At 43.0% G+C, this 144,179-nt stretch overlaps 4 protein-coding genes, 1 long non-coding RNA gene and 5 other non-coding genes across 18 annotated transcripts in view; 6 read left to right on the forward strand and 4 right to left on the reverse strand.

The window, feature by feature from the left end:
- Window positions 1-3,051, reverse strand: part of LOC109906112 (uncharacterized) — a 7,975-nt gene extending 4,924 nt beyond the window's left edge. Inside the window, exons 1-6 of one of the 5 annotated variants that reach the window (XR_004203193.1) lie at window positions 2,954-3,051; window positions 2,623-2,658; window positions 2,330-2,487; window positions 2,133-2,217; window positions 932-1,139; window positions 420-757 (exon numbers count right to left, since the gene is read on the reverse strand). This is a non-coding gene — a long non-coding RNA (uncharacterized LOC109906112). Of the gene's footprint in view, window positions 1-419; window positions 758-931; window positions 1,140-2,132; window positions 2,218-2,329; window positions 2,488-2,622 lie in introns of those variants that run through there. The other 4 variants (XR_004203195.1, XR_004203194.1, XR_002257367.2 and 1 more) reach the window with 4 other exon arrangements.
- Window positions 3,052-11,910: 8,859 nt separating this feature from the next.
- ngef (neuronal guanine nucleotide exchange factor) lies at window positions 11,911-37,922 on the forward strand. 5 transcript variants are annotated; one of them, XM_031791114.1, is made up of 17 exons: window positions 11,911-11,952; window positions 12,639-12,738; window positions 13,498-13,789; window positions 27,385-27,499; window positions 27,888-28,253; window positions 28,767-28,852; window positions 30,099-30,334; window positions 30,477-30,637; window positions 30,829-30,981; window positions 32,221-32,350; window positions 32,473-32,547; window positions 33,966-34,055; window positions 34,327-34,490; window positions 34,706-34,864; window positions 35,014-35,093; window positions 36,394-36,498; window positions 36,624-37,918. In XM_031791114.1, the coding sequence occupies exons 3-17, from the start codon at window positions 13,585-13,587 to the stop codon at window positions 36,881-36,883; spliced, it is 2,385 nt and encodes a 794-aa protein (XP_031646974.1). In that variant the 5' UTR covers window positions 11,911-11,952; window positions 12,639-12,738; window positions 13,498-13,584; the 3' UTR covers window positions 36,884-37,918. The 5 variants fall into 5 exon arrangements, with proteins under 5 accessions (XP_031646974.1, XP_031646975.1, XP_031646973.1 ...); XM_031791115.1 differs by lacking the exon at window positions 12,639-12,738 and having other exon boundaries at window positions 11,937-11,952; XM_031791113.1 differs by lacking the exon at window positions 11,911-11,952 and having other exon boundaries at window positions 12,057-12,738; window positions 13,457-13,789.
- A 3,420-nt stretch (window positions 37,923-41,342) lies between these two features.
- On the forward strand, window positions 41,343-41,416 carry trnai-aau (transfer RNA isoleucine (anticodon AAU)). The gene has a single exon. It is a non-coding gene; the product is annotated as a tRNA-Ile (tRNA).
- A 760-nt stretch (window positions 41,417-42,176) lies between these two features.
- trnap-ugg (transfer RNA proline (anticodon UGG)) lies at window positions 42,177-42,248 on the reverse strand. The gene has a single exon. It is a non-coding gene; the product is annotated as a tRNA-Pro (tRNA).
- Window positions 42,249-43,165: 917 nt separating this feature from the next.
- Window positions 43,166-43,237, forward strand: trnaw-cca (transfer RNA tryptophan (anticodon CCA)). The gene has a single exon. It is a non-coding gene; the product is annotated as a tRNA-Trp (tRNA).
- Window positions 43,238-43,530: 293 nt separating this feature from the next.
- Window positions 43,531-43,602, reverse strand: trnap-agg (transfer RNA proline (anticodon AGG)). Its single transcript has one exon. It is a non-coding gene; the product is annotated as a tRNA-Pro (tRNA).
- Window positions 43,603-44,034: 432 nt separating this feature from the next.
- trnag-ucc (transfer RNA glycine (anticodon UCC)) lies at window positions 44,035-44,106 on the forward strand. The gene has a single exon. It is a non-coding gene; the product is annotated as a tRNA-Gly (tRNA).
- Window positions 44,107-44,346: 240 nt separating this feature from the next.
- efhd1 (EF-hand domain family, member D1) lies at window positions 44,347-65,932 on the forward strand. The gene is made up of 4 exons (XM_020503771.2): window positions 44,347-44,839; window positions 54,574-54,721; window positions 58,502-58,636; window positions 65,171-65,932. Exons 1-4 carry the CDS (start codon window positions 44,553-44,555, stop codon window positions 65,303-65,305), a joined length of 705 nt encoding a protein of 234 aa, XP_020359360.1. The 5' UTR covers window positions 44,347-44,552; the 3' UTR covers window positions 65,306-65,932.
- Window positions 65,933-70,123: 4,191 nt separating this feature from the next.
- Window positions 70,124-75,571, reverse strand: kcnj13 (potassium inwardly rectifying channel subfamily J member 13). The gene is made up of 4 exons (XM_020503770.2): window positions 75,216-75,571; window positions 71,597-71,855; window positions 70,998-71,334; window positions 70,124-70,757 (listed from the first exon to the last, which is right to left on the reverse strand). Exons 2-4 carry the CDS (start codon window positions 71,795-71,797, stop codon window positions 70,183-70,185), a joined length of 1,113 nt encoding a protein of 370 aa, XP_020359359.1. The 5' UTR covers window positions 71,798-71,855; window positions 75,216-75,571; the 3' UTR covers window positions 70,124-70,182.
- A 67,560-nt stretch (window positions 75,572-143,131) lies between these two features.
- Window positions 143,132-144,179, forward strand: part of gal3st2 (galactose-3-O-sulfotransferase 2) — a 17,525-nt gene continuing 16,477 nt past the window's right edge. Inside the window, exon 1 of the mRNA XM_020503500.2 lies at window positions 143,132-143,362. Within this exon, the coding sequence (XP_020359089.1) occupies window positions 143,289-143,362 (74 nt within the window). The 5' untranslated portion in view covers window positions 143,132-143,288. The remainder of the gene's footprint in view (window positions 143,363-144,179) is intronic.

Consider the following 144,179-nt stretch of genomic DNA (forward strand, 5'->3'; position numbering starts at 1 on the left):
ATTGGATGCCATTGTGAGAAAAGGATTATGGCCCTGTTCCTTTCCACTAAGGAATCCCTCAAGCTCAAGGTCAGGTGGAAAATTGTACATTAACATTAATAACTAGCCCTAAAACGTGCTAAATTACCAATCCCTTAAAACTGATCTGTAAACCTTCAGAATATAAACCCTCATCTGAACCTGTCTCCAGACACACCTCCATTGCCAAATCTACAACTGGATGCTGACCGGTGGAGGAACTTGTCCCACCGGCTCTAGGGATAGCTGCACCGTCATTCGCCCCCGCCCTTTCAACCTGTGATTGACTTGAAGAGTTGAGCCGAGGAGTTAGGTATATCAGATACTAACAGTTATCTAAACAGAAGATTTTCATAACTCCCCTCTACAACAGCTGATAGCCTGACAGCCTGACAGTGAAGTGTTGTAATTATCATCTTTATCATAAAGAAATGTACAGGAACAATGAACCAAGAAGTTTACACCCATAACAGCTCAATTCAATTGTACCTTTTCCAAATGATCAAACTACTTAAGTGTTCTGTTATTGATGTGCAACATGACCATACCATCACTTGTAATGATGAGTGCACCTTCCATAAATGGAGAATATCATATTTTCCCAACATCACCATGATTAATGGCATTACCTGGAGCAGGCTTCACTGTGCCTTCTTATTTGTGCAAAGTAAAGTTGTTCTTCACAGTTTAGGCATTGTGTCAATGATCCACTTTGAGCAACAACTGAATCATTCAGTTCCTAATTGATGAGAAAATTACATAAATAAATACAAAAAACAGAGAAGACACTTATCATCTATAGATTTTTGTTATCATCTGTTGTAAATATTGCTTAACACTCAACATATCTACTTTGGATTAGTAAGTGCTCTAAAGTTACTTAAAAGTGCATAAACTGAGAAATTAGACTTACATGCTACATACGCAAATTCCTTTACAGTGGGCGAATGTAGAGTAGCACGACACAAGGGTCTTTCAGATATCTCAAACTGTAGCCCCGATTGGGGCATGGGACAGGTATAGGATGATGGCTCTGTGTAGTTCCAGAAATTCCAGAACCCGCCCTCGTCTCTCAACTTTGGAAACAAAGTTAAAATGAACTTGTGAACTTTCTTGATTACCTGTGAGATAATGACAAACAAAAAATATACATAACTTGCAAACCTGATTTTTATCATTATATACACTTTTTATTAGGTACACCTATCTAGTATTGGGTAGAACCCCCTTCTGCCTCCACAACAGCCTGAATTATTCACAGGGTTGTACATTAAGAGATGCCCTTCTGCACACCACTTTTTAAACAGCTGTTATTTGAGCATTTGTGGCCTTTCTGTTAGCTTAATTTAAAAAATAAAATACAAAGTTTACCTTTATTTAACCAGGAAGGGCTGTTTTTGAGATGCTGGAACCACCATGTGTGGCACCGACAATCATACCACGGTCAAAGTTTCTTGGATTACGCATCTTGCCCGTTCTGTTTGGTCGGACAACAACTAAAGCTCTCTACTCTATAGATTGAGTTGCAGGCAGCCACATGATTCGCTGTTCGAAGGAGCAGGCTATTTGCGTTAACACGCAGATGTACCTAATAAAGTGTGTACATCTCTAACTGACAGGACCTTCATAATGGTGTGATATTTGGGCCAGCTGTCCAGCTTCTTGCACTATGGTGAAGATCTATGATCAAATTTCCCCTGTCTATATTATATCCTTATTCTTTGCTAGATAGAAAAAAACTGACCCTAGATCTGCACCCATACTCTGAGAAGCCTGATAACTACATGCCCAGACTAGCTTTAATTAATCACATGAGTAGGATTTAATATTTAATAGCCATAGTTATCAGGCTTCTCAGAGTACAGGTGTCGATCTAAGGTCAGTATTATACACTACGTAAATTGAATTCAAATATGCAAGAATCTCTTCATAATTCAACAAGAAACTCTCTATACATAAAAGTTATATGTTCTAAAACTTAGATTTGTGCATGCCTATGCACACCATAAATCAAATTGTCAAAATATTGCACAAAACAATTTGGTTCACTCTGTTGTCTATCAAGTGGTGTGACCATGATTCTTTTTCAGCACAACTTTTGTCAGATGGCATACCTGGAAAGTTCTGGTGCCTCTCACCCAACCCCACTGCCTGGAGGTGCTCTTTACCAATCCTGCTTGGGACAGTAGTTGTGTATTTCTGCCCAAGACAGCGTCAGTCATCGGAGGCACAATCTTACTTTACACTTGGTTGTAAATGATATTATAATATTAATTATAATACATTATTCTTTGTATATTAGCTAGCTCACCATCAACATGTTGTAGGCTACTCAACCCCTTGAAGTGCCAGACGAAACGCTAGACGCAGCGCCAGATGAAACGCTAGACGCAGCGCCAGATGAAACGCTTGAAGCAGTGCCAGATGAAACGCTTGAAGCAGTGCCAGATGAGGTCCCAGATGAATTTGCTGTTGACAATGAAATTGTACAATACAAATTATCAGCATGCACCATTAGGTCTACATATCAACGGAATAAAATATGTAGCTATACAATATAATTCAAACTGCAGAGGAGTATATTGCTAAGTTACCCATGCTTACCTCTAAACTTGACCGCACCATTTCAGAGATATCTACCTAGGGAAATATTCAAATATTTTCTTTGTGGACTGCTAGACAATCAACCATGCATGCTAGCTATCTAATGCTACAACAGTGGAGTGAAAAGCAAATGATTCGAGCTAGCTTTGGCCAGTCTGCACTCTTCCCTTTGGTGAACATGTGTTCCTTTGGTCAGTCTGCTTGCTAAATTAACGTTAACGGTCTGAACATGTGATTTCTATGTGCGCGAAACGTACACGTGAAATAATGTTCAACTGACGCCCAGCAAAAATCGAATTTATACTTTCAGAGTATGTCTCATTATACGTACAGTACTCTATTCCTCCATGCAGATCCGCCGCATCTCGACGAAACTCAGACACTAACACTCGTAAACATACACAAAGTCAGCCTCTTTCTCCCTATCTAGGGAGGATCTACAGCCTATCCGCACTCTGTGCTTGATTGCTATGCCCGAATGTTAAAGTCCCGCCTCATCATTTGCATAGAGACGAAAAAATACAGAAGTAAATAAATAATAGTTGACAATAATAAATAAATAGGGAAATAAATAAAAACAGGAATACATGGACAAGAAAATAAATGAACAGGGAAATAAATAAATAGGGAAAATAATAATTAGGAAAATACATATTTTGGCAAAATGCAAAAGTACTAATTTTTATCAAATTGTGTTATTTATTGATTGATTTACGTGTAAATTCATTTATTTTTACATTTACGTGCATATGTATTTATAGATGTATTTCTTTCTTTATATATTCATTTATTTTAGATTTTGGCCGTCTTGGTCCTCCACAGGATTGTGTCGAGGCACAGATCTGGGGAAGGTTACCAAAAAACATCTGCAGCATTGAAGGTCAACAAGAACAGAGTGGCTTCCACCATTCCTAAATGGAAGAAGTTGGGAACCACAAAGACTCTTCCTAGTGCTGGCCGCCCGGCCAAACTGAGCAATCGGGGGAGACGAGCCTTTGTCAGGGAAGTGACAAAGAACCCAATGGTCACTCTGACAGAGCTCCAGAGTTCCTCTGTGGAGATGGGGGAACCTTCCAGCCCACTTGGAGTTTGCCAAAAGGTACGTAAATGACTCTCAGATGATGAGAAACAAGATCCTCTGGTCTGATGATAACAAGATTGAATTGTTTGGCCTGTGTACCAAGCATTACATCTGGAGGAAACCAGGCACCATCCCTACGGGGAAGCATGGTGGTGGCAGCATCATGCTGTGCGGATGTTTTTCAGTGGCAGGGACTGGGAGACTAGCCAGTATCGAGGGAAAGATGAACGGAGCAAAGTATAGAGAGATCATTGATGAAAACCTGACCCAGAGCGCTCAGGACCTCAGACCGGGGCAAAAGTTCACCTTCCAACAGGACAGCGACCCTAAGCACACAGCCAAGACAACTCAGAATGTCCTTGAGTGGTCCAGCCAGAGCTCAGACTTGAACCCGATTGAACATCTCTGGAGAGACCTGAAAATAGTTGTGCAGCAACGCTCCCCATCCAACCTGACAGAGCTTGAGAGGATCTGCAGAGAAGAATGGGAGAAACCCCCCAAATACAGCGTCATACCCAAGAAGACTTGAGGCTGTAATCGCCACCAAAGATGCTTCAACAAAGTACTGAGTAAAGGGTCTGAATACTTAAATTTGATATAAATTTTTTAATTTTTAATATATTTTCAAACATTTCTAAAAACCTGTCTTTGCTTTGTCATTATAGGCTATTGTGTGTAGATTGATGAGGGGGAAAAAAACAATTTAATCGATTTTAAGAACAAGGCTGTAACGTAACAAAATGTTGAAAAAGTCAATGGGTCTGAATACTTTCCATATGCACTGTATTACTCCTAATAGGTTTTTTTGGTGTTTAAAAAAACCCGTTATGTAATATTATCTTATGTTGTTCTTATCTATAACTGTTCTGTACTCAGTCATGTATTTTTAAGTTGTTTGTGAACCCCAGAAGAGTAGCTGCTGCATGTGCAATAGCTAATGGAGATCCTAATAAACTACTGTGAGTTCCAAAAGCATTGGGACAGTGACAATTCTGTTGTTTTGCATCTGTACTCCAGCACTTCGGCTTTAAAATGTCAGCTTTAATTTGAGGTTATTTTCATCCATATCGGGTGAACATGTCCTCAACTGGCAGCTTCATTAAATAGTACCTGCAAAACACCCGTCTCAACGTCAAAAGTGAAGAGGCGACTCCGGGATGCTGGCTTTCTAGGCTTGTGAGGCGTCTGTTTCTCAAACTAGACACTCTAATGTACTTGTCCTCTTGCTCAGTTGTGCACCGGGGCCTCCCAATCCTCTTTCTATTCTGGTTAGCGCCAGTTTGTGCTGTTCTGTGAAGGAAGCAGTACACAGTGTTGTACGAGATCTTAAGTTTCTTGGCAATTTCTCGCATGGAATAGCCTTCATTCAGAACAAGAATAGAATGATGAGTTTCAGAAGAAAGGCTTTTGTTTCTTGCCATTTAGAGCCTGTAATCGAACCCACAAGGGCTGATGCTCCAGATACTCAACAAGTCTAAAGAAGGTCAGTTTTATTGCTTCTTTAATCAGGACATCAATTTTCAGCTGTGCTAACATAATTGCAAAAGGGATCAATTAGCCTTTTAAAATGATAAACTTGGATTTGCTAACACAACGTGCCATTGGAACACAGGAGAGATGGTTGCTGATAATGGGCCTCTGTACACCTATGTAGATATTCCATTCAAAATCTGCCGTTTCCAGCTGCAATAGTCGTTTACAACATTAACAATGTCTACACTGTAATTCTGATCAATTTGATGTTATTTTAATGGACAAGAAATGTGTTTTTCTTTCAAAAACAAGGACATTTCTAAGTGACCCCAAACTTTTGAACGGTAGTGTATATGTTTTTGTTGTTTGTTATAGGACCAAAACGATGTGATAAATCTCTGTGTTGGATAGATAACTCTTCGTGTTGTTGTTTGTTTAGTGTTTTCCAATTTTCCCAAAAGTGACTAGAGTCTATAGATTCTTCAATTACATTGAGCTGATTTCTGACGTTTTTTCCCCGTTGTGTATTTATTTCTGTATTGTTTTAGTGATTCACCATAGTGAAGACATGGGCTCAGGCTTTCTGGGTCTCTATGTTTTTGGTTGGATAGATTTTCTGAATTTCTTTCTTAGGTTTTTACATTGTTCATCAAATAATTTGTCAATGTGGTTGATTTTCTTAAGTTTTCTGGTTGAAATTTTGGGATTTGAGAGGACAAATATAATGTTTAGGCTTTCTACTGCTAAGTTTACACCTTCACTATTACAGTGAAACGTTTTGTCCAGGAAGTTGTCTGAAAGGGATTGCATTTATTGTTGCCTAATTGTTTATTGGTAGGTTTCCACACTACTTTCCTTCTATCTATAGCATTTCTTAATATTATTCCGTTCCTTTGGCTTTGATGCCTCATGATTGAGTATTGCTCTGTTCAAGTAGACTGTGATTTTGCTGTGATCTGATAGGGGTGTCAGTGGGCTGATTGTGAATGCTCTGATAGACTCTGGGTTGAGGTTAGTGATAAAGTAGTGTACAGTACTAATGCCAAGAGATGAGCTATAGGTGTACCTACAGTAGGAGTCCCCTCGAAGCCTACCATTGACTATTTACAGTGGTGTAATGTACTTAAGGAGTCCCTTCGAAGCCTACCATTGACTATTTACAGTGGTGTAAAGTACTTAAGGAGTCCCTTCGAAGCCTACCATTGACTATTTACAGTGGTGTAAAGTACTTAGGAAGTCCCTTCGAAGCCTACCATTGACTATTTACAGTGGTGTAAAGTACTTAAGGAGTCCCTTCGAAGTCTACCATTGACTATTTACAGTGGTGTAAAGTACTTAAGGAGTCCCTTCGAAGCCTACCATTGACTATTTACAGTGGTGTAAAGTACTTAAGGAGTCCCTTCGAAGTCTACCATTGACTATTTACAGTGGTGTAAAGTACTTAAGGAGTCCCTTCGAAGCCTACCATTGACTATTTACAGTGGTGTAAAGTACTTAAGGAGTCCCCTCGAAGCCTACCATTGACTATTTACAGTGGTGTAAAGTACTTAAGGAGTCCCTTCGAAGCCTACCATTGACTATTTACAGTGGTGTAAAGTACTTAAGGAGTCCCCTCGAAGCCTACCATTGACTATTTACAGTGGTGTAAAGTACTTAAGTAAAAATACTACTTAAGTCGTTTTTTTGGTATCTGTACTTTACTTTACTATTTAACTTTTACTTCACTAGATTCCTAAAGAAAACAATGTACTTATTACTCCATACATTTTCCCTGACACCCAAAAGTACTCGTTACATTTTGACAGGAAAATGGTCTAATTCATACACTTATCAAGAGAACATCTTTTGTCATCCCTACTGCATCTGATCTGGTGGACTCATGTACAGTAAGTCATTAATGCCATATGTTCATACAAGAGACCACAGGAAACGTATTTGATCAGAGGTTAGTTTGTGTAACAAGGATTGCAACCCAGAGTTTACACTTCCAGTAATTTGCAAGCAGGACACTCAGTTCTAAAGATGGTGGTTTCCCTTTGTATCCCCTACTGTGGTTCACCCTGCCCAGGGTGATGTGCCTTAACTTTAACACCATATAAGTTCATAATTATCAGTTGCTAATACAAAGATGTGTTTGTATCAGAAACTTTCTCTCCAAAAATTACGCAGAAAAATGTATCCATGTTTTTGTTACTTCTAGGTTAGACTACTGCAATGCTCTATTTTCCGGCTACCCAGATAAAGTACTAAATAAACTTCAGTTAGTGCTAAACAGGGCTGCTAGAATCTTGACTAGAACCAAACAATTTGATCTAGCTAGCCTCCCTACACTGGCTTCCTGTTAAGGCTAGGGCTGATTTCAAGGTTTTACTGCTAACCTACAAAACATTACATGGGCTTGCTCCTACCTATCTTTTGGATTTGGTCCTGCCGAACAGCCGGAGGCAGGGCTTTCTCCTATAGAGCTCCATTTTTATGGAATGGTCTGCCTATCCATGTGAGAGACGCAGACAAGGTCTCAACCTTTAAGTCTTTATTGAAGACTCATCTCTTGGATTTGTACTGTAGATATGTGGTAGTGGTGGAGTAGGGGCCTGAGGGCACACAGTGTGTTGTGAAGTCTGTGAATGTATTGTAATGTTTCTAAAATTGTATAAATGGCCTTAATTTTGCTGGACACCAGGAAGAGTAGCTGCTCCCAAGGCAACAGCTAATGGGGATCCATAGTAAATACAAATACAAATCTCTTCAGTAGGTCCTATGATTGAGTGGAGTCTGGCCCAGGGGTGTGAAGATGACACTTGTGCGACGAACCAGCCCTTGCTGTCTCTGCCTGGCCGGTTCCCCTCTCTCCACTGGGATTCTCTGCCTCTAACCCTATTACGGGGGCTGAGTCACTGGCTTACTGGTGCTCTTCCATGCTGTCTCTAGGAGGAGAGCGTTACTTGAGTAGGTTGAGTCACTGACATGCTCTTCCTGTCTGGGTTGGCGCCTCCCTCGGGTTTCTGTCGTGGAGAAGATCTTTGTGGGCTATACTTGGCCTTGTCTCAGGGTAGTAAGTTGGTGGTTTGAAGATATCCCTCTAGTGGTGTGGGGGCTGTGCTTTGGCAAAGTGGGTGGGGATATATCCTGCCTGGTTGGCCCTGTCCGGGGGTATCGTCGGACGGGGCCACAGTGTCTCCCGACCCCTCCTGTCTCAGCCTCCAGTATTTATGCTGCAATAGTTTATGTTTCGGGGGGCTAGGGTCAGTCTGTTATATCTGGAGTATTTTTCCTGTCTTATTTGTTGTCCTGTGTGAATTTAAGTATGCTCCCACTAACTCTTTCTTTCTCTCTTTCTCTCTTTTCTCTCTTTTCTCTGAGGATCTGAGCCCTAGGACCATGCCTCAGTACTACCTGGTCTGATGACTCCTTGCTGTCCCCAGTCCACCTGATGTCCCCAGTCCACCTGCTGCTTCTCCAGTTTCAACTGTTCTGCCTGCAGCTATGGAACCCTGACCTGTTCACCGGTCGTGTTACCTTGTTCCCCACCTGCTGTTTTGGACTCTCTCTCTACCGCACCTGCAGTCTCTAACTCTGAATGATTGGCTATGAAAAGCCAACTGACATTTACTCCTGAGGTGCTGACTTGTTGCACCCTCTACAACCACTGTGATTATTATTATTTGACCCTGCTGGTCATCTATGAACGTTTGAACATCTTTGCCATGTACTGTTTTAATCTCCATCCAGCACAGTCAGAAGAGGACTGGCCACCCCTCAGAGCCTAGTTCCTCTCTAATTTTCTTCCAGGTTTATGCCTTGCTAGGGAGTTTTTCCTAGCCACCGTGCTTCGACATCTGCATTGCTTGCTGTTTGCGGTTTTAGACTGAGTTTCTGTATAGCACTTTGTGACATCGGATGATGTAAAAAGTGCTTTATAAATACATTTGATTGATGTCTCTGCTCAGCTTATTGTGTTATTGGCTGTTAGTTTCCCAATCCTTCTTCCTCTTATTGCTATCATGTGCTAGCAGAAGTAAGACTGGAACATAGCATCAACAGGAACTCTTAGTTCCCTTTATCCACCTGTTAAGGGCTTTGTATGACTTTGTACAGTTGCCTCTTCATGCACGTGCAATGTGTCTACCACTGATCCTTAATCTCAACTTAAAGCAAAACATCAAGCATTGTACTTTTGTAATTACAAGTGTTTCTATGATTTACAGATATGATCAAATTCCTTACACTCACTAAACACAAATGCTTTGTTTGTAAATTATGTCTGGGAGATGGAATGTGCCCCTGGCTATCTGTAAATAAAAGAAATACAAAAATAAAATGGTGCCATTGTAACGGGTTTCTTCTTCCTCTGAGGAGGAGGAGTAGTAGGAAGGATCGGAGGACCAAAATGCAGCGTGGTATGTATCCATAATGTGATTTCATGGAAAATGAATACAAAATACAAAATAACAAGAGAATCAAAATGAAAACCGAAACAGTCTCAAATGGTACAAACACTGAAACGGAAAGATAATCAGCCACAACTCAACGGTGAAACCAGGCTACCTAAGTATGGTTCTCAATCAGGGACAACGATTGACAGCTGCCTCTGATTGAGAACCATACCAGGCCAAACACAGAAATCCCAAATTATAGAAAAAAGAACATAGACTGCCCACCCCAACTCACGCCCGACCATATTAAAACAAAGACAAAACAAAGGAACTAAGGTCAGAACGTGACAGTACCCCCCCCCCCCCCCAAAAAAAAAGGTGCGGACTTCGGCCACAAAACCTGAACCTATAGGGGAGGGTCTGGGTGGGTGTCTGGCGGCTCTGGCGCGGGACGTGGACCCCACTCCACCATAGTCTTTGTCCGCCTCTTAACCTGCCTCCGTGGCCTCGCCGCCGACCTCGGACTTGGGACCCTAGCCACAGGTCCCGAATGGACGGGAGATTCCGGCAGCACCGGACAGGCGCTGCCAGAGCCGCCGGTCAGTCAGGAGCTGCCAGAGCCGTCCGTTACTCCAGGGCTGCCAGAATCGCCCTTCATTCCGGAGCTGCCGGAGTCTCCCGTCTGTCCGGTGCTGCAGTCCCGTTTGGGACTGTTTCGGTTTTCATTTTGATTCTCTTGTTATTTTGTATTCAGTCTCATTAAATTATATTATGGATACATACCAAGCTGCATTTTGGTCCTCCGATCCTTCCTACTACTCCTCCTCGTTAGAGGAAGACAACCGTTACAGCCATATGTTTCGCTTAATATAAGGAATTTGAAATTATTTTTACTTTTGAAATTTAAGTACATTTGAGCAATTCCATTTTCTTTTGATACTTAAGTATATTTAAAACCAAAGCCTTTTACTCAAGTAGTATTTTACTGGGTGACTTTCACTTTTACTTGAGTCATTTTCTGTTAAGGTATCTTTATTTTTTACTTAAGTATGACAATTTAGTACTTTTTCCACCACTGAGTATTTACATACCCAGCTTGGGACAGAGCTACAGGAGTTTTTGTTGGTTATGTTGTCGTAGTTGTGCCTAGGGGGGCATATGGGGGAGGGAATTCTGTTTCCTCCAGGTAGGTGTTTGTTCCCCTGTGTGCTGAGGGTGTCAGGTTCTTGTCCAGTTCTGGCATTTAGGTCACCACAGACTAGTACATGTACCTGGGCCTGGAAATGTCCCTGGGCCTGGAAATGATTGACTTCCCCCTCCAGAATGGAGAAGCTGTCTTCATTAAAGTATGGGGATTCTTGTGGGGGGATATAGGGAGTACACAGGAGGACATTTTTCTCTGTTGAGATAATTTCCTTTTGAATTTCTAGCCAAATGTTCCTATTTTGATGAATTTAACAGAGTGAGTTTGGTCTGGTTTATACCAAATTAGCATACCCCCTGAGTCCCTTCCCTGTTTTACACCTGGTAGTTTGGTGGATGGGACTACCAGTTCTCTGTAACTTAGAGGGCAACCAGTGGATCCATCTTCTCTATACCATGTTTTTTGTAGGATGACAATGTCTGTATTTCTGATTTCTTTGGTGAAGTCCAGATTCCTGCTCTTTAGGCCAAAGGCAGATGACCTCAGGCCTCGGATATTCTAGGATGAAATAGTGAAGGCTTTGTGTTCCATAATGTGTCCAATGTTGTTAGCCGTGTGGTTTGTAGCCATGTGGTTACACATCTCTCTCTCTATCTCGCTCTCCCTCTCACTGTCTGTCAGTTCAGAAATCAACCTTTTCGATATACTGTTGACAAAAGGAAGATGAGAGTACTGTAAACATCCTTTACACTTTGCCTCTCTCTCTTTTCCTTCTTTCTACTGTACCTACACACTTTCTCTCTATTCAAATATTACTCATGTAGATACTGTATGTATACTGTATGTATCTACAGGGAATGGGTTCCCCAGGAGAGTGTGTTGGTCTCATGACAACTATAATCTTCTTCTTCGTCTTAGTCTTCTTCTGGTTTGATATAATGGCGGTGTGCAAACCAATGTTAAAGGTGCATGTCGCCACCTACTGTTCAGAAGTGTGTGGTCAATCGTGGTTTACAACATTAGCTCCACATTTCTAAATCCTACTACATAACTCAGTACTTCTGGAAAAATAAATAAGAGCCTTCAAGTAGATCCTCCCTCAAACCCAAATCCCTTCCAAACACCCCGAACCCTGTCCAACCCAACAATAACCTTTGACCTCACAGAACAGCTCAATATGATTGGTTGGGTAGATCCAGTCAACAAAGCTGTGTGATTCACACAAACACACCCGTCTGAGGAGAGGAGTCAGTAGGGTGAGTCTGGAAAGTTGTGGTGACTGTGCCTTCCTAAATCCATCCCCATTGTTGTTTTGTTGATATGACGTGAGATTGTTTCTGTTGTTATTGAGATGTCAAGAAGATCTCTGTGCCTTATTGTGCCTCTAATCTATTATTAGAAATTAGAATATTTCTCAGTGACACAATAACTTTTGTGGTTGTAGGATCAAGACAGAAACAGATAGTTATTCCTGTGGCGTTCTGTATAAGACATGCAGCTTCAGAGAGCTTGTGTTGTTACTCTGTCAGCCTTCCTTCCCCTATCTTTTGGATGTTGTGTAAATGTGTTTGACCCCCAGCCCCTTTCCGCCTGGTCTGATTAGAGGGAGGGAGTTTGATGGTTCGAGGTGAGCACTCTGCTCATACGAGGCCTCGCTGAGTCTCTTTCTCTGCATTATGTCATAATGGAGCCCTGGAATAGTATCTTCTGCTGCTGCGTGGAGAAATACAGAGCGAACTTTGAACTCTATTGGTCAGCTGCCTGGAGATAAGGAAGGTAGCGGGGAACGGGTTTAGAGAGGCCGCCACACGACAAGCAGGACAACACGCGACACGTCAGCTGGAGACACAGTTCTGTACCACACCGGAGGACCGACATGAGAACTGGCAGGTGTACTGGCTTTTAGTGTGTTCTCTGATGTGCGACAATAACCCCTATACAGGAGAATACATGGTATACACCACTTGGGAAAACATTGAAGATCTTGAGAGGAGGGATATAAAGAAAAGTCCTAAAGGAGGGATCAGTGTTCCCTGGCACAGGTAAGTGGCTTTTCTGGTTCTCCAGAGCACAGAAGAGCAGAGCAGAGACAGTCAGACATGCAGGTGAGGCCAGGCAGACAGTCAGACATGCAAGTGAGGCCAGGCTAAGCTCTGGAATGTCTTTCAGCAGGCCAAATAAACACAGTACAGCAGTGGTATTCAAAGTCGGGGTCTGCAGTGGTGTTGCCAAAATAAAATACAAATTAAGAGTACAGGTCATTGTATGGGACAATATAAAAACGTTTTTGAGAAAGAGATTTAGATAAATGTATTTATTGGTTTCTTTTCAGTTTGATAAGAGATGAAAATGTAATGAATCAAAAGTTATTTGTTGATTTAAAAATCGAAATGATTTTTAAGTTGTGTCATTGTATTTGGGGTGGGGTTATAAGAAATTATTGCGAGAAAATAAAATGGAGTTGCAAAACTTTGAATACCTCTGGGCGAGAATAGTAGATAGTGGGAGAAAGAAAGAGGGCGGGTTATACACAGAATCATTTCAGCTTAAGGAGAGAGGGGGCTGACTGATTGGCTCCATGGGTAACTAACACTCCTGCCCCAAAGGCAGGGGAAGGGGAGAGAGAGAGAGAGCTACGGGCCTCAGTGTGCCATGCAGTCGCTAACCTATGTGAGAATGAGCCCTGAAGTGTGTGCTGTGTTGTTGTGTTGCCTCACCGAGACTTGAGATTGACAGGGATGGATTTGCTCCTTGATTCAGGCTAATGTTTGATGGATTCTACGCTCTCCTCTGCCCTGAAGCCAAACCCTACAGGAACAACCCCACAGTCCCGCATCTGAGAACAGGAGTGGGACACACACCCCAAACGGAGCTTGGAGCCCGTTGTCATGGCGATGACGGCCCTGTTCAGGGGCAAGTGGGGTCAAAAGTCACAGGAGCCCCCTGAGAAGCGGCCCGCAGCGCCGGTGCACTCCAGAAATCACGAGGAGGAGGATGAGGAGGATGACAGGGTCATCGCCCCCATCCGCAGGAACTCCCGTTTCTACCGTTCCATGAGGAAGAAGAGGCTGGCCGCGTCAGAACAACCTGAAAGTAAGAATAGAATACACCTCTCTTCCCTTCCGCTCAGAATTTCACCAAGAGTCTGTATCTTTTGTATGCTACAGTGGAGAGTCATTAAGTTTGAGAATACATTAACTAATTCAGTTTGAAAATACCTGGGATTTAGGTAGCATGGAATGCTGATAATCTTTGTCTACAGCAGTTTTAGGAAAGTTCTGAAGTTTGTCTCCATCTAATTTCATGTAAGGCCCTAATTCTAGAGTTTAAAGCTGAGCTGGTTGGTTAACTGGATCTCTTTAGCAGTGGTGGAAAAATTATCAAATTTTCATACATTGAGGAAAGATGCCTTAATGGAAAATGACTCAAATAAAGTGGAAGCCACCCAGTAAAATACTACTTTTTATTTATTTTATTTTTATTTTACCTTTATTTAACCAGGTAGGCAAGTTGAGAACAAGTTCTCATTTACAATTGCGACCTGGCCAAGATAAAGCAAAGCAGTTCGACAGATAAAACGACACAGAGTTACACATGGAGTAAAAACAAACATACAGTCAATAATGCAGTATAAACAAGTCTATATACAATGTGAGGTGAGAAGGGAGGTAAAGGCAAAAAAGGCCATGATGGCAAAGTAAATACAATATAGCAAGTAAAATACTGGAATGGTAGTTTTGCAATGGAAGAATGTGCAAAGTAGAAATAAAAAATAATGGGGTGCAAAGGAGCAAAATAAATAAATAAATTAAAATTAAATACAGTTGGGAAAGAGGTAGTTGTTTGGGCTAAATTATAGGTGGGCTATGTACAGGTGCAGTAATCTGTGAGCTGCTCTGACAGTTGGTGCTTAAAGCTAGTGAGGGAGATAAGTGTTTCCAGTTTCAGAGATTTTTGTAGTTCGTTCCAGTCATTGGCAGCAGAGAACTGGAAGGAGAGGCGGCCAAAGAAAGAATTGGTTTTGGGGGTGACTAGAGAGATATACCTGCTGGAGCGTGTGCTACAGGTGGGAGATGCTATGGTGACCAGCGAGCTGAGATAAGGGGGGACTTTACCTAGCAGGGTCTTGTAGATGACATGGAGCCAGTGGGTTTGGCGACGAGTATGAAGCGAGGGCCAGCCAACGAGAGCGTACAGGTCGCAATGGTGGGTAGTATATGGGGCTTTGGTGATAAAACGGATTGCACTGTGATAGACTGCATCCAATTTGTTGAGTAGGGTATTGGAGGCTATTTTGTAAATGACATCGCCAAAGTCGAGGATTGGTAGGATGGTCAGTTTTACAAGGGTATGTTTGGCAGCATGAGTGAAGGATGCTTTGTTGCGAAATAGGAAGCCAATTCTAGATTTAACTTTGGATTGGAGATGTTTGATATGGGTCTGGAAGGAGAGTTTACAGTCTAACCAGACACCTAAGTATTTGTAGTTGTCCACGTATTCTAAGTCAGAGCCGTCCAGAGTAGTGATGTTGGACAGGCGGGTAGGTGCAGGTAGCGATCGGTTGAAGAGCATGCATTTAGTTTTACTTGTATTTAAGAGCAATTGGAGGCCACGGAAGGAGAGTTGTATGGCATTGAAGCTTGCCTGGAGGGTTGTTAACACAGTGTCCAAAGAAGGGCCGGAAGTATACAGAATGGTGTCGTCTGCGTAGAGGTGGATCAGGGACTCACCAGCAGCAAGAGCGACCTCATTGATGTATACAGAGAAGAGAGTCGGTCCAAGAATTGAACCCTGTGGCACCCCCATAGAGACTGCCAGAGGTCCGGACAGCAGACCCTCCGATTTGACACACTGAACTCTATCAGAGAAGTAGTTGGTGAACCAGGCGAGGCAATCATTTGAGAAACCAAGGCTGTCGAGTCTGCCGATGAGGATATGGTGATTGACAGAGTCGAAAGCCTTGGCCAGATCAATGAATACGGCTGCACAGTAATGTTTCTTATCGATGGCGGTTAAGATATCGTTTAGGACCTTGAGCGTGGCTGAGGTGCACCCATGACCAGCTCTGAAACCGGATTGCATAGCAGAGAAGGTATGGTGAGATTCGAAATGGTCGGTAATCTGTTTGTTGACTTGGCTTTCGAAGACCTTAGAAAGGCACGGTAGGATAGATATAGGTCTGTAGCAGTTTGGGTCAAGAGTGTCCCCCCCTTTGAAGAGGGGGATGACCGCAGCTGCTTTCCAATCTTTGGGAATCTCAGACGACACGAAAGAGAGGTTGAACAGGCTAGTAATAGGGGTGGCAACAATTTCGGCAGATAATTTTAGGAAGAAAGGGTCCAGATTGTCTAGCCCGGCTGATTTGTAGGGGTCCAGATTTTGCAGCTCTTTCAGAACATCAGCTGAATGGATTTGGGAGAAGGAGAAATGGGGAAGGCTTGGGCGAGTTGCTGTTGGGGGTGCAGTGCTGTTGTCCGGGGTAGGAGTAGCCAGGTGGAAAGCATGGCCAGCCGTAGAAAAATGCTTATTGAAATTCTCAATTATGGTGGATTTATCAGTGGTGACAGTGTTTCCTATCTTCAGTGCAGTGGGCAGCTGGGAGGAGGTGTTCTTATTCTCCATGGACTTTACAGTGTCCCAGAACTTTTTTGAGTTAGTGTTGCAGGAAGCAAATTTCTGCTTGAAAAAGCTAGCCTTGGCTTTTCTAACTGCCTGTGTATAATGATTTCTAGCTTCCCTGAACAGCTGCATATCACGGGGGCTGTTCGATGCTAATGCAGAACGCCATAGGATGTTTTTGTGTTGGTTAAGGGCAGTCAGGTCTGGGGAGAACCAAGGGCTATATCTGTTCCTGGTTCTAAATTTCTTAAATGGGGCATGTTTATTTAAGATGGTTAGGAAGGCATTTTTAAAAAATATCCAGGCATCCTCTACTGACGGGATGAGATCAATATCCTTCCAGGATACCCCGGCCAGGTCGATTAGAAAGGCCTGCTCGCAGAAGTGTTTCAGGGAGCGTTTTACAGTGATGAGTGGAGGTCGTTTGACCGCTGACCCATTACGGATGCAGGCAATGAGGCAGTGATCGCTGAGATCTTGGTTGAAGACAGCAGAGGTGTATTTAGAGGGGAAGTTGGTTAGGATGATATCTATGAGGGTGCCCGTGTTTAAGGTTTTGGGGAGGTACCTGGTAGGTTCATTGATTATTTGTGTGAGATTGAGGGCATCAAGTTTAGATTGTAGGATGGCTGGGGTGTTAAGCATGTTCCAGTTTAGGTCGCCTAGCAGCACGAACTCTGAAGATAGATGGGGGGCAATCAGTTCACATATGGTGTCCAGAGCACAGCTGGGGGCAGAGGGTGGTCTATAGCAGGCGGCAACGGTGAGAGACTTGTTTTTAGAGAGGTGGATTTTTAAAAGTAGAAGTTCGAATTGTTTGGGTACAGACCTGGATAGTAGGACAGAACTCTGCAGGCTATCTTTGCAGTAGATTGCAACACCGCCCCCTTTGGCAGTTCTATCTTGTCTGAAAATGTTGTAGTTTGGAATTAAAATGTCTGAGTTTTTGGTGGTCTTCCTAAGCCAGGATTCAGACACAGCTAGAACATCCGGGTTGGCAGAGTGTGCTAAAGCAGTGAATAGAACAAACTTAGGGAGGAGGCTTCTAATGTTAACATGCATGAAACCAAGGCTATTACGGTTACAGAAGTCGTCAAAAGAGAGCGCCTGGGGAATAGGAGTGGAGCTAGGCACTGCAGGGCCTGGATTCACCTCTACATCGCCAGAGGAACATAGGAGGAGTAGAATAAGGGTACGGCTAAAAGCTATGAGAATTGGTCGTCTAGAACTTTCACTCTACTTGAGTGAAAGTCTGAAAGTGTTTGGTTTTAAATATACTTAAGTATCAAAAATGAAATGAATTGCTAAAATATACTACATGACCAAAAATATGTGGACACCTGCTCATGGAACATCTCATTCCAAAATCATGGGCATTAATATGGAGTTGGTCCCTCCTTTGCTGCTATAACAGCCTCCACTCACCTGTGAAGGCTTTCCCCTAGATGTTGAAACATTTCTGTGGGGACTTGCCTCCATTCAGCCACAACTGATGTTGAGCGATTGGGCCTGACTCTTAGTCTGCATTCCAATTCATCACAAAGGTGTTTGATGGGGTTGAGGTCAGGGCTCTGTGCCTCAAGTTCCTCAACACCGATTGGCATTGCGCATGGTGATCTTAGGCTTGGGTGCAGCTGCTCGGCTATGGAAACCCACTTCATGAAGCTCCCGACGAACAGTTCTTGTGCTTACGTTGCTTCCAGAGTCAGTTTGGAACAGTAGTGAGTGTTGCAACCGGGGACAGATGATTTTTATGCACTATGCGGTTCAGCACTCGGCAGTACCATTCTGTGAGCTTGTGTGGCCTACCACTTCGTGGGAGAGCCGTTGTTGCTTCTACACGTTTCCACTTCACAATAACAGGACTGGGGCAGCTCTAGCAGGGCATAAATTTGATGAACTGACTTGTTGGAAAGGTGGCATCATATGATGGTGCCACGTTGAAAGTCACTGAGCTCTTCAGTAAGGCCATTCAACTGCACATGTTTGTCTATGGAGATTGCATGGCTGTTTGCTCGATTTTATACACCAGTCAGCAACGGTGTGGCTTAAATAGCCGAATACACTAATTTGAAAGGGTATCCACATACTTTTGTGTATATGTAGTGTATACTGAAACATCAACAGTAATAGGTTCAATCATTTCAAATTCTTTATATTAAAGGAATACTTAGATTCTGGCAATGAAACCCGGTTTCTACTTCCCCAGAGTCAAATGAACTCCTGGATACCATTTTTATGTCTCTTCATCCAGTATGAAGGAAGTTCGAGGTATTCGCGAGCCAATGCAATCTGGTGTTAGGGCAATGACTGGAAGTCTATGATATTTTCTACAGTAGCATGCTAGCAGTTACCATACACTTCCAGTCATTGCGATATATAGATACCATAGACTTCCAGTCAATGTGCTAATGCTAAACTCAGCAAAAAAAGGAACGTTCTCTCACTGTCAACTGTGTTTATTTTCAGCAAACTTAACACGTGTAAATATTTGTAAGAACCTAACAAGATTCAACAACTGAGACATATTAGTGAACAAGTTCCACAGACATGTGACTATGAGAAATGGAATAATGTGTCCCTGAACAAAGGGGTTGGTCAAAATCAAAGGTAAGTCAGTATCTGGTGTGGCCACCAGCTGCATTAAGTACTGCAGGGCATATCCTTCTCATGGACTGCACCAGATTTGCCAATTCTTGCTGTCAGATGTTACCCCACTCTTCCACCAAGGCACCTGCAAGTTCCCGGACATTTGCAAGTCATGACCCTCTGATCCAACAGGTCAATGGGATTGAGATCCGGGCTCTTCGCTGGCAATGGCAGAACACTGGCAATCCTATCCTGCAGGAAATCACACACAGAACAAGCAGTATGGCTGGTGGCATTGTCATGCTGGAGGGTCATGTCAGGATGAGCCTGCAGGAAGGGTACTACATGAGGGAGGAGGATGTCTTTCCTGTAATGCACAGCGTTGAGATTGCCTGCAATGACAACAAGCTCAGTCTGATGATGCTGTGACACACCGCCCCCAGACCATGACGGACCCTCCACCTCCAAATCGATCCTACTCCAGAGTACAGGTCTCGGTGTAAACGCGAATCCAACCATCACCCATGGTGAGACAAAACCGCGACTCGTCAGTGAAGAGCACTTTTTGCCAGTCCTGTCTGGTCCAGCAACGATGGGTTTGTGCCCATAGGCAACATTGTTGCTGGTGATGTCTGGTGTCACACCTGCCTTACAACAGGCCTACAAGCCCTCAATCCAGCCTCTCTCAGCCTATTGCGGACAGTCTGAGCACTGATGGAGGAATTGTGCGTTCCTGGTATAACTAGGGCAGTTGTTGTTGCCAACCTTTACCTGTCCCATAGGTGTGATGTTCGGATGTACCGATCCTGTGCAGGAGATGTTACATGTGGTCTGCCACTGTGAGGACAATCAGCTGTCTGTCCTGTCTCCCTCTAGCGCTGTCTTAGATGTTGCAATTGCAATGTATTGCCCTGGCTACATCTGCAGTCCTCATGCCTCCTTGCAGCTTGCCTAAGGCATGTACACGCAGATGAGCAGGGACCCTGGGCATATTTATTTAGGTGTTTTTCAGAGTCTGTACAAAGGCCTCTTTAGTGTCCTAAGTTTTCATAACTGTGACCTTAATTGCCTACTGTCTGTAAGCTGTTAGTGTCTTAATGACTGTTCCACAGGTGCATGTTCATTAATTGTTTATGGTTCATTGAAGAAGCATGGGAAACAGTGTTTAAACCCTTTACAATGAAGATCTGTGAAGTTATTTGGATTTTTATGAATTATCTTTGAAAGACAGGGTCCTGATAAAGGGACGTTTGTTAGCAACTTCCCTCAAACTGCACACAGATACAAAAATTGTATCCACGAATTCATCTGACTCTGGGGAAGTAGATAAAGGGCTTCATTTCCAAAATCCTGAAGTATCACTTTAAGCAAACCAGATGTCACGATTTTTTAAATTTACAGATAACCAGGGGCGCAAACACACAGACATAATTTCCAAACTAAGCATTTGTGTTTAATGAGTCCGCCAGATCAGAGGCAGTAAGGATGACCAGAGATGTTCTCTTGATAACTGTGTGAATTGGAAAATATTCCTATCCTGCTAAGCAATCGAAATGTAAGGAGTACTTTTGCGTGTCAGGGAAAATGTATGGAGTAAAAAGTACCTTATTTTCTTTAGGAATGTGGTGAAGTTAAAGTTGTCAAAAATAGACATAGTTGTTATTCTTTGGTGTTCCATAGACCACAGAACAGGAGTGGTTGTATTGTTCTACAGAGAACACAGGCTTGATGGTAGGCCGGTCCTGAGCGCTAATGAAACCAGAGGAACCGGTTCCAATGTTTTAAAATATGTGTGATGCCTGTTCTTCTAGCCACCCACCTTTAACCTCCAGCCTGCAAGCTTCATATAGCCTGAGGCTGGAGAGGAGAGCTACCACCACTGAAATACACCTTTCCCACTGAGCAAAAAATGGTTGAATCAACATTGTTTTCACGTAATTACAATGTGATGACATTGAATCAACTTGGAAAACTGATTGTATTTGCAAAAAGTCATCAACAAGGGAATTTCCTTTTCTATTAACTTAAATTCAATAACAGGGTGATCTTTTTTTGTTGAATTCAAGTTAAATTCACATTAGTTGACAACTCAACCAAGTGAAAATCAAAACTAGACGTGGAACTGACGTCTGTGCCCAGTGGGTTGTTAACATTTAGTACATACCATAATATATTGCTATTGACAACAAAGTATTCAGATACATGATGTGTAGGCCAATGGACAATGAACTGTGTGACTACACTAGGGCATTCTATGGCAGTATTGTATGAACTGTGTGACTACACTAGTTCATTCTATGGCAGTATTGTATGAACTGTGTGACTACACTAGGGCATTCTATGGCAGTATTGTATGAACTGTGTGACTACACTAGGGCATTCTATGGCAGTATTGTATGAACTGTGTGACTACACTAGGACATTCTATGGCAGTATTGTATGAACTGTGTGACTACACTAGGGCATTCTATGGCAGTATTGTATGAACTGTGTGACTACACTAGGGCATTCTATGGCAGTATTGTATGAACTGTGTGACTACACTAGGGCATTCTATGGCAGTATTGTATGAACTGTGTGACTACACTAGGGCATTCTATGGCAGTATTGTATGAACTGTGTGACTACACTAGGGCATTCTATGGCAGTATTGTATGCTGTTTTTATTTCAACCATCCCCCTATTTTTGTTTATTACCCCAAATAAAGGTGACACCTGTACATGGTGCAGGTTTCCAGGAATAGACACAGACCGCTAATTTCTGTAGGACTCTTTCCTGGTCCCTGGTAGACTTTGCCCAGCCTGTGGGATAGGCTTTTAGGGTGTGAGGGAAATTGCTTTATTTATGACCAGTTAGGTCAGGAGAGTCAGGTGCCCTAGTTAAACAAGAGTACGTTGTAAAACATATGGGACCATTCTAAAATAGGATGAGAAGAGGTGCTACTCTTAGATGACGTAAGCATCAAAAACTGTAACCGTTGATATTTAATTCTTGGAGGATTTGAGTCCTTTGAGATGAAGTCAAACCATTATTCAACCTCTAGTCAAAGCTGGTTACGATTTTCACTTTGGGGATAATCTTATCTCTGTCCAAGTGCTCTTATTATGAGAGTTGTATAACTGTTGTTGAACTTTTTCATTCCCCATACGCTCTCAAAACAGTCTTTAATCTACAGGAATGATGTACAGTAATGGCTGGATGAGTTTAGAAAGCTAGGTTGATGTTTGTAAGTGACCTACATGTTGGTTAGTAAGGAGTTTGTTGTGGATGATCTTACAGTACTGGGACAGCTGCACTTTTAGTGCCGGATTGGGGATGTGTTTTTTCTGTATGTTGCTATGAACAAGTGCTGTGGGTGCCCTTGTATGGGACTGGACTGGCTGTTTCCTAGCTACTGAGGTGTGTGTGGGACTGGACTGGCTGTTTTGTGGTGTTCGGTTCTAATTATCAGAGTAAGAACTCAATGGACACGATGAACGCTCAAACCAAGTTTATTCTTCCCAAAGGATCGAACAGCTGGACAGAAAACGACATATTCACACAAGCACTGATATTTAACCTTTCTCCTATGCGGAGTCTCCTCCTACACAGCTGAACAGCCAATGCATATCTGTTGCTAGACAGAACCTTAGTGATATCTGTTCTTCCTCACTTCATCTGACCTGACCTCTGCCCCAAAGTGCTCACTCCTCCCCAACTCATGGCTGTCATGGTGACTGGTACCAGTGTCTCTTCTCCTCCCAGATGATCCCTCCCATAGGATACCTGATGGCTAATAACAACATATCCTGACATAATGTAAATGTTACACATTACCCCCTCTCCTTCAGTGACATGAATAAGTATATTTCATATTCTCAGAACCCAACAGTAGCTACTGAAGTCTGTGTGTGGGACTGGACTGGCTGATTCCTAGCTACTGAGGTCTGTGTGTGGGACTAGACTGGCTGTTTCCTAGCTACTGAGGTCTGTGTGTGTGTGGGGGACTGGACTGGCTGTTTCCTAGCTACTGAGGTCTGTGTGTGGGACTGGACTGGCTGTTTCCTAGCTACTGAGGTGTGTGTGTGTGTGTGTGTGGTGTGTGTGTGTGTGTGGTGTGTGTGTGTGTGGGACTAGACTGGCTGTTTCCTAGCTACTGAGGTCGTGTGTGTGTGTGACTGGACTGGCTGTTTCCTAGCTACTGAGGTCTGTGTGTGTGTGGGGGACTGGACTGGCTGTTTCCTAGCTACTGAGGTCTGTGTGTGGGACTGGACTGGCTGTTTCCTAGCTACTGAGGTGTGTGTGTGTGTGTGGTGTGTGTGTGTGTGTGTGGTGTGTGTGTGTGTGGGACTAGACTGGCTGTTTCCTAGCTACTGAGGTCGTGTGTGTGTGTGACTGGACTGGCTGTTTCCTAGCTACTGAGGTGTGTGGGGGACTGGACTGGCTGTTTCCTAGTTACTGAGGTGTGTGTGTGGGACTGGCTGTTTCCTAGCTACTGAGGTTGTGTGTGTGTGTGTGTGTGTGTGTGTGTGACTGGACTGGCTGTTTCCTAGCTACTGAGGTCTGTGTGTGTGGGGGGGAACTAGACTGGCTGTTTCCTAGCTACTGAGGTCTGTGTGTGTGTGGGGGGGGGGACTGGACTGGCTGTTTCTTAGCTACTGAGGTGTGTGGGGGACTGGACTGGTTGTTTCCTAGCTACTGAGGTGTGTGTGTGGGTGTGTGTGTGTGTGTGTGTGTGGGGGACTAGACTGGCTGTTTCCTAGCTACTGAGGTCGTGTGTGTGTGACTGGACTGGCTGTTTCCTAGCTACTGAGGTGTGTGGGGGACTGGACTGGCTGTTTCCTAGTTACTGAGGTCGTGTGTGTGTGTGTGTGTGTGTGTGTGTGACTGGACTGGCTGTTTCCTAGCTACTGAGGTGTGTGTGACTGGACTGGCTGTTTCCTAGCTACTGAGGTGTGTGTGTGTGGGACTAGACTGGCTGTTTCCTAGCTACTGAGGTCGTGTGTGTGTGTGTGTGTGACTGGACTGGCTGTTTCCTAGCTACTGAGGTCGTGTGTGTGTGTGTGACTGGACTGGCTGTTTCATAGCTACTGCGGTGTGTGTGTGTGGGACTAGACTGGCTGTTTCCTAGCTACTGAGGTCGTGTGTGTGTGTGTGTGTGTGTGTGTGTGTGTGTGTGTGTGACGGGACTGGCTGTTTCCTAGCTACTGAGGTGTGTGGGGGACTGGACTGGCTGTTTCCTAGTTACTGAGGTGTGTGTGGGACTGGCTGTTTCCTAGCTACTGAGGTGTGTGGGGGACTGGACTGGCTGTTTCCTAGCTACTGAGGTGTGTGTGGGACTGGGCGGCTGTTTCCTAGCTACTGAGGTGTGTGTGTTGTGATGGCCCTGGATTTTTCTGAACGTCTCAGTGCTTCTCCTTCCAATAGGGCGCTTCCCCTTCAATTCCCAAATAAATAGTGCTTCTCCTTCCAATAGGGCGCTTCCCCTTCAATTCCCAATTAAATAGCCAGCATCAGCTGCGCAAAAAGGGGGTTGTGATGGAGACGTGAATGAGGATGTGTTCAACGCTCAGTTCTGAAAGTCTCTATTCCGTTTGTTTTGTTGCAGTTATACGTGTGCTTTGTAGCCCAATAGAGTTTGCCCAGGATCGGACCCACTCTTTCCGTGGACTACACTTCTTCGTGGCCTTTCTCCGCTGGAGATCTGTTGGCCGATTGGATTGTCTGACTGACTACAACCTTTTTGTATACGGTATTTCATTTGTTTTGATGTGATGTATACTGTGATGATTTATGTAGTTAGTTGTAGTTGAGGACTTAGTAAGAATTGATACGCTTTAAAGTTCTGTGATAAAATAATTGTTATATTGATTGTATGATTAATACTGGGTTTACGCTACACGAATGAACGGACAAACATTGCGTGACAAAGGTCACTTGCGTTCCCTGAACTCCTTTACCGGGCTGGACTCTTTAGGCCCGAGGTACAGAACATTTCTGGAGGAACCAGAACTCATTGTGATATTATTATATGTGTGTGTAATCATTGATGTTGCTAATAGAACCCACGCAAAAGAATATAGTTGTTTTTTGAAGTTCTTTCCAATGTTTTAATGGTTTATGAAAAGTTTTATTTCCATCCTGACTTTTACGTAAGTCTTTTGTATTGGTGTAGACTTGACGGGCCAGATGGGACTCATTCCCTCCCAAACCAAAAGGAGAAACTAATGACTGTTTTCTCTGGTAGGCACAACCTACCTGGCACCCCTATAAATAATAACCTCAAGTCAAAACCGTTACTGTGTGTGGGACTGGACTGGCTGTTTCCTAGCTACTGAGGTGTGTGTGTGTGTGTGTGTCAGGACTGGCTGTTTCATAGCTACTGAGGTGTGTGTGTGTGTGTGTGTGTGTGTGTGTGTGGGACTGGACTGGCTGTTTCCTAGCTACTGAGGTGAAGTTACTGCCAGGTAAATCTATGGTGTTGAAATGCCTATTTACTCTGTTCCATCTGACTGCACAATCCACTGTCTCATCAGCTCAGCCAGGCAATTTATATACTAGATCTACACTGTAAGAAGTGTCTAGACATTACCTATTATTATTATTTTTTTTAAATTTTTTTTTTTTTTAGACAAGCATTTGGTTTTCAACATTGGAGATTTGTAATTACCTTGCTGGCTGTCTCTGATATTTGCAACTTTGTTTCAATATTGAAATTCGATCTCCAGCTGCTCATTAACTCATTGTTAAGGATAAAAAAATCACTAGACAATAGATTAAACAAACCCAAACACATCTATTTGTGTTTATTATTCTGTTATTCTCTCTACACTGTTAGGCGTGACTGTGTTAGCCAAAGTTGGCTGGCTAGCAAGCAAGGGATAAGAACGGTACCAACCATCATGGCAACGGAACATTTTAGAATGAACGACTGGGTCGCGTCCATAGATTTAGAACAAAAAAACGTAATGACTGAGTTGCCTCTGGCAACCGATAGAACGAATGACAAGCTGGCTTGTGTACCAATCATTGATTTGTGTCTGGACTATATCTCATGTAAGTATTAAACAGTATGAATAAGTTCATACAGATTTAAATGAAAATATGTCAATCATTATTTGAACATGTTGGTAACCCGTTGTATAAAAGTGATAAGTGATATATTGGTTTGGTTACCGGTCCAAGACGAACCCGTGCCAATATATCCTCCAAATACCGGCTTCTCGGGCATATTCACTTAACTAGAACAACATGTGCCTTTGCCCTCTGGTCTTAGATCAGCAGAAAGAGGTGGCACTTAACTGATGCATATCATTCATGACTTAATCGGTGGGTGCATAGAACTTCTGTTACAACAATAACCTGGAACATATGGAAGCAATTGACCCCAAATAAGCAGGAGGTAATCTCAGAAAAGGGGAATTTGAAGACTAGCGATCCAGATTGGTCAATGAAATCTGAGGTCCTTGGATAGTCACTTTCTCATTAAAATGTACATTTTTAAATGGTTAAAGGAAGGGTTAAGGTTTAGGGTAGGGACATCCCAAGGATCCCGGATAACACTGACCTATCAAGCTCTTTTCATGTCAGTGAAGGTTAGATGGATCAAAGAACAGGAGGTACCTTGGCCACTGGAGTGTTGAGAAAGTTCAAACTGTATGCCCATTGGCCAGAATCTTACAACGCTATCCCATCTCACTACTCGATTTACCTGATTCCCTTAATCCTTTAAGTGTTGACATTGATAGTCTGCCAAGCATATACTCTTATGAGGAGTTCTTGGTTATTATTATGGTCTGTCTGAGTCAGCAACCAGGAAGTAGAGGATTCAGCTAGCTAAGGATGAGTTTTCTTACCAAAAATGCTGCCACCCCCAAAGTCTAATGTGTTTGTGACCTCATGTACCACATTCAAAATATATTGTCCTTTGTTTTAGTTGTATAGACAATAGTTGACATCTCAATGTCTCTTTTGTTAAATTGTATTCACACAGCTGTTTATCAAGAGCTTATAGCTGACTAAATCAAATTTCACTGTATGAGTGTTCTCATGAGATAATCACTCACTTAACACACCCACTTGGTGTCAGTTTGCCAGAGGAAAATCAGGTCTGAACGGTGTTAGTCAGTGGTGCAGCAGCTTTTATAGAACCAGAATGGAGCTGCTAGGCAAAGACTGCCATTGAAAAACAATCACTAAGTAAACTAGTTCAGCACTGAGAGGAAAACCCAGTTATTCACGTGTCCCAGTGTACAGTAATCTGCTGAAAACACTCACTCTCAATCCAACTCAGGAGGCTCTCCTAGCAACACATTATTCCATCTAAAGGAGGTTTCAAAGCCATGACCACCTGCCAATCAGCCCTGTACTCAGTGTGTGTGTTTTAATATAGAAAATAGAGGTAGAGCTCCTCTATTTTCCTTGTCTTCCACTCACTGTTTCCTCTTTGCACACACCCCTTTCCCTTAATTAAGGATTATCTTCTCTCTTCCTCTTTCAGGCCCTGCAGTCTCTCTGAGGCCTGGCCCAGAGCCCAGCCCAGCCAGCAGGTCAGGCAGCAGCACCCTCAGTGTCCCTGATCTCCAGAAACCTCCCCTATCTCCCCGGGCACGACGGTGAGCCTCGCCATAAGCCAGGCCAGACTGATTCAAACCCAGACACTCACACGCAGACACACACACAAACTGAGAAGCAACCAATTTATCATTGTATTTTATGAGCTGCCTTTCCATTGAGTGAGATATGAGCCTAGCACAAGCTGCACTGCTCTTTATCCCATATATTGTGTCAAGGAAAATCTGTTTTCTGAGTGTTACAGTTAAATTCACATTTGAGTCATTTAGCAGATGCTCTTATTTAGAGCAACTTAAAGTAGTGAGTACATACATTTTCATACTTTTTTGTTACTGTAATAGTTAGTTATATTTGCCTCATCTTCAAGTAGAGATCTCTTTTACTTATTGTTATTGCAGCTGCTTATTACTGTGTGCCTGTTGTATGTAGTATGCCAACATCTCCTCGTCCACTCCATTCTGGAACTGTGTTGCCAAGCAACGGGGAGCCCAGGAGCCCACACATACTTTCTAGCGGGGCTTCTTCCCCTCTTTGGATGAGGAGAGGAGGAGGAGGAGGAGGGAGGAAGAGCGCAGATGCTTCTCCAGCTAGCGGTCAGTGTGGAGGGGGCTCCACTTCCTCCTCCTCTGTTTCTAGCGCTCTGTTGTATCGGACACATGGCATGCACGCACACACTGAAGACATGGAGAGCCTCTCAGAACGCACCGCCGCCTGCTCTGTACGGGAGCCCGGAGGGGACACACAGTCACCGCAACCAGTGGAAGAGGGGGTCGACGTAGAGGGAGTCAAACTCAGGTAAAAAGATGGGGAGAAGAACTGTTGGGTTCTGCAAGTGGTACTTATGTGCTAATTGGTAATTGATTAGTGAAAGTGCAGTATGTTGCAGGTGATTTATTTCTGTGTAATAATAATATGAAGAGGTGCTCAGTGAAGTACTAAAACAGTATGCAGTGTGGAGATAAACTTGTCTTTTTTTTTGTGACTGTAGAATGAGAGGAAGTGGGAGTTGCAGCATTTCTGTACCTTCTATCAAATTCATATTGGTAGCAAAAATAAGTCCCTGGGCTCTGGTTTAAATCTTGGGGCATGTATATATGCCTAATTTTATGTGAATCTTCTTTTTAAAATGCATATTATTGATTTTGAGGATGGAATCTCATATAGAAGGAATGTCTGTGGGAACAAGGATCTATTGGTAGCCTGTTGAGATATGAATATCTAACATTTCACATGCAGTGTCAGGAGACCATGCATAATGAACAGATGGTATTTGGACTCATCTTTATTTTTCTCTCTTTCTCTACTCAGGTTGGTGAGCAATGGGGAAAGAAAGGGCTCAACACCATTGAAAATAGAATCCATCTGCTACAGTCTCAACATTGTCAAGAACATTGGTGAGAAAAATGTAGCCAGTAGAACTGTCAATTCCATGCAAGCTGGAGGTAACATATGTATTCCACCCACAGCACTTCAACCTCCAGAGCTGCTGCTGCACTGACATAATGATATTCTCTGTTCCACCACACACACATGCGCAGATGGTAATACACACAAGCACATTCAGGTACACACATGAATGCAGGTATAGAACACACACATACTGCTGTTAACAACATATCTATCCTATGACATTGCCTTAAAAATAACAAGATTTCCCTGAAGTTGCATCCATCTATCACTTAACTTCAATGTGCATCCGTCAAGGTTGAAGATTAAGTTTAGTGTGTGGTGGGGCTCTGTTCTCTGTACTTACAGTAATGGGTATAGAGGAGTTCAGAGCAAGGTTAAAGGTCAGGTGCTGCACACTTGCAGGGTGAAAAATCATGTGCTGCACACCTGTTCTGTATGTGTAAATAAAAGGATGTCCTTTGAAAGGATGCATTAATAGAAGAACTCAGGCAAAAGTGCTTATTGTCAACATGTTGGTTTAAGTGTCTCTTTCTCCTTCTCTCTCAATCTTACCCTCTCTCTCTCAATCTCTCACTCTGACTGTCTTTATAGCCCTCTTTTCTCTCTCCCTCTCTTATATAAGTGTCAATACCAGACGCCCACCTACAATAGGTTAGCATTTGAATCTGACTAAGGGGGCGTATCCAACTGTTTCCTGCTTTTCAACATCAACTTAACCTCTGTAGGGTGAGAGGACAGAACACACTCACTCACACATGCATGCGTGCACGCACACACAGTGCCAATGTTCTCCTCCGCAACTAACCACCCTGCTTATCAATGTGCAAATATCCAGCCCTCTTTCACCTGAAACTGGCTGAGGGAAAGGTAGAGGACTGATAGAGAAATGTGAAGTCAGTCAGCCACTAGCTGTCAATATGCAAAGGAGATGAGATCCATTCTTTCAAAGGAGATGAGATCCATTCCTTCCAAATTGACTATACACATAAATATAAAGGGAACGTTTTAGTTCTAGGTCACGGGTGTCAATGTAAAGACACCAAAGTGTAGTTGTGAGTTATAAGTTTGATTCCCCCATGGGCCACATATGCTGTGATGTGGCTTCAGACTAAAGTGTCTGCTAAATAACCCTAATAATATTGTTATCAAACAATCATGACCATGTGCTCAGACTCATGTTGTCTTCCTTCTGCCTTTTTTCTTTCTATTTTGTCCCTTTTTTCCCTCCAGCCTTCCTGTACCAGGAGTACCGGGACACATCCAAGCAGCAGGAGATAGAGCAGCGACGGCAGCAGGAAGGGTTGACCTATGGGGTCAGCGCGGGGTTAGGGGTGACATCCCCACCAGCCCTGCAGCTACAGTTGAGGAACAACTCCCGCTCTCTGAGTCTGTGGCAGAACCTGGAGGTTGTGCAGCAGAGCGGCCTACTCACCCAGCTACTGCAGAGAGAGATCATCATACAAGAGGTGAGGTCAAAGGTCATACAGGGAAGGGCTGTACAGCAGAGAGGGGTGAAAGGTTATACTGTAGGGTAAAAGTTCAGAGAGGTCTTATGTGAACGGTAAGTGAATGCCTTCTTGACCTGTGTCCTCTCTCTCTCTTCTCTAGGCCATGTTTGAGCTGGTAACCTCAGAGGCGTCCTACTACAAGAGTCTGGAGGTGCTGGAGACTCACTTCCTGAAGAACCCTGTGCTGGTCAACACACTCAGCCAATCAGACATGCACTTCCTGTTCTCCAACATTGAGGAGGTGATGAAGGCCAGTGAGAGGTAAGAGGAGCGTTTGTGTGTGTGTGACTAATCAACCCCCCCATCCTCTGCAATATTTGATTACTGACCCCATTAAGCTTTCTGAAAGTAAGTCCTTAATCATCTTTCATTCCATATCATACTGTAATAGTACAGTGACATTTATTCAACTGTCCCCTGTTGATGATGTCATACTATACATCCTTCCTTAGGTTCCTGATGGACCTGGAGAACCGCATCGAACAGTCCCTCCAGATCTCAGAGGTGTGTGACATCGTCCACCACCACGCCGTCAAGCACTTCCACGTCTTTATCACCTACGTCATCAACCAGGTGTATCAGCAGAAGAACTACCGGCGCATTCTGTGGGTACCCCTCCAACTAATGTCTACAGGAGTACCATATGTTGTGTAACCTCTCTGTGCATTAGTACAATAGATGGAGTTGTGGTTGGTATGGCAGCTGTGCCAAACTGTTGACCATCACAGATCATTATTTTCAATTTAGAGTTGACAGTGGAGTAAGACTATCTATGTGATTTATGCGCAGTAGACCTATGTACTGTATGTGTACTGACTGAATAAAATGAAGGTCTGTGAGTTGTATGACAGAATAACACATGACTTTCAGCACAGTGGTAAGTGGCTGTCCATCGTAGTGACTGAACAGAACAAATCCTTAAGAAACCTTGAGCTGTGGCTATGATAACAACAGAACACCTCCACATTGAATAACATTTTGTTCACCTGTTAAGTTTGGAGACACCAACTCATTCAAGGGCTTTTCTTTATTTTTACTATTTTCTACATTGTAGAACAATAGTGAAGACATCAAAACTATGAAATAACACATATGGGATCATGTAGTAACCAAAAAAAAGCATTAAAAAAATCAAAACATATTTGAGATTCTTCTGCCTGTGTTTTGTGTTGGCTGTCTTTGTGGTGGTTTGAACATGCCTGTGTTTTGTGTTGGCTGTCTTTGTGGTGGTTTGAACATGCCTGTGTTTTGTGTTGGCTGTCTTTGTGGTGGTTTGAACATGCCTGTGTTTTGTGTTGGCTGTCTTTGTGGTGGTTTGAACATGCCTGTGTTTTGTGTTGGCTGTCTTTGTGGTGGTTTGAACATGCCTGTGTTTTGTGTTGGCTGTCTTTGTGGTGGTTTGAACATGCCTGTGTTTTGTGTTGGCTGTCTTTGTGGTGGTTTGAACATGCCTGTGTTTTGTGTTGGCTGTCTTTGTGGTGGTTTGAACATGCCTGTGTTTTGTGTTGGCTGTCTTTGTGGTGGTTTGAACATGCCTGTGTTTTGTGTTGGCTGTCTTTGTGGTGGTTTGAACATGCCTGTGTTTTGTGTTGGCTGTCTTTGTGGTGGTTTGAACATGCCTGTGTTTTGTGTTGGCTGTCTTTGTGGTGGTTTGAACATGCCTGTGTTTTGTGTTGGCTGTCTTTGTGGTGGTTTGAACATGCCTGTGTTTTGTGTTGGCTGTCTTTGTGGTGGTTTGAACATGCCTGTGTTTTGTGTTGGCTGTCTTTGTGGTGGTTTGAACATGCCTGTGTTTTGTGTTGGCTGTCTTTGTGGTGGTTTGAACATGCCTGTGTTTTGTCCAGACAGGGAAATCAGTTATTCCGCGAGGCCATGGCTCAGCTGGAGAACCATCCATGTGTCCGAGGCCTGTCCTTCACATCCTTCCTCATCCTCCCCTTCCAGAGGATCACACGACTCAAAATGCTGGTCCAGGTAAACATGGCGGTTCTTTAAAGTGAATAATAGTTGTGATAATGCTTTACAGTGTGCTAACATATTGCAGTATTCAGGATGTACGTTTTGCGTTGAGCTTCTGCTGCTGTGTTTGCTTGCAGAACATTCTGAAGAAGGCAGAGGAGAATTCAGAGATTGAGGCGAATGCCATCAAGGCTCACCAGCAGCTGGAGCAGGTACAGTAGGGAGGACTGCTGACTTTGCTTGGGTCCAGTACTGACGCAGGTACAGTACCAGACCATTTTACAGTACCAAACCAGTCTGGGAGAGATGAAAGCGTGCTGGATTGGGTTCAGTACTGGCCTAAACGTGTTGGAGGAAGTAGTGCTGGTGGTGATTATAGGCTCAGCGCATGTCATGGTGTTGAGTGTTACATCAGAAAACTATCATCGCCGTTCATCATTTTGAGAAGACTTAGTCTTGTCACGCCACTCTATGCTTTGTATGGAATGATGACTGTCATGAGGTTAATTGTCGTCACAAACAAAGGAATGTGGTTTTAATTGGAGCATAGCCTCTACATAGGTTTTGGGCTCAAACAGGTTCAGCACCCATTCCTTTGGACTCACGTTTTGCATACATTATTTGCTTCCCAGTAATGTTCTGTTAAAAAGATTCTCTGGTACTTTTGTAGACATTTTTGCCAGTAGTTCTGAAAGTAGCGCCCACGAGCCAGAAGTGGTGCCCGAAAATGTAGTACTACGTCACGTATGTGCAGACATGGCGCCACTTAGCTTCCGGTAAACAGTCGCTTTCAAACTAGGGAATTTGTGGCTAATTGAGGTAAAACAGTAATTCTGTTTATAGATTATGCATGTTTGTACAATGGCATTGTTGAATACTCCTTTCTGATTGGCTTGAGGGGCATTCTAGAGTACCCATTATGTCCCTATAACGCATGGTATATTTGCACGTCAGAATTCAATGGTTATATTTCATTTTTACATGTTTGTTTGCGCTGCTGTTGAATTCGATTTTCATAATAGCAAGCTAGGACTGATGATTTGGTTAGCGAAACTAGCAAGTCTATTTGGTTACCACGGCAACTACTGTAGCTATCTAGTAAACTTGCTAGATACTTCAGTGGGTGTTGAACAGATTTATACTGGCAAATGAACATATTTCTATTGGCAAATGTGTTCAATTATAGCCATGGTATTAAAGGGATAATCAACTCGGGGTTCCACTCCGTTAGCGCGTCTTGGAAAACCTTCCATGTCATTCATTATTTTCCATAGAACACATAGCCCCTCATTGATTATCCCTTACATAAACTACACATTGACACATCCAGCCCAAAGCGGGAGGTTTATAAAATGCTTAGTCGCCAAAGTTCCGGAGCATGTCTTAAACTGACAATATTGTTTGAATGTTAAATGACGAGACAGAGGCATTGATGCGAGTAACCAGTCTTGTTCAGTACATCACAACACATCCGAGTATCTCAAGCACCCCGGTAAAACACAAGAGTTGCAGTAATGAACATTTACCAACAGATGGCATCACTGTGCCATCTTACACCCATAACAAATATTCAATTCCAAGGGAGCCTTGGGATGTGTTCCTTATAATGGTTTGTTTGTGTGCATGTCAGATTGTGAAGGAGTGCAACGAGGGTGTGAGGAAGATGAGTCGTACAGAGGAACTCATCAGCATTGAGAAAACACTGGAGTTCAAGTCTAAGGTACCTGCAGCTGCCAGTCATGTGACAACATATCTATATTCTATATAGTAAAACAGTTACACTGCCAGACTGGCACAAACAGACTTAGTCAAAGGTTATCTATCGCAGTTAGGTTCATTGTCTGTTCGAATCCTATAAGGAGGTTGATGGACCAAAAATGTTTTGCATTTCAAATATAAAAACTATTGTAAAAAAAGAAAAGTGTTCTCCATGATTTATAATAACCCTGAGTTGAACTCTGACCTTGTGAACTGTGACCCTTTCCCTCCAGTCAGTGCCGGTGATCTCTCACTCCCGCTGGCTGCTGAAGAAGGGTGAGGTGCAGCAGATGGCTGGGCCCAAGAGCACTAGGACCATGCGGAGCAAGAAGCTCCACCACCCTGTCTACCTGTTCCTCTTCAACAACCTGCTGCTCATCACCAAGCGCAGCTCCAGGTCAGCACATGACATCATCACACAGACAGCTAGTGGTCATTGGGGGTCACAGCACACCCACTTTCAGTCTGGAACTTTCTATTGCTCCCCCCCACGGCACATTATTTTGTATACAGGCAGTTTCGAAGTATACTACCTGCCAAACTGCCCTGTGCTGCTCTCAGCAGGCTTTGTTTATATATATATGTGTGTGTGTGTGTGTGTGTGTGTGTCAGTGGTGAGAAGTACCAGGTGCTGGACTCGAGCACGCGGGCCATGCTGAGAACTGAGGACCTGGAAGACCAGGGTCAGATGCTGGCCAATGTGTTCAACCTGAAACTCCTGGAGAACCAGGAGGAGAGGCCTGTCAACTACATGCTCAAGACTTCCAGCATGTGAGTGACTACAACGAACAGTATTTTATATATATATATATGTGTGTGTCTCAAGACCCCTCGGTACCTAGTGTACTCTGTACAGTATTTCTCTATGTCATTGTTTATAACGGATCAATCTCCCATGTGTTCCTGTGTGCTTCTGCCAGGAGTGATAAGCTGCGGTGGATATGTGCTCTCACGCCAAATCGCCGCACGCGATTCATGTCCACCAGTGCCCATCAACCAGGTGAGAAGTACACAAAGATGACACACACCAACTCAGAGATGACATCCACTACTCACAGCTGAACTCTTAGGTACCAAATACCAGGTGGTACATGCACTACATGACCAAAAGTATGTGGACACCTGCTCGTCGAACATCTCATTCCAAAATCATGGGCATTAATATGGAGTTGGTCCCCCCCTCTGCTGCTATAACAGCCTCCACTCTTCTGGGAAGGATTTCCACTAAATGTTGGAACATTGCCGCGGGGACTTGCTTCCATTCAGCCACAATATTATTATTGATATTGGATGATTAGGCCGGGCTCGCAGTCAGCGTTCCAATTCATCTCAAAGGTGAATGGGGTTGAGGTCAGGGCTCTGTGCAGGCCAGTCAAGTTCTTCCACACCAAGCTCAACAAACCATTTATGTTATGGACCTCGCTTTGTGCACAGGGATGTTGTCATGCTGAAACAGGAAAGGGCCTTCTCCAAACTGTTGCCACAAAGTTGGAAGCACAGAATCATCTAGAATGTCATTGTATGCTGTTGAGTTTAGATTTCTCTTCACTGGAACTAAGGGGCCTAGCCCGAACCGTGAAACAGCCCCAGACCATTATTCCTCATCCATCAAACCTTACAGTTGGAACTATGCATTGGGGCAGGTAGCGTTGTCGTAGCATCTGCCAAACCCAGATTTGTCTGTCGGACTGCCAGATGGTGAAGCGTGATTCATCACTCCAGAGAATGCGTTTCCACTGCTCCAGATTCCAATGGAGGTGAGCTTTACACCACTCCAGCTGATGCTTGGCATTGCGCATGGTGATCTTAGGCTTGTGCTCAGCCATGGAAACCTATTTCCTCCCGACGAACAGTTCTTGTGCTGATGTTGCTTCCAGAGGCAGTTTGAAACCCGATAGTGAGTGTTGCAACTGAGGACAGACTATGCACTTCAGCACTCGGCAGTCCCGTTCTGTGGGATTGTGTGGCCTACCACTTCGCGGCTGAGCCGTTTTTGCTCCTAAACGTTTCCACTTCACAATAACAGCGTAGTTGACCGGGGAAGCCCTAGCAGGGAAGAAATTTGACGAACTGACTTGTTGGAAAGATGGCATCCTATGACGGTGCCACGTTGAAAGTCACTGAGCTCTTCAGTAAGACCATTCTACTGCCAATGTTTGTCTATGGAGATTGCATGGATGTGTCTATTTTATAAACCTGTCAGCAGCGGAAAAAGCAAAATCCACTAATTGATGCGGTGTCCACATACTTTTGTGGATATAGTGTATGCTATTAATGTGCCATGGTGTGTGTGCGGTCAGCTTCTCCCCAGGTCCAGTGTATTCAGTCGTACTCGTCTCAGGAGCCAGATGAGCTGTCCATTGAGATGGCTGACTTGCTGAACATCCTGGAGAGGACAGAAGATGGTGAGACCAGACAACATATCTCCTGGGAGATGTTATTACTAGGACCTCTACTGTAGATTCACCAGGCTGCCTGTTATTTAATATCTCTCCCTCTCCTCTCTCTTTTTCCTCTATCACCCCCTCAGGCTGGATGATGGGTGAGAGGCTCCATGATGGAGAGAGGGGCTGGTTCCCCTGTCGGGTGGTAGAGGAGATCCAGAACCAGGAAGTGCGGGCCCAGAACCTCAGGGAGTGCCAGAGGATCCACATGGCCTATGGAGGGGGCGCTTCCTCAGGGGCCAGACTGGGCTCCAGGGGGGCCAGACGCACCCCCAAAACACCCAAAGTCTCCAACTTCTTCGGTACCTGGACTGACCAGTCAGAGGAGGAGCAGGGAAGCACATAATATTCCACTCTGAAAGTGATTGGTTGGAACCCCCTGGCAGTAATCTTTACTGGACCACATGGATCAAATGACAGATCATGTGATTTCAGCATGGGATTGCATTGGAGGAAAGTGATGCAATGACATTATTTCCTGTTAACTGTTTCCCCTTCTCCGGTGGTTTTACTGTGCCAGGGTTTAGTGTCCCAGGCTGCAGGTTTTAGGGTTCCAGGCTCCCCTGATGGGTCCTACGATCAGAGCACTTCTTCCATAACTCCAACACTGTATGTCTTCCACTACTTCCAGTGGAATGATTCAGTACTAACAGTCTAACTGAAACAAGGCTCCGGTGGAACAGGAGCTATGCATCTGATGGGAGAAGAGAACCACAGAAACAGTTCTCAAGGGGATGTGAATGTATCGTAACCTTGCCTCAGCTGCATGGGTGTGATTTTGTTCTTTCATTTATTTTTTTAAGCACCTTCGCTTGAGAGTTAAATCCCCCAGAACAATGGCTTGGCGATCCACCCTTTTGTAAAGAGCAACTCCTCTATTGAAACCATTCAAGAAGCAAGTTTTAAAAACAGGCGAGCAGCATTGAATGTAAATGATCCATGAATGATTCTGTATAGTAAATAGAACAATCACATGACTGGGTGCTCAGTATTGGGCTGGAGGCGAAGACTAGCACTACAGAATCACAGGCCTTGCTTATACAGTGGATGGGTTCTGGGGGTCAGTTCCCTCGCCAATACTGATATGCCACTTACACATCACGCGCACACACAAAAACACTTGGGGGAAATCCAGCACAACCTGTCCAACACCAAAAACCCTCCAGACATGTGGTCCTGAAGCATCTGCACAGAATGTGCCAGCACACTGACAGAACTGCAATGGCATGCGAGTGACAACGCGTGTGCGTGTATGAGTACAGTATGTGTATATATTGTAAGCCTTGAATGTTCAATATGTGATGAAATTACTCAATAATTGTGTCATTTCATTATGTAAGAAGTCATTTATTGTTAATAAAAACTACATGTGAAATTCAAATGGACATTATTTGTGTTTAACTGTTTCGACTGGTATTTAGCCCACGTGTTGAGCACTGTTTTAGGTGTATCTCTGACTTCCTGGTAATGTGGAGAAATGTTTTACCCTGAGTAAAGTTTATCAGGTGGTGAATCAGAACCTTGTCTTCCTGACACTAATGTTTAACATACTACCTGAACGATTGAGCATTACTATGATTTATTAATGTATAATAAGGTGGCAGGTAGCCTAGTGCAGCCAGACACAACCCGGTCCGTGGAGGAATATTTGTCTTGAATATCATTGGGTTTTTTGTTGTCCACGGCATATTTGACTAAAATAAATAGGCCAATTTGATGTAGGCCTACTTGCGCAATGCGCTGAACTATGCATACTGCAGTCTAGGATAAAGATGGGATATATTTTGAACTGAGGCTGCAGTAAACAAATTGTGTTGCCATTGTGGTGGTGCTTTGCTGGTGACACTGTCAGGGATTTATTTAGAATTCAAGGCACAGTGATACACCATCCTGTCTGGTTTGTGCTTAGTGGGACTATCATTTGTTTTTCAACAGGACAATGACCCAACCCCTCCAGACTGTGCAAGGGCTATTTGACAAAGAAGGAGAGCAATAGAGTGCTGCATCAGATGACCTGGCCTCCACAATCACCTGATCTCAACCCAATTGAGATGGTTTGGGATGAGTTGGACCACAGAGTGAAGGAAAAGCAGCCAACAAGGGCTAAACATATGTGGGAACTGCTTCAAGACTGTTAGAAAACCACTCCTCATGAAGCTGGTTGAGAGAATGCCAAATAGTGTGCACAGCTGTCATCAAGGCAAAGGGTGGCTACTACTGAAGAATCTCAAATATAAAATATATTTTTTGATTTGTTTAACACTTTTTTTGCTTACAACATGATTCCATGTGTTATTTCATAGTTTTCATGTCGTCACTATTCTACAATCTGGTAATTAGTACAAATAAAGGAAAACCCTTGAATGTGTTGGTGTGTCCAGATGTTTTACTGGTACTGTATATATATATTGAGCCCCACCTGTTTAGTTTTTTTTAGCTAAACAGGTGGGGCTCAAAACAGGTGGCTCTGCCCCACCTGACATGAATGATGGTTCGCCACTGACTGCACCTATCTGGTTAATGTGGCAAATAAAACATATGCTTTTAGAGATTAAGACTTGTAATTCAATGGGGACTACTTTCCCCTGCTGTCTAGCTAATGTAAATGCATCTGATTAGTAGATTACCATCCATAGGCTCTACTACTGCATATAGTAGGCCTCCCTACATATTATAATGAACAGGTGTTTAGATTAGACACCATGACACACACAGTCTACAGTTAAGAGGTTCTAGTTTTGACCAAATTGAGGCCAACCGTCTCCCCCCATGTTGTGTGCTGCAACCACAGCAGTGGTAAAAACCAAACTAAGAACAATTTTACTCCACTGCTCACCAGAACCATAGACAGTAGATCAGCCAGCCAACCACTATGTGAATAAAATCAACTAGAGTGTATTTTTATCAAGTCCATACTCATGCACTGTACGCTGTACTGAGAAAGTAGATAGAAGAAATACAATGCGGACGAGTCCTCTAGTATTACCCATGGACCTGCACTGAGACCAGAGTAGCCATTTGCTTTCTATTTTAGCCACTTTTTCAAATAGCACCTCGCTCACTCACTCATCTCGCAACAGCTAACTGCATTTCCTGTGTGTATTTGTGTCTGTGGAAGCATAGGAGAGTGTATAGAGTGCATGTTTGGGAGTGACTGTTTTAGGGGACCTCTCTAAAAGGCTTCTTGGAGTCTGGGAAGTTATGAGGTATATAGCATACTACCTGGTACCTCCCTACGTACCACAACGTGCCTAGTGGTGCCTGTTTTAATGAATCCAGAATAATAAAAACAAAATATATATATATATAATTGCCACTTTACAGTCCAAAAGCTTGTCATTTCTTTATCGAAATAAACATACAGCGCTACCAGACAATATTTACATTTTTGCCATTTAGTAGACACTCTTATCCAGAGTGATTTACAGGATGCAATTAGGATTAAGTGCCTTGCTCAAGGATACATCAACAGATGTTTCACCTAGTCGGCTCGGAGATTCAAACCAGCAACCTTTCAGCACAATGCTCTTGACTGCTATGCTATCGAAGGTTCTGAGTCTTCCCTCTGAAGTTCTGAGGTTGTGAGTTCTGGGATCTGAGGCAATCATTGGTCGTTTTGGGGAGCTGGATGAGGCAGAGAGGGTCCTGACAGGGAGGCTGAAGCGCCACAGGCAGGCTCTGGCCAAACAAAAACAACAAAAGCAGGTCTGGACCTCTCTATTAGAGGAAAGGTGAGATAGCCATCAAACAACACACTATGAAGACTACGACAGACCACTATCTTACAGTATTCTCCCTGTAAACCAAGTCAGAACCGTAGGATAATAAAGATAAAGATATTTATAATTTTTCTGTGAAAAGTAATATGCAGTCAACATTTTGTTCAGTATCAGTAACCAGGTTTCCATTCAATTTATTTATGTCGGATACATTTTTTAATTAGAAGCCTAATGGAAACAGACATTTTTTGGTCAATTTTCCAAATTTCAACAAAACAAAATAAGCTAGACAAGGTGGGATCTTTTTGTGTTGGTAAAATTAAGTATGTGAAAAATGTTGGTGCCTCTTATTCTGGTGACATGATAATCGATGCTTTGCTACCGTAGACAAATAAAAATAATCTTGCAATTTTGTCCATAATCTCATCTAAGGCAGGCTATACTTAAACAATAAGGCAAGAGGGGTTGTGGTATATGGCCAATATACCACCGCTAAGGGCTGTTCTTAACATGACACAACGCAGAGTGCCTGGATACAGTCCTTAGCCGTTGGCCATATATCACAAACCCCCGAGGTGCCATCATTCTATTATCAACTGGTTACCAACGTAATTAGAGCAGTAAAAATACATGTTTTGTCATATCCATCAGAATTCAGTGTTCGAACTACCCAGTTTATAATATACATTAATCTAGCCAACAGCGCTACAACACATGTGCGGATACTATGGTAAGCACACTGGCTATATAAAAAAAACATAAATACAACACATTTTTTTTTTACATATCATAATAAAAACATCAGTAGATTTGAAAATGCGATGGAAACCTATTTTACTTGTATTTTCCATTCGGTACATGGGAATTCAACCGCAAAATTTGACATTTTTATGTGCTCACACAGCCTTGTATCTGCAACAAGCCAAATAGATGGAAACATATCTGGTGGGAAAATGCGCATATTGTTTTTATGCTGATTTTAGAATATTCGCATTAAAATCTATTGCCAATTGGATGAAAACCTAGTTTCCATTCCTTATTTATTTGGATTATGGCTATATACTCTGCAAGGAATTCCACCTACACGGCCGGTTAGCTCAGTTGGTTAGAGCGTCGTGCTAATAACGCGAAGGTCGCGGGTTCGATACCCGTACTGGCCAAACATTTTACAACATATTATATTTCTACCATTGCCAGAGGGCATTTATTGAATTACCCATATATGCATTTTGAAGACAATGAAAACAGGCAGGGGTAGGCTAACAGCGTCTGTCTTAACCAAATCATAATATGATTTAACGATCTGTCACATGTCAACTGGAAACACTTATCTCCCTCCCTAGCTTTAAGCACCAACTGTCAGAGCAGCTCACAGATTACTGCACCTGTACATAGCCCACCTATAATTTAGCCCAAACAACTACCTCGTTCCCAACTGTATTTAATTTTATTTATTTATTTATTTTGCTCCTTTGCACCCCATTATTTTTATTTCTATTTTGCACATTCTTCCATTGCAAAACTACCATTCCAGTGTTTTACTTGCTATATTGTATTTACTTTGCCACCATGGCCTTTTTGCCTTTACCTCCCTTCCCACCTCATTTGCTCACATTGTATATAGACTTGTTTATACTGTATTATTGACTGTATGTCTGTTTTACTCCATGTGTAACTCTGTGTCGTTGTATCTGTCGAACTGCTTTGCTTTATCTTGGCCAGGTCGCAATTGTAAATGAGAACTTGTTCTCAACTTGCCTACCTGGTTAAATAAAGGTAAAATAAAATAAATAAAATAAATAAATAAAATATCAATACATCATTCAGTGAGTGTGTACTGCTATTTACTGCTGTAATCTTTGTCGAGATGCAGATTTGGTGACATGCAAAATATGTATCAAACGATCTAACCAAAATACAGGGCTCGTCCGGGATTTGAACCCGGGACCTCTCGCACCCAAAGCGAGAATCATACCCCTAGACCAACGAGCCATCTAAATTTTGTAAAAACTTTCCAAGTTTTGACTAGTACTGTTTAATATTTTACAAAACGTTCTACAAGAAGAAAATGGCCAGTACAATACAAAACGTAGCTAGGCATTGTATCACTGCTAGATAGAAACAACAGAAATGTAACTATCGCCTGGTGGCACGTAGCAAGCTGGCCGCAAACTCAAGATCCATGATATTCAATGTAACCACACAAGAGTTTCTAAACGGTATCTTGTACACAGCAGGCGGGGGCCACACCGTGTGCTAGCTGGCTAAGCGCACAGTGTCCTTCGCTCCCGCCTGCTGAACACCTGCCCGCGCCGTTGTTAACATAACTGCGAGAAAACAGTGCCTATAAGTACTATTCCTATGTATTGGTCAATTCCGGAAAGCTTAGTTGTCATTCACTCATGTCTGATGCAAGACTGACTTTCCTGTAGATGTTTCAAAGACTGTGGGCTATTTTACACAGATCACTAAAGTATATATGAACCGGCTAGGATGGGCATACAGAGGAGGTGAACCCACACTGGTGTAGTTCAACCCACACTGGTGTAGTTCCGTATTCACTCAAAGGAGGGCGTTCGTGCCCCGCGAGCTTGACCCCTTGACCTTATCACAGAATGGTCAGTGGCTATCTGGATCCTTGGTACGTCCCAACCCTAAACCCTAACCCAATCAAATTGTATTCGTCGCGTACACATATTTTTCAGATGTTATCGCTGGGTGTAGCGTAATGCTCTGTTCCAACAGTGCATAAATACCTATCAGTACAAAACAATATACACAAATTGCGCAGTGTAACCCAGAACTATTTAGGTCTTGCCATGTCATATAAATGTACAAAATTTTCACTATCACGATCAGTCGCATGTCTGTATATCGTTAAATAGAGATGTTGCGTTTAGACATTGATAGACCTCGTGGCGCAACGGTAGCGCGTCTGACTCCAGATCAGAAGGTTGCGTGTTCAAATCACGTCGGGGTCACAATTTTTCTTAGTCTATATTAATGTGTTGTTTTTGCGGCTGGACTCTCTAAACTGCTGTTATCACTGGGTTAGACTTTTTGTTTTATTTTGTTCTACTGTATTATTGACTATATGTTTTGTTTACTCCATGTGTAACTCTGTGTTGTTGTATGTGTCGAATTGCTACGCTTTATCTAGGCCAGGTCGCAGTTGCAAATGAGAACTTGTTCTCAACTAGCCTACCTGGTTAAATAAAGGTGAAATAAAAAAATAAAAAATAAACTACTAGTATTATTATTCTTTACAAAAGATGGGCTCGTCCGGGATTTGAACCCGGGACCTCTCGCACCCTAAGCGAGAATCATACCCCTAGACCAACGAGCCACAAATTAATGAACAAACAATTAGCTTTATACATCAAATCGTAATTTCAACTTTCTACACTAAATAAACGAAACGAATAATGCATTGACCAATGTCGAGAGAGTTTATTGTGACATCGGTTAGTCTCGCTCACTAATCCAGTCTAGAACAGTCAGTCCGCAAAATCCGCACACTTTCTCACACATTCATTTATCAATTTTGTAACAACGTTGCAGCAACACGCGTTCTATGCCCGTAATGTGGGCATTGCTGCTTCTGCAGGAAGCCCCATTTGTTAATTATGACTCTAGTTCCAGTCACGCGTCATGCACTGTCAGGAACGGGACTCGTGCTATTTGATTAATATAACATATAAACATTTAGCCACAAAATCAGATCAGATGACTAAAGTGGGATTGTGAAGTTGGCAAAGGTTCATTATGTATTCGGCGAGCGTTGGTGGTATAGTGGTGAGCATAGCTGCCTTCCAAGCAGTTGACCCGGGTTCGATTCCCGGCCAACGCAATTCTTTTAGCCTCTGTAGTTTCATTTAGATTGAGGCTGCATTGTGGCACCTGCGTCACAGCTATAATAAATAGTGTCGACAAGAATGATTACCAAGTAAACTTACAATAAATGTCTCTCAAATACTAGCTAAAATTAGAAAAATTATCAATCAAGCAATTAATTGAACAACAGCTTTACTCCTCCTGTTGCACCTTTATTTGTCCCGTTTTATGATCATTGTATGCTCCCATTTGCTTGGGCTCGCCTGTGGTTGGTTTCAGATGTTGTAATATAGCTCAATTGATGTTTTGATGCTGATGCTCCGTTGTGCTCCGCCCCCTCGAAACTGTCCTGGGTGATGAAAGGAACTCTCTGAGCCAAGCGCTGACAGACACAGCTGACTTCCATCCTGAGTACCAGGCACACGCTTCCATTGCATCAAGTCAAAAAGTATCCTACGCACCATGGCATCGGACGAATTGGCGAGGGAACTGCAGCCCAGGCTATTCAACCCGTCTACACCAGAGGAGATCCCGGTGAAAGCGAGCGACCCTGTCCCTGGTCCGCAGAAAAAAGCGGTGGTGGTCATTGTCAATGATGACACATCGGAACTCACAGCGAAACTCACCCGGAGACTGTGCATCAACAATGGGAACGCGGCGGCCAAGCAGGCCAAGGTGTTCAATCCCTACACGGAATTCAAAGAGTTCTCCCGCAAACAGATCAAAGACATGGAGAACATTTTCAAACGGTAGGCTGAAAATGAATATCATGAATATCATTCAAATCTAAATAATGTGGCTATGGTTATATGTTGTGACTTGTCTTGATAAAGAGGGAATGTTCCTTAGTTATGTCTGTAGGGGAGACCGGGGAACAAAGTAACACCTTGTCACTAGTAACAGTTTAGTAACTCAAATTAGAAACATGTTATAACATGGCCTAATACTTGCTTAGTGTCTACATGGCGAATAGGTTTAGTTTAAATCTATCAATTATTTTTCGTTTTATTGACAAAAATGGGTAAATAGACTCTTTTTTTTGATAATAGACTTGTGGAACCATTCGCCATGTATCTAAACATATATACTTTTTATCAGTAAGATAGGGTCTTTTGATTGGTGTAGTTGATGACAATAATTGTTGCTGTATTTTGTGGGGGTTTCGTTGTAATGCAGTACCTAAAATCGTATATAATATTTAGACACATTCACATAATTATATAAAATGTCACTTCTTTACATCAAGTTTAGCAGTACAACTAAGATAATACTTTAGAAGAATTACAAAAAAAGTCAAATTTAGACTTAAATTCTAAAAATATCTTGTATAAAATATATACATTTTGGCTACTCCATTTTTGGTCAATATGATATGCCTAAAAGATCAAATGGAAATATTTGGTCTCAATTTAGTGTATTTTCATCCAAATATCATATATATATATATTCTTTTTCATTTTTACCACTAAAGACAGTGTTACATTTTACTCCTGCCACTTTCAGTATATCCTAGAAATGTAGTTACAGTGTGTAAATAATGGTAGTTGATGTATGTTGTTTGTATAAACATATTATTAATATAATTTAGATGGCCTTTTCATAAAAGCAAATGCCTAAAAGTGTTATTCGGCACCCTGGACTCCACTATGCAAAGTATAGGCTAGTCACAACCAGGTAAGGTGGGTATGAGGGATTGATTCAGATCACTGTGATAAAGAGATGAAGCCTATATATTATGAGGGAAACAACTACCTGACCACACAATTAATAAGGTGAATTGATATTGCTGACTGACCTCTGTCTCCTGCTGGTGGAGTTAAATTGTTGTGGAACATCACAGACTGAATGGTCTTCATCTAGCCTACAACACTCTCCGTTTTCTGCCATCAATATATATTAATAATACATAATACATCTCCCTAAATAGCTTTCTATTTTTTTCTCTACCTCTCAGTTAATCCTCTCATAGACTACGTAGTGTACTAACCTGGTGTGTGTGTGTGTGTGTGTGTGAGAGAGAGAGAGAGAGAGTGTGTGTGTGTGTGTGAGAGAGAGAGAGAGAGAGAGAGTGTGTGTGTGTGTGAGGAGGGACCAATGACGAGAGGAGACCCTACTGTATACAGAGACTGGACAACCACTGTGTGTGAGACTAGTTGTGTCCCTGTATTTGCTCAGAGCTGTAGCGGAGACTACTTGCATTTCTGTTGACAACATGTAATACTGTTGTCCCATTTCATCTGTTCATCTAAAGCTTTGTAGCTACAAGTGCATGTGAACGCAGCGTAGAGAAGGATATTGATTTGTGTGTAGATGCATTGACACTGCAGTTTTTCCAGGACTGTGTATTTAAACTTGAGTTTTACATTTGAGTTTGGCCTAGTTTCGCTCTCAGCACAGTTGGAAGAGCCAGTATGTAGAGGAGCAAATGGGTCACAGAGAGAGGGAGAAAGGAGGGGGGCTTGGTATCACCCTCTTTCCTGAGGATTTACTTGAACACGCCTCTCATTGGCAAAACTGCACTTAGATGCACTCATGAAGAAAGATTTAGTTAACATGTCCCCCCCCCCCCCCCCCCCTCTCTCTCTCACCCACACACTGCCACAGATTCTCTATTCTGTTTTGGTGTTGGTTGAATGTGTCCTCTATCTCCATAGCCCCTTCTTCTCCCTCTATGCCTCTCAAGCTGTTCTGCCCGGGGTGGGTTTTATCCATCTCCCCTATAGTCATCACCGGAGCTCTTCCTAGACATACAATGCATTCAGAAAGTATTCAGACCCCTTGACCTTTTCCACATTTTGTTACATTACAGCCTTATTCTAAAATTGATTAAATTGTTTTTTTCCCCCTCATCAATCTACACACAATACCCCATAATGACAAAGCAAAACAGTTTTTAGACATTTTTGCTGATTTATTTCAAATAAAAAACTTAAATATCACATTTACACAAGAGTCTTCTTGGGTATGACACTACAAGCTTGGCACACCTGTATATGGGGAGTCTCTCTCATTCTTCTCTGCAGATCCTCTCAAGCTCTGTCATGTTGGATGGGGACCGTTGCTGTACAGCTATTTTCAGGTCTCTCCAGAGATGATCGATTGGGTTCAAGTCAGCGATCTGGCTGGGCCAATCAAGGACATTCGGTGGATTGTCCTGAAACCACTCCTGCGTTGTCTTGGCTGTGAGCTTAGGGTTGTTGTCCTGTTGGAAGGTGAACCTTCGCCGCAGTCTGACGTCCTGAGCACTCTGGATCAGGTTTTCATCAAGGTTCTCTCTGTACTTTGCTCTGTTCTTCTTTGCCTCGATCCTGACTAGTCTCCCAGTCCCTGTCGCTGAAAGACATCCCCACAGCATGATGCTGCCACCACCATGCTTCATCGTAGGGATGGTGCCAGGTGTTCTCTCGACGTGACGCTTGGCATTCAGGCCAAAGAGTTCAATCTTTGTTTCATCAGACCAGAGAATCTTGTTTCTCATGATCTGAGAGTCCTTTCGGTGCTTTTTGGCAAACTCCAAGCGGGCTGTCATGTGCCTTTTACTGAGTAGTGGCTTCCGTCTGGACACTCTACTATAAAGGCCTGATTGGTGGAGTGCTGTAGAGATGGTTGTCCATCTGGAAGGTTCTCCCATCTACACAGAGGAACTCTGGAGCTCTGTCAGAGTGACCATCAGGTTCTTGGTCACCTCCCCAATTGTTCAGTTTGGCCGGGCGGCCAGCTCTAGGAAGAGTCTTGGTGGTTCCAAACTACTTCCATTTAAGAATGATGGAGGCCACTGTGTTCTTGGGGACCTTCAATTCTGCAGACATTTTTTGGTAACCTTCCCCAGATCTGTGTCTCGACACGATCCTGTGTCTTGGACACGATCCAAATCATGTCCAATCAATTGAATTTACCACATGTGGAGTCCAATCAAGTTGCAGAAACATATCAAGGATGATCAATGGAAACAGGATACACCAGGAAGCTCTTGCGAAGGATCTGAGTACTTATGTAAATAAGCTATTTCAGTTTTTTTTTTATACATTTGCAAAAATGTCTAAAAACCTGTTTTAGCAATGTAATTATGCAGTATTGTGTGTACATTGATAAAAAATTAATATTTATTTAATCCATTTGAGAATAAGGCTGTAACGTAAGAAAATGTGGAAAAAGTCAAAGGGTCTGAAAACTTTTCGAATGCACTGTAGGTCCACTCTGTGATAGACACGTGTTGCAGCATTGCACACCCATGATAAAACATGTGTTGCAGCATTGCACACCTGTGATAAGACACGTGTTGCAGCATTGCACACCCATGATAAAACATGTGTTGCAGCATTACCCACCTGTGATAGACACATGTAGCTGCATTACCCACCCGTGTCGTAAGTGTATAGACAGAGTATAGACAGTCAAAGCTTTAGAGTTTGGTTTCAGTGCAAAGCTCACACCTTGATGATTAATTAGATCACAATGAGTTGAAGTGCTGTAAAACCTCCAGTGCTGTAAAACCTCCAGTGCTGTAAAATCTCAATGTCCTTAGTTTATCCTATCATCTCTCTATAGGCTTTTCATTGGCTGAAGCGGAGAGGTCAGGTGTACTGTCTTTACATTACTCAATATTTTCCCAACCCATCTTTCATCTCCCCCTGCTCTCCTTAGCTTTGCATGCAGGGTACTTGACCTCTGACCTAGCCACTGGCGGGTAACCTAGATGTGGGTGAAGCACATGCTCAGCGGGGGCACACTTATTATACAGTGGCCAGTCTGTTTGTGTCCTAAAGTTTGCTTGGATGCGGTCATGGTGACAGAGCCTAGCTTGGGTGAGGGCCAGGGAGGGGGCACATTGGAATGTTCCAAGCAGGAGTAGACTAGATTGAGGGCAGGGCCGGGCCATTCCATCTTAAATTCTGCCCCTTCTGTCACCCCTTTACACTCTGCCTCATCCCATCAAAAATTGGTCTAGTCCTCCTCACCACCTTAATTCTCACCCCTTCTCATCTTCTTTCTCTTTCCTGATGCTGCCCTTGCCACATTCACATTCAAAAGGGTTCTTCGACTGTCCCCATAGGATCATCCTTTGAAGAATTTTTGGTTCCAAATAGAACCCTTTTGGTTCCAGGTTAGAACCCTTTTGAGTTCCATGTTGAACCCTTTACACAGAGGGTTCTACATGGAACCCAAAATAGTTCTACTTGAAACCAAAAACAGTCCTATGGGGACAACAGAATAATCCTTTTGGAACCCTTTTCTCTAAGAGTGTAGTCACAATTCTGACTTTTGATTGAGTCACTGCTCTAAAATCAGCCTATGATGGTAAAGTGTTAGTCACTGTGATTTCTGAGAGATGTTTTTTTCACTAATTTCTCTGTTTTCTCCCCCAGAGTCCACAAATATTCCTGTCTCCAGGGTGAAAATGCACAGACACGTGCCTAGCCTGACGCTAGTCTAAAACAGGCTGCATTAGAGATGAGGATGTGACACTATCAGTCGGCCCTTACCTGCTCCATCTTCACTCTGACACTAGACGCCTTATAGCAGCAGGAGTGACCTGAATACACTCCTGCTGAGAGAGAGAGAGAGAGAGAGAGAGAGAGAGAGAGAGATAGAGAGAGAGAGAGAGAGAGAGAGAGCGAGAAAGAGAGAGAAAGAGAGAGAGAGAGAGGCATAGGTGATGGGAGGGGAGGGAGAGGGAAATGGAGAGAGAGAGAGAACCCCAAAATACAGTGTCCATGCTGAAAGCCTTGGTATCTATAATTACCATACTGCAGGAAGTTAGCTGTGGGACAATAAGGCCTGACCATGGACAGTAGCTGTGGCTGTGTCACCACTCCCTTACAATGGAAGACATTCCACAACAATGTTTTCTTGCAACGTTTAACTTTTGAGTTTTTGATAGCCAAACAGCCTTTCTTATTTTTCTTACGTCAAAGCTTTCGGAAGACTTTCAGTGGGTAGATTGTGGTAGAAATCTGGGGCTGAAATAGTAGCCTAGAGTAGTATTTTAATGATCATAGTACTGCTTCTGACTAGACAGCTTTTCTATTCTTTCAGCATAACATGTTGTTATTGTGAGATACTGGCTGACCTAGCTGAGGAGCTGGACTAGGACCTGTCACTAAGCTGTGGAGTGAGTCCTGTATGTACAGGTGACAGTTGCTAAGCTGCTCTGGGGTCATCCATTGCTGTGAACAGTTGTCATGCTGGTCAGCTGTGGAGGACCAAAAGGAACCAGCGGTTTTAGAACACAGATTGCAGGAAATGTGTTGTGTGTGTGTGTGAGGGGAATGAGTAGTGTTACAGTATTGGGTGGGTAACAGTATTGGGTGGATTATAGTATTGGGTGGGTTAAAGTATTGGGTGAGTTATAGTATTGGGTGAGTTATAGTATTGGGTGGGTAACAGTATTGGGTGAGTTATAGTATTGGGTGGGTAACAGTATTGGGTGAGTTATAGTATTGGGTGAGTTATAGTATTGGGTGAGTTACAGTATTGGGTGAGTTATAGTATTGGGTGAGTTATAGTATTGGGTGAGTTATAGTATTGGGTGAGTTATAGTATTGGGTGGGTTACAGTATTGGGTGAGTTATAGTATTGGGTGGGTTACAGTATTGGGTGAGTTATAGTATTGGGTGAGTTATAGTATTGGGTGAGTTATAGTATTGGGTGGGTTATAGAATTGGGTGAGTTATAGTATTGGGTGGGTAACAGTATTGGGTGGGTAACAGTATTGGGTGAGTTATAGTATTGGGTGGGTTACAGTATTGGGTGAGTTATAGTATTGGGTGAGTTATAGTATTGGGTGGGTAACAGTATTGGGTGGGTTATAGAATTGGGTGAGTTATAGTATTGGGTGGGTAACAGTATTGGGTGGGTAACAGTATTGGGTGAGTTATAGTATTGGGGCAGTTACAGTATTGGGTGAGTTATAGTATTGGGTGAGTTTTAGTATTGGGTGAGTTATAGTATTGGGTGAGTTATAGTATTGGGTGGGTTACAGTATTGGGTGAGTTATAGTATTGGGTGGGTTACAGTATTGGGTGAGTTATAGTATTGGGTGAGTTATAGTATTGGGTGGGTTATAGAATTGGGTGAGTTATAGTATTGGGTGGGTAACAGTATTGGGTGGGTAACAGTATTGGGTGAGTTATAGTATTGGGTGGGTTACAGTATTGGGTGAGTTATAGTATTGGGTGAGTTATAGTATTGGGTGGGTAACAGTATTGGGTGGGTTATAGAATTGGGTGAGTTATAGTATTGGGTGGGTAACAGTATTGGGTGGGTAACAGTATTGGGTGAGTTATAGTATTGGGGCAGTTACAGTATTGGGTGAGTTATAGTATTGGGTGAGTTTTAGTATTGGGTGAGTTATAGTATTGGGTGGGTAACAGTATTGGGTGAGTTATAGTATTGGGTGGGTAACAGTATTGGGTGGGTAACAGTATTGGGCGAGTTATAGTATTGGGTGGGTTACAGTATTGGGTGAGTTATAGTATTGGGTGGGTAACAGTATTGGGTGAGTTTTAGTATTGGGTGAGTTATAGTATTGGGTGAGTTATAGTATTGGATGGGTTACAGTATTGGGTGAGTTATAGTATTGGGTGGGTTACAGTATTGGGTGAGTTATAGTATTGGGTGGGTTACAGTATTGGGTGAGTTATAGTATTGGGTGCGTAACAGTATTGGGTGAGTTTTAGTATTGGGTGTGTTATAGTATTGGGTGGGTAAAAGTATTGGGTGAGTTATAGTATTGGATGGGTTACAGTATTGGGTGAGTTATAGTATTGGGTGGGTTACAGTATTGGGTGAGTTATAGTATTGGGTGAGTTATAGTATTGGGTGGGTTACAGTATTGGGTGAGTTATAGTATTGGGTGGGTTACAGTATTGGGTGAGTTATAGTATTGGGTGGATGTATTAGTAACAATGATTTATTTTGGGATGGGAGTTTAGCATTAGTAATGCAAGGTTTGCCTTTAAAGTGATGGGGTGGGGTTCAACTCAATGGTCCGTTGTGCTACTGAGCTGATGATATCTTTAGGCTGATTGTTAGGAAGTTAATAGTCCTAAATCAGGTTGTTTTGAAGGGAGGGGGTTTAGTTCCTATGGCCTTTGAAGAGTTGGACTGAAACAATGACCTCGCTCTCTTTGGTTTCTGGTCTGACCAGATTACACTCCTACCATTCAGGCGTCAGCAAGATAGGAGCACACGTGTGTGTGTGTCTATGTGAGAGAGAGTGTGTGTTTCCTCACTCACACCCAGATCCAGTGCCTCGAACAGCTGTGTGAACGGATCTGTAAACACTTGTTGTGTCAGATAGACAGACAGACTCCTTGCAGGACCCCTCTCAAACACACACACACACACACACACACACACACACACACACACACACACACACACACACACACACACACACACACACACACACACACACACACACACACACACACACACACACACACACACACACACACACACACACACACACACACACACACACACACTGCTGCTCTATTTGCATCTCACTCAGTCATGTCTCTCTCTGTTTTTCAATGATTCACCTGATCTATTTATATAGGACCCCCAAAGCCCTTAATTAATCTGCTTTGTGTCTGATGACAAATGAATGTGTTGTGAGTGTGGCGAGTTTAACTGTGATTGATCAGGGAAAGTTGGTGTGTGTGTGTGTCAGTCAAGCGCATACTGCTATCAGGGGACAGTCTGGTTAGGTTCGACCACCCGGATCGCTATTCCCGACATCAGACCTTTATCACAATATATCTGTCTCTCCTGTGTGTGTGTGTGTGTGTGTGTGTGTGTGTGTGTGTGCGTGTGTGTGTGTTTAATGTCATTGGTAGGCTTTGGGCCTATATCTCTATGTCTAGATGTGGCTGTCTGTTCAGACTCAGGGTATAGATGCCTTTCACCACATTGTGCCTGTCAGCCAGTCTAGGCTGAACTTGGCACATATCTTACTAGAGCCATGAGGTTGTGCTGAGCATTTGAGCTGACCATGAGAAACACCTCTGGGCTTTAGTTGTTGACTATATAACTATCTATTACCCATAGTTGTTGTCCTTTTTGACAAGCAGACATTACATGTTTCCTCTCCTGGTAATTTAATGTGAGGTAGTGTAATGTCTGTGTACCTTCCTCTCTCCCTGGCTGTATGTAGACACACCTGTACACTACATGACCAAGTATGTGGACACCTGCTCATCGAACATCTCATACCAGAATCATGGGCACTCTTCTGGGATGGCTTTCAAGTAGATGTTGGAACATTGCTGCGGGGACTTGCTTCCATTCAGCCACAAGAGCATTAGTGAGGTCGGGCACTGATGTTGGGCGATTACGCCTGGCTCGCAGTATGCATTCCAATTCATCCCAAATGTATTCAATGGGGTTGAGGTCAGTGCTCTGTGCATGCCAGACAAGTTTTTCCATACCGATCTCGACAAACCATTTCTGTATGGACCTCGCCTTGTGCACGGGGCCTTGTCAAGCTGAAACACGAAAGGGCCTCCCCCAAACTGTTGCCACAAAGTTGGAAGCACAGAATCTTCTAAATCAAATCAAGTTGTATTGGTCACATACACGTGTCTAGCAGATGTTATTGCAGGTGTAGCGAAATGCTTGTGTCTGGAATGTTAATAACTGCTTTAGCGTTAAGATTTCCCTTCACTGGAACTAAGGGGCCTAACCCGAACCATAAAAAACAGCCCCAGACCATAATTCCTCCTCTACCAAACTTTACAGTTGGCACTATGCATTTGGGCAGGTAGCGTTCTCCTGGCAGCCGCCAAACCCAGATTTGTGCGTCGGACTGCCAGATGGTGAAGCTGATTCATCACTCCAGAAAATGTGTTTCCACTGTTCCAGAGTCCAATGGAGGCGAGCTTCATAATACTCCAGCCAACACTTGGCATTGTGCATGGTGATCTTAGGATTGTGTGCGGATGCCTTGAAAACCCATTTAATGAACCTCCCGACGAACAGTTCTTGTGCTGACGTTGCTTCCAGAGCCAGTTTAGAACTCAAAATTGAGTGTTGCAACTGAGGACAGATGATTTTTATGCACTACACACTTCAACACTCTGCGGTCCCATTCTGTGAGCTTGAGTGGCCTAGACGTTTCCACTTCACAATAACAGCACCTACGGTTGACCAGGGCAACTCTAGCAGGGCAGAAATTTGACGAACTGACGACTTGTTGGAAAGGTGGCATCCTATGACGGTGCCACGTTGAAATTCACTGAGCTCTTCATTAAGGCCATTCTACTGCCAATGTTTGTCTATGGAGATTGCATGGCTGTGTGCTCTATTTTATACACCTGTCAGTAACAGGTGTGGCTTAAGTAGCCACTAATTTGAAGGGGTGTCCACATAATTGTGTATATACAGTATAGTATATGTAGGTTTGACAGGGGTAAGGAAGGCTTCATAGAGTTGTGCTGTTATAATGTAAGTTCATGGATCAACCCTCTTCTCTCTGTAGGTTTGACAGTGGTAAGGACGGCTTCATAGACCTGATGGAGCTGAAGATGATGATGGAGAAGCTGGGAGCTCCTCAGACCCACCTGGGCCTCAAGAACATGATCAAAGAGGTGGATGAGGACTTCGACGGCAAGCTGAGCTACAGAGAGGTGTGTGTACTGTATTGTCTACTTCCATGTCAATTTCCGTGTGTGTGTGTGTGTGTGTGTGCCTCATAGAGGCATGTTAATTACAGTGTGTATTTTTTAACTGCAGTAAAACATATAGTGTCTTCAGAAAATATTCACACTTGACTTTCCAACATTTTGCTGTGTTGCAATCTGAATTTAAAATGGATTCAATTGATATTTTTGTTGTCATTGGCCTACACACAATACCCCATAATGTCAAAGTAGAAACATGTTATTTTTATGTTTAGAATTGTTGCTAATTAATTAAAAAGGAAAAGCTGAAATGTCTTGAGTTTTCAACCCCTTTGTTATGGCAAGTCTAAATACGGTCAGGAGTGTAAATGTGCTTAACAAGTCACATAATAAGGTGCATGGACTCACTCTGTGTGCAATACTAATGTTAAACATGATTTTTTAAATGACATTAATGTACCCCAAACATTATCTGTAAGAACAGTGAATTTCAAACACAGATTCAAACACAAAGACCAGGGAGGTTTTCTAATGCCTCGCAAAGAAGTGCCCCTATTGGCAGATGATAAAAAATAAAACAACAGACATTGAATATCACTTTGAACATGTAACATTTTTATTGCACTTTGGATGGTGTATCAATACACCCAGTCACTACAAAAATACAGGTGTCCTTCCAAACTCAGTAGCCGGAGAGGAAGGAAACCGCTCAGAGATTTCACCATGATGCCAATGGGGACTTTAAAACAGTTACAGAGTTGATAGGAGAAAGGAGAAAACTGAAGATGGATCAACAACATTGTAGTTACTCCACAATACTAACCTAATTGACAGAGTGAAAATAAGGAAGCCTGTACAGAATATAAATATTTCAATACATGCATCCTCTTTGAAACAAGGCACTAAATGAATACTGCAAAACATGTGGCAAAGCAATGAACTTTTTGTCCTGAACATGAAGTGTTATGTTTGTGGCAAATCCAATACAACACATTACTGAGTACCACTCTCCATATTTTCAAGCATAGTGGTGGCTGGGTCATGTTATGGGTATGCTTGTAATCTTTAAGGACAGGAGAGTTTTTCAGGATAATAAGGATAATTTACGAATGGAGCTAAGCACAGGCAAAATCCTAGAGGAAACCTGGTTCAGTCTGTTTTCCACCAGACACTGGGAGAGGAATTCACCTTTCAGCAGGACAATAACCTAAAACACAATGCCAAATCTACACTGGAGTTGCTTACCAAGAAGACCATGAATGTTCCTGAGTGGCCAAGTTACAGTTTTTACTTAAATCTATGGCAAGACAGGGGTGTGAATACTTATGTAAATTTCTGAATTTCATTTTTAAATGAATGAATTAATAAATGTGCAAACATTAAACTTTATCATTATGGGGTATTGTGGGTAGGTGGGTGACATTATTATTGGGGTTTTTCTCGCAATTTTGAATTCAGGCTGTAACAACAAAATGTGTAATAAGTCAAGAGGTATGAATACTTTCTGAAGGCACTGCACTGCTCTCAGGACTGTCTGTAAAAGGCTGTGTCTCAATATCACTGTGTGTATGGGGGGGGGGGGTCTCTTAATAGCAAGGCTGTGCTCACTGAGTCTGTACATAGTAAAAACTTTTCTTAATTGTGGGTCAGTCACAGTGGTCAGGTATTCTGCCACTGTGTACCCTCTGTTTAGGGCCAAATAGCATTCTAGTTTGCTCTGTTGTTTGGTAAATTCCTTCCAATGTTTCAAGTAATTATCTTTTTGTTTTCTCATGATTTGGTTGGGTTTAATTTTGTTGCTGTTGCTGTCCTAGGGCTCTCCTTCTCTTTTCTACCCCTTCCCTCTCTCTTCTTCCTCCCACTCTCCCTGTCTCCCTCCTTCTCTTTCCTACCCCCTCCCTCTCCCTTCTCCCACCCACTCCCTCCGTCTCCCTCCTTCTCTTTCCTACCCTCTCCCTTCTCCCTCTCCCTCCCACTCCCCCGTCTCCCTCAATCTCTTTCCTACCCCCTCCCTCTCACTTCTCCCTCCCTCTCTCTCCTTATCTTTCCTACCCCCTCTATCTCCCCTTCTCCCCCCCTCTCCCTCTCTCTCACACACTCATTTACATTTGACATTTTAGTCATTTAGCAGACACTCTTATCCAGAGCAACTTACAGTTAGTGTTCACTCACAGGGTTAAACAGGTGATAGGGGCAGCTGAACAGAGATATACAAAGACTCTGTTGTGTTTCAGCTCTGGGGTGTTGACTCGACCAATCCTTGCTTCTCTCTGCCTCTCATTCTCTTGATTGGAGTTCCACACAGACATATCCCATTACACAGCACAGTTCCCCTAGGACCACTGGTGGTCAGGCTAGATGGGGCCAGCTAGATGGGGAATTCTATCACCCCTCAGAGCCTGGTTCATCTCTAGAGGTTTTCCTAGCCACTCTGCTTCTACATCTGCATTGCTTGCTCTTTGTGGTTTTAGGCTGGGTATCAGTATGGTACTCTGTGACAACTGCTGATGTAAAAACAACTTTCTAAAATACATTTGATTGATTGATATCAGGTTGCTACACCAAGTTCACACACGGAAAGTACTTTTCTTAGGAGGACAGTTCCAACACTAAACCCACAGACATGAACAGTTGTTATAATATCCTCTGACACATTGGTGCGGCTGGCTTCGGGATTAAGCGGGCGGATGTTAAGGAAGTGCAGTCAGGTGTGTCATGTTTTGGAGGACGCATAACTCGACCATCGCATCCCGAGCCCATTGGGGATTTGTAGAAATTGAGACAAGATTGAAATTGGGGAAAAAATAAATAATAATAAAAGGTAAAACGAAACGAAGTGCAGCTAATTCGCAGTCTTTCCAGCTCCAGTTTGAAGTGATTGTGTTAGCTGTGTTGTTGGCTCCTCTGAACAACAGTGTCCTGATGAGAGAGCACATTTTCTATGCCAGGCGAAATCGTGCCTCATTATCTCATTGTTACGGATGTTTCCAAATAAATGTCTCTAGAAAGCAGCTTAAACAAATGCAAATGCAGCTACTTTGCTGTTATTCTGGCTGCACTTTTTGAAGTGACTGTAAGTTAGCCGTAGTTGGCTAGCTAGCAAGTAAGGGATAAGAAAATTGCCAGCCAGTATTGCAAAGCTACATTTAGAACAAACGACTGGGTCGCTTGCGTCCATGGATACAGAAAAAAAAGACTGAACGTCTGGGTCTTGTCTCTAACAACCGGACCAATAGAACGAACGACCACCCAGTTTGGGTAGCAACCCTAGATTTCTGTCGGGACTATATCTTGTGGAAGGATGAAATAGTATGAATAAATTCATAAAAATAACTTTTTAATTAAAATATGTCCATCATTATTTGAATATGTTGGTAACCTGTTGTACAAAAGTGATAATGCCCTCAATGGCCAGTGTTTGGAGGATATTTTGGCACAGTTTACCAGACGAACATCCGTGCCAATATATCCTCAATAACACGGGCTTCTTGGGCATGATCACTTAAGTGAAGCTTTGTACGGATTGCAAGCTATGAAACACAATTGTTGTGGCAGTACATTAAATGTAGGACCCTATATTTGACAAAAAAAGTCATTTCAGAGCCATTTTAGAGCAAAAAATGACCTACAATAACATATTCTGTTTATTTCACAATGTGCAGTGCACTGTAATAAAACTCTGTATCTATGTATATATTTTACAATCTACTGACCTAAAAAGTATAGATATGTATAGTTCTGCCTGAGCCTCTCTTACCCACCTTGATGTTTTCCTTTCTCCTCCAGTTCCTGCTGATCTTCAGGCGAGCAGCTGCAGGCGAGCTGCTGGAGGAGAGTGGTCTGATGGCTCTGGCCAGACTGTCTGAGATAGACGTCTCCACAGAGGGAGTCATGGGGGCACGGGCCTTTTTCGAGGCTAAGGTAGGACTGGGATGGAGGAAGAGGAGAGAGAGAGAGAGAGAGAGATAGAGAGAGAGTGTGTGTGTATGTGTGTGGTGTGTGTTAGAGGTCGACCGATTTAGATTTTTCAACGCCGATACCGATACCGATTATTAGAGGACCAAAAAGCCGATGCCGATTAATCAGACGAGTTTTTTAAATGTATTTGTAATAATGACAATTACAACAATACTGAATGAACACTTATTTTAACTTAATACAATACATCAATAAAAATCAATTTAGCCTCAAATAAATAATGAAACATGTTCAATTTGGTTTAAATAATGCAAAAACAAAGTGTTGGAGAAGTAAAAGTGCAATATGTGCCATGTAAAAAAGTTTGAGTTCCTTGCTCTGAACTTGAGAACATATGAAAATTGGTGGTTCCTTTTAACATGAGACTTCAATATTCCAAGGTAAGAGGTTTTAGGTTGTCGTTAATATAGTATTTGACTATTGGATGTTCTTATAGGCACTATAGTATTGCCAGTGTAACAGTATAGCTTCCGTCCCTCTCCTCGCCCCTACCTGGGCACGAACCAGGAACACATCGACAACAGCCACACTCGAAGCAGCGTTACCCATCGCTCCACAAAAGCCGCAGCCCTTGCAGAGCAAGGGGAATAACTACTCCAAGTCTCAGAGTGAGTGACGTTTGAAACGCTATTAGCGCACACACCAGCTAACTAGCTAGCCATTTCACATCGGTTACACCAGTCATTAGGCTGATAGGCTTGAAGTCATAAACAGTGCTGTGCTTGCGAAGACCTGCTGGCAAAACGCTCAAAAGTGCTGTTTGAATGAATGCTTACGAGCCTGCTGCTGCCTACCATCGCTCAGTCAGACTGCTCTATCAAATCGAAGACTTAATTAGAACATAATAACACACAGAAATACGAGCCTTTGGTCATTAATATGGTAGAATCCGGAAACTATCATTCCGAAAACAAAACGTTTATTATTTCAGTGAAATACGGAACCGTTCGGTATTTTATCTAATGGGTGGCATCCCCAAGTTTAAATATTCTTGTTACATTGCACAACCTTCAATGTTATGTTATAATTACGTAAAAGTCTGGCAAATTAGTTCGCAATGAGCCAGGCTGTCCAAACTGTTGCATATACCCTGACTCTGCGTGCAATGAACGCAAGAGAAATGACACAATTTCACCTGGTTAATATTGCCTGCTAAACTGGATTTCTTGAAGCTAAATATGCAGGTTTAAAAATATATACTTCTGTGTATTGATTTTAAGAAAGGCATTGGTGTTTATGGTTAGGTACAGTCGTCCAACGATTGTGATTTTTTCGCAAATGCGCTTTTGTTAAATCATCCCCCAGCGTTGCATCGATTATATTCAATGCAGAACACGCTAGATAAACGAGTAATATCATCAACCATGTGTAGTTATAACTAGTGATTATGATTGATTGATTGTTTTTTATAAGATAAGTTTAATGCTAGCTAGCAACTTACCTTGGCTTCTACTGCATTCACGTAACAGGCAGGCTCCTCGTGGAGTGCAATGAGAGGCAGGTGGTTAGAGCATTGCATTAGTAACTGTAGGGTTGCAAGATTGAATGCCCCGAGCTGACAAGGTGAAAATCTTTCGTTCTGCCCCTGAACAAGGCAGTTAACCCACCGTTCCTACGCCCTCATTGAAAATAAGAATGTGTTCTTAACGGACTTGCCTAGTTAAATAAAGGTATATAAAAAAAAGATTCGGCAAAATCGGCGCCCAAAAATACCGATTTACGATTATTATGAACACTTGAAATCGGCCCTAATTAATCGGCCATTCTGATTAATCGGTCGACCTCTGGTGTGTGTGTGTGTGTGTACAGTTACCAGTCAAACGTTTGAACACCTACTCATTTAAGGGTTTTTCTTAATTTTTTACTATTTTCTACATTGTATAATAATAGTGAAGACTTCATCACTATGAAAAAACACATAGTAACCAAAAAAGTGTTAAACAAATAAAAATAGATTTAAATTTTAGATTCTTCAAAGTAGCCACGCTTTGCCTTGATGACAGTTTTGCACACTCTTGGCATTCTCTCAACCAGCTTCATGAAGAATGCCTTTCCAACATTCTTTTCCAGCATATGATGGAGTTCCCACATATGCAGAGGATTTGTTGGCTGCTTTTCCTTCACTCTGCTGTCCAACTCATCCCAAACAATCTCAATTGGGTTGAGGTCAGGTGATTGTGGAGGCCAGGTCATCTGATGCTGCAGTCCATCACTCACCTTGGTCAAATAGCCCTTACACAGCCTGGAGGTGTGTTGGGTCATTGTCATGTTGAAAAACAAATGAGATGGGATGGCATATCGCTGCAGAATGCTGTGGTAGCCATGCTGGTTAAGTATGCCTTGAATTCTAAATACATCACAGACTGTATCACCCGCAAAGCACCTGCAGAGCACCATCACACCTCCTCCATGCTTCATGGTGGGAATCACACATGCAGAGATCATCTGTTCACCTACTCTGCATCTCACAAAGACAAGGTGGTTGGAACCAGAAATCTCAAATTTGGATTCATCAGACCAAAGGACAGATTTCCAAGCAAGTAGTGGTTTCTTTGCAGCAATTTGACCATGAAGGCCTGATTCTCCGCTGAACAGGGGTGCGTCACCTGAGTGGGTTGATTCACTGATGTGGTCATCCTGTCTGGGTTGGCGCCCCCTCTTGGGTTGTGCCATGGCGGAGATCTTTGTGGGCTATACTCAGCCTTGTCTCAGGATGGTAAGTTGGTGGTTGAAGATATCCCTCTAGTGGTGTGGGGGCTGTGCTTTGGCAAAGTGGGTGGGGTTATATCCTTCCTGTTTGGCCCTGTCCGGGGGTGTCCTCGGATGGGGCCACAGTGTCTCCTGACCCCTCCTGTCTCAGCCTCCAGTATTTATGCTGCAGTAGTTTATGTGTCGGGGGGCTAGGGTCAGTTTGTTATATCTGGAGTACCTCTCCTGTCCTATTCGGTGTCCTGTGTGAATCTAAGTGTGCGTTCTCTAATTCTCTCTTTCTTTCTCTCTCTCGGAGGACCTGATCCCTAGGACCATGCCCCAGGACTACCTGACATGATGACTCCTTGCTGTCCCCAGTCCACCTGGCCGTGCTGCTGCTCCAGTTTCAACTGTTTTGCCTTATTATTATTCGACCATGCTGGTCATTTATGAACATTTGAACATCTTGGCCATGTTCTGTTATAATCTCCACCCGGCACAGCCAGAAGAGGACTGGCCACCCCACATATGCACTCTCTAATTCTCTCTTTCTTTCTCTCTCTCGGAGGACCTGAGCCCTAGGACCATGCCCCAGGACTACCTGACATGATGACTCCTTGCTGTCCCCAGTCCACCTGACCGTGCTGCTGCTCCAGTTTCAACTGTTCTGCCTTATTATTATACGACCATGCTGGTCATTTATGAACATTTGAACATCTTGGCCATGTTCTGTTATAATCTCCACCCGGCACAGCCAGAAGAGGACTGGCCACCCCACATAGCCTGGTTCCTCTCTAGGTTTCTTCCTAGGTTTTGGCCTTTCTAGGGAGTTTTTCCTAGCCACCGTACTTCTACACCTGCATTGCTTGCTGTTTGGGGTTTTAGGCTGGGTTTCTGTACAGCACTTTGAGATATCAGCTGATGTACGAAGGGCTATATAAATAAATTTGATTTGATTTGATTTGAAGGGGAAAAAAATATTTTTTGTTGATTTGATTTGATTTGACGTTGAGATCTGTCTGTTACTTGAACTCCGTGACGCATTTTATTTGGGCTTCAATTTGTGAGGCTGGTAACTCTTAACTTTTCCTCTGCAGCCGATGTAACTCTTGGTCTTCCTTTCCTGTGGCGGTCCTCATGAGAGCCAGTTTCATCATAGCGCTTGAAGGTTTTTGCGACTGCACTTGAAGAAACGTTCAAAGTTCTTGAAATGTTCTGAATTGGCTGACCATGTTGTAAAGTAATGATGGTCTATCTTTTCTCTTTGCTTTTTTGAGATGTTCTTGCCATAATATGGACTTGGTCTTTTACCAAATACCGCTGTCTTCTGTATACTACACCTACCTTGTCACAACACAGCTGATTGGCTGAAATGCATTAGAAGGAAAGAAATTCCACAAATTAACTTTTAACAAAGCACACATTTTAATTGAAATGCATTCCAGGTGTCTACCTCATTAATCTGGTTGAGAGAATTCCAAGAGTTTGCAAAGCTTTCATCAAGGCAAGGTGGCTACTTTGAAGAATCTCAAATATAAAATATATTTTGTTTAAAACTTTTTTGGTTACTACATGATACCATATGTGTTATTTTATAGTTTTGATGTCTTCACTATCATTCTACAATGTAGAAAATAGTAAAAATAAAGAAAACCATTAAATGAGTATGTGTGTCCAACATTTTGACTGGTACTGTATGTATACATGTACACTACCGTTCAAAAGTTTGGGGTCACTTAGAAATGTCCTTGTTTTTGAAATAATCTATTTTTTTGTCCATTAAAATAACATAAAATTGATCAGAAATACAGTGAGACATTGTTAATATTGTAAATGACTTTTGTAGCTGGATACGCCTGATTTTTTATGGGATATCTACATAGGTGTACAGAGACCAATTATCAGTAACTACCACTCCTGTGTTCCAATGGCACGTTGTGTTAGCTAATCCAAGTCGATAATTTTAAAAGGATAATTGATCATTAGAAAACCCTTTTGCAATTATGTTAGCACAGCTGAAAACTGTTGTCCTGATTAAAGAAGCAATACAACTGGCCTTCTTTAGACTAGTTGAGTATCTGGAGCATCATCATTTGTGGGTTTGATTACAGGCTCAAAATGGCCAGAAACAAAGACCTTTCTTCTGAAACTAGTCAGTCTATTCTTGTTCTGAGAAATGAAGGCTATTCAATGCGAGAATTTGCCAAGAAACTGAAAATCTGGTTCAACGCTGTGTACTGCTCCCTTCACAGAACAGCGCAAACTGGCTCTAGCTAGAATAGAAAGAGAAGTGGGAGGCCCCGGTGCACAACTGAGCAAGTACATTAGAGTGTCAAGTTTGAGAAACAGACACGTCACAAGTCCTCAACTGGCAGCTTCATTAAATAGTACCCGCAAAACTCCAGTCTCAACATCAACAGTGAAGAGGTGACTCCGGGATGCTGGCCTTCTAGGCAGAGTTGCAAAGAAAAGCCATATCTCAGACTGGCCAATAAAAATAAAAGATTAAGCAAAAGAACACAGACACTGGACAGAGGAAGATTGGAAATAAGTGTTATGGACAGACTAATCTAAGTTTGAGGAGTTCGGATCACAAAGAAGAACATTCGTGAGATGCAGAAAAAAATGAAAAGATGCTGGAGGAGTGCTTGATGTGATCTGTCAAGCATGGTGGAGGCAATGTGATGGTCTGGGGGTGCTTTGGTGGTGATAAATGTGGAGATGTGTACAGGGCAAAAGGGATCTTGAAGAGGGAAGGCTGTCACTCCATTTTGCAATGCCATGCCATACCCTGTGGACGGCGCTTAATTGGAGCCAATATCCTCCTACAACAGGACAATGACCCAAAGCACAGCTCCAAACTATACAATAACTATTTAGGGAAGAAGCAGTCAGCTGGTATTCTGTCTATAATGGAGTGGCCAGCACAATCACCGGATCTCAACCCTGTTGAGCTGTTGTGGGAGCAGCTTGACCGTATGGTATGTAAGAAGTGCCCATCAAGCCAATCCAACTTGTGGGAGATGCTTCAGGAAGCATGAGTTGAAAACTCTTCAGATTACCTCAACAAATTGACAACTAGAATGCCAAAGGTCTGCAAGGCTGTAATTGCTGCAAATGGAGGATTCTTTGAGGAAAGCAAAGTTTGAAGGACACAATTATTATTTCAATTAAAAATCATTATTTATATCCTTCTTGACTATATTTCCTATTCATTTTTGCAACTCATTTCATGTCTGTTTTCATGGAAAACAAGGACATTTAAGTGATCCCAAACTTTTAAACGGTAGTGTATGTATGTGTGAGAAAAGGTTGGTTATGTGTCAATGTTATAGAATCATTGCCCACGACGAACCAGGTTGATTGGACAAGGGAAGAGTGTGTGACATGTGTCCCAGATGTATAGCACTCAGCTATTTTAAGAACTGACGTACATTAGCTGGCCTGATTTATTCTTCATCTTTCCCATCATAACAGGATTCTACATCAGCATGTCTTATGCCACATCCAACCTCTAGTGGTAGAAAGAGAAATACAGTGACAGTGTGTGTGTTCTGTGCTGTTTTTGAGTCTGTTACATCATCCAATGTTTCAGGTACAGATTTAGAGTGGTGTTATATAATCCTTGCTGTACTGTGCTTCTACATCCGCATTGCTTGCTGTTTGGGGTTTTAGGCTGGGTTTCTGAACAGCACTTTGAGATATCAGCTGATGTACGAAGGGCTATATAAATACATTTGATTTGATTTGATGATACTGTAGATCTAATTGTGTTGTATGGTGCAGGTGCAGGCTCTGAAGGTGGGCAGTAAGTTTGAGGCTGAGATCCGAGAGGAGCAGGAGGAACGGAAGAGACAGGAGCTAGATAGGAAACGGAGACAGGCTGCTTTCAAAGAGCTGCACTCTGCCTTCTGCTCTTAACACAGTAGACACACTAAAACACACACACACACACACTAAAACGTCCATGATCACACACAGACTTACATACACTGAAAGGGAGGTTTTAAAGTAGTTCCACAGCCTCCCTGAATACACAAATAAGAGTATTTTATTGAATAATGCAAGAGATTACTAATACGGTTATTGTTATGATATGGCTATTATGATTGATTGTTGTTATTATTGTTCTAATTAATATGATTGTATTAGCTATTATACACTATATTCTCACATGTTTCCAAACAGTGAGGTCATGCCTATTTTAAGGAAATAGATTTGCCATCAGTCATTTCATTGTTCGATGTTCCATAGTGAAAAGGTTTTGTGGAGCAATGTATTGACCAATTTATGTGTAGAAGGCAAAGGAATGTTACAATACCTGTGTCAAAAACAGTTTCTCGCCATTGTTTTCTGTTGAAACACTACGTTTTTACTTTTGGCAGATTGTACTATTATATTGAATAATTGACCTGTAATCCATGTTTGTTTCATTTCTAGAAACATACCATCATGTAACACTGTAGCAATATGTTGTCTTATGTGTTCTGAAATTAAAAGGAAATGGATGTATTGTATTTTTCCATAAATAAAACAATGGTAATCACATTCTGTCTGCTTTCTCAATAATGTGTGTATTCTAGTGATGTCATATAGTTTGCTGCTCTGATAAGTTTCCAACAGCTGTTGCACAGTACCGGTGAGGAAAGACAGGGGGCAGCATGGTAGCGAGGCTGACTTGATATAGTAACATACACACCCAGCTGTAATACCCGCATCGCCACACAAGATTACATTTTGTAGCCAATTGTCATCCAAATTCAACATGTATAGAATATTATGTTATTTAGTAAAACATTGGGTATTGTGAGAGATTCTGTGAAATGAAGTATAGAGAAAGTATGAACAAGTATTGTTTCTTCATTTGAATTGTTCAGAAAATATTATTTTATTACATGTAATGTACACTGTACAAGCCATTGGAACATGTATTATGATACAATAAGATTTCATCTCTCTTTCTTTCCATAACATTATTTCCATTTACTCTTTAATCCTTGTTTATTGCTGTTGACTCAAATGCATGATGTGATAGTGATTTTTGTCTTTACATAAATTCAAAGGGAAAATATAAAGATGATCTATTTACATCTTTCTCCAAATGTTTAGCCTATCACTAAAGTGCTCAATCTAAAGCCATAGCATTTTACATATTGAACATGTGTAATCAATGTATAACATAGTATTACATTTCACCTTTGACTAATATTTGGCGTAAATAGACACACACTGATTTCAGTGAAGATTTCTCATAAACATTTAAGGCAGTAATCTAATCAATTTTGCAGTTAAATCAACTGATATCTTCTAACGCGTGATACCTCAGCTTAAAATGATTGAAGACATTGAGTTGTCACCTTTCAAAGTGGGATCATCTACATTACAGAGGCTGCGTTTACACAGACAGCCCAATTCTGATCATGTCAAATATTACCACGGAAATCTCTTTTGCCAATAATTGGACAGAATATCTGATTTGGGCTGCCTGTGTAAATGCAGCCAGAGTGTATTCCATAGCAGCGTAGTGTTATTGATTGTGGAATAGCATCCTTCATGGCAGTGAATGTAACTGTTGGTTCTAGAGTTCTCAGGTAGCTAGAACATGTTCTACAATCTAGTGTTCTTTATTCCACTAGACCAGATATGTCCAAACTGGGGTACTTGCAATGCCGTTTGGGTGTACACCAAATAAAGATGTGATTCCCAGTACATTTCTATTTTCCAACAGGGCTATACATTTGGGTGAGTTTTTTTCTCTCCTGAGTAGCCTCGTTTCACTGCCAAAAATAAAATTAAACCATCTAGTGTTCAGCGAAATAACAACACAATGTCAAATACAGGTAGCCTAGTCAAATAATTAACATCCAATCACATTAACCGTTACTCTCTCGCGAGAAACCTTCCCTCTTACGCAGACATTTAGAAATGAAACATGACCATTTGAAAAATAAGCCACAGGAGTTTTTTGAGCAAGAAGAAAGACGACTTTCGAGTAGTAAGATGTATAAAAGCATCAGATACCATTAATAAGAAGGGGCTAGAAGCACAGGCAAGCCCCATACTATTGTGGAGGAATTCATTCTTCCTGCTGCCGCGGTTATGGCTGGGACAATGCTGGGGAAAAGGCCAACAAAAACTATACAGACCATGCCTTCAAACAACACTGTTTCACGACGCATCGATGACATGGCAGGAGATGTTTTGAAACAATTACTGCTTCGCATACAAGCCAGTGAATTCTATGCGTTACAGCTGGATGAGTCAACAGATGTGTCGGGCCTGGCACAGCTCCTGGTATAACTCCGTTACGTTTATGAGGGGTCATGAGAGGATATTGAGAGGATGAGAGGATATTTTTAAAGTACTGGACAGCTTTGTGACATCAAATGGACTTTGGTGGTCAAGATGTGTTGGTATCTGTACTGATGGGGCAAAAGCCATGACAGAGAGACATAGTGGAGTGGTAACGCGCATGCAAGCAGTTACTACTGACGCCACTTGGGTACACAGCAGCATCCACCGAGAGGCTCTTGGGTACACAGCAGCATCCACCGAGAAGGCTCTTGGGTACACTGCAGCATCCACCGAGAGGCTCTTGGGTACACTGCAGCATCCACCGAGAGGCTCTTGGGTACACAGCAGCATCCACCGAGAGGCTTTTGGGTACACTGCAGCATCCACCGAGAGGCTTTTGGGTACACTGCAGCATCCACCGAGAGGCTCTTGGGTACACTGCAGCATCCACCGAGAGGCTCTCGGGTACACTGCAGCATCCACCGAGAGGCTCTTGGGTACAGTGCAGCATCCACCGAGAGGCTCTTGGGTACACTGCAGCATCCACCGAGAGGCTCTTGGGTACACTGCAGCATCCACCGAGAGGCTCTTGGGTACACTGCAGCATCCACCGAGAGGCTCTTGGGTACACTGCAGCATCCACCGAGAGGCTCTTGGGTACAGTGCAGCATCCACCGAGAGGCTCTTGGGTACACTGCAGCATCCACCGAGAGGCTCTTGGGTACACTGCAGCATCCACCGAGAGGCTCTTGGGTACACTGCAGCATCCACCGAGAGGCTTTTGGGTACACAGCAGCATCCACCGAGAGGCTCTTGGGTACACTGCAGCACCCACCGAGAGGCTTTTGCTGCCAAGTGAATGCCTGACAGCTTGAAAGACGTTTTAGACACTACAGTGAAAATGTTGTTAAAGCAAGGCCTCTGAACTCTCATGTATTTTCTGCATTATGCAATGATATGGGCAGCGACCATGTGACACTTTTACAACATACAGAAGTGTGCTGTTTATCAAGGAGCAAAGTATTGCCAAGTTTTTTTTAAATTGAGAGACGAGCTTAAAGTTTTCTTTACTGACCAGAATTTTCACTTCTCTGACCGCTTGCATGATGACGAGTTTCTCACACGACTGGCCTATCTGGGTGATGTTGTTTCTCACCTGAATGATCTGAATCTAGGATTACAGGGACTCTCAGCAACTATATTCAATGTGCGGGACAAAATTAAGAAGCTTTCTGTCTGCATTAACAAGGACAACACACAGGTCTTTCCATCATTGCATGATTTTTTGTGTGCAAATTAACTCAAGCTTACAGACAATGTCAAAAGTGATATAGCGAAGCACCTGAATGAGCTGGATGTGCAATTACGCAGGTACTTTCCCGAAACGGACGACACAAACAACTGGATTCGTTATCCCTCCAGTCCACTTAGAGTTTTCTGAACAAGAGAGCCTCATCGAAATTGGAACAAGCCGTTCTGTGAAAATGTAATTTAATCAGAAGCCACTGCCAGATTTCTGGATAGGGCTGCGCTCAGAGTTTCTTGCTTTGGCAAATCGCGTACCTACGTATGTGAGACTGGATTCTCAGCCCTCACTAGCATGAAAACTAAATACAGGCACAGACTGTGTGCGGGAAATTATTTAAGACTGAGACTCTCTCCAATACAACCCAACATTGCAGAGTTATGTCCATCCTTTCAAGCACACCCTTCTCATTAACCTGTGGTGAGTTATTCACAATTTTTTATTCACAAATAAGGTTTTATATGTAAGCAAAAACTAAATGATTGATTATCATTATATTATTATTTGTGCCCTGGTCCTATAAGAGCTCTTTGTCACTTCCCACGAGCAGGGTTGTGACAAAAACATACTCATTCTTATGTTTAATACATGTATCGTATTTGGTAGGCTTACAATTATGGCAAAAAACAACATTTGAGAGTGCGCTGACCTTGGTGCTAGAGGTACGCAGCTGGAGGTTGAATGTTTGAAGAGGTACGGGACTATAAAAAGTAGGTAGCTGATACCAGGTAGCAGAGCCATAGAAACCTGTCCCTCCCATAATGTCCCTAACTCTCCCTTTCTGCCCCTATCTTTATCCCTATGTTGCTACCCTCCCTCCCTCCCTCACACACACACACACACACACACACACACACACACACACACACACACACACACACACACACACACACACACACACACACACACACACACACACACACACACACACACACACACACACATTGTAAACCCTGGAACCCATCCATCCCAAGTTGTCTCTGTCCCTTACTCCTCTCAGCTATTACCCTCTTCCCCTTCTTTCCCTTCTCCCATGCTTCCTTCTCCCCCTCCTCCCATGCTTCCTTCTCCCCCTCCTCCCATGCATCCTTCTCCCCCTCCTCCCATGCTTTCTTCTCCCCCTCCTCCCCCTCCTCCCACGCTTCTTTCTCCCTCTTCTCCTGCCCCTCTTTCCCTTCCACCCTCCTCCTTTCCCCCCTTACTCCATCCTGTCACTCCCGTCCCCGTTGATCTGGACCACACACTCCTTGTCCAGCGGCTCCTTGCAGTGGGCCATGCCAAAGTGCTGACTGCTCACCTGGTACCTGCCATGCTTGTCCAGCCCCATGGCGGGCACGAAGCGGCGCTCAAACTGGATCTCCTGGCGCAGATAGGACGTTCTTTTCTGGCAGGCGTCGCCCGTGCCCTCCTGTGAGGCGGAGAGAAACACCACTAGCTCAAAGTGGCTGGTGCTGCCCTCACGCAGGGCTGGGTAAAGGGGGCTGTGGCGGTCCAGGATGTGGTAGAAGGTGAGGGGGAAGATGAAGAATGGGCAGGGGCGGGGGCCCAGCCGGTCCAGCTGGAAGTCCAGGTTGGTCTGGTGCAGGATCTGGTCGTCTCTCTCTTCGTACAGGACGGCACTGACCTCCACGTCCACCAGGGGGCGGCGCAGAAGGTTGGTGGCCCGGAACATGAGGCAGGGCTGGCCCTGGTGCTGACCTACCACCGCCTGGGGGCTGAACTGGATGGCCCCCGCACGCTTCTGGGGACGTGCGATCTTAGCCACAAACGCACCTGAAGGGCGGGGATGGGTAAGAGAGTGAGTAAAGATTTACATATCAGTCGTTTTCTTTAGAATTAGGTATGTTTTATTTTTTTTAATTCTCAAGAGACCCATTGAAACAAAGACCAAATATAAACAAGAAAGTAAAATGACGAAGATGAAGACCAAACAGCTGTTCCCTCAGCATTGAAAGGTACAACAACAAACTGAGAAAGTGAGAAAGAGAAGGGATCCTCTCCATTAGAAAGTACCTGTGATGAAAGCTTCCAGCATGAGCCCCAGCAGCATCTGAACCGCCAGCAGGGCTATAGCGCTGGGACAGTCCCCACTGGGGAACATGGTGCCGTACCCTATGGTCAGCTGGGTCTCCAGGGAGAAAGAGAAGGCTGCGGTGAAGCTGGTGATGTGTTTGACACACACTACGTGACCCTCTGGAGGAGCGTCGTGGTCCTCCACCGCCAAGTCTCCATTGAAGTGGGCCAGTAGGTACCAAAGGCAGGCGAACAGCAGCCAGTGGGCCACGAAGGAGGTGCAGAAAGCCAAGAGGACCCAGCGCCAGCGCAGGCACACCACTGCCCCCCACAGGTCCTGCAGGGACGAGCCAGGGTATATTTACCCATTCAATTATTGCTGGTTTCCCAGACAGAGATAAAGCCTGATCCTGGTCTAATAATCAAGTTCATTGGATATTCTCAATTGAGAGTTTAAATCCAGGACTAGTCTTAATATATGTCTGCGAATCAGGCACATAGAGTGTCTGTGTGTAACTTTTGATTTTAAGTTTACTTTTCCATTTAGTCAGCAGCACCTCTTCAACTATTTAGGGTGTGCGTCAACTCATTTATTTTACCTGTAGAGCTAGCAGCCAGGCAGAGGCAGAGGCCCAGGAGGGCCACAGGCCAGGAGAGGGAGGGGAGGAGCGCAGGGCACAGTGACCGTCCTTGGTCACCAGACGCTGGCAAGACAGGTAGGATGGGGATGATGTGGACAACAGGAGAGGGGAGGAGGAGACCTTGTTCCCATCCAGGTCGTTGGTCATTTTGGTTGTCATGGTTACAGGGAGGTGAGGGGTCGAGGGCAGGCAAGTGGGCAGATCAGGATGAAGGTATCTGGAAACAAGCATAATTATGCCAAGAATCATAGAAGACCATTTATAACAACTTTATAAACATGGACAACTTTGACTTTACAATTCCACTTTGACACTGTTATGCAGTTAGTTATGTACATAGGGGGACAGACAGAGAGAGACAGAAACTTCCAGAAACGTCTAGAATGTTGTTGCAGGTGATTAGAGAAGTACTCAGTGGGGTATCTGTCAGTGGAACACAGCGACATGCAGAGCAGGAATGTGGTGAGTTTAATCTTGGAGGAACAGACTCAGTAACAATCACTACAGTACCAGACTGGGACTTCACTCTCCCTTCTGTTCTCTAGTCTTGTTCAGCAACATGTTAGTATGCTTTATGGATGATCACTTGGACAAATAATATACACCCTCCTCATGTACTGACTGTAGACAATATGATGGCTATATGATTTTTCTGTCAGAACTCGAACAAGGTTCACCAAGAATAGAGTATGATGATGTTTGAGGTTTATATGAGATTAAATATGCTTTTTATGAAGTCTCTTGATTGCATTGTGTATATATAGCTAGCTGTAAGAGATGAGCTGAGAAAACATTGCACATATATTTTACAAAAGTAAATGGATTTAAATGGATTGAAGAAATTGTTCTGTGTGTAACTTTAGCCTGTAAACTGTGAACCCTGCACTGTCTGTAAGTATAGATGGAATATACAGCTAACAAAGCTGTTCGTTTGATACAAAAACACTTAAATAATGTAAATGTCGAAAGCTGTACAATATCTGTACAGTTCACACAGTAAAATTGTGTTATCGTTTTTCTGTTTTTCTGGGTAAGGGATAAATTACACTTGGTAGTAAAAACTAGCCCTGAGCCTTGACTACACATCAGGACAGTAACAAAATATTCAATTGTTGCTAAATGTCGTGGGAGCCTCGCTGGAGTAAGGGATTTTATTCATCAACATTATAATTGTGCAGTGGTGTAAAGTACTTAAGTAAAAATACTTTAAAGTGCTACTTAAGTAGTTTTTGGGGGTATCTGTACTTTACAATTTATATTTTTGACTACTTTTACTTTTACTTCACTACATTCCTGAAGAAAATATTACACTTTATACTTCATACATTTTCAATGACAACCAAAAGTACTTGTTACATTTTCAATGACAACCAAAAGTACTTGTTACATTTTCAATGACAACCAAAAGTACTTGTTACATTTTCAATGACAACCAAAAGTACTTGTTACATTTTCAATGACAACCAAAAGTACTTGTTACATTTTCAATGACAACCAAAAGTACTTGTTACATTTTGAATGCTTAACGGGACAGGAAAATGGTCAGTTTCAAGCACTTCTCAAGAGAACACGTGGTCATCCCTACTGCCTCTGGCCTGGCGGACTCACTAAACACAAATGCATCTTTTGTAAATAATGTCTGAGTGCTGAGTGTGTCCCTGGCTGTCCATACATTTTAAAGACAAGAAAATGGTGCAGTCTGCTTTGCTTAATATAAGGAATTTTAAGTGATTTATACTTTTACTTTTACTTTGATACACTTAAGTATATTTTAGCAACTACATTTACTTTTGATACTCAAGTATATTTAAAACCAAATACTTTTAAACTTTTACTCAAGTAGAATTTTACTGGATGACTTTCACTTTTACTTGAGTAAGTTTCTATTAAGGTATATATACTTTTAGTCAAGTATGACAATTGTGTACTTTTCAACCTCTGTAATTGTGTGTCATAATGGGGAATATTGAGGCACTTATGTTGGCTAATTCAATGACAGATTCTTTACAGTCAGAACTAGTCACTGGCACAGGCTACAAGTCAGGCTGCGGAGGCTAGCTGCTAGCTACCACTTCTTCTCTCTAGGGCAAGCATGGGCCAATTATTATAGAAATTCTATAGGGTAGTTGTAAGCATGGCTATGTGTTAGCGCAGTAAGAAGGGCTTCATTTTCCTGAGGTGGCGGGATGCCAGCTTGAGAGAGGCCATCAGAGAGGCCGTCACATGAGGGGCATACGGCGTGCAGAGGAGGCAAACACACACACACACACACACAATCACATAGACACACAATGACATAGACATACAATCACATAGACACACAATGACATAGACATACAATCACATAGATACACAATCACACACAAGCAGAGGTTACAAATCTCCCATATCCCCCCATGTCTTTTGGGCCTGGCCCTTTTCTCCTCAGCGTGTGTGTGGGTTAGCGGCGGCTATCAGATGATGTTACCAAACAGCACTCTGTCTGTGTGCTCTCAGTGTGGATTGATGAGGGGGCTCAGTGGCTGCTGAGATAGTTTGGGGCTGTTGGTTGGAAATATTGTAGCTGGGCTACACAGCTCCCTAGGCTATAGCTTAGTTTAGCCAACGATGATACTGCAAAATGGGCTGCAGGAGAGTTTTTCCATTTTCCCACAGATAAGCTAATTGTAGATAACATATTACTAGCATGTTATTGAGTGTTTGTCTTAGGTGTCAAAGTTTAAGGGGTATCGCTATATGTAAGGAGAGGCTGTTTTACTTGTCCTCCAATTTCACCCTCCACTAGCCTCCACTGGTATTGATTACCACATCTGACGAGTGTTGTTTAATAGCATATGGATAGAAACTCCACTCCCCACTCTATTGTCCAGCATTATCCCCATCCCCTTAAAGATCCATTTAGAACAACAGGAGAACCTGTTAACCACCCAGAGCTAAACAGTTATAGACACTCAGTTATCTTATAGATCAATCCCGTAAATGCTTTCTCTGTGGTTATAAAACAGAGTTGGACAGGTTGTGCAAGTTGACCTGCCATTGTCCTACTTAGGCCTATATCTAACATGTGTTAAAAATTAAAAGAAACACCCATTTTGTTACTTCTAGCTGGAAACAGTTGACCTGTTATTTGACTTCTTCAGTCTAGGGTCTCTAAGGGTACAAGCTGTGTTTATGTATTCATTTGCATGTACATTATTGACAGTAGACACAGTCTTGGTTAAGTTTAGCTGAAATCGGTGATTCCGCAGGTCAAGTTCTTGCACAATGTTCAAGAACATTGCACAAAATCAATCTTACAATTTAAACATTTTTTACAGTTTCTTTCTGTAGTGATGCACCACAGTCTCACTTCTCTCTCTCTCTCTCTCTCTCTCTCTCTCTCTCTCTGTGTCTCCTCTCTGACTCTCTGTCTCTGTCTCTGTCTCTCTCTGTCTCTCTCTCTCTCTCTCTCTCTCTCTCTCTCTCTCTCTCTCTCTCTCTCTCTCTCTCTCTCTCACACACAGTCTCGTATCACCCTCTCTCTCCCTTTCAGTGGCTGGGATCGCCTTACTTCCTGTCCGTCCTTAAGGTTACTCACTGTAGTGTAGCACCAGGGCCAGCGATCACCCCTCTGATGGTGCCCTTTTCACCCGAGCGCTGATCCGAGGGCGGGCAGGAGGCGAGGCCAGGGGCGGGAAAACCACCAAATCCGTGGGATGAGAAGATGGGGGGTAAATCCCGAGGTATTCCCGAGGTAAAGGGAGGAAAAGATAGTGTCACCCCAGGAACTCTTCGGCTTGGGAGCCGGACTGAGCCCAACGCTCTGCTCTTCCGATCTGCAGCTCCGGCTCTCTGCCGAGGATGATTCGATTGGTCACATTACTCTGCATGTGGCCAATTAGTGTTCCCGGAAGGCCAGAGAGGGAGGAGAAAAACCCAAAGAACAACACCTTGTCACTGTTCATTGACAGAGCCAGTTGTAGCTCCTCTGAGTCCTGTGGTTGGTAGGAGTAAATGAGTATAGGAATGATGATGAGAGTGAGGCTCTGGAGGGGGAGTGTGACAACAGGGTGTCTTTGCATGTGTGTGTGTGTGAGAGAGAGAGAGAGAGAGAGAGAGAGGGAGAGAGAGAGAGAGAGAGAGAGAGGGAGAGAGAGAGAGAGAGAGAGAGAGGGAGAGAGAGAGAGAGAGAGAGAGAGAGAGAGAGAGAGAGAGAGAGAGAGGGGGATATAGAGTCTGTTGTTACTGTCCATCTGTCTTTCTACCCAGACACAAGGGTTTTGTGTTTATCAGACCTTTTGCACTTAGACAGGTGAATAGCTTTCGCCTGTGCAGTCATGTCTATTTGGTGCTTACTTAATGATGCATTATAAAAGTATTTGAACAGGGACATGGAAGACATGCCATGTTGCAAGTGTTGACTAATAAGACATCCAATTTATCCAACCATAATGTAACCTTTAACCTTAACCTAACCCCTAACCTTACCTCAGATAGTAAGGAATTTGTTTAATCACCACATTGCCCTTTCCTTGAGAGTCATCATGATATAGTGTTGCTATTGCATGTGATTTCAAATGTGGCAGCCCCTTTTTAACCCTACTTCACAGTGCTTATTTGTTACTGATTAGGCTGTAGTAAGCCATATTACAGGAGTTCAAAGGTCACAGCAGGCTGGGTCTATGGGTGTGGTGCTCCCTAACTTCTTTGCTTGTACCCTATCAACTGCCCAGGAGAGCTCTGAAATGTTGCAAAAGTTCAAAGTTCGAAGAAAGATGCCTGGGTAAGAGGAGTTGGAAGAGAGAGGGAGGAGAAGAGGGAGAGAGGGATTGATTGTTCCATTGCAAAATCAACCTTCACATTACTATCTACAGCACTCACACTTTCATTAAGTCTTTCTGTTGCTAAGGTTTGAAATGTTGCAAAAGTTCAAAGTTCAAAGAAAGATGACTTGGTAAGAGGAGTTGGAAGAGAGAGGGAGGAGAAGGAGAAAAGAAGGATTTATTCCCAGCTAACAATTCTATTGAGAGATATAAAAAAATATGTAATTTGACCTGTAATTTTCCTCTAATGTTTGAGTGTCCAGTTTTTCGTTAGTGAAGGGAACATGCTATCTCAATCTGGTCTCAGAGCATTTCGTATTATTCTGTACTCGAATCCTAGACACTCCATTTAATATGATATATTAAGTTTTGCATGGTATGTATTAATTTGTGGTTGTCCATCATCCATTTCGTATGATATGTTACAAATTGCAATTCTTATGGTATGTTACGAATTGAAATGTGTACAATATGTTATGGATTAGCAAAACGTACAACATGGTAGTAAGTTGGTGGTCTGTTGATATCCCTCTAGTGGTGTGGGGGCTGTGCTTTGGCAAAGTGGGTGGGGTTATATCCTGCCTGGTTGGCCCTATCCGGGGATTTCGTCAGATGGGGTCACAGTGTCCCCCGACCCCCCTTATTTCATCCTTCAGTATCTATTCTGCAATAAGCTATGTGCCGGGGGGCTAGGGTCAGTATGTCCTACCTGGTGTAATTCTCCTGTCCTATCTGGTGTAATTCTCCTGTCCTATCTGGTGTCATTTTCCTGTCCTAACTGGTGTAATCCTCCTGTCCTATCTGGTGTAATTCTCCTGTCCTATCTGGTGTAAATCTCCTGTCCTATCTGGTGTAAATCTCTTGTCCTATCTGGTGTCCTGTGTGAACTTAAGTATGCTCCCTCTAACTCTCACCTCTCTCTCTTTCAACCTCTGAATGCTTTGCTATGAAAAGCCAACTGACATTTACTCCTGGAAATGACCTGTTGCACCTTCTACAACCACAGTGATTATTATTTGACCCTGCTGGTCATCTATGAACATTTGAACATCTTGAAGAACGATCTGGCCTTAATGGCCATGTTCTGTTATAATCTCCACCCGGCATGGCCAGAAAAGGACTGGCCACCCCCCAGAGCCTGCTTCCTTTCTAGGTTTCTTCCTAGGTTCCAGCCTTTCTAAGGAGTTTTTCCACCGTGCTTCTACATCTGCATTGGTTACTGTTAAGGGTTTTAGGCTGGGTTTCTGTATATCACGTTGTGACATCTGCTGATGTAAAAAGGGTTTTATTAATACATTTGATTGATTGGTTGATTGATTGATACATCTACTCAAGTGCCTAGGGAGGAGGGGTTAGGGTATATTCTGGACAGGGATCAACTATGCTGTCACGCCCTGACCTTAGAGAGCCTTTTTATGTCTCTATTTGGTTTGGTCAGGGTGTGATTTGGGTGGGCATTCTATGTTCTGTTTTCTATGTTTTTGTATTTCTGTTTTGGCCGGGTATGGTTCTCAATCAGGGACAGCTGTCTATCGTTTTCTCTGATTGGGATTCATACTTAGGCAGCCTTTTTTCCCTTAGGTCATTGTAGGAAGTTGTCTTTGTTATGGGCACTATAGCCCTTGTAAGTTTCACGGTCGTTTTTGTTATTTCTTGTTTTGTTGGCGACATTTTACTAAATAAAAGAAAATGTACGCTCACCACGCTGAACCTTGGTCTTCCTTGAACGACGGCCGTGACATATAGCTGGCCTAATAAGCACATGTCCTAGATATATCCTTTATTGGAACAGTGGTAAGGGCATTCGTCATTGCTACTGGTGGCCTGTATTCGAGACCAGCTACGGAAATCACCCTAGTCTCACATTCTTAGCAATATATGATAGTCCTTTAAAACACACCTATCTGATCGATTTAAAATGAGTCTCTCATTGAAAGATGGGAATCTGTAGGATTTCCCCTTGAGTATGAATTATGACCACATTTCCACTACCTCAAAAATTATTTGTATTTATTAGTTCTATATTGGTGTGCATCACAAAGAGAACTGTCATATTTTTAAAATCTACACCACATATACAAGTTAGAACAAACATGTGTCATTGACAAACTAGAATTAGATCAGATAAGTGTGTTGTAACCTTTTCCAAATAATGACATTAACATATATTGCTGAGAATGTGAGCAGAGTGTGCCTGCCCTACTGGGACTCGAACCCAGGCCGCCAGCACCAATATCAAACACCCTAACTATGGTCCCAGTAAGGGAAATCTCCATGGCATGTGCTTATTGGGCCAGTATAGTTAGGCTCTGTCCAGAATAAACCCTAAACCCTCCTCCCTAGGCACTTATGTAGATGAGACAACTGGATAGCTGTAAGCAATAGGGTGAATGCACTTTGAAGTAAATCTCAGCTCTGTTAAAAGTACACTAAACATTTTTGTTATTGATCATAGTGATTCAGGACTATCATTAAAACAAATAAAATCAAAATGTATTTGTCACGTGCTTCGTAAACAGGTGTAGACTAACAGTAAAATGCTTACTTACTTACTTACTTACTTTTCCAACAATGCAGAGATAAGGACAAAAAATTTAATAAAAAATAGAAATAGCGACACGAAGAATGAATACTTTTATTTTATTTTTTTAACCCTTACTTAACTACATAAACAGTGAATAATGAATAACAATAACGAGTAAAAATAACATGGCTATATAAAGGGAGTACCAGTACCGAGTCAATGTGCAGGTGTACTAGCTATGTACATATAGGTAGGGGTAAAGTGACAAGGCACCAGGATAGATGGTAATAGACAGTAGCAGAAGCGTATGTGGCGTGTGTGGTGTCAGAGTGCATTTGTGCACATGTTATGTGTGTGCGGACATATGTAGTGTGTGTGTGTGTGTGTGTGTGTGTGTGTGTGTGTGTGTGTGTCAAATCAAAATCAAATCAAATTTTATTTGTCACATACACATGGTTAGCAGATGTTAATGCGAGTGTAGCGAAATGCTTGTGCTTCTAGTTCCGACAATGCAGTAATAACCAACAAGTAATCTAACTAACAATTCCAAAAAAACGACTGTCTTATACACAGTGTAAGGGGATAAAGAATATGTACATAAGGATATATGAATGAGTGATGGTACAGAGCAGCATAGGCAAGATACAGTAGATGATATCGAGTACAGTATAACATATGAGATGAGTATGTAAACAAAGTGGCATAGTTAAAGTGGCTAGTGATACATGTATTACATAAAGATGCAGTCGATGATATAGAGTACAGTATATACATATACATATTAGATAAATAATGTAGGGTAAGTAACATTATATAATAATGTGTGTGTGTGTGTGTGTGTGTGTGTGTGTGTGTGTGTGTGTGTGTGTGTGTGTGTGTGTGTGTGTGTGTGTGTGTGTGTGTGTGTGTGTGTGTGTGTGTGTGTGTGTGCGTGTGTGTATGTGTGTTGGAGTGTCAGTGTTAGTGTGTGTGGGTAGTGTCCATGGTGTGTGCATTGTCAAAAAATGGGTCAATGCAGATAGTCAGCGTAGTCATTTGATTAGCTATTCAGCAGTGTTCAACCCTCTGTAGTGCCTTGCGGTCGGATGCCTTGCAGTTGCCGTATCAAGCGGTAATGCAGTCGCTCAAGATGCTCTCAATGGTGCATCTGTAGAACTTTGAGGATCTGAGGGCCGATGCCGAATATTTTCAACCTCTTGAGGGGGAAGAGGTGCTGTCGTGCTCTCTTCACAACTGTGTGGGTGTGTGTATCCACACCACTTGATACGGAAACTGGAAGGCATCCGACCGCAAGGAGCTACAGAGGGTGATGAGTACAGCCCAGTACATCACTGGGGCCAAGCTCCCTGCCATCCAAGACCTCTATACCAGGCGGTGTCACAAGAAGGCCCAGACACCCAAGTCCTGGATTGTTCTTTTTGCTACCGCACGGCAAGCGGTACAAGTGCACCAAGTCATGCTAATTCCTTAATGATGTGGACATAGAGGAACACCGCTCCACTACAGACCCACTGTGAGTGCTCGCCCCACCGTTTCCTGTAGTCCACAATCAGCTCCTTTTTCTTGCTGACATTAAGGGAGAGGTTGTTTTCCTGGCACCACCCTGCCAGGTCTCTGATCTCCTCCCTATAGGCTGCTTCATCGTCAGTCCTACCACCATTGTTTTGTCAGCAAACTTGATAATGGTGTAGGAGTTGTGCAAAGCCACGCAGTCATGGGTGAACAGGGAGTACAGGAGGCGACTAAGCACACACCCACGAGGGGCCCCCGTGTTAATGGTCAGCATGGCAGATGTGTTGTTGCCTATCCACACCACCTGTGGGCAAGCCATCAGGAAGTCCAGGATCCAGTTGCAGAGGGAGGTTTTCAGGATAGTGTGGAGTACAATAGAGATTGTGTCACCTGTGAATCTGTTGGGCGGTATGTGAATTGCAGTGGGTCCAGGGTGTCTGGGATGATGGTGTTGATGTGAGCCATGACCAGCCTATCAAAGCATTTCATGGCTATAGATGTGCTATAGGGTGATAGTCATTGAGGCAGGTTACCTTGGTGTTCTTGGGCACGCAGACTATGGTGGTCTGCTTGAAACAAGTTGTTATTACAGACCAGGTCAGGAATAGGTTGAAAATGTAATTGAAGACACCAGCTGGCCAGCGCATGCTCTGGGTACGCATCCTTGTATTCCGTCTGACTCTGCAGCCTTGCGAGTGTTAACCTGTTTAAAAGGCCTTACTTACATTGGCTACGGAGAGCGAAATCACATAGTCATCCGGAGCAGCTGGTGCTCTCATGTATGGTTCAGTGTTGCTTGCCTCGAAGTGAGCATTGAAGGCATTTAGCTCATCTGGTAAACTCGCCTCACTGGGCAGCTTGCGGCTCTAGCCTTCAGCTCAGCCTGTAATCTATGGCTTCTGGTTGGGGTATGTATGTGTGGTCACTGTAGGCACGATATTGTCAATGCTCTTATTAACAAAGCTGGAGTCTGATGTGGTAAACTCCTCAATGTTATCAGATGAATCCCGGAACATATTCCAGTCTGTGCTAGCGAAACAGTCCTGTAGTTTAGCACCTGCTTCATCGGACTACTTCAGTATTGAGCGCGTCACCTGTACCTCCTATTGGAGTGTTTGCTTGTAAGCAGGAGGATAGAGTTATGATCTGATTTGCCAAAGGGAGGGAGAGGGAGGGCCTTTTGTTCCCTCTAGTTGCACAGGTGAGATGCTGGTCAAATTGAGGTAAAACAGATTTCAGTTTCCCTACATTAAAATCACCGGGCACGAGAAATGCTGTTGAGAGTCAGAATCAGTTAGTGGTTGGAAATAAACATATATGAAAAATATCGATGAAAATTCTCTTGGTAAATAATATGGGCTGCAGCTTGTCATGAGGTATTCTAACTCAGGTGAGCAAAAACTTGAGACTTCCTTAACATTAGAGATTGTGCACCAACTGTTGTTAGCAAAGAGACACACCCCTCCTCCCTTCGTCTTACCAGTCTGCTGTCTGGGCTTTACGATTCATAGAAACACCTGTGAGATATATATCCATGCCCTTGTTCAGCCACGACTCTGAGTAACATAGGATTTGACCATTTTCAGGTCCAGTTGAAAAGATAGTCTCAAACGAAACGCTTCAGGTTTGTTCTCCAGTGACTGCATGTTCACCAACAGTACAGAGGGCAATGGCAGTTTATTTGCTCGCCAGCGTAGTCTCGTAAGGATAGCACCTCCTCTGCCTCTCTTTCACTTTGTCTTTTGATTCCTGCGGATTAGGGCCTTGTAAACATTTTCATCCAAATCGAGGCTAGTGATCGCTTTTCTGATGTCCAGAAGCTGTTTGGGGTCATAGGAAATGATAGCGGATACATTATGTACAAAACAAGTTAAAATTTGCGTAAAAAACAGACACAAAATAGCAGTATTGATCCGGATCCTGTAAGATGGCTGCTATCCGCTGCACAAAATAACATACCCCACCAACATTAGAAAACTATACAGAAAGCCCTTAAATCGCTGAAATTAGTCAATCAAATCAATGATGAGAATATTCAGATTAACCAACACCTGACATGGACATGGTAGTGTAGCAGGGAGATCAGAGTATCATGTAGCAAGAAGTTAGTTCAAATCCCAGAAGACATGTTGAATAATAATTACTGTATAAATGAACATGCACAATGTAATCATCTATGTCAAATATTTAAATTGAAAACAGTTTATATTAAAAGTGTGTCTGAGTATCCCTAACCTTGTCAACAGAAGAAGAGCTAGGAATGGATCAATGGTTCACAAATCAGAGCAACCATATTCTGTGTAAGTTTGGTGGGACGTTGATGGTATATTCTCCTAGCCCTCAGAAAACTGGACACATGAATGTTCCTGCAACGTTCCCATGAAACATGTGTAGAACATTAAGACATTAATACATTATGTTCTGCAAACATGGCAACCATGTACTGTGTATGTTTGGTCCGAATTTGATAGAAAATCCTCCTAACCCACAGAAAACTGGGAACGCTGTTGTTAACTGGGTTGTTCCATTGCAAAAATCTATCTTCACATTACTACTGTATCTACAGCACTCACTCTTTCATAAGGTCTTTCTTGGCAGCTTTGAAAACTGCAAACGGAGTCGTGTAATAATGTGTGTTTTGGCTTGTTTCAGATCTCTTTAGAAGTAGACGTCTTTAGGAAGAATGTCATGTAGGTATTATGTTATACCTGCTGTTGTCTCTGACTGACACTCTAACCCTCATTCAACACCATTAGTCTGAAGACAGAGGTAAGGTAAAGAGACAGAGAGAGTTTAGAGAGAAGGAGAGAAGGGCACAATTAGGTCATTCACCTGCAGCTGGGCAAAATGTTGCCCCCTCCACCTCCCCCTTTCTCCCTCCAACCTTTTCTCTTCTTCTCCTCTGTAGCAAAGTCTCTCTGTGTTTCTTTCTTTTCCCCATTTTCTCTCACTCCCTATTTCCCTCCCTTTCTCTCTCTGGTCTGGTTGGGCTGTGTTCAACTATGCTTGTACAACTCCTTTCCTCCACAGTCCCAATCTACAGCACAACAGCGCTTCCCATTGGATTAGCTCTGATATGAGAAGCTGCTTTTTAGTTGTAAACCACTAGAGAGCAGTATACCCTTTTCCTTTACCGTGGCTTTGTCAGTGGTTTGTAGTGGTTTGGAATAGTGGTTTTGGCGTTATGGTGTGACAGAGCTGCTGCATAAAAAGTGTGTTTCAGTGAAAATACTCACTGCTAAGACAGTAACATGTTGTTCACACATACATAAATCACTCCCTCTCTCTTTCTCTCCCTCTTGCCTTCTCAGTTTTTCTCCTGGTTGGTGTTAGCAGACAGGGTGAATTAAATTCCTCATCCTGGCTCTAAAAAACATACTGCTACTGTAGGACCATAAAACACCCTATAGCTGTAGGCGACTCCCAGCTAACAAGAACCGCTCCCACAACTTTAGGGATGAGTCTCATTGGGTCTCATTACCTAACCTTTTCATAGGAATGTTCCAATGATGGGTTGGGACTGTTTCCAAGAGACCATTCTCTTAATGTCAAACACAACTTATCCAGAACGTGGTGACCATGTTGCCAGAATATTGAATATTAATATTCTAGACACGTTTCATTGGAACGTTGCAAGAACATTCCTGTGTCCAATGACATTTAAAACATAAGACGTTCTATCATGGTCCACTGGAGGTTTTTCTTAAGTTCCCGTCTTTTTCTGGAGACATTTTAAGTACGTCGCCTAATGGCTCTTAAGAAACGATCAGTGGTTCTCTACACATCACCCCTTCTCATCACCCCTTCTCATCACCCCTTCTCATCACCCCTTCTCATCACCCCTTCTCATCACCCCTTCTCATCACCCCTTCTCATCACCCCTTCTCATCACCCCTGAACCACTGATCCACTCAAAGCTTTTTGTCTGCAAGGTTAGGGACACCGATACACAATTTAACATCCATGACATTTTTTTACACACTCATGATTTGATTGTGCATATTTATTTATACAGTAATTATCATTCAACATGTCCTCTCCTGGGATTTTAATTCAGACTATTGGTTCTTGGCATTACAAAGTTCCTGCTATACCACCATGTCTGTGTCAATGATCAATTAATCCCACTGTTCTCACATCATTGATTTGATTTACTTATTTAAAAAATGTTTGGGTTTTCTGCAGAGTTGTTTTATCTTCGTGTTTTAATGTTACTCCTTAATCACAGTCCCCAAGTCCAGAACAGACTCTGGAAAACACGTAGTACTACATAGAGCCATGACTACATGGAACTCTGTTTCACATCAAGTAGCTCAAGCAAGCAGTAAAATCTGATTTAAACAACAGATTAAACTACACCTCATGGTTTAACATTGACAAGACACAGGTTTTTGCTAACATACATAGAATGTTCCCTTAACTAACAGAAAATTGGACACTCAAACATCATGGGAACATTACAGGTTACATAACAAAAACCATATCCTTCGAATTGTTAGCTGGGCCACCGTTTTCACACAGAGAAAAAGGCACAGTAATATATCAATCTAACTTACTATTTCAACAAATCTCTGATTTCACGAGTTGCTGTGAAATGTCAATGTTTAATGTGCAGTAGTGGTTGTCGGAGCCAACACTTTTGGAAAAGGATAGTCATAGGATATTTACCTTAATCCTAACTCAATTGATTTGAACAAAGTATATTTAAAAAATCCCTCCCCCTCCCCCTTCCCAGGATGTATGTTGCTCCTGTTATCCATTTCAGCCTTAGAGATGGGTACGATATTCTCATGTATCGTACTGTCCTGTGTCAGACAGGTCCCACACACAGAAAGAAATCCCTGAAAATCGAATGAAATCAAAATGTACATCAAAACGGAGGGAGACAAGAGGGCGGAAAATATCAAAAAGAGATAGAGGGAAGAAAGGGAGAAGAAAACTGCCAGACAGTTAGACAGGCTGACAGCTTCCTCCTGCTTTAACAGCCATGCATAGGCCCCAGGGAAAAACCTTGTGATCATCCTCTGCTCTTGTCTGACAAGGTTATGAGAACAGTGATGTACTCAGGGGGGCTCAAAGTAGGCTACTTATTTCCCGTAATAATGGGGATATGGGGCACCTGGTAAGAACTAAGCCCTGTCTGCAGCAGGTAAAGACTTGAAGACACTGCGGGCACATCCATGGTCCACGTCCACACGGACTGCTTCACAAATAAGAGGGCCCTGTCCAGGACCATCCCAACGGGAATAGTCGTCAAGAGTAGAAATAGAATTCAAAACCAGGACACAAAGAAAATCAAATCATTGAGGAACATTGGGGTGGATGGGGGCGGAGGGTGGATGGGGAAGGAGGGTGGATGGGAGGGATTTGTACACATGGTGGAAAAAGATCCCTATCTACAGTGCCTTGCAAAAGTATGCATTTTTACTATTTTGTTGCATTACAACCTGTAATTGAAATAGATTTGAATTTGGATGTCATGTAATGGACATACACAAAATAGTCCAAATTGGTGAAGTGAAATGAAAAAATAACTTGTTTCAAAAGATTCTAAGTAATAAAAAACTGAAAAGTGGTGCGTGCATATATATTCACCCCCTTTCCTATGAAGCCCCTACATAAGATCTGGTGCAACCAATTACCTTCAGAAGTCACATAATTCGTTTAACAAAGTCCACCTGTGTGCAATCTAAGTGTCACATGATCTGTCACATGATGTCAGTATATACACACCTGTTCTGAAAGGCCCCAGAGTCTGCAACACCACCAAGCAAGGTGCACCATGAAGACCAAGGAGCTCTCCAAACAGGTCAGGGACAAAGTTGGGGAGAAGTACAGATCAGGATTGGGTTATATAAAAATATCAGAAACTTTGAACATCCCACAGAGCACCATTAAATCCATTATAAAAAAATGGAAAGAATATGGCACCACAACAAACCTGCCAGGATAGGGCCGCCCACCGAAACTCACGGACCAGGCAAGGAGGGCATTAATCAGAGAGGCAACAGAGACCAAAGGAACAGGCAAGCTCCACAGCGGAGATTGGAGTTCCGTCCATAGGACCACTTCAAGCCGTACACTCCACAGAGCTGGCCTTTAAGGAAGAGTGGCCAGAAAAAAGCCATTGCTTAAAGAAAAAAAATAAGCAAACCCTTTTGGTGTTCGCCAAAAGGAATGTGGGAGACTCCCCAAACATATGGAAGAAGGTACTCTGGTCAGATGAGACAAAAATATAGCTTTTTGGCCATCAAGGAAAACACTATGTCTGGCGCAAACCCAACACCTCTCATCACCCTGAGAACATCATGCATCTTATTTTTCATCGGCAGGGACTGGGAAACTGGTCAGAATTGAAGGAATGATGGATGGCTCTAAATACAGGGAAATTCTTGAAATCTGAAATCTGTTTCAGTCTTGCAGAGACCTGAGTCTGGGATGGAGTTTCACTTTCCAGCAGGACAATGGCCCTAAGCATACTGCTAAAGCAACACTCGAGTGGTTCAAGGGGAAACATTTAAATCTCTTGGAATGGCCTAGTCAAACCCCAGACCTCAGTCCCATTGAGAATCTGTGCTATGACTCGTAAGGATCGGCCCCTTTTTTCAATTTATGCCTAAAATGACATACCCATATCTAACTGCCTGTAGCTCAGGCCATGTAGCAATGATATGCATATTCTTGGTGCCATTTGAAAGGAAACACTTTGGAGTTTGTGGAAATGTGAAAGGAATGTCGGAGAATATAACACATTAGAGCCGGTAAAAGATAATACAAAGAAAAAAACTACAGTTTTGTATTTTTTTGTATGATCATCTTTGAAATGCAAGAGAAAGGCCATAGTGTATTTATCCAGCCCAGGTGCAAATTAGATGTTGGCCACTAGATGGTCGCAGTGTATGTGCAAAGTTTCAGACTGATCCAATGAACCATTGCATTTCTGTTCAAAGTTTTGTATCAAGATTGCCCAAATGTGCCTAATTTGTTTATTAATAACTTTTTATTTAAAAAAATGTGCACTCTCCTCAAACAATATCATGCCATTCTTTCACTGTAATAGCTACTGTACATTGGACAGTGCAGTTAGATTGACAATAATTTAAGCTTTCTGCCAATATCAGATATGTCTATGTCCTGGGAAATGTTCTTGTCACTTACAACCTCATGCTAATTGCATTAGCCTACGTTAGGTCAACCGTCCCGCAGGGGACCCACCAGTCCTGAAGAAGTTTAAATTAAAATTGCTGTACATCAGCAGAACCCATCCATCTTGAATGAGATGGAGCAGTTTTGCCTTGAAGACTGGGCAAAAATCCCAGTGGCTCGATGTGCCAAGCTTATAGAGACATACCCCAAGAGACTTGCAGCTGTAATTACGGCAAAAGGTGTCTCTACAAACTATTGACTTCGGGGGGGTGAATAGTTATGCACGTTCAAGTTCAGTTTTTTTTGTATTATTTCTTGTTTGGTTCACAATAAAAAATATTTAGCATCTTCAAAGTGGTAGGCATGCTGTGTAAACCAAATGATACAACTCCCCCCCCAAAACATCTATTTTAATTCCAAGTTGTAAGACAACAAAATAGGAAAAATGCCAAGGGGGTGAATACTATTGCAAGCCACTGTACTAGTGGTATTTTAGATACTAATGCTCTGCCATAAGTGACTATTCTGTTTTTGTCTCTCTTTCCTGTCTTGTATGGTAAGCCATCTTGAAACACAAATCAGTTAATAGCTAACTATTTATCTTTATTTTACATGATTTATATCTATATACAGTTCCAGTCATAAGTTTGGACACGCCTACTCATTCACAATTTTTCTTTGTTTTTACAATTTTCTGCATTGTAGAATAATAATGAAGACATCAAAACTATGAAATAACACATATGGAATCATGTAGTAACCAACAACAAAAAAAGTGTTAAACAAATCAAAATATATTTTATATTTTATATTCTCCAAAGTAGCCACCCTTTGCCTTGATGACAGCTTTGCACACTGGTCTTGGTCTTCTCTCAACCAGCTTCACCTGGAAGGATTTTTCCAAAAGTCTTAAAGGAGCTCCCACATATGGTGAGCACTTGTTGACTGCTTTTCCTTCACACTGTGGTCCAACTCCTCCCAAACCATCTCAATGTGCAAAGCAGCAGCACTGCATACAGAAAAATCATTGTGGAAACTGGAAGTTAAAATGATAACACACAGCCCGACTACACGTACCTCTGGAAAATACAGAAATAATGTGAGATCAATAAAAGTAGTGCCAATCATGTTGGAGGTCAATTAAATAATCAAAATGTGTTGTTTGTGCACTACATTTACAGAGGCGGCAGGTAGCCTAGTGATTAGAGCGTTGGGCCAATAACCAAAAGGTTGCTAGATCGAATTGCTGAGCTGACATGGCAAAAAAATCTGTCTTTCTTCCCCTGAACAAGGCCATCATTGTAAATACGAATTTTTCTTAACTGACTTGCCTAGTTAAATAAATATAAAAAACATGCCAAGTTTTGTCATCGATACCTTGTAGAGACGCCACGCTGCTGCTTTTGTCACTTTGAAGAATCTAAAATCATTTTAGATTTGTATAACACTTTTTTGGTTGCTACATGAACTACAAAGACCTAAAGTCTTCGAAAGCTAAGTTAGATCACCGACCATTTTGAATCCCACCGTACCTTCTCCGCTATGCAATCTGGTTTCCGAGCTGGTCATGGGTGCACATCAGCCACGCTCAATGTCCTAAACGATATCATAACTGCCATCGATAAAAGACAGTACTGTGCAGCCGTCTTCATCGACCTGGCCAAGGCTTTTGACTCTTTCAATCACTGCATTCTTATCGGCAGACTCAATAGCCTTGGTTTCTCAAATGACTGCCTCGCATGGTTCACCAACTACGTCTCCAATAGAGTTCAGTGTGTCAAATCAGAGGGCCTGTTGTCTGGACCTCTGGCAGTCTCTATGGAGGTGTCACATGGAAACCAGATTCCATAGCGGAGAAGGTACGGTAGGATTCGAATCTGTTTGTTCACTTGTCTTTCGAAGATTTTAGAAAGGCAGGGCAGGATGGATATAGGTCTGTAACAATTTGGGTCTAAAGTGTTTCCCCTTTGAAGATGGGGATGACCGCGGCCGCTTTCCAATCTTTAGGAATCCAAGACGATACGAAGAGAGGTTGAACAGACTAGTAAAGGGGTTGCAACAATGGAGGCAGATCATTTTAGGAAGAGAGGGTCCGGATTGTAGGGATCCAGATTTTGCAGCTCTTTCAGAACATCAGCTGTCTGGATTTGGGTGAAGGAGAAGGGCTTGGGCCAATTGCTGCGGGGGGTGCAGAGCTGTTGGCCGGGGTTGGGGTAGCTAGGTGGAAAACATGGCCAGCTGTAGAGAAATGCTTATTGAAATGATTGATTATCGCGGATTTATCAGTGGTGTTTCCCAGTCTCAGCACAGTGGTCAGCTGGGAGGAGGTGCTCTTAATCTCCTTGGACTTTACAGTGTCCCAAAACTTTTTGGAATTAGTGCTGCAGGAGGCAAATTTCTGTTTGAAAAAGCTAGCCTTTGCTTTCCTAACTGACTGTGTTTATTGGTTCCTGACTTCCCTGAAAAGTTGCATATCGCAGGGACTATTCGAAGTTAGTGTAGTATGCAGCAGGGTATTTTTGTGCTGGTCAAGGGCAGTCAAGTCTGGAGTGAACCAAGGGCTGTATCTGTTATTAGTTCTACATTTTTGAAAGGGGTATGCTTATTTAAGATGGTGAGGAAAGCACTTTTAAAGAACAACCAGGCATCCCCTACAGACGGGATGAGGTCAATATCCTTCCAGGAATCACGGGCAAGGTCGATTTAGAAAGACCTGCTTTAAGGGAGCATTTGACAGTGATGAGGGGTGGTTGTTCCTATGCATCCCTATTGCCCATTGAAAGGGATATCAACCAGATTCCTTTTTCTATGGCTTCCCTAAGGTGTCTACAGCCTTTAGACAGTTTCAGGCTTTTATTTTGAAGAATGAGCGTGAACGACCACATTGCGTAAGTGGACAGGTGGGAGCTCTCAGAGTGAGTTGTGCGCAAAAGAGAGAGGCGGCCATTGTTACTCCCTGGTCCTAGTGAAAAGCCAACTGTCTCGGTTGATATATTATCAAATAGATATTTGAAAAACACCTTGAGGATTGATTATAAAAACACTTTTGACATGTTTCTGTGTACATTATGGATATAATTTTGAATTTTTGTCTGCGTTGTCGTGACCGGTCTTTCAGGTGGATTCCTGGGCATAACGCACCAAACTAACGGTTCCATCTTTATGGAACAAAATTAACATTTGTTGTCTAACTGGGAGTCTCGTGAGTGAAAACATCCAAAGATCATCATAGGTAAACGATTAATTTGATTCCTTGTCTGATTTTCATGACCAAGTTACCTGATGCTAGGTGTACTTATTGTTTTGTTATGCTATCGATAAACTTACACAAACTCTCATATTGCTTTCGCTGTAAAGCATAATTTCAAAATCTGAGACGACAGGGTGATTAACAAAAGGCTAAACTGTGTTTCCCTATATTTCACTATATGAATATGAATATTTTCTAGTAATATTATTTGACTGTGGCGCTATGCTATTCAGTGTTGCTGATGACAAATATACCGGATCCGGGATGGGTGGTTCTAAGAGGTTTTAAGAGGTTTTAATACTAAATCTTACACACACACACACACACATACACACACACACACACACACACAAGTTAAGTTAAGGGTTAAGGTTTGGGATAGGGCTAAAACAGAAGCCACTTCACGGTTCAGTTTATGTATACAATCCAAATGGTTAAGGGTTAATGTTTAAGATGGGGTTAAAAATAAAAAATCTAAAAGGAGTGCCTTGCACTGGGATTGAAAACACGACCCTCAGAGCTCGCGGCCTACACCTATAGACCTATAGCAGCTATAGACCTTGAGATGAATATAGATCCTGAATAGGTCTGTAGCTATTGTGAAAGTGAAAGCATGCTCTATACATATAGCTGTGTTGTCTAGGTGATGAGAGAGAGCCTTGAGCTGAAGGTTTCCTTTCACATCCTGTACTCACATTTGAAATAGACTTACCTCAGTGATCAACCTTGTCACACCTGCCCACATAATATGTGGAAACATTACACGCGTGATCGTAATAGAGATAGATCGAAAGGGTGGAGGGTTGTGTGTGTGTGGTTGGGTGGGGGGGGGTTCGTAATGTCCGGATGGTCAACCTTCCTCTCATTCCTTTCAGAGAGACAGCATTGAAAAGGTTTTGAACATAGAATTAGAACCAGATTTTGATGGTTAACCTTTGAGCAGGCATACAAGGATGTCCATCTCCTTAGAAAGGACAGAGGCGGTGAAAGCGAGAGAGAAAGCGAGAGAGAGAGAGATAACGAATAAGATATCCACAGAATGTGACACCATTCCTGTCATAGAGCATTGGGAAAGGGGATGTCAGTTGCACAACTGAATATATTCAACTGAAATGAGTCTTCCGCTTTTAACCCAACCCCTCGGGGGGCTGTCTTAATCGACATCTACGTCATCAGCGCCCAGTTGTTGGCAGTTAACTGCCTTGCTCAGGGGCAGAATTACATATTTTTACCTTGTCGGCTCTGGGATTCGGCCCAACACTCCTACCTGCCAGGCTACCTTGATCCATGAAGAAGCAGACATACTGACGTTAGCAGTCTGCAGCCTCAGATTTCAAAGCAGCCCAGTGGTCTATAAGAGGGGAAGGCTAAAGGTCATGATGCCAATATGTTTACCCAGACAGACCTACCCTCCCACTGGCACAGGAATGCTGCGCATGTGGTGGCTGTGTAGGGAGAAAGAGGGGAGGAATGGGGAACGAGGGAGCCTTGTGTGGGTGTCGGTGTGCGGGGGTAGAAGGGTGTGGAGAGTGTGTGCCAGACCTGGGTCAAATACATGTCATACTTCAGCTGCGCTTCATTTTCGTTTGGTCAGAACCACTACTCCCAGAAGTGCAAAATCTCGCTAAGACAATTATAGCTCAAATACTTTCAAGGTGTATACGAGGTAATAGTATATCACCTTCTGAGGCTGCTTACGACTGTTGAAATATTTTTATGTATTCTTTCAGGCGGTGTGTGTGTGTGTAGACACAGGCAGGGCATTGTATATCCCTGGCTCAAATGAAACCTTGCTGATGAGGAGTTGGGCGCCAGACACCAGTGACTCATCACTGAATCAGCACTAGACACTGAAATAAATAAACACAGTCTCCCTGACAGTGTGTGTGTGTGCCCGCATGAGTGTTGTGTGTGTGTTATGTGTTGTGTGCTGGGTGTGCCTGCATGCGTGTTGTAGGTGTGTTATGTGTTGTGTGCTGGGTGTGCCTGCATGCGTGTTGTAGGTGTGTTATGTGTTGTGTGCTGGGTGTGCCTGCATGCGTGTTGTAGGTGTGTATGCTTGTATGTGACAGTATGTGACAGACAGCGTGTCTGGGTTCACAGCTGGTCGGGTTTCCTCCTGCTTCAGTCAATATGAATACAGTGCTGAAGAAGTCATTTGTTGAGGGTCATGTCAAAACACAGTGCTGTCAGTATTGTTTGTGTGTGTTCACTAATATGTCTGCATGTGACTGTTTCACTTGCCTATTTATTTGTTCCCTGCTAAGCCAATGAATAGTAATTTGTTAAATCAAAGTACTGAATTGAGGACAGTTCAACCCATTTGAGAAGGACAACATCGGTAATAGACTTCTCCCTTCTCTTTTCTCTTAATTTTAGTCTGTGTATCTCCATCTCTCCAATCCAACCTCTCTCCCCTTTTGTCTTTGTCAGTCTCTCCATCTCTCTCCCCTTTTTTCTTTGTTTGTCTCTCTTTCTCTCTCGTTCTCTGTCTCATGGCACAGTGAAAGTAGATCTGTGCTGCTGATGCTGATGAGTTCTTGGTAATTTGAACCTGTTGACTTTCCCTACTTAATTTATTCTCCTGTATTCTCCTGACTCAGTATTGAGGTCTGTTGGTTCTGTTGTGACAAACATCCTGTTCCTCTTGCCTATTGTACTTATTATTCCACTTTTAAACCAGCAGTCCCTCAACATTTTTATAGCGTGACTCACCTAGCTCCTGTCATATTGCTCTGCGACCCACCACCACATAAAATCAATATTTCAACTGCCAGACATTTTTTTCCCTTAAACCTGCAAGTATGTCCTCGACCCAACCATCTGGAAAACACTTTTGATCACCAATTCTCATAGCTGTCTTCATCCCATTTGTTTACTCTCGTCTGGATCATTGTGGTTTGGCATGGTCTTGACTCATGTGTAGGAGCCTGTAGATCTGCTGGGATTCTTAAGAAACAATTATAGTCATATATTTCTATTATGGAGGCTACACAAACGCACGCACACACAGACAATCGTGTGTACGGCTGGGCTGGAAGGAGAAAGAAGCAGACATTCCGGGGGGAATAATGGAGCAATCCGTCAGATGGATTGAAGGCATCTGTTTCTTATCCACATAATGAAGGAGTGGAAGGAGTGGGGCATGGAAGATGTGTTGTTTGTTGAGAGGGTGTTCCTTCCTGTTTGACAAACAACAAGTTGTCCAGGTGACTTCTGGGTAATGTAGCTTTGGAGTATGTAACGAAAATAATGAAAATATGTGCGTAGACTGACTAAGAGCCTGTTGTGAGAGAATTGAAATAAACTGTATTGTGCCATGCCAGCTGGATCAGCAAAGGTACACTTTTAAGTAGCCTAGCGACCTTAAACTTGGCCTTTAAATATATTTCATGCAATTCTACGTTTACATTTTAGTCATTTAGCGTCTTACAAGTTAGTGCAATCATCTTAAGATAGCTAGGTGGGGCAACTGCATCACAGGCATGGAAAGTACATTTTTGGGGGGGGGGGGGTCAAGGTGAGGAGGAGGATTATTTAAGATAATGTTTGAAGAGGTAAGGTTTCAGATGATTTCCGAAGATGGGCAGGGACTCTGCTGTCATAGTTTCAGGGGGAAGCTGGTTCCACCATTGGAGTGCTAGGACAGAGAAGAGCTTGGACTGGGCTGAGAGGGAGGGCCAAGAGACCAGAGGTGGCAGAACGGAGTGCTCGGATTGGGGTGTAGGGTTTGAGCATAGCCTGAAGGTAGGGAGGGGCTGGATAAGTTGCAGGGGTTTGATGGCACAAGTGGTGAGCCCAGACAACAGTGAGATGCAGTAGTCCAGACGGGAGAGGACAAGTGCCTGGATTAGGACCTGCGCCGCTTCCTGTGTGAGGTAGGGTCATAGTGGCATAGAAGGCGCAGGAAAGAGAGGGCCAAGAAGCAGGCTGCCTTTTTAACAAAACCCTTTTGATTCACCAAACATTTACTAGGGCAGAAGCACTGTGGCCAAAATACGTGATCCAAAGATGAGATTGACAACCATCGCTGCATCACGCACAGCTATAGATATGTTTTAATGGCTGAACGATCTTTGTGCCTCCTGGGTCAGCCCTCACAGTAAGTCAGCCTGCCAGATAGGAAAAGCTATCCGGCTAGATAGGACAAGTTGTCCGGCCAGATAGGACAAGTTGTCTGGCCAGATAGGACCAGTTGGCAGGCCAAATGGGACCAGTTGGCAGGCCAGATAGGAAAAGTCATCCAGCCAGATAGGAACAGTCATCCGGCCAGATAGGACCAGTCATCTGGCCAGAGAGTACCAGTTGCTGGTCAGATAGGTCCAGTCGGCCGGTCAGATAGGTCCAGTCGGCCGGCCAGACAGGTTTAGTCAGCCGACAGATAGGACCAGTCGGCAGGCCAGATAGGACCAGTTGGCAGGCCAGAGAGGACCAGTCGGCAAGCCAGATAGGAAAAGTCATCCAGCCAGATAAGACCAGTCATCCGGCCAGATAGGACCAGTCGTCCGGCCAGAGAGGACCAGTCGGCAAGCCAGATAGGAAAAGTCATCCAGCCAGATAGGACCAGTCATCCAGCCAGATAGGACCAGTCGTCCGGCCAGATAGGAAAAGTCATCCGGCCAGATAGGACCAGTCGTCCAGCCAGCTAGGACCAGTCGTCCGGCCAGAGAGTACCAGTCGCTGCTCAGATAGGTCCAGTTGGCCGGCCAGATAGGACCAGTCCGCCGGCCAGATAAGACAAGTCGGAAGGCCATATAGGACCAGTCGGCCGGTCAGATAGAACCAGTCGGCCACCAAGATAGTTTCACTCAACCGACTAGATAGGGCCAGTCGGACAGCCAGATAGGAACTGTCGGCTGATCAGATTGGACCAGTCGGCTGGCCAGATAAGACCGGTTGGAAGGCCATATATGACCAGTCAATCAGCCAAACCGGACAAGTCGCCTGGCCAAATAGGACCAGTAGTCCCAGTCGTCTGGCCAGATAGGACAAGTCGGACCGATGGGATCAGTTTCAACTTCCTGTTTATAAGTCTGCTCATAGTGAACCACAAACTCCGGAATTCATAGCGTATGTGGATACCACCCCACTAGGGAGATGGGGCGTGCCCACATTTTGGGTTTATGGCGTTATTTACATCGAACAACCAACACACAGTAATCTCAGAACTTCTACAGGCAATGTTTTTTTATGTTCGTTTTTCAATAACATTTGGTGTTCTTCTGCCTAGCTGTGATAATTCCAAAAATAACAAAAAAATGTACCTTTTGGCTGTTGCTTCAAGGACTTTATCAGCATCTTCATCAAACTGGAGCTACTCTTTCTTCTGTTTGGTTAGAGGAAACTTAACCCGCCGCTGTTCTTGTGCTGTTCTTGTGCTCTGCATTTGGTTGAAGCTTGCAGCACTTGGAGGTTCCAGAAACTGTGGGGTGACTCCAGGCCATGACTCTGCCTGCGTGTCACCAGGAGTGGTTCCTGTGCACTCTGTCGCATGCACACTCTGCACGCATTACATTCTGGCCTGGTGGATCTTGAGGCCAAGCGGGTTCTTGCAGACTTTGCCGCAAAAACATTCTGTAATCGTAGCCATTCTATTGCCAAATGTCGGTGTCCTTTGGTCTGTTCGACTGGGGTACTCATCCTACCCCCTCTCGGCCACCCCTGGGGGTATATCTCCATAAGTCGATCTGTAGCTTGCTGTGGGGTCTTTCCTCTCCGAAAATGCAGATTGGGCTGCCAACCGTTGCTGCCCAAGTTGCCGTCTTTCCGTGCTCTCTACTCTCTCTTCAGCCGTCACCACTCTATTCTCGGTCGTCAACCAGTCTGTTTCTGGTCATCACTGGTTGGGCTCTCTCAAAGATTTGAAAAATACATCTACCCTGTGTATTCTTCAAACATGTTAGGGATCTGTCTTATATGGGACACCATACGAAGGGATGACGACTAACATGTACCACCAGACAAAATGTTGATAGGTACAGTATCTGTATCGGCTGTGAATGACAATAGAAGATGAAAGACCAGTGTAATATGTGCACCTTGTTATAGTAGCAGAACACTGTTCTACAGTATTATGTGAAGGATGGTTGATTCTACATGGAACTGTTACACTGGAAAGTTATCAAAACACTTTGTTTAGAATATCTACCGAAGTTCATTGATTGCACACTTCTCATATTACTCTGTAGGCTACTGGCCGATTCAAAACTTCCTCCTGGATGAAGCTTGGTCAGTAGCTACAGAGTGGTAGGAAAAGAGTGCCATCTTCCTGCATCGAACATCTGCCTGTATATATTGAACTCTGCCTGCTGGACCAATGGGTTGAGATTCAATCCAATGGGTTGGATTCAATCCAGCAACCTTTTAAATTTTGCTTTACAAGTTATTCACACAAACCAACAGAGAAACACTTATCCCTGCACAAAAGGTTTACACAACATACTGTACAATGCCCCTCACAATATAACATCTCCATATCAATGTTCACATGCTATTCAAGGCCCAGCCATTGACAGACTCTCTCTATTTGAACAGAAGAGGTGTTTTTTTTTTTTGCATAAGAGATGCTTGTTGTTAATAAGCCCATATAATCCTGTGTCTATGCACCTCTTGTGCTACTCTGTTTGGGGCTGTTTTGGGGCCATAAAGACTTTCTTTGTCTGTTGAACAGAGAGGTAAACTGACACTGAGCAAGCCCCCCAGTCAGGGGAGAAGGTGGCATTGTACTCTTGCAGGGTCTGTGTGTGTGTGTGTGTGTGTGTGTGTGTGTGTGTGTGTGTGTGTGTGTGTGTGTGTGTGTGTGTGTGTGTGTGTGTGTGTGTAGCGGGTATAGGGGCAGTATGGCTGAAGGCTAAACTAAGTAGGCCTGGTGTGCAGGGTGGCTGGTGGGGATTGGAAGAGAGGACACAGGGGTATTAGTGTGTTGGTTCAGATAAACACATACTCACCTACTTGTCCTCTGCCTTTTGGATATACGTACAGTACTGCCTTTCTTTTCTCTCTCCATCTCTCATTTTGTCTCTATTTCTCTGTCTCACTCTTACACACATGAAGAGACTGTATTGAACTGTACAATCTCATCCCCATTCTCTCCTCTATACCACCTCACCACTTATGATAGCCTATTTATAACCATGTTCAACAAATCACTCACACTCTAAATTTAGACAGCCACCCGTTAGTAGATAGGCCTATTACATTATAGATGTCTCCTAATATTTACAGAGCATACATCTCCATACCTTGTGCTTCTCAGCAACTTTGGAGCTGTCACTCAGGAGCCCTCGCAAGAAAACAGACAACCTGTCAGTCAGGATTCCGCACTAGCAACAGACAACCTGTCACTCAGGATCCCTCGATAGGCAACAGACAACCTGGCACTAAGGATCCCTCGCTTGGCAACAGACAACCTGGCACCCAGTCTCATTCTCAGCACCACCAGAGCATCTCAGAGGACTATGGGAGGAAGGGGCGGCCAAATTGACCCATCAATCAATTTAGCAACGGCAATACATCTCACTTTACTCTCTCCTCAACTGGACATGTATAGTGTCTCCAAACATTTGAACTCTAACCCCCCAAATCCACACACACACGGCCTTGTGTTGGTGCCTGAACAATGGCTGTCTGTCTGGAAATGCTGCTTTGTTTGATGCTTCTATCTTTCTCTCTCTCTGTGGCTCTACCTGATTTACTTCTCTCTCTCTCTCTGGCTCTACCTGAGTTCTTGCTCTCTCTCTCTGATTTCTCTCTCTCACTCTCTCTGATTTCTCTCTCTCTCTCTCTGATTTCTATCTCTCTCTCTCTCTCTGGCTCTACCTGATTTACTTCTATCTTTCTCTCTCTCTGTGGCTCTACCTGATTTATTTCTCTCTCTCTCTCTCTCTGGCTCTACCTGAATTCTTGCTCTCTCTCTCTGATTTCTCTCTCTCTCTCTCTCTGATTTCTATCTCTCTCTCTCTCTCTGGCTCTACCTGATTTATTTCTCTCTCTCTCTGGCTCTACCTGAGTTCTTGCTCTCTCTCTCTCTTTCTGATTTCTCTCTCTCTCTCTCTCTCTCTCTCTCTCTCTCTCTCTCTGATTTCTCTCTCTCTCTCTGATTTCTCTCTCTCTCTGATTTCTCTCTCTCTCTCTGATTTCTCTCTCTCTGGCTCTACCTGAGTTCTTGCTCTCTCTCTCTCTCTCTCTCTGATTTCTCTCTCTCTCTCTCTCTCTCTGGCTCTACCTGTTTTCTCTCTCTTGGGATACTTTTTTTCTTCCTTTTTCTCTCTATCTCACATTCTCCCTCTTTGTTTCTCTCTTGCTCTTTCTATATCTTTGTTTCTCTCTTGGTCTGTTTATTTACTGAAACCCATTTTCTTCAATCTTTCTCATGGAAGAAGGCCCTACTTTCCCTACTTTCTGCCACTTTATATCTCTCTTTCCCTCTCTCTCTGGGACTGGAGCTAGTCATCTCTGAAAAGGTCAGGCTCTCACTCTGTCATAGACAGGCCTGCTCTAATTTCTTCCTCCACTCTCTCTCAGGAATGCATATTCATTAAGCCGTCTCGTCCCCTCGCTACTCACCATGCTTCAGAGACTCAACACGCAGGAAAATATCCCTTTCCTTCCATCTGGGTTCACCGACAAGCAGAGGAGTTTGGCCTTCTCCCTCGTACACACATGCGCACACACACGTCTGCGGTGATGACAGGAATAGCTACTCGGCGCACTCACAGAAATGGTAGCTTTAATCTCAAGGACGATGTGCAATGGTAAGAGGGAAGAGGAGACGCATTACATCATATATACATTTGTTGCTGTGGTCCTCTTAATGTATAGGCTATCCTATAGACTAGTCTATGTGATTGAAGTCATGTTTTGTGGCGATTTGGTATTTAAAGGTATTTTATTAGGATCCCCGTTAGCTGTTGCGAAAGCAGCAGCTACTCTTCCCCGGGTCCACACAGAACATGAAACATGACATAATACAGAACATTAATAGGCAAGAACAGCTCAAGGACAGAACTACATCCATTTAAAAAAGGCACACATGTAGCTTACATATCATCACATAACAAACTATCTAGGTGAAATACGGGAGAGGCGTTGTGCTATACTATATATACAAGAGTATGTGGACACCCCTTCAAATGAGTGGATTCAGCTATTTCAGCCACACCCGTTGCTGACCAGTGTGTAAGATCGAGCACAAAGCTATGTAATCTCCATAGACAAACATTGTCAGTAGAAAGGCCTTACTGAAGAGATCAGTGATTTTCAACGTGGCAGCGTCATAGGATGCCACCTTTCCAACAAGTCAGTCAGTTCGTCAAATGTATGCCCTGCTAGAGCGGCCCAGTCAACTGTAAGTGGTGAATCTTGTTCGCAGTTGTTTTGAACGCACTGAAGTCAGAAGTCTGAGATTTCTGAGTTCCCAGTTGTTTTGAACGCATCAACTGACTTGTAATTCCCACTTGCAATCACTCTCTCAGGATGGTAAGTTGGTGGTTGAAGATATCCCTCTAGTGGTCTGGGGGCTGTGCTTTGGCAAAGTGGGTGGGGTTATATCCTTCCTGTTTGGCCCTGTCCGGGGGTGTCATCGGATGGGGCCACAGTGTCTCCTGACCCCTCCTGTCTCAGCCTCCAGTATTTATGCTGCAGTAGTTTATGTGTCGGGGGGCTGGGGTCAGTTTGTTATATCTAGAGTACTTCTCCTGTCTTATCCGGTGTCCTGTGTGAATTTAAGTTTGCTCTCTCTAATTCTCTCGTTCTCTCTCGTTCTCTCTTTCTCTCTCTCGGAGGACCTGAGCCCTAGGACCATGCGGCAGGGTAGCCTAGTGGTTAGAGCGTTGGACTAGTAACCGGAAGGTTGCAAGTTCAAACCCCCGAGCTGACAAGGTCGTTCTGTCGTTCTGCCCCTGAACAGGCAGTTAACCCACTGTTCCTAGGCCGTCATTGAAAATAAGAATTTGTTCTTAACTGACTTGCCTAGTTAAATAAAGGTAAAAAAATTTAAAAAAATAAAAAATGCCTCAGAACTACCTGGCATGATGACTCCTTGCTGTCCCCAGTCCACCTGGCCGTGCTGCCTGGCCGTGCTGCCTGGCCGTGCTGTCCATCAAATGGACTCAAGCTTCTGACTGAGCTCAATTACACACAAATACAGCAATGAGTTTCTCTCTCTTGATGTAATACAAACTTTGAGAAATAACAAGGAGCACCCACAATTTTTTTTGTGTAAAGAAGTGCTTTGTAATGAGTCTCTCAAAATGAACAAATTAAAATGACATGTCCTGACCAAACATCCACAGCATAACGGTAAACCCAGGGAGTTCTTTCAGAACAGGGAAGAATGCTTCAGGAAACAGGGATTCAGGAAACAGGGCTTCATGAAACAGTGCTTCAGGAAACAGGTATTCAGGAAACAGGGATTCAGGAAACAGTGCTTTAGGAAACAGTACTTCAGGAAACAGTGCTTCGACAGTGGACAAGTAAGTGAACTAGCAAGGCATTGCTATCATTTTACAACAGATGATGATAAGCAGAAATAAGGGAGTACTATCTCTCATAGTAGTCGATGTGAGTTTCTCTTTCAAACAATCTTCTTGTACACAGCTAATAGCTAGCTAGCTACCTAACGTTAAGTGAAGCAAGCTACCTAGCTACTGATATGCAACTCTAACTAGCAGTACAGATGAAGATGAAAAATGATCAGGCCTACTGTCTGTACATCTTACATTCTTGTTGAAATCAAGTCTAGGATGGAACTGTTATAAAACAAGTAATTATATTTATTGATCTGGAATAAACTGATTGAAGCAAGATGCTTTTTGAGGCAAACCCACACACAGTTCTGGGTTGCTCATCTACAGCAGGAAGTGGTCTCCTGACTGGCTGAGAAAGCAGTAGATGTTCTGATCCAGTTTGGCACCACATACCTATGCGAGTCATGGTTCTCAACTCTGGCGTACTTAAAAACACAAGTACAGAAACAGACTCAATGCTGAGCATGACCTCAGGGTTGCACTGTCAAAAACTGAGCCCAGAATAGACCTGCTTGTTCAACCAGTCACAAACCTCTCATTAGGACAGTGAGGGTGCTTGTGCATGTATGTTTTTTGGTCTACTTTTGTGTGATGTGATCAATCAGTTTATTCCAGTTCAGAATAAAAAGTATTTTTTGTATATTAACACCAACAGTTCCAACGTATACTTTTTTCATCAATAATTTCTACAGTAAGATGTACAGTAAGATGTACAGTAAGATGTACAGTAAAATGTACAGTAAGATGTACAGTAAAATGTACAGTAAGATGTACAGTAGGATGTACTGTAAGATGTACAGTAAGATGTACTGTAAGATGTACAGTAAGATGTACAGTAAGATGTACAGTAAGATGTACTGTAAGATGTACAGTAAGATGTACAGTAAGATGTACAATAAGATGTACAGTAAGATGTACTGTAAGATGTACAGTAAGATGTACAGTAAGATGTACAGTAAGATGTACAGTAAGGTGTACTGTAAGATGTACAGTAAGATGTACTGTAAGATGTACAGTAAGATGTACAGTAAGATGTACTGTAAGATGTACTGTAAGATGTACAGTAAGATGTACAGTAAGATGTACTGTAAGATGTACTGTAAGATGTACAGTAAGATGTACAGTAAGATGTACTGTAAGATGTACTGTAAGATGTACAGTAAGATGTACAGTAAGATGTACAGTAAGATGTACTGTAAGATGTACTGTAAGATGTACAGTAAGATGTACTGTTACTTAGGGTTGCTCTATCAAAAACGGAGGCTGTGTGTGTGTTCTGTTATACGTATGTGTGATGTGATCAATCCGTTTATTCCAGTTCAGAATGAAAATTATGTATTATATTTTAACAGCAACAGTTCCAACCTAGACAGATATGTAAGAGTTTTTAATGGGGAACAATAAACATGAATAGCTATTGATATGGGTTTTTATATTCATTGTTATTTGTCTATATTGGATTTATTTTAGGCATAAGAGCAGTGATTTGTACCTATATTTACATGTAGTTGCATGTCCCAGGAAACACATAATTTCTAATTAGGGTCCCAGGCTGAAAAAGTTTAAGAACCCCTGTTCTAGACAATTCTGTGCTTCCAACTTGGTGGTAACAGTTTGGGGAAGGCCCTTTCCTGTTTCAGCATGACAATGTCCCCGTGCACAAAGCCAGGTCCATACGGAAATGGTTTGTCGAGGTTGGTGTAGAAGAATTTGACTGGCCTGCACAGAGCCCTGACCTCAACCCCATCGGACACCTTTGGAATAAATTGGAATGCCGACTGCGAGCCAGGCCTAGTCGCCCAACATCAGTGCCCGACCTCACTAATGCTCTTGTGGTTGAATAAAAGCAAGTCCCCGCAGCGATTTTCCAACGTCTAGTGGAGGCTCTACTATAGCAGCAAAGGGGGGGAAAACTCCATATTAATGCCCATGATTCTGGATTGAGATGTTCGACGAGCAGGTGTCCACATACTTTTAGTCATGCAGTGTGTATAATGAAGTTTACGAAAGTTCAATCAGGAACGCTGGTCTGAATGGCTCGTCACTTTTTGTTCATCTAATAAATACATACTGTATAATTTACTTCGCTGCCTATTGCACTCATCAATATAGCAGATATTTATATGGTAGCGTTGATAACTTTACCTCATAAGCAGAGCAGGTATTTAAAGGTAGCATTGATAACTTTACCTCATAAGCAGAGCAGGTATTTATGGAAGTGTCTATAATGTTACCTCATCAGCATAGCAGGTATTTATAAGTAACAAAAATATATACGCAACACGTAAAGTGTTAAATGAGATGAAATAAAAGACCCCAGAAATGTTCCATATGCATAAAATGCTTATTTCTCTCAGATTTTGTGCACACATTTGTTTACATCCTTAGTGAGCATTTCTCATTTGCCAAGATAATCCATCCACCTGACAGGTGTGGCATATCAAGAAGATGATTAGAAAGCATGTCATTACACAGGTGCACCTTGTGCTGGGGACAACAAAAAGCCAACTCTTAAATGTGCAGATTAGTCACACAATACAATCCCACAGATGTCTCAAGTTTTGAGAGAGCGTGCAAATGGAATGATGACTGCAGGAATGCCCACCAGAGCTGTTGTCAGAGAATTGAATGTTCAATTCCAGTGTCGTTTTAGAGAATTTGGCAGTACGTCCAACCGGCCTCACAACCGCAGAACACATGTAACCATGCCAGCCCAGGACCTCCACATCTGGCTTCTTCACCAGCGGTATCGTCTGAGACCAGCCACCCGGACAGCTGATGAAATTGATTTGCACAACCAAAGAATTTCTGCACAACTGTACCATGCAGATGGCAGACATTGTGTATGGCGTCATGTGGGTGAGCGGTTTGCAAATGTCAACGTTAACAGAGTGCCCCATGGTGGTTGTGGGGTTATGGTATGGGAAGGCATAAGCTTTTTGGTATGCTCTGGATCAATGTGTACGACAGCATGTTCAAGTTCCCGCCAATATCCAGCAACTTTTATATTTTTGTTCAGCGTATATGTGAAGGAGAGCGACCCGGCTCTACGTATTTTACTGGTTTGTGACTCACTGACACTGCTGCCGGTTATAGGGAAATAAATCAACCCAAGAGTTAACACACAGGAACTTAATTTAAACACACTGAGGAAGATGAACATTGGGATGCACATGGAAATGAAAAGTGGGAAAGGTAGTGGTTCTGAAACAGGATTAACAGAGGTAATGCACCCACTGTACACAATACTGTAACTGACAGCACAAGTAGAGCAACAAAGCTATTAACAAGCGCAGGACTGGATGAAAATGTATATGCTACCAGCACATATTTAAGTGATAATGCAAGAGAAACCAGTGTTTGGAGGATAAGTTGGCACGGGTGTTGTTAGGCCCAAACTGCGCCAATATATCCTCCAAACACCGGCTTCGAGAGCATTATCACAACTGGTTCCCAAAATATTCATATAATGATTTATTTTGTTAATTTATTCATACTATTTCATCCTTCCACAAGATATTGTCCCGACACAAATCTAGGGTTGCTACCCAAGCCGGCTGGTTGTTCGTTCTGTCGGTTCAGTTGCCAGACGTGACCCAGTCATTCAGTCTCTTTGTTCTGTTCATTCGTTTGTTCTAAATGTCAGCGTGCCTTGACGTGTCCCCCCACTCCTTCTCCTCCTCTCCAGGTGAGTGTGTCCTCTGACCTTGGATTCTGGCTCAGCCTCTGATCTGGGGTCAGCTCTATGGGGGTCGGCGGAATGAACATAGAGATGTGTGAATTGTCTGCCCTCGGGAGCTCTGGAAGGCAGCAGGAGAAAGGGCTTGGCATTGAGCTCTGCATTGTACTTTAAAAAAAACTTTCTTCAGAGACTCCAGAATAGCTTTCCTCCTTGCACACCACACCCAACAGTATCTATGCTGCAGTAGTGTATGTGTCAGGGGGCTAGGGTCAGTCTATTACATCTGGTGTAATTCTCCTGTCTTATCCAGTGTCCTGCATGAATTGAACTATGCTCCCTCTAATTCTCTCCCTCTCCCTCCACTCTGGGAGGACCTGAGCCCTAGGACCATGCTTCAGGACTACCTGGCCTGATGTCTCCACCTGGTCTTGCTGCTGCTCCAGTTTCAACTGTTCTGCCTGCGGCTATGGAACCCTGACCTGTTCACTGGATGTGCTACCGTGTCCCAGACCTGCTGTTTTCTAATGCACCTGCTGTTTCGAACTCTGAATGCTCGGCTATAAAAAGCCAACTGACATTTACTCCTGAGGTGCTGGCCTTTTGCACCCTCTACAACCACTGTGATTATTATTATTTGACCCTGCTGGTTGACTATGAACGTTTGAACAGCTTGGCCATGTACTGTTATAATCTTCACCCGGCACAGTCAGAAGAGGACTGGCCACCCCTCAGAGCCTGGTTCATCTCTAGGTACATGCCTTTCTAGGGAGTTTTTCCCAGCCACAATGCTTCGACATCTGCATTGCTTGCTGTTTGTGGTTTTAGGCTGGGTTTCTGTAAAGGACATTCTGACATCTGCTGATGTAAAAAGAGCTTTATAAATACATTTGATTGATTGATTATCAACTTTTCCCCCCTTCTCGATTTCCATGCTTCTCATCAGAACGATTGATCAGTATGATAAGGATCTCTCAGATTTATTTCAATTAGGACTGAGTTGCACATACCTCAAACCTTAAACTTAACCTTAACCACATAACCTTGCACAAATCATTTACTTACGTCAATGGGAGACTTGCGTGAAAGTTCATGTTGCAAACCAATATGTGGAACATTTTACAGAAAGGGTAGCTTTAATCTCAAGGACGGCATGCAATGGTAAGAAGGAAGAGAAGAGGCAGTACATCATAGATACACTAGCTGCTGTGGTCCTCTAATAATATAGCCTATCCTCTAGACTAGTCTGTGTGATTGAAGAAGGGTGTTGTTGGAAACAAATATGTGGACCGTTTCACATGTGGTTTGCGGAACCTTTGACCCAACTGAAAGTCAACCTCTTCAATAGCACTAATTCTGTGTATACCGGGAGAGCCTCAACCCACAACCCATCACACGCTTTAGGTAAAGTGATATGAATCATCTCTGCAGATGCGGTAGTGATGATTATTCACTGTAGTAGGCGTACTTTAGACGAGGCATTACACTCCAGGGGCCTCATTTATGACTGCGGCACACATTTTACACTAAATATCTGTGAACACTGCTTCTGAAAACACTGCGCATTCACAAAAATATTGAAAAGTATAAACTTGCTGCACGCCGTTGTAAAACTGTGTGCTAACGAACATTATAACTCTGAATAACGGCCATCATTAACCTTTTATGGTGACAATAACGCCCTTATTTGCTGTATAGTTTGGAAGTAGGACAGACAGTATAGGAAATACCAATGGTGAACTTGATCAAATGTCTTTGGAGTTGTTGGCAGAAGGTTTTCTTTTGCTGTGACATTTGCTGCATCTGACCATTTCTGAAACACAAAAACTATTGCAGATTAGGGATGTGGGGATGCACATGGAAATGAAAAGTGGGAAAGGTAGTGGTTCTGAAACAGGATTAACAGAGGTAATGCACCCACTGTACACAATACTGTAACTGACAGCACAAGTAGAGCAACAAAGCTATTAACAAGCGCAGGACTGGATGAAAATGTATATGCTACCAGCACATATTTAAGTGATAATGTCAGAGAAACCAGTGTTTGGAGGATAAGTTGGCACTGGTGTTGTTAGGCCCAAACTGTGCCAATATATCTTCCAAACACCGGCATTATCACAACTGGTTACCAAAATATTCAAATAATTATTTATTTAGTTAATTTATTCATACTATTTCATCATTCCACAAGATATAGTCCCGACACAAATCTAGGGTTGCTACCCAAGCCGGCTGGTCGTTCGTTCTGTCGGTTCAGTTGCCAGAGATGCGACCCATTCATTCAGTCTCTTTGTTCTGTTAATTAGTTTGTTCTAAATGTTCCATTGCCATACTGGCTGGCAACGTTCTTATCTCTCGCTTGCTTGCTAGTTAGCCAACTATGGCTAACTTACAGTCACGTCAAAAGTGCAGCCAGAATAACAGCGTTTAAGCTGTTTTCTAGTGACATTTATTTGTGTACATCCATAACGATGAGATAATGAGGCACGATTTCGCCTGGCATAGAAAATGTACTCTCTCGTCAGGACACTGTTGTTCAGAGGAGCTAGCCAACAACACAGCTAACACAATCACTATATCTAAAGGAAATACCAATGGTGAACTTGATCAAATGTCTTTGGAGTTGTTGGCAGAAGGTTTTCTTTTGCAGTGATATTTGCTGTATCAATCGCAAATAATTGTCGACTGTAGACAGATCGTTTGAATTCGACAATGTTTTGGAATTTACTTTCTCCCGAACCTAAATACACTGCACTGCCCTCTAAATCTGAAACATTGTCTCTGAAAAAAACGAAATACTACATTAGGCCTACTTACAGTGATAGCCTACACATTTCTATGCAAAATAGCAACTGTCTGTTCACTTGTTAAATTCTACTCAAGCAATAAGGCACGAGGGGGTGTGGTATATGGCCAATATACCACGGCTAAGGACTGTTCTTAGACACAACGTTGGCGTGTGTGTGTGTGTGTATGCGCTTGACAAAGTTTCTCTGACACTGTGTGTGTGTATGTGTGTGTGTCTGTGTGTGTGTCTGTGTGCGTGTGTGTGTAGGCGACAGGGGAAATGGAACATGGCTTTGGTGTGTGTTCAATATGCTTGACCACTGTGGTATAAAGGGAAAAAGGACTGCAGTTGTTTGAGTTGATCAGCAGAGAAGAGACAACACTGAAGAGAGAAGAAAGACAGAGAAAGAAAGACAGACCATCATTATGTCATAAATACTACAGTATCCATCCTCTCTCCCCTCAACTCTCATATCGTAAAAAGCCAGGTTGAGAGTACATTTCCGCATCTTCCAGATCAATTCTAAGAAAGTGAGGGCAAATACTTTTTGACAGACTACTGGTGTAAAAAGGCTCGGTTGGCGTACTTCTCTGAAACACAGTATCTTGTTAAAGCACATCCTTGCTCAAAGCCCAGACGCTGTAATGAAAACTCTCATGAAAATATCGAATGAAATGCAGAAATAAATTATATGACTCAAACCTTCAGTCATAATTGTCATTCCAGTTCAATTTCCAGAGGCTCAAGATGTAAATACTTGAGGAAAAAGAGAGAAAATCTAAATGAGTTCAACCTTACGTTCCTTCTGCTCTCCAGTGATTTGGCCTGTTCGTTATTCTCAGGAAAAAACTATCAAGTTTTTATGAACTCGAAGTGCTTGTCATTTCCCAGAGTGCTTCTGAAATATGACCTCACTCAGCGGAGCTCCTAGTAACATACAGGCTCATATTCTCCTCTATGTGGGCCAGCTGGGATTTAGTGTCCCTGTCCTCTACCTCTCCCTCTCCCCTTCTCAGTCTCTAGTTTATTTTTATTGAGACAAGGCAGCCAGTGGGAAAGGTTAAGCGTTGTGCTTATCTCTGTGTGTATGCTTGTGTGTGTTGTATTTATCAGCTCTCTTGTTGACGTTGCCCCGCTGACACATCCTGTCTATTACTTCTTGCCGTAACGGTACAGAATAAATATAACTGACTGACTTATAGAGCGAAAGAGTGGTGGATTGCCAACCTTATAGCATGAATCTCTCCCACAGTCCTCTATTCGTGATTTATAGAGGGCAAGAGTGGTGGATTGCCATCCTTATAGCATGAATCTCTCCCACAGTCCTCTATTTGTGATTTATAGAGCGAAAGAGTGGTGGATTGCCAACCTTATAGCATGAATCTCTCCCACAGTCCTCTATTTGTGATTTATAGAGCGAAAGAGTGGTGGACTACCAACTTTATAACATGAATCTCTCCCACAGTCCTCTATTTGTGATTTATAGAGCGAAAGAGTGGTGGATTACCATCCTTATAGCATGAATCTCTCCCACAGTCCTCTATTTGTGATTTATAGAGCGAAAGAGTGGTGGATTACCATCCTTATAGCATGAATCTCTCCCACAGTCCTCTATTCATCCCTTCCTCTCACTCTGTACATCCTTTTCTCTCATTCTCCATCATCCTCACGCTCTCTCCTACTCTCCTCTCTTCTTGTTTCTCCCTGTTGTACGGCATTTCTCTCAGTTTAAATCTCTCCATCCTCCTCTCCTTCTCCCACTCTCCCTACTTGAAAGTGATATCTCATTCCTTCTCCCGTTCACACATTCTAAACTCTCCCTGTCCAATGCCACTAAATTATAGTTTCTCAGTGAACCAGAAAAAGTGTTGTTTACTGAAGCCTTGGTGATGTGTACAGTGCTAGCCTTCCCCTCCTACATAGTACATGTGATTTCCTTCATGGGGCATTGTCAATATCAGCTGTCGGTACTGTGGAAATGGAGGGATGGCGATGGTAGCTGTGCCAACACACACGTGCAAGTGTACACACATATTACACACACAGATGTCTGCTTTCTCTCAATCTGACCCACACAATTTCTCACCCATCTACGAAATAACTCAGTCACACCAGTGGAGGCTGCTGAGGGGAGGACGGATTATAATAATGGCTGGAATGGAGAAAATGGAATGGCATCAAACACCTGGAAACCATGGAAACCATGTGTTTGATGTATTTGACACCATTCCACTGATTTTATTCCAATCATTACCACTAGCCACCAACCTCACACACACACACACACACACACACACACACACACACACACACACACACACACACACACACACACACACACACACACACACACACACACACACACACGCACACACACACGCAGACACACATATCTTGCTCACAGATCCAAAATGCTCATAGTCATGTGAGATTACAGAATTTTGAAAAGGCAACCTGAAAGACAAAGGTATCCTGCACCACCAGTGGGGAATCAAGGAGCTGAGAATAACCTATTAGAGACTGTCTGAGAGGGTGACAATGGTCCCTGGCAATCATGATCAGAGGCTGAAACAAAAAAGAAAGAGAAAGAGAGAAGGGGGGACATAGACTGAGAAAAAGAGAGAGAGAGAAAGAGAGAGAGAGAGTGAGAGAGAAAGAGAGCGAGAGAGAGAGAGGAAGAGAGAGAGAGAAAGCGAGAGAGAGAGAGAGAGAGAGAGAGAGAGAGGGAAAGAGAGCGAGAGAGGGAGAGGCACACACAGAGAGAAGGGTAGAAAGACACACACACCACAGGATGTTCTCCATGTGTCTTCTGGTTGATTAGCTAGCCTGCCAGGCTCAGGGGCTGTGGCGAGCTGAGGGCGCCTTAGAAGGGCTTCGGGGCTGTGCTGATCTAGCTGGGCCTACTGGGCCGTTCAGCTCATTAAGGAACCAGAGAGCCTCGCTCCCATCCTCCCTCACTGACTCTACTGTTCACAGCCCCAACATGACATTACTGGCCACTGGCTCTGTGCGTTTCCTCTACAGACTGAGAGGGAGAGGAGATGAGAAATAAAAGGGGGAGAGAGAGAGACATTGACTGTTGTATCCAGTTTCCAGTCTACTCTGTACAGCCTCCATAGTCACTTCTTATCCTCTTTGCATTCACGGCCTACCAACCATCGCCCACTCAATCGCTCCGTCAAATAAACAGCCAGACAGTCCTATTGACCAATCGGTTTTGTCTTTTTCAAAAGCTTAGCCGCTTTTCACAGATTGATCGATGAGCCTTACAGAACTCCCACCATGAAGAGAAGCCAGAGCCCGAGGGCCCCCCTGCTGCCGTGGCAATAGCTCTGACGGACACATGTGGGCGTTGACAACACGTGGCTGTGACTGTCAACTCTGTGTCACTCTGCTCTGTGACATCATTACTCTAACATGACGAGTGCTGCCTCAGGGAGTCAAGGACAACACTGGTGCTAAGGCTTAACTGCTAATGTCTGATACTACCTGGACCACTAGCTACCTCTTCTATTGGGTATCTTTACAAGTTTCGATGCTACATTTGATACAGAGACATACATACATATGGGTACATCAAGTTGCCACTATTATCCATATTTTACACTGCCTAAATTGCAAACACCACTTCACACTCAAATGACTGCAGTGAAGTTAGCATGCTGTGCTACTGTTATCTTGAGCAGTTCAAATGTACCTGCACAACTATAACCTTTGTAGTTCCAATGTGACTTGACTTGTTTCATTATAAAGGTAACTGAAGAGATACAGTATAATGGAAGTGGTAGCGTGCCTTTTCTCCTAGGGTCTCTGTATGGTAAAAATAGCTGAACGTTAGACAGGAGAATATAAATTATTCTGCTACATTAAAATACTAGGTCCAACTCCTTACCTCATAACCACAAGACTTAGAGAAAGAGACAAAGAGAGCAAGATAAAAAGAGAAAGAGAGACAGTGAGAGAGAGAGGGAGAAGAGCAGAATCTCTCCGATGCACAAGAAAGGAGAACTGCAGTGAGCTCCAAAAGTATTGGGACAGTGAACTTTTATTACTCTGTACTCCAGCACTTTGGATTTGAAATTATACAATGATTGTGAGGTTGAAGTGCAGACTCTCACCTTTAACTTAAGGGTCCTTTCATCCATATCAGGTGAACAGTTTAGAAATTACAGCACTTTGTGTAGTCTACTTCTACATGAATGTGGAAGCTACCATGATCACGGGCATTCCTGAATGAATCGTGAATAACGATGAGTGAGAAAGTTACAGACACACACATATCACACCCCCAAGACATGCTAACCTCTCACCATTACAATAACAGGGGGGTTAGCAATTTTAGGGGGGTATATGATATTTGTGCATCTGTAATCATGTACAAAAAGTGCTGTAATTTCTTAATAGCTCACCCGATATACCCTCTAATTGAAGCTGAGTACAAAGTGCTGGAGTACAGAGCCAAAACAATAAAACATGTCACTTTCCCAATACTTTTGGAGCTCACTGTACATTACAACTGAATAAATATCTATCTAACACTCTAGCACTAGTGTGGATCCATGGAGATATCCCACCTGACCGTAAGTTATTACCATGTGGCCTATTCAGTTGCATTGTGGGCTGCAGTTTGTGTTTGCAGTCTCAGAAGTAGGACAGGACAGCTTTAGCCTCAGGCCCAGTTTGGCCCTGGCAGGCTTCCATCCCCTCCTCCTATCTTTATTAATGCAGAGGGGATGAATAAATGAACAAAAAGGAGGATGTCTGTCTCTACCAGTCCACCTGTCTACCTGTCTATCTGTGTACCTGTCTCACCTGTGTGTGTAACCTCACCTGTTACACATCATCACTACCTGTGCAGGCTAACCTGTTACCAACCTTTTACATCACTGTTACATTGAGTCTTGCTACTGCACCCTGTGCCCTGTGCTCCGGCCATAGATCTGGAACTACACACAGAGGTAGTCTGCGCTGTCCCTTTGCACTGCCAAAATTGCCCTTATTGATACTGTATGGACCAGTCCTTCCCTATCCTATAGGTAAATGGACATGTCTGCAGACATCAGCATATTTCCAGAGTAGAGTCCTATCTGGATGGTGTGTGTGTGTGTGTGTGTGAGTGTGTGTGTGAGAGAGTGTGTGAGAGAGTGTGTGTGTGTGTGTGTGTGTGTGAGTGTGAGAGAGAGAGAGAGAGAGAGAGAGAGAGTTGGGCCCTTGGCACTTGGAGGGAGGCTTCGGGTTTGAGCTGCACTGCTGCATTAGAAAACGCTGCAATCCTCTTAATGAGCAATCCCCCCCCCCCCCACACACACACACACTCTGGCCCTGCCAAGTCTCCTCTTCATTGACTTTGGCTGTCCCTCAGTTCAAGACTACCTCACAGACCACAGGGTGTGTCTGAGGCCAAGCAGACATACAGCAGGCAGGGAGTTCTCATAAAGAAGGGTTGGGAGCAGAGTTTGGGTGTAGGGATGTGGAGCTGAGATAATGTGGTTTGGGAAGTTTGTATTAGAACCCCAATTTTTTTTTGGGGTTGCCCTTAAATATTACTTGATTATAATTTGCTAACATTACACATCAATTGTATAACGTAACTGTCTCTTGTAGAATTTAATTAACTTGGCGGAGCTTGATATGCACCAGATTCATTATTGTAGTGTAGAACTGACCAAATTTACTTTTGACAAGGTTTGCTTGGAAAGGGGGCACTGTTTTAGTGAAGGACACCGGGTGCTAGCTAGTTAGCTAGCTAGCTAGGAGGACTCCGGTACACACCAGGTGGGGGCGACACCGGTAGACAGTGTCCTTCACCCCCGAAAAACTCAGATAATACTTTTATTCCCCTTTTGACTCACATTTTAATACTGTATCATAGACAATCAGGGGACAATTGGTACAGCGTTGTCCAGGATTTGCTGGGGTAGGCCGTCATTGTAAATAAGGGGTTGTTCTTGACTGACTTGCCTATAGTTAAATAGAATACAAAATTAAACTCTATGGCAGCACCCAAGGGGCTTGAATTTTCGAAGTCTACCATTAGACTTGGCAATGACGTACTGTCCCCACGAGTGGCGCAACTAGAGAACATTACCAACACCTACGCTATGTATTTTCCGCTGGCTGCCCTACCACAGAAAACACTGAGCTAGGCTGAAATGCCTGCATTTTGGAGCTGCCTTACTTAAGAAAGCAAAAAAGAGACCATGTTTGTAATGGTGTGTATTATATGTGTATTCATTAACTCAATGATTTTTTAAACATTATTTGCAAACTGATACGTGACACGTATTAATGCCAAAATAATATGCAAAACAGGTAACAATGTTTAGCTAAACATGACAGGTCGCCATTGCTTGTAATGCTATTGTACCCCACTTACTCCTAGTCCCTATCATCTGGTGACACTGATGATACGGTCATAATTCCTTGTGACACTGATGATACGACCGCACTGTCTTTCTCCGAGTCCACGTCATCAAGATCTTCTGCATTGCCAGATGTCTTTTGTGTATCCCATTCCTCATATGATGCAGAGATTGAGCTTGACTGGGGCTAATGAGACACTTCCTTGTGGACATTTTCAGTTATCCATTTCCAGCCCATGCAGCAGTGCCTTGACTTACTGTTTAGTTTGGACACACATTTCGGACACGGTTTTGTATCATGCATTTATCAAAGCACATTTATGTTCAGAACAGATTTTTAAAATTGAGAGAGCTCAGCTTCTCCACACTTAAAACCCAGAAGTGTGCACTCATTTACTCCCCCTGTTGCTATAAGCCTTTGATTGTTGCCAACATGGCTCAAGGAATTTTTCACTAAAATCCTTATACCATATTATTAATTTTCAATCCACGAGTATGTACCAATCCCAAACTGTCCCCTAAACCCTATGCACTTCTGGAGATCTGTGAGAATTTGATTGGTACAAGCAAAATGTTGTAACTTCTACCTAGCGAATCAAGGTTGAGCTATTACCAAATTGATTACACTTGTCAAATCACCTCAGATCTCCAGAAGTGCATAGAGCGTAAGGTATTGTGTGTGTGTGTATGTGTGTGTGTGTGTGTGTGTGTGTGTGTGTGTGTGTGTGTGTGTGTGTGTGTGTGTGTGTGAGATTGTGAAATGCTGACTTTGGGAATGTTGGACATGCTTTCATGTGTTAAATGTTGCACTGGTTTTGTTTCAAGCTCATGTTCAGAAAATATTTGTATAATTAAGAGAGTTTGGCTTCTCCACCCTTAACTCCCAGAAGTGTGCACTTGTTCACTCCCCTGTTGCTAGGGGCGTTTGATTGTTGTTCCATTTTATGCATTTTCAATCCATGCGTGTGTGTGTGCGCCCAGTGGTGTGAATTCATGGATGCCAAGGCCCAAAAAATTGACCAAGAAAAGAATAACCCATGTAAAATAGTGTATCTTTCCTCTCTGTGTTTCATAATTGTCCTTCAATTCGCAAGAGGCTGAAAGCATTTCACTGAAGAAAGCATCCGAGCGATCGAAATAGCGCCCCTCTCTCTCTGTATGTGTAGCCCATCTATCTGATGCTGTCTGGTCAAAAAGAGAATGATATTGTTGCCACCCGTAGCATTGAATGCAAGGGAAGACAGCGAGAATTTGAACTCACAATTTAAAAAAATACAATAATAGCCAATCAGCGTTAAGAGAAACAGGGTGAGCGTAACGGTGATTGGTCCTGGCGCACCAAAAAAAAGTGTAAGGGGAAGTTTGGATTTGGCTTCACACCAATTATATCACTTCAAGACAAACGTCATTGACAGAAAGAAACTAGAATTGTTGTGTTTCCTCCGGTGGCTAGCTAGCTAGCTAAAATTGTATATTTCCTAAATTAGCCATGGACGGAGATAGGGATTTGGACATGTGGTTTTACTTAAGTATCCGTACTGGCTAATGATTATAACAGCAATTCTGATCCAACCATAGATTCATACATTGTGCCTAAGTTCAATAAGTTCAATATATGTAGTAGATGTAGTAGACTAATGTTCATTTGCTGGCTAATTGTTGCCCATGAAAAGAAAAGGTTAGTGAGCACCATTTTAGCCAGGTAGCCTAGGACAACAAAACTAAAAGTGTGTACTGTATGACAGAGTCATAGGCAGTTTCAACAACCTGAAAGAGAGGAGGATGGCATTGGCGTACTTAGGCACACACACACATAAGCTTAGGTGATTTGATGATGTTGAAATGTTGATGTGAAATGGTGCTGGAATAGTGTGGTTGAATTTATTCTGCCGCTGTGTCTTCTTATTGTCTCGGCCTTAGGCCTACATATCATGGTGGCAAATCAAATCAAATTTTATTTGTCACATGCGCCAAATACAACCTTCCAGTGAAATGCTTACTTACAAGCCCTTAACCAACATTGCAGTTTTAAGAAAAATAAGTGTTAAGTAAAAAATAAAAAAGAGAAAATCAAAGTTTCAAATAATTAAACGTCAGTAGTAAAATAACAATAGCGAGGCTATATACAGAGGGTATCGGTACAGAGTCAATGTGCGGGGGCACCAGTTAGTTGAGGTAATTGTGGTAATATGTACATTTAGGTAGAGTTAAAGTGACTATGCATAGGCAATAAACAGAGAGTAGCAGAAGCGTAAAAGAGGGGTCTGGGTAGCCATTTGATTAGCTATTCAGAAGTCTTATGGCTTGGGGATAGAAGCTGTTAAGAAGGCTTTTGGACCTAGACTTGGCACTCCAGTCTATGACTAGGGTGGCTGGAGTCTTTGACACTTTTTAGGGCCTTCCTCTGACACCACCTGGTATAGAGGTCCTGGAAGCTTGGCCCCAGTGATGTACTGGGCCGTACCCACTGTTCAGTCTCCTGAGGGGGAATAGGCTTTGTCGTGCCTTCTTCAAGACTGTCTTAGTGTGTTTGGACCATGATAGTTAGTTGGTGATGTGGACAACAAGGATCTTGAAGCTCTCAACCTGCTCCACTACATCCCCATCGATGTGAATGGGGGTGTGCTCGGTCCTCATTATCCTGTAGTCCACAATGATCTCATTTGTCTTGATCACGTTGAGGGAGAGGTTGTTGTCCTGGCACCACACGGCCGGGTCTATGACCTCCTCCCTATAGGCTGTCTCATCGTTGTCGGTGATCAGACCTACCACTGTTGTGTCATCCGCAAACTCGATGATGGTGTTGGAGTCGTGCCTGGCCATGCAGTCATGAGTGAACAGGGAGTACATGAGGGGACTGAGCACACAACCCTGAGGGGCCCCCGGGTTGAGGATCAGCATAGCGGATGTGTTGTTACCTACTCTTACCACAAGGGGGGTGGCCCACCAGGAAGTCCAGGTTCCAGTTACAGAGGAAGGTGTTTAGTCCCAGGGTCCGTAGCTTAGTGATGAGCTTTGAGGCACAATGGTGTTGAACGCTGAGTTGTAGTTGGAGTGGGTCAAGGGTTTCTGGGATAATGGTGTTGATGTGAGCCATGACCAGCCTTTCAAAGCACTTCATTGCTATAGATGTGAATTCAACGGTCGGAAGTAATTTAGGCAGGTTACCTTAGTGTTCTAGGGCACAGGGACTATGGTGGTCTGCTTGAAACATGTTGGTATAACAGACTCAGTCAGAGGTTGAAAATGTCAGTGAAGACACTTGCCAGTTGGTCAGCGCATGCTCGGAGTACACATCCTAGCAATCCGTCTCGCCCTGCGGCCTTGTGAATGTTGACTAGTTTAAAGGTGTTCCTCACATCGGCTATGGAGAGCGTGATCACACAGTCGCCCGGAACAGCTGGTGCGCTCATGCATGTTCCAGTGTCACTTGCCTCGAAGCGACCATAGAAACACCTTCTTTGCTCGCTTTGAGAATAATACAGTGCCACCGTCGTGGCCTGCTAACATTGACCTTTGCACCCCCCTTCTCCTTCTCTGTGGCCGATGTGAGTAAAACGTTTAAATGTGTTTACCCTGCTGGCCCAGACGGCATCCCTAGCCGGGTCCTCAGAATATGCGATAGACCAGCTGGCTGGAGTGTTTAAGGACATATTCAATCGCTCCCTACCCCAGTCTGCTGTCCCCACTTGCTTCAAGATGGCCACCATTGTTTCTATACCTGAGAAGGCAAAGATAACTGAACTAAATGACTACCACCTGTAGCACTCACTTCTGTCATCATGAAGTGAAGTGAAGTCAATAACAAAAGTTTATCTCAATACTTTGTTATATACCCTTTGTTGGCAATGACAGAGGTCAAACGTTTTCTGTAAGTCTTCACAAGGTTTTCACACACTGTTGCTGGTATTTTGGCCCATTCCTCCATGCAGATCTCCTCTAGAGCAGTGATGTTTTGGGGCTGTTGCTGGGCAACACGGACTTTCAACTCCCTCCAAAGATTTTCTATGGGGTTGAGAACTGGAGACTGGCTAGGCCACTCCAGGACCTTGAAATGCGTTTTAAGAAGCCACTCCTTCGTTGCGTTTGGGTGTGTTTGGGATCATTGTCATGCTGAAAGACAAAGCCATGTTTCATCTTCAATGCCCTTGCTGATGGAAGGAGGTTTTCACTCAAAATCTCACGATACATGGCCCCATTCATTCTTTCCTTTACACGGATCAGTCGTCCTGGTCCCTTTGCAGAAAAACAGCCCCAAAGCATGATGTTTCCACCCCCATGCTTCACAGTAGGTATGGTGTTCTTTGGATGCAACTCAGAATTCTTTGTCCTCCAAACACGACGAGTTGAGTTTTTACCAAAAAGTTCTATTTTGGTTTCATCTGACCATATGACATTCTCCCACTCTTCTTCTGGATCATCCAAATGCTCTCTAGCTAACTTCAGATGGGCCTGGACATGTACTGGCTTAAGCAGGGGGACACATCTGGCACTGCAGGATTTGAGTCCCTGGCGGCATAGTGTGTTACTGATGGTAGGCTTTGTTACTTTGGTCCCAGCTCTCTGCAGGTCATTCACTAGGTCTCCCCGTGTGGTTCTGGGATTTTTGCTCACCGTTCTTGTGATCATTTTGACCCCACGGGGTGAGATCTTGCGTGGAGCCCCAGATCGAGGGAGATTATCAGTGGTCTTGTATGTCTTCCATTTCCTAATAATTGCTCTCACAGTTGATTTCTTCAAACCAAGCTGCTTACCTATTGCAGATTCAGTCTTCCCAGCCTGGTGCAGGTCTACAATTTTGTTTCTGGTGTCCTTTGACAGCTATTTGGTCTTGGCCATAGTGGAGTTTGGAGTGTGACTGTTTGAGGTTGTGGACAGGTGTCTTTTATACTGATAACAAGTTCAAACAGGTGCCATTAATATAGGTAACGAGTGGAGGACAGAGGAGCCTCTTACAGGTCTGTGAGAGCTGGAAATCTTGCTTGTTTGTAGGTGACCAAATACTTATTTTCCACCATAATTTGCAAATTCATTAAAAATCCTACAATGTGATTTTCAGGATTTTTTTTCTCTCATTTTGTCTGTCATAGTTGAAGTGTACCTATGATGAAAATTACAGGCCTCTCTCATCTTTTTAAGTGGGAGTACTTGCACAATTGGTGGCTGACTAAATAACTTTTTGCCCCACTGTAATTTGATTTGATTTGACTGAAGTGGTGTACTCCTCAATGCCATCGGAAGAATCCCGGAACATATTCCAGTCTCAGCTAGCAAAACAGTCCTGTAGCTTAGCATCTGCTTCATCTGACCACTTTCTTATTGACCGAGTCACTGGTGCTTCCAGCTTAAGTTTTTGCTTGTAAGCAGGAATCAGGAGGGTAGAATTATGGTCAGATTTGCCAAATGGAGGGCGAGGGAGAGCTTTGTACGCCTCTCTATGTGTGGAGTAAAGGTGGTCTAGAGTTGTTTTCCCTTTGGTTGCACATGTAACATGATGGTAGAAATCCTTTGAACGGATTTAAGAATCCCTGCATTGAAGTGTGTCATAGTACCAGCATCAGTTTGTGATGGTAAATAGTCAGCTATGAAGAGTATAGATGAAAACGCTCTTGGTAAATAGTGTGGTCTACAGCTTATCATGAGATACTCTACCTCAGGCGAGCAAAACCTTAAGACTTCCTTAGATTTCGTGCACCAGATGTTGTTTACAAATATACATAGACCGCCATCCCTTGTCTTACCAGAGGTTGCTGTTCTATCCTGCTAAAAAAGCTTAAAACCCACCAGCTGTATGCCATTCCTGGATTCAAAGATGGAGCAGTCAGACGTCTTTGTCCGTGTCTTGTCGTGTCCCCTGTTTATCCTCAACCTCAACTTCAACATACTGTCCTGCAATCCACCTCACCCAATGGGGTGTGGATCTGCTATTTTCTTTACTTTTGAACTGTAACTCCCAACAGGAGATAGCCAGCTAACTAGCTACTAGCTAGTAGCCAGCTAGCCACTGCTAGCGGTCATCAGCTAACCTTTAGCCCGGACAACTCTTGCCAGTCTGCACAGCGCGACTCAAACCAGAGCAAATCGGACTTATTTTTCTCCATATCTCCGAATTCCTACTGCAAGCTCTGAACCTTTTCACCTGGATCATCTCAGCTAGCTAGCTGCTATTCCGAGTGGCCACTCCTGGCTAACGTCTCTGTCCAGATGCAAGAACCAATTAGCCTGGAGCTAGCCGTTGCTAGGCTCATCACCCGGCTAGCTGAAGAGGTCCATCAGCCACTCCTTGGGCTACAATACCTATTTTGCCAATTGGTCTGGACCCCTTCTCCTGCTGAAACGGAGACCCGCCGATTCCATCACGACTGGACTACCAACGTAATCACCGTACCTTCTCCGCTATGCAATCTGATTTCCGAGCTGTTCATGGGTGCACCTCAGCCATGCTCAAGGTCCTAAAAGATATCATAACCGCCATCGAAAAGAGACAATACTGTGCAGCTGTATTCATCAACCTGGCCAAAGCTTTCGACTCTGTCAATCACCACATTCTTATCGGCAGACCCAACAGCCTTTGTTTCTCAAATGACTGCCTCGCCTGGTTCACCAACTACTTCTCAGACAGAGTTCAGTGTGTCAAATCGGAGGGCCTGTTGTCTCTAGTAGTCTCTGGTAGTTGTCTCTGGTAGTCTCTATGGGGGTGCCTCAGGGTTCAATCCTCGGGCCGACTTTTCTCTGTATAGATCAATGATGTCGCTCTTGCTGCTGATGATTCTCTGATCTACCTCTATGCAGACAACACCATTCTGTATACTTCTGGCCCTTCTTTGGACACTGCGTTAATAATTTATCCTCTTAAAGCTAGGGGGCAGAATTTTCACTTTTGGATAAATACCGTTCCCAATTTCAACTTCCTGCTACTCATGCCAAGAATATAGATATGCATATTATTCATAGATATGGATAGAAAACACTCTGAAGTTTCTAAAACAGTTTGAATCATGGCTGTGAGTATAACAGAACTTATGTAGCAGGCAAAACCCCGAGGACTAACTGTTCAGATCCCCCCCCCCTCTGTTCACTATATTGTCTTTTCCATTGGATATTTAATAGGAACCCATTTCCAGTTCCTACCGCTTCCACACGATGTCGCCAGTCTTTGGAATATGGTTGAGGTTATTCCTTTGTTCTATGAAGAAGCAGGCCAACTCGGAACTGGGGATACTTTTGTGAGTTGCGCAAGACGTGAACAGCAGTGCTGGTTTGTTTTCGTTCCTCAAATCAAATCAAATCAAATCAAATGTTATTTGTCACATACACATGGTTAGCAGATGTTAATTGCGAGTGTAGCGAAATGCTTGTGCTTCTAGTTCCGACAATGCAGTAATAACCAACAAGTAATCTAACTAACAATTCCAAAACTACTGTCTTACACACACAAGTGTAAGGGGATAAAGAATATGTACATAAAGATATATGAATGAGTGATGGTACAGAGCGGCATAGGCAAGATACAGTAGATGGTATCGAGTACAGTATATACATATGAGATGAGTATGTAAACAAAGTGGCATAGTTAAAGTGGCTGGTGATACATCTATTACATAAAGATGCAGTAGATGATATAGAGTACAGTATATACGTATACATATGAGATAAATAATGTAGGGTATGTAAACATTATATTAAGTAGCATTGTTTAAAGTGGCTAGTGATATATTTTACATCAATTCCCATCAATTCCCATGATTAAAGTGGCTGGAGTTGAGTCAGTGTGTTGGCAGCAGCCACTCAATGTTAGTGGTGGCTGTTTAACAGTCTGATGGCCTTGAGATAGAAGCTGTTTTTCAGTCTCTCGGTCCCAGCTTTGATGCACCTGTTCTGACCTCGCCTTCTGGATGATAGCGGGGTGAACCGGCAGTGGCTCGGGTGGTTGTTGTCCTTGATGATCTTTATGGCCTTCCTGTGACATCGGGTGTTGTAAGTGTCCTGGAGGGCAGGTAGTTTGCCCCCGGTGATGCGTTGTGCAGACCTCACTACCCTCTGGAGAGCCTTACGGTTGTGGGTGGAGCAGTTGCCGTACCAGGTGGTGATACAGCCCGACAGGATGCTCTCGATTGTGCATCTGTAGAAGTTTGTGAGTGCTTTTGGTGACAAGCCAAATTTCTTCAGCCTCCTGGGGTTGAAGAGGCGCTGCTGCGCCTTCTTCACGATGCTGTCTGTGTGGGTGGACCAATTCAGTTTGTCTGTGATGTGTACGCCGAGGAACTTAAAACTTACTACCCTCTCCACTACTGTTCCATCGATGTGGATAGGGGGGTGCTCCCTGAAGTCCACAATCATGTGGACAATGTGTGGACAACATGTGGACATGTTCACAATCATCACTCCGAGGGCCCTCGCCTCCTCCCTGTTGGCCGTCTCGTTGTTGTTGGTATCAAGCCTACCACTGTTGTGTCATCCGCAAACTTGATGATTGAGTTGGAGGCGTGCGTGGCCACGCAGTCGTGGGTGAACAGGGAGTACAGGAGAGGGCTCAGAACGCACCCTTGTGGGGCCCCAGTGTTGAGGATCAGCGGGGTGGAGATGTTGTTACCTACCCTCACCACCTGGGGGCAGCCCGTCAAGGAAGTGCAGTACCCAGTTGCACAGGGCGGGGTCGAGACCCAGGGTCTCCAGCTTAATGGCGAGTTTGGAGGGTACTATGGTGTTAAACGCTGAGCTGTCATCGATGAACAGCATTCTTACATAGGTATTCCTCTTGTCCAGATGGGTTAGGGCAGTGTGCAATGTGGTTGAGATTGCATCGTCTGTGGACCTATTTGGGCTGTAAGCAAATTGGAGTGGGTCTAGGGTGTTAGGTAGGGTGGAGGTGATATGGTCCTTGACTAGTCTCTCAAAGCACTTCATGATGACGGAAGTGAGTGCTACGGGGCGGTAGTCGTTTAGCTCAGTTACCTAAGCTTTCTTGGGAACAGGAACAATGGTGGCCCTCCTGAAGCATGTGGGAACAGCAGACTGGGATAGAGATTGATTGAATATGTCAGTAAACACACCAGCCAGCTGGTCTGCGCATGCTCTGAGGGCGCGGCTGGGGATGCCGTCTGGGCCTGCAGCCTTGCGAGGGTTAACACGTTGAAATGTTTTACTCACCTCGGCTGCAGTGAAGGAGAGTCTGCATGTTTTGGTTGCTGCCGTGTCAGTGGCACTGTATTGTCCTCAAAGCGGGCAAAACAGTTATTTAGTCTGCCTGGGAGCAAGGCATCCTGGTCCGTGACTGGGCTGGTTTTCTTTTTGTTATCCGTGATTGACTGTAGACCCTGCCACATACCTCTTGTGTCTGAGCCGTTGAATTGCGATTGTACTTTGTCTCCATACTGACGCTTAGCTTGTTTGATTGCCTTGCGGAGGGAGTAGCTACACTGTTTGTATTCGGTCATGTTTCCGGTCACCCTGATTAAAAGCAACGGTTCGCGCTTTCAGTTTCACACGAATGCTGCCATCAATCCACGTTTTTTTGGTTTGGGAATGTTTTAATCGTTGCTATGGGAACGACATCTTCAACACACGTTCTAATGAACTCGCTCACCGAATCAGTGTATTCGTCAATGTTGTTGTTTGACGCAATACGAAACATATCCCAGTCCACGTGATGGAAGTAGTCTTGGAGCGTGGAATCAGATTCGGACCAGCGTTGAACAGAGCTCAGCGTGGGAGCTTCTTGTTGGTCTAAAACTGACTATCCTACCGATCCTTTACTTCAGTGATGTAATTTACAAAATAGCCTCCAACACTACTCAGCAAATTAGAGTAAATAGCCCATCCAACTACCTCATCCCCATACTGTTATTTATTATATTTATTTTGCTCCTTTGCACCCCAGTATCTCTACTTGCACACTCATCTTCTGCACATCGATCACTCCAGTGTTTAATTGCTAAATTGTAATAATTTCACCACTATGGCCTATTTATTGCTTTACCTCCCTAATATTCCTACCTTATTTGCACACACTGTATATAGACTTTTTCTATTTTATTATAGACTGTATGTTTGTTTATTCCACGTGTAACTCTGTGTTGTTGTTTTTGTTGCACTGCTTTGCTTTATCTTTATCTGTAAATGAGAATTTGTTCTCAACTAGCCTACCTGGTTAAATAAAGGTGTTCTCAACTAGCCTACCTGGTTAACTAAAGGTGTTCTCAACTAGCCTACCTGGTTAAATAAAGGTGTTCTCAACTAGCCTACCTGGTTAAATAAAGGTGTTCTCAACTAGCCTACCTGGTTAAATAAAGGTGTTCTCAACTAGCCTACCTGGTTAAATAAAGGTGAAATAAAAATAAAAATGAAAATTCATGTCATCGTTCAGCCACGATTTGGTGAAACATAAGATATTACAGTTTTTAATGTTCCCTTGGTAGGATATACATGATCGTAATTTGTCTATTTTATTATCCATTGATTTTACCTTGGCTAATAGGATCAATGGTAAAGGGAGATTACCCACTCGCCGACAGATCCTTACAAGGCACCCAAACCTTAGTTTCCAATATCTCCTTCTCTTTCTCCTGCGAATGACAGGGTTGAGGGCCTTGTTGGGATCGTAAAACGGCAGCCATCTCCTCCGGCGCCATTAAGGCATATGGACTAACAGGTTATCGCGCGAACAACTCAATTATCACAACACATAGGTTGTAATATGGTGTTTTTTTCCTGGCTTGGCTTCCCCAGTGATGTTATTATCGCACCACTATTGTGTATGCCTGTGTGCAAGAGATTGTGATTTTTTTTTTTTCAAAATACAACCTTAATTTTGCTACAGAAATGTGTATTTTTGATGATTCTTTCTTTTTTTTAAGAAAAAAAGAGACCATACCTACAGAAACCGGCAAAAAGCATTAGCCTGGTGGAAATAAAAGCAATTGAATTATGATTTATGTAAGCAGATTGAGTTGGATGAACATAAGTCAAATAGGTAGAACTGACAGAATTTATTCACCTTGAAAGGTTTTTGATTCAGTTGTGTTTGATTAACATGAATACATTTAGTTATTCTAACACAATCATTTGAATTATTATTGCTGAATTCAATACTGTTTCAATAACACAAGTAAATCTGTAATAATAATTTCATGTAAAAATAACCTGTTTCCATTAGGTGTAACTACTATCCAAAATTGAATTAAGTTGATCCAAATACTTTGTGTGGGTGGGGGGGTATTGTACATGTGTGTATCTGTGTGCGTGTGTACGTGCACACTGGTGTGAGTGCGTAAATCACAAGTTAAAGAATCTGTACACAACCTCCAACCACCAACATATCTGGGTCCTTCCTGCTCCAAATGTTTCATCATGGATTCCAACTAAACTATTCATGTGTTTATTTGGGTTCAGGTTTGAGTTTGTGCTTGACTCAGGTTTCCTCTCTTCTCCTTTCTCCTGCAAGAACAAGAGAAACCTTGATCAAATATCTGTTGTATAATTCACTGGGTACAAACATCCTAGCTAGCTTGGTACTAACACTGTATGTTTGTGTGTGCGTATGATGAGTGTCTGTATCAGTGTGTGTGTATGAAATATGATGTGTGTCTGTATGTGTGATTTTATATTAGTATCCATAGCACTGTGCCATTGGTGTGCATAGCACCGTGAGCACTCTCAGGTCATCGTGCTGTGACTCGCACAGTGCTACACTGCTGATGAGAATCCTAATGAATCCCCAAGCTGAGTTCTGATTACGAGAGCATGAGACCAGGGTCCCTTGTTAGCTTGATAGCTAGCATCCATCCACGGCACTCAGTTGAGCATGAAATCTCATATTACAGGGCCTATACATATTCATGACTTCAGGCAATACTTGGAGCCAGGTTTTAGTGAGGCTGGTCAGGTTTTTGTTGTACTCTCAAGCTGATCCCAGACCAGCGTTGGGCTATGGTCCCAAGGGTACTTGAGTGTGAGTTGAACTGATTCAGGACTTGCTGTTAATAATGTTTGTTTATTTAAGCCGACATTATGGAAACTATACTGTACACTCTTTAAAAACATTTTTACATCTACCTAAAAGGTTTCTTTGGCTGTCCCCATAGGACAACCCTTTTGGTTCCAGGTAGAACCCTTTTTGGTTTCCATGTAGAACCCTTTCCGCAGCCGAAGAACACTTTTGAACCCATTTTTATAAGAGTGTAGGGAGGACTATATCACATTTATTGAAAATAATTTTAGCCTGTCTTCAGTGCCAACATTGTGATGTCATTATCATGATTTGGTGTCTCTACTGTATTTCAGACTGCAAATCCCACAATCCCCAGTGGACCCAAGCTGGTGATGACATCATACACAACTCAGGAATGTGCCAGACTAACTCCCCAACTTCTCCATGACAACACGGCAGCTAACATATTACACTGATGGATGGCAGTGTGTGTGTGTCAGGGTTGTGCTCAGTTCAGAATTTTAGAATTGACTCCCATTCAATTCATGAGTTGAAATTTGAATTGAATTGGCCACACCCCACAGGATTTAGAGTTTGAATTGTAGTTTGAGTGATAGGAAGTAGAATTTAATTCAGTGTAATTCAAAGAAATTCCACTCAGTTGTAGAAAATGTAAGTTTAATTTAATCTGATAGGTCACACTTCCAGTTACAAAGAATATATATGTTTAATCTGGAAACAAGTATTTTGGGTCAACTTGAGGGTTAAACCAATGCATTCAGGGAAATGTAGTAAGTTTGCCCTGAAAATCTATTGTTTCATAAATATTTTATATACATATATATAATGACATATTTAATGTTGTATGTACAAGATGCATATTTGTATAGACTACACTGAATTCAATTATATTTCCTTTCATTCAAATTTTAATTGCAATTCTGTATCCTGTTTACTACTCAAACTCAAATTCAAGAATTTAATTGGAATTTGAGGCATTCTCAATTCAATTCTGAATTGAGCACAACCCTGGTGTGTGTGTGTGTGTGTGTGTGTGTGTGTGTGTGTGTGTGTGTGTGTGTGTGTGTGTGTGTGTGTGTGTGTGTGTGTGTGTGTGTGTGTGTGTGTGTGTGTGTGTGTGTGTGAGTGCATCCATGTGTGTATGTCTGTCCGTCAGGCAGTCAGCCAGCCGATTCGTCTGTCCATCTGTCCATCCATCTGTCTGTCCTTTTCTTGGCTAGTCTGCAACAGAGTGCAGCTCAGCTTTCAGGTGCTTCTGAGCTGAAGGACCTCTGTGCTCCGTCTCCATCTCAGGTCATATAACAGCTGAACCCAGGCCAGACAGCCAATCTTTCTCACAGGTCATACATACAGCACATTCGGAAAGTATTCACACCCCTTGACTTTTGACAAATGTTGTTGTGTTAAAGCCTGCAGTTAAAATGGCTTCAATTAAGATTTTGTTGTCACTGGCCAACACATAATACCCCATAATGTCAAAGTGGAATTATGTTTTTCGAAATATTTACAAATTAATTTAAAAATGAAAAGCTGAAATGTCTTGAGTCAATAAGTATTCAACCCTTTTGTTATGGCCTAAATAAGTTAGGGTTAAACATTTGCTGAACAAGTCACATAATAAGTTGCATGGACTCATTCTGTGTACAATAATAGTGTTTAACATTATTTTTGAATGACAACCTCATCTCTGTGCCCCACACATACAATTATCTGTAAGCTCCCTCAATCGAGCAGTGAATATCAAACACAGAGTCAAACACAAAGACCATGGAGGTTTTCCAATGCCTTGCAAAGAAGGGTATCTATTGGTGGATAAAAAAATCTAATAAAAATGGAGACATTGAATATCCCTTTGAGCATGGTGAAGTTATTAATTACACTTTGGATGGTGTATCAATACACCCAGGCACTACAAAGATACAGGTGTCCTTCCTAACTCAGTTGACTGCCACATCCTGACCTTAGTTCATTTTTTATGTCTCTATTTTAGTTTGGTTAGGGCGTGAGTTGGGGTGGGCATTCTATGTGTTCTATGTTTTTGTATTTCTGTGTTTGGCCTGGTATGGTTCCCAATCAGAGGCAGCTGTTTATCGTTGTCTCTGATTGAGAACCATACTTAGGCAGGCTGTTTTCCCACTATGGGTTGTGGGTAGTTGTTTCCTGTTTTGCGCATTGGTCCGATCCTTCATACTCCTCGTCAGAAAAGGAGGAAAACCGTTACATTGATGGAGAGAAGGGAAACCGCTCAGGGATTTTCCCATGAGGTCAATGGTGATTTTAAAACAGTCAGTTTAATGGCTGTGATAGCAGAAAACTGATCAACAACATTGTAGTTGGCCAACAATACTAACCTAATTGGCAGAGGGAAAAGAAGGAAGCTTGTACAGAATACAAATATTCCAAAACATGCTGTTTGCAACAAGGCACTAAAGCAACACTGCAAAACATGTGGCAAAGCAATTAACTTTTTATGTTTGGGGCAAATCCAAATCAACACATTAATGAGTAGTATTCTCCATATGTTCAAGAATAGTGGTGGCTGCATCAGGTTATGGGTATGCTTGTATTCGTTAAGGACTGGGGAGTTTTTCTGGATAAAAAAGAAACGGAATGGAGCTAAGCACAGGCAAAATCTGGTTCAGTCTACTTTCCACCAGACAGTGGGAGATTAATTCACCTATCAGCAGGACAATAGCCTAAAACACAAGGTCAAATCTACACTGGAGTTGCTTACCAAGAAGATAGTGAATGTTCCTGAGTTACAGTTTTCACTTAAATCTACTTGAAAATCTATGGCAGGACCTGAAAATGGTTGTCCAGCTATTATCAACACCAATTTGACAGAGCTTGAAAAACTTTGAAAAGAAAAATTGGCAAACATTGCACAATCCAAGTGCAGATTCCGGGTACGGCTAGACTCACAGCTGTATTCACTGCCAAAGGTGCTTCTACAAAGTATTGACTCAGAAGTGCGAATACGTATTTCTATACTTCATTTTCAATAAATTAGCAAACATTTCTGAAAACGTTTTCACTTTGCCATTACAGTGTATGTGTGTAAATGAATACAAACAAATCTATTTTGAACTCAGTCTGTAACACAACATGTGGAATAAGTCAAGGGATATGAATTATTTCTGAAGGCACTGAAACAAAGAAAACTGAAACAGGGCCAGCCAACATGTCATAGGAAGTGAAAAAAAACAGTGAGACAATCAAGAGTTTCTCTACTCTCCTCTCTACACAGCTCAATTCAGGAGAGGAATGAGACTAGATGTTGTCATGGTGTGTTGTTGTGTTGGGTAAATTATGTTAGTGAAGTTGTCGGAAGGCTGAATAAGGCTTGCTAGGTATTAAAGTTTCATAGAGACTGGAGAGTAGGTCGAGACTAGAGGAAGGCTTTTTGCCCTGGTTTTGAAATGCATTCCAGCGTCAGCAAAGAAGACTGAATTATGAAGAGAGGGAGAGTAGCTTTCACTGCTTTTTCTATGTCAGGAGGAGGGATTTGTGTAAGACGGAGAGAGAGCAAACAACTGGAGAAGGAAGTAAAAGAGAAAAAGAGACAATAAAATCAGTAAGAGCCATACTATGTCTACTTCATATACAGGCAAGTCTGCTACATACAGTTGAAGTCGGAAGTTTACATACACATTAGCCAAATATATTTAAACTCAGTTTTTCACAATTCTTGACATTTAATCCCAGTAAGAATGTCCTACCTTAGGTCAGTTAGGATCACCACTTTTTAAGAATGTGAAATGTCAGAATAATAGTATAAATAATTATTTATTTCAGCTTTTATTTCTTTCATCACATACCCAATGTGTCAGAAGTTTACATATAATCAAGTAGCACTTAGTATCCATGGTAGCATTTCCTTTAAATTGTTTAACTTTGGTCAAACATTTTGGGTAGCATTCCACAAGCTTCCCACAATAAGTTGGGTGAATTTTGGCCCATTGACAGAGCTGGTGTAACTGTAGGCATCCTTGCACGCACACACTTTTTCAGTTCTGCCCACAAATGTTCTATATGTTTGAGGTCAGGGCTTTGTTATGGCCACTCCAATACCTTGACTTTGTTGTCGTTAAGCCATTTTGCTAAAACTTGGAAGTCTGCTTGGGGTCATTGTCCATTTGGAAGACCCATTTGCGACCAAGCTTTAACTTCCTGACTGATGTCTTGAGACGTTGCTTCAATATACCCATTAAATTTTCCTCCTATTGATGTCATCCATTTTGTGAAGTGCACCACTCAGTCCTGCAGCAAAGCACCCTCATAACATGATGCTGCCACCCCTGTGCTTCATGTTTGGGATGGTGTTCTTCAGCTTGCAAGCCTCCCCCTTTTTCCTCCAAACATAACACTGGTCATTATGGCCAAACAGTTCTATTTTTATTTCATCAGACCAGAGAACATTTCTCAAAAAAGTACGATCTTTGTCCCCATGTGCAGTTGCAAACCGTAGTCTGGCTTTTTTATGGCTGTTTTGGAGCAGTGGCTTCTTCCTTGCTGAGCGGACTTTCAGATTATGTCGATATAGGACTTGTTTTACTGTGGATATAGATACTTCTGTACCTGTTTCCTCCACCATCTTCACATGGTCCTTTGCTGTTGTTCTGGGACTGATTTGCACTTTTTGCATCAAAGTACTTTCATCTCTAGGAGACAGAACGCGTCTCCTTCCAGAGCGGTGTGACGGCTGTGTGGTCCCATGGTGTTTATACTTGAGTACTATTGTTTGTACAGATGTACGTGGTACCTTCAGATGTTTGGAAATTGCTCCCAAGGATGAACCAGACTTGTGGAGGTCTAACATTTTTTCTGAGGTCTTGGATGATTTCTTTTGATGTTCTCATGATGTCATGCAAAGAGGCACTGAGTTTGAAGATAGGCCTTGAAATACATCCACAGGTACACCTCCATTTGACTCAAATGATGCCAATTAGCCTATCAGAAGCTTCTAAAGCCATGACATCATTTTCTGGAATTTTCCAAGCTGTTTAAAGGCACAGTCAACTTAGTGTATGTAAACTTCTGACCCACTGGAATTGTGATAAAGTGAATTATAAGTGAAATAAAAGTGAAATAATCTGTTTGAAAACAATTGTTTTGTAAAATTACTTTTGTCATGCACAAAGTAGATGTCCTAACCGACTTGCCAAAACTATAGTTTGCTAACAAGAAATTTGAGGAGTGGTTGAAAAACGAGTTTTAATGACTCCAACCTAAGTGTATGTAAACTTCCGACTTCAACTGTAAAGCTCAGTACCCTCTTAGCAAAGAAGCAGAAAAGGGCATAATTCCCATCCATCGGGCCCTGGATGAAAATTGGGCTTTGAACCCATGCCTAAATTCACCCTGTAACACCCCTATTTTACCTGTCAGGAAGCCATCTGGTGAATATCGTTTGTGCAAGACCTTAGAAAAGGTAATTCGCAGGTGTTTTGCTGCCTCAATATGGAGTTGCATGTGCATTAAATAAAATTTGAGATTTGGCTACTAAAGATGAGAAATGGGAAATGCTACTAGAGACGCCTTGGTTGCTCTGAATGAGGGAGTGAAATCACTCCGCAAGGTGGCCCTGCAAAACAGGGAGGCACTTGACTACTTATTGGCTGGTCAAGGGGGTTCTTGTGCTCTCATTGGCGATGAATGCTGCAATTTTGTCCCAGATGTGTCATCAAATGTGACTGATCTTGCTAACTACATTGCCACTGCTGCAAAGTCTCATTCCAGAGAATCAGAATGGGTGTTTACAGGTTGGCTGAAAGGCCTCTTTGGAGCTTGTGGCTCCCAGATAGCTCAGTGGGGGATAGCTGGAATCTTTTGTTAAATGTGTTTGATAATTTTGCTTTCTTGTTGTAAGGCCATTTGTACTTCCCTTGCAACTCGAGGCTCAGAAACTATCATGTTCAATGCTACTAAAGAAGATGGTACTGATAACTTGCTGTCTCTCCAGGATCTCCCATTTCCCCCTATAATGGATGATAATATGCAGGAATGAGTTAGTATCCATGTTAGATTAAGTACCTGAAGGTTTTAAGTTAGGTTGTTAAACGACAGCAACCTTATAATGTCAAGGGTAATGGAAAAAGGATCAAATATGAAGATGGATTTTTGTCTATTGTTATGCCTATTGCATGTAAGAATCAGTATTTACTAAATGTACTCCTGATGATAGACTGAATGCATGCTAAAAAGTGCAATTCATTGTGTTATGGCATATGTTTGATAAATGGAGGGAACTACATGTAGCACATTATTTCTGGTTATTATGTTCTGTGACTTTGCTCTCAGGAACGGACTGATAGAAGAACAGAAATAAGGGAACACATTGTTACTTTGTTACAACATATAATTAAACTGCTTCCTAGAAGCAACATCTCTGATTATAAATGGCCTATGTGGCATCAATATGAGTCAGAAACATTAACTATAGTGTTCAAATTGACTACAAAGTGCAAGTAGTATAATTTTGGTTATAAAGTCAGCCTTATCCAAAACGACATATGGAAGTGAGTGTGTCACGACGGGTATGGGTGGATTGTGTATTTATTATTACGTGCCAACTTTTGCAAATTATGTCCAACTGCCCAAAGAGAAGTTGTGGTCCGCCCCCAGCTGCTATGTAAAATTACACAGCAGGTTTCATAGTAACAGCGACAGCGTCACTAAGCTGAATCTATTCTGTACTTACAGTCACTCTATTAGTACAATTACTTGCAGATTCTAGAAGTTATTTTTCACGTGAGATGTTGACTGACGGATAATATTTTATTTCATTCAAAGGCTACTTAGAAAATTAGGTAGATTTGTTGTTCACCAGTGTTGTGTCAGCAAGACAAAGGACCTGATCGTGGTCTACAGGAAACGGAGGGCCGAGCACAACCCCATCCACATCGACAGGGCTGTAGTGGAGTGGGTCGAGAGAAACATGTTCCTCTGTGTCCACATCACTAAGGAATTAACATGGTCTACACACACCAACACAGTTGTGAAGAGGGCACAATGCCTCTTCCCTCTCAGGAGGCTGAAAAGATTTGGCATAGGCCCTCAGATCCTCAAAAAGTGATATGCTGCACCAATGAGAGCATGTTGACTGGCTGCATCCCCGCTTGGTATGGCAACTGCTTGGCATCCAACCGCAAGGCTCTGCTGAGGGTAATGCGAACAGCCCAGTAACGCACTGGGCAGAGCTCCCTGCCATCCAGGACCTCTATACCAGGTGGTGTCAGAGGAAGGCCCTAAAAAGTCCAGCCACCTAAGTCTTAGACTGCTCCCGAGTAGCGCAGCGGTCTAAGGCACTGCATCTCGGTGCAAGTGGTGTCCCATAGGGCGGGGCACAATTGGCCCAGCATCGTCCGGGTTTGGCCCGGGGCAGGCCGTCATTGTAAATAAGAATTTGTTCTTAACTGACTTGCCTAGTTAATTAAAGGTTAAATAAAAAAATGTTATAAAAATTATCTCTCTAACAGCACGGCAAGCGGTACCGATGCACCAAGTCTGGAACCAACAGGTACAATTACCTCGTACCACCGCACATTGACTCGGCACTAGTACCATGTGTGTATAGCCAAGTTAAAGTTCCTCATTGTGTATTTATTCCATAAGTAAGTGTTTCACTGTTAGTCTACACATGTTGTTTACAAAGCATGTGAGAAATAAGATTATATTTGATTTGGATTTGATATAACCTCTCAAGCTTTATTACAGTATGTTGAATGTACAGTATATGTTCTGTGATTATTCTTCGGCACAACTTTTACCAGGGTGGCACCTCAGAGCTGTTCTGGCACTTCATCCAGCCATGGCATGTGGGAGTTATCTTGGAACATCATACTTTCGGTAAGAATAGGTTCTTTCATTGGTATCGTTTGAGTAGTAACACAGAAAGGGGAGAAATAGGTCGCTGTTGATAGAGACCACTTCCCATTCCCCTCCCAGGCCACCAAATCAGAGGCTGTCATCGCCGTTTTCATCTTCATTAAATTCTCGATTGGGGGTTTTCGACATACTACAGTGTGGGACAGCACCCAGTACTTCATACAGAGACCTCTGTACATCAGACAGCAATACTCCGTCCGCTGTAAATTCCTCGCCATAGAATATTTCAGCAATTGTCACTGCTTAGTCCATCTTTGTTGATATTCACGGTCTTCTTCACATGAGGGGACAGCTGCTGTGCAGTGAAGATGTTCCAGGACCTCCCTTGCACAGTGGTGTGGGGATGTAAATGATCTCTCTCGTAGTCCACCATCCACTTCAGGATCGTTCAAATGCCAGGCATAATAACACTGGGACGTGCATGGGTATATCCCGTTTGTAGGGGAATGGAGGGACAAACCCTCAGCAGTGCATGTAACAGTCAGATTCATCTTGCACATGAGATCTCTTCCCAGGATGTCTACAGGGCAGGTGGAGTACAGAAATGAATGATTCCAACTTCTATCTTCCCATTTAACATTTTGGGGATAAGTGAGGCATTCTTCAGAGGTTAATTCCTGATGCTCCAACAGCGTGGAGGGTTTTTCTAGAGGGAGTGACCTTCAAGGCAGATTGTTTCAACACTGAGATAGCAGCCCCAGTTTCTACTAGGAATGGAATCTTCTGGCCAAGTATTTCAATTTCTACCAGGGGATTTTCAGTTGAAAATGTGGAAAGTTTCAACATCATGCTTCTTGTGGTTCTTCTTCTGTTTACACCTCTTCCTATGTTCTTTGCCCCCCAAAGGGATTTCCAACCCTTACATGTTGGAAGAATACACCCCACCACCATTCAATTCAATAATAACAAAAGACAATAAAAAGTAATAGGAGTGCGGAGTCTTTAGCAGTTCAGACATCTGTATCACACTGTCTTTAACTCAGGGGACTCCATGGCAAACAGTCCTTCCTGTCCTCTATCTGTAGAAAAGGACGATAGAATTGATACACTCAGCACTGATTACATTATCAATGGATTCCAGGACAAAGAGGTGATATTATTTTGACCTATGACCAGTACAATTTTTTTTTACCTTTATTTAACTAGCCAAGTCAGTTAAGAACAAATTCTTATCTTCAATGATGGCTTAGGAACAGTGGGTTAGCTGCCTGTTCAGGGGCAGAACAACCTTGTCAGCTTGGGGATTTGAACTTGCAACCTTTCAGTTAGTAGTCCAACATGCTAACCGCTAGGCTACCCTGCCACCCCTGGTGGATACACATACTGTCTCAATGTTCTTGGGGGGGGGGGGGGGGGGGTTCCCATGACACTGCTGAATAACAAATCCATCAGGTTTTCTAAGAAGCAAGAAAAATAACTGTTCTCTAGTTTGGAGCGCATGCAGGAATGTGGGCTGATGTGGCTACAATGCCAGGGCTGAATTTTATTTTGTCTCAGCACATCCCTGACTGTCACTTCTGCAAAATTCTCACCCTTATATTTTTGTCACAACCTGTGATAATGGCTATTTTTGAAGATTTTCCTTGCAGTTGAAGATAGCCTTTTGGAACATTACCTTCCTGGAACTTCTTTTCTTCTTTCACTTTGACATTACTAAGTATGTTGTGTAGATCGTTGACAAAAAAATGACAATTAAACCCATTTTAATCCCACACAATGAAATGTGGAGAAAGTCAAGGGGTGTGTATACTTTCTGAAAGCACTGCAGTAGCAGATATGACTTGGTCACGAAAGCAGTCAAATTCCACGTGACCATTTAGTCATGGTAATAAGGCTCTGATGCTGCTGCTGGTCATTAGTAACCTACCAAACGTGCTAACTGCCTGGTACTCAGCACTCTGTTGTCCCTCTAATCACTCTGACATCAATGCAAACGTAATCAAAAATCGAATCAAACCCTTCATGAGAGCCCATGAGCTCATGTTGCGCAACATTTCTATAGGCAAAAAAAATTTATCCGAGCATATGCCTTTCAAGCAACTTTTTTCAAATCATCATTAGAGTCTCATCATGCAGCCTTACACTGTATTGACAATCAAAACATATAGAACAACTAAAGTTACATTAATAACTCTAAATTAAGCATATAGGAATACCTATTTATTAGTTAAAGCTCAACACAGAATAGCCGCATGTGGAATAAAGGCGCCGAAGGAGTTTTACGATCCCCTAACCAATTGTGCTATTGTGTATGTTTTTTCACATTATTTGTAACTTATTTTCTACATTATGTTTCTGCCACCGTGTCTTATGACCAAAAATAGCTTATTGATATCAGGACAGCGATTACTCACACCGTACTGGAGGAATTCTTCATCTTCATTCGCAGGAGGAAAAGGCGGAGATATCGTGGACGACGGTCCGGGGGCCTTGTAAGGATCCATCGCTGAGATGGTAATCTACCTTTACCATCAGTCCTATTAGCCAACGTACAATAAATCGATAATAAAATAGACAAACTATGAGCATGTATATCCTACCAACGGGACATTAAAAACTGTAATATCTTATGTTTCACCAAGTCGTGGCTTGAAAGACAACAAGATTAACATACAGCTGGTGGGTTTTAAGCTTTTTCGGCAGGATAGAACAGCGTCCTCTGGTAAGACAAGGGGTGGCAGCATATGTATATTTGTAAACAACAGCTGGTGCACGAAATCTAAGGAAGTCTTGAGGTTTTGCTCGCCTGAGGTAGAGTATCTCATGATAAGCTGTAGACAACACTATTTACCAAGAGAGTTTACATCTATATTTTTCGCAGCTGTCTAAATATCACTGCAGATTGATAATGGCACTAAGACAGCACTCAATGAGCTGTATACGGCCATAAGCAAACAGGAAAACGTTCATCAAGAGGCAGCGCTCCTACTGGCCGGGGACTTTAATGAAGGGAAACTGAAATCCGTTTTTAACTCATCTCTACCAGCATGTTAAATGTGCAACCAGAGGGAAGGAAAAAACCTCTAGACCACTTTTACTCCACACACAGAGATGCGTACAAAGCTCTCCCTGGCCCTCCATTTGGTAAAATCTGACCATAATTCTACCCTCCTGATTCCTGCTTACATGCAAAAACTAAAGCAGGAAGCACCAGTGACTCGGTCAATAAGAAAGTGGTCAGATGAAGCAGATGCAAAGCTACAGGACGGTTTCGCTATCACAGACTGGAATATGTTCCGGGATTCTTCCGGTGGCAATGAGGAGTACACCACATCAGTCACTGGCTTCGATGGTATCAATAAGGGCATTGATGATGTCATCCCCACAGTAACCGTATGTAAATACCCCAACGAGAAGCCATGGATTACAGCTAACATTCGCACTGAGCTAAAGGGTAGAGCTGCCGCTTTCAAGGAGTGGGACTTTAACCTGGAAGCATCTAAGAAATCTCGCTATACCCTCCGGCGAACAATCAACCAGGCAAAGCGTCATTACAGGACTGCTCCGACGCTTGTCGGATGTGGCAGGGCTTGCAAACTATTACAGACTACAAAGGGAAGCACAGCCGTGAGCTGACCAGTGACACGAGCCTACCGACGAGCTACATTTTTTGAAAAGCTGGTCATGGCTCACATCAACACCATTATCCCATTATTCCAGGAACACTAGACCCACTCCAATTTCCATATAGCCCCAACAGATGCACAGAGGATGCAATCTCTATTGCACTCAACACTGCCCTTTCCCACCTGGACAAAAGGAACATTCTCACAAACCCAGACAGGAAGATCACACCAGTGACTCAACCCACTCAAGTGACGCACCCCTCCTAGGGACGGTATGAAAGAGCACCAGTAAGCCAGTGAATCAGCCCCTGTAATAGGGTTAGAGGCAGAGAATCCCAGTGGAAAGAGGGGAACCGGCCAGGCAGAGACAGCAAGGGCGGTTCATCTCTCACATGGGTAGGCTGACCATTCCATAAAAATTGAGCTCTATAGGAGCAAGCCCTGCCTCCAGCTGTTTGCTTAGAAATTCTAGGGACAATTAGGAGGCCTGCGTCTTGTGACCGTAGCGTACGTGTAGGTATGTACGGCAGGACCAAATCAGAGAGATAGGTAGGAGCAAGCCCATGTAATGCTTTGTAGGTTAGCAGTAGAACCTTGAAATCAGCCCTTGCCTTGACAGGAAGCCAGTGTAGGGAGGCTAGCACTGGAGTAATATGATCACATTTTTTGGTTCTAGTCAGGAATCTAGCAGCCGTATTTAGCACTAACTGAAGTTTATTTAGTGCTTTATCCAGGCAGCCGGAAAGTAGAGCATTGCAGTAGTCTAACCTAGAAGTAACAAAAGCATGGATTAATTTTTATGCATCATTTTTGGACAGAAAGTTTCAGATTTTTGCAATGTTACGTAGATGGAAAAAAGCTCTCCTTGAAACAGTATTGATATGTTTGTCAAAAGAGAGATCAGGGTCCAGAGTAACGCCGAGGTCCTTCACAGTTTTATTTGAGACGACTGTACAACCATTAAGATTAATTGTCAGATTCAACAGAAGATCTCTTTGTTTCTTGGGACCTAGAACAAGCATCTCTGTTTTGTCTGAGATTAAAAGTAGAAAGTTTGCAGCCAACCACTTCCTTATGTCTGAAACACAGGCTTCTAGCGAGGGCAATTTTGGGGCTTCGCCATGTTTCATTGAAATGTACAGCTGTGTGTCATCCACATTGCAGTGAAAGTTAACATTATATTTTTGAATGACATCCCCAAGAGGTAAAATAGGAGCACGAGGACAGATGCAGAGCCTCGGTCTGATGCCATTAAAAGGTCCTTTACCACCTTCATAAGTGCAGTCTCAGTGCTATGATGGGGTCTAAAACCAGACTGAAGCATTTCATATACATTGTTTGTCTTCAGGAAGGCAGTGAGTTGCTGCGCAACAGCCTTTTCTAAAACTTTTGAGAGGAATGGAAGATTCGATATAGGCCGATAGTTTTTTAATATTTTCTGGGTCAAGGTTGGGCTTTTTCAAGAGAGGCTTTATTACTGCCACTTTTAGTTTGGTACACATCCGGTAGATAGAGAGCCGTTTATTATGTTCAACATAGGAGGGCCAAGCACAGGATGCAGTATGCAGCTTGAAGGTTTAGAGGCCATGATTATTTTCATCATTGTGTCAAGAGATATAGTACTAAAACACTTGAGTGTCTCTCTTGATCCTAGGTCCTGGCAGTGTTGTGTAGACTCAGGACAACTGAGCTATGAAGGAATACGCAGATTTAAAGAGGAGTCCATAATGTGCTTTCTAATAATCATGATCTTTTCCTCAAAGAAGTTCATGAATTTATTACTGCTGAAGTGAAAGCCATCCTCACTTGGGGAATGTTGCTTTTTAGTTAGCTTTGCGACAGTATCAAAAATACATTTTGGATTGTTCTTATTTTCCTCAATTAAGTTGGAAAAATAGGATGATCGAGCAGCAGTAAGGGTTCTTCGATACTGCACGGTACTGTCTTCCCAAGCTAGTCGGAAGACTTCCAGTTTGGTGGGGCGCCATTTCCGTTCCAATTTTCTGGAAGCTTGCTTCAGAGCTCGGGTATGTTCTGTATACCAGGGAGCTAGTTTCTTATGAGAAATGTTTTTAGTTTTTAGGGGTGCAATTGCATCTAGGGTATTGTGCAAGGTTAAATTGAGTTCCTCAGTTAGGTGGTTAACTGATTTATTTGTTGCAATGGCAAACATAATAAAATGGTGGTCCGATAGTCCAGAATTATGAGGAAAAACATTAAGATCCACAACATTTATTCCATGGGACAAAACTAGGTCCAGTGAGGACCCACTGAGTCGATGATGGCTCCGAACGCCTTTTGGTGTGGGTCAGTGGACTTTTCCATGTGAATACTAAAGTCACCAAAAATTTGAATATTATCTGCTATGACTACAAGGTCCGATAGGAATTCAGGGAACTCAATGAGGAACGCTGTATATGGCCCAGGAGGCCTGTAAACAGTAGCTATAAAAAGTGATTGAGTAGGCTACATAGATTTCATGACTAGAAACTTCATTTTTTTTTGTAAATTGAAATTTGCTATCGTAAATGTTAGCAACACCTCCGCCTTTGCGGGATGCACGGAGGATATGGTCACTAGTGTAACCAGGAGGTGAGGCCTCATTTAACACAGTAAATTCATCAGGCTTAAGCCATGTTTCAGTCAGGCCAATCACATCAAGATTATGATCAGTGATTAGTTAATGGACTATAATTGACTTTGAAGTAAGGGATCTAACATTAAGTAGCCCTATTTTGAGACGTGAGGTATCACGATCTCTTTCAATAATGACAGGAATGGAGGAGGTCTTTATCCTAGTGAGATTGCTAAGGCGAACACCGCCATGTTTAGTTTTGCCCAACCCAGGTCGAGGCACAAACACGGTCTCAATGGGGATAGCTGAGCTGACTACACTGACTGTGCTAGTGGCAGACTCCACTAAGCTGGCAGGCTGGCTAACAGCCTGCTGCCTGGCCTGCACCCTATTTCATTGTGGAGCTAGAGGAGTTAGAGCCCTGTCTATGTTGGTAGATAAGATGAGAGCACCCCTCCAGCTAGGATGGAGTCCGTCACTCCTCAGCAGGCCAGGCTTGGTCCTGTTTGTGGGTGAGTCCCAGAAAGAGGGCCAATTATCTACAAATTCTATCTTTTGGGAGGGGCAGAAAACAGTTTTCAACCAGCGATTGAGTTGTGAGACTCCCAGCTCATCACTCACTGGGAGTTGGCCAGAGACAATTACTCGATGCCGACACATCTTTCTAGCTGATTTACACGCTGAAGCTATGTTGCACTTGGTGACCTCTGACTGTTTCATCCTAACATCGTTGGTGCCGACGTGGATAACAATATCTCTATACTCTCTACACTCGCCAGTTTTAGCTTTAGCCAGCACCATCTTCAGATTAGCCTTAACGTCGGTAGCCCTGCCCCCTGGTAAAGAGTGTATGATCGCTGGATGATTCGTTTTAAGTCTAATACTGCAGGTAATGGAGTCGCCAATGACTAGGGTTTTCAATTTGTCAGAGCTAATGGTGGGAAGCTTCGGCGTCTCAGACCCCGAAACAGGAGGAGTAAAGACAAGAGAAGGCTCGGGCCTCAGACTCCGACTCGCTGCTTAATGGGGAAAACCGGTTGAAAGTTTCTGTCGGCTGAATGAGCGACACCGGTTGAGCATTCCTACAGCATTTCCCAGAAAGCATGAGAAAATTGTCCAGCTACGGGGACCGTGCGAGGGGATTTATACTAACGTTACTATCTGTACTTACTGGTGGCACAGACGCTGTTTCATCCTTTCCTACACCAAAATTACCCTTACCTAACGATTGCGTCTGAAGCTGGGCTTGCAGCACAGCTATCCTTGCCGTAAGGCGATCGTTCTCCTGTATATTATGAGTACAGCGACTGCAATTAGAAGGAATCATGTTAATGTTACTACTTAGCTTCGGCTGTTGGAGGTCCTGACGAACCACGTCCAGATAAAGCGTCCGGAGTGAAAAAGTTTAATGAAAAAAAGTAAGGGAAAAAACAAAAATATAAACGGTAATTAAAAAGTAAAATCTGTAAAGTAAGGTTGGCAACAAAACGCACAGCAACACGTAAACAAGTCTGCAAGTTGTGACATAAAGTTGTGACATAAACATAAATGTGTTTATGTTAATTATTGGTCAAGTACTGACCCAAACAACATGCCTACCTAATTTACAAATCCAGATTAGTTTTCATTGTCTTTGTCCGAGTTGAAAGGGGAGGGGGGGTACCTATCAGCATTTTGTCTGTTGGTACATGTTAGTTAGTTAATTTCATTTATTTTATTGAACCTTTATTTAACTAGGCAAGTCAGTTAAACAGCTCCCTAACATGTTTGAAGAATACACAGCTCCACCATTAAATTAAATAATAACAAAAGATTATGAAAAGTAATAGATGTGTCTTGTGTCTCTTCCAGTTCAGAACATCTGTATCAACCTTTTAGTCAGGGCACTCCATGACAAACCATCCCTCCTGTCCTCTATCTGTAGAAAAGCAAGATAGAATTGATGCACACAGTACTGATTAAATTATCAATAGTTTTTGAGTGAATTCCAGGACAGACAAGAAGTGATAGTATTTTGACCTATGACCAGATAAAATGTGACCAACCTGAAGTGGGACTGGTGCCTGGCCACATACTGCCTCAGCGTTCTTCTCCTGATATGCTGGGGGGTTCCCACGACACTGCTGAACAACAAATCCACCAGGTTTTCTAAGAAGCCTGTGAAATAAATAAAATATAATCACTCAGTAAACATATTGTGAGAAAAATAAATGCTCTGTAGTTTGGAGTGCACACAGGACTGTGTGCTGGTGTGGCTAAAATGCCAGGGCTGAATTTTGTCCCAGTACGCCCCTGCCTGTCACTGCTGCAAAATTCTCACACTCTTATTTTTGTCACAACCTGTGAAAATAGCTATTCTTGAAGATTTTCCCTGCAGGTGTAGATAGCATTTTGGGACAATGGAGCACATTTCTGGACCTTTTGGTATTTGGTGACACTTTAAATGCAGACTCTCAGCTGGAAAACTCATTATGGATGTTGCAGCTATTATATTACCGGATTTATTCCAAAAAGGACCTAAACAGCCAGGCGGTTTTATGGTTATAAGCCTGTTACAGTAAAGTGTTATTGGGCTATAATATTAACAACCATCACCTCATAAATGTAATATGCTCCTGGATATTTCACACAAAAGACAAACCTACTCACACTTCCAGTAAATTCGACATGAATGTGATTTTACCCAAACTGTTAATGCTACAAATCCCATTTGACGCTGAGCAAGTTTGCATGTAACTGCGTTATCCTTGTGAAGAACGGTGTGACAACTACCTAGCTGGTGACAAAGAATCCCTGCCTTTGTTCTCGATTTCATCCGCTGTAACACCTCCTGCCTCCTCCCCTCTCTCTCTCCTTTCTCCATCCCTTTCTGACTCCCTCTATTTGTTTTGTCTGCGCATCGAGCCAATGAGTCGACAGCGGGAGGAGTTATAAACTGAGAGCGGGGGGAACCCTACTCTAAAAGGGGACTAGGGAGTCTGTGGCTTGGGAACGGGGAGTCTTGGGAGAGTGACTTGGGTTGGTCGGAGTTGCATGCAGGACCGGGGTTCCTGAGCACCCCCCTCCTGGGACAGACACGCGAGATGCCACCCTCGCCAAGGAAATCTATCAAGGAGCGCGAGCTGTTCTCCCTGACCTCATCTCTACCATGTTGCTCGTAAGTGAATTAATTGTGACTTCTGGTCTTTTGTATTGTGTTACATTCCTTTAGTGATAGTTCATTGGAAAGCTGTTGGTCGGTGACGCTATTGCCCACAATAGTCCATAATATGCGAAAGAGCGGACTACAGATACATTACGTTATTCATATGCGCGCGCAGAGAACGAAATCTAACAGTGGAGTGCCATACGATGAGATGTTTATTTAGATTTGATTTACAGTCCTCGTTGCTACAGCCTAGGCCAACTTGCCCATACTTTGTGAAAATAAAAGCCAGACGCAAATTATTTACTGTAATTAAATAGCTATTGCTCCCATTCACACTGACCACACACTAGACTGGAGAGAAAATAATACAATGGCACTGTTGGCATTTACTCAAATCGGCAGTTATTGTAATGGATTTGTGAATCTTTTGGTTCAGAATGATTTGTATTACCGTTCCAATAGAAGTAAGATGGCACGTTTCAAAGACGATGAGATTTAATTGCAACAACAAGCAATGTAGAATAGATCCACAAAACTCGTAAATTATTTAACTCTTAACATTTAGATGCCGTAGGCGTAGATTGGCGTGTTTGGGGGGCCCTACTGAAATAATAAATAGCTCTTCTCAGTTAAACTGAAGGGAATCCTCGTTTTCTTAAAACATACATTTAAAGCCTAAACTGCACTGAGAGCACTTTTTAAAACAGTTAAATCAAATCGAACATAAATTATGGTGAACAGGTCATGAACAGGTACACATCTAAATGTCAGGCTAGATCTGATGTGTAATAAAGTGACCCAAAGTTCAATTTCTAATTGTCCAATA

Source organism: Oncorhynchus kisutch, linkage group LG15 (assembly GCF_002021735.2).
Source record: "Oncorhynchus kisutch isolate 150728-3 linkage group LG15, Okis_V2, whole genome shotgun sequence".
In the NCBI taxonomy this organism is placed as follows: domain Eukaryota; kingdom Metazoa; phylum Chordata; class Actinopteri; order Salmoniformes; family Salmonidae; genus Oncorhynchus; species Oncorhynchus kisutch.

What these genes read in the sequence shown, in the direction of transcription:
- ngef (XM_031791114.1), top strand. Translation starts at nt 13,585, where the DNA reads ATGGCGATGACGGCCCTGTTCAGGGGCAAGTGGGGTCAAAAGTCACAG. An exon ending in GTGATGAAGGCCAGTGAGAG is followed by an intron (nt 30,638 to 30,828) that starts GTAAGAGGAGCG and finishes ATCCTTCCTTAG; the next exon opens with GTTCCTGATGGACCTGGAGA. An exon ending in CACTGGAGTTCAAGTCTAAG is followed by an intron (nt 34,056 to 34,326) that starts GTACCTGCAGCT and finishes CTTTCCCTCCAG; the next exon opens with TCAGTGCCGGTGATCTCTCA.
- efhd1 (XM_020503771.2), top strand. Translation starts at nt 44,553, where the DNA reads ATGGCATCGGACGAATTGGCGAGGGAACTGCAGCCCAGGCTATTCAAC. An exon ending in GCAAGCTGAGCTACAGAGAG is followed by an intron (nt 54,722 to 58,501) that starts GTGTGTGTACTG and finishes TTTCTCCTCCAG; the next exon opens with TTCCTGCTGATCTTCAGGCG. An exon ending in GGGCCTTTTTCGAGGCTAAG is followed by an intron (nt 58,637 to 65,170) that starts GTAGGACTGGGA and finishes TGTATGGTGCAG; the next exon opens with GTGCAGGCTCTGAAGGTGGG.
- kcnj13 (XM_020503770.2), bottom strand. Translation starts at nt 71,797, where the DNA reads ATGACAACCAAAATGACCAACGACCTGGATGGGAACAAGGTCTCCTCC. An exon ending in CCTGGCTGCTAGCTCTACAG is followed by an intron (nt 71,335 to 71,596) that starts GTAAAATAAATG and finishes TCGTCCCTGCAG; the next exon opens with GACCTGTGGGGGGCAGTGGT. An exon ending in GCTGGAAGCTTTCATCACAG is followed by an intron (nt 70,758 to 70,997) that starts GTACTTTCTAAT and finishes CCCGCCCTTCAG; the next exon opens with GTGCGTTTGTGGCTAAGATC.